This window comes from Drosophila bipectinata, chromosome XL, assembly GCF_030179905.1.
Source record: "Drosophila bipectinata strain 14024-0381.07 chromosome XL, DbipHiC1v2, whole genome shotgun sequence".
NCBI lineage: Eukaryota > Metazoa > Arthropoda > Insecta > Diptera > Drosophilidae > Drosophila > Drosophila bipectinata.
In genome coordinates, this window is record NC_091734.1 from 15081344 (window position 1) to 15193855 (window position 112512).

The 112512-nt window shown below is 41.0% G+C and overlaps 6 protein-coding genes and 2 non-coding genes across 15 annotated transcripts; 3 read left to right on the forward strand and 5 right to left on the reverse strand.

Annotated features, from left to right (window-relative positions):
• Positions 1-4677: 4677 nt before the first annotated feature.
• On the reverse strand, positions 4678-6103 carry lky (leaky). Its single transcript, XM_017232757.3, has one exon. It carries the CDS (start codon positions 5995-5997, stop codon positions 4879-4881), a length of 1119 nt encoding a protein of 372 aa, XP_017088246.2. The 5' UTR covers positions 5998-6103; the 3' UTR covers positions 4678-4878.
• A 19077-nt stretch (positions 6104-25180) lies between these two features.
• On the reverse strand, positions 25181-26508 carry LOC108119539 (uncharacterized). 2 transcript variants are annotated; one of them, XM_070279955.1, is made up of 2 exons: positions 26340-26508; positions 25181-26280 (listed from the first exon to the last, which is right to left on the reverse strand). In XM_070279955.1, exon 2 carries the CDS (start codon positions 26242-26244, stop codon positions 25444-25446), a length of 801 nt encoding a protein of 266 aa, XP_070136056.1. In that variant the 5' UTR covers positions 26245-26280; positions 26340-26508; the 3' UTR covers positions 25181-25443. The 2 variants fall into 2 exon arrangements, with proteins under 2 accessions (XP_070136056.1, XP_017088249.2); XM_017232760.3 differs by having other exon boundaries at positions 25181-26287; positions 26340-26506.
• A 6420-nt stretch (positions 26509-32928) lies between these two features.
• Positions 32929-74867, forward strand: Dop2R (dopamine D2-like receptor). Of its 4 annotated transcripts, XM_043209844.2 has the most exons (11): positions 32929-33075; positions 45323-46555; positions 50195-50385; positions 66886-66995; positions 67061-67313; positions 68528-68826; positions 70368-70423; positions 70475-70670; positions 71621-71755; positions 72472-72572; positions 72635-74867. In XM_043209844.2, the coding sequence occupies exons 2-11, from the start codon at positions 45469-45471 to the stop codon at positions 72844-72846; spliced, it is 2640 nt and encodes an 879-aa protein (XP_043065779.1). In that variant the 5' UTR covers positions 32929-33075; positions 45323-45468; the 3' UTR covers positions 72847-74867. The 4 variants fall into 4 exon arrangements, with proteins under 4 accessions (XP_043065779.1, XP_043065776.1, XP_043065778.1 ...); XM_043209841.2 differs by having other exon boundaries at positions 70368-70670; XM_043209843.2 differs by having other exon boundaries at positions 70368-70646.
• Positions 47778-105665, reverse strand: LOC138926147 (uncharacterized). Of its 4 annotated transcripts, none has more exons than XM_070279032.1 (5): positions 105579-105659; positions 92820-92965; positions 92565-92749; positions 48066-48091; positions 47778-48011 (listed from the first exon to the last, which is right to left on the reverse strand). In XM_070279032.1, exons 1-5 carry the CDS (start codon positions 105639-105641, stop codon positions 47823-47825), a joined length of 609 nt encoding a protein of 202 aa, XP_070135133.1. In that variant the 5' UTR covers positions 105642-105659; the 3' UTR covers positions 47778-47822. The 4 variants fall into 4 exon arrangements, 2 of the variants coding, with proteins under 2 accessions (XP_070135133.1, XP_070135134.1); XR_011442513.1 differs by lacking the exons at positions 47778-48011; positions 48066-48091 and adding exons at positions 83878-84325; positions 84379-84488; XR_011442514.1 differs by lacking the exons at positions 47778-48011; positions 48066-48091 and adding exons at positions 83880-84325; positions 84379-84488 and having other exon boundaries at positions 92809-92965; positions 105579-105665.
• On the reverse strand, positions 51980-52051 carry TRNAP-CGG (transfer RNA proline (anticodon CGG)). The gene has a single exon. It is a non-coding gene; the product is annotated as a tRNA-Pro (tRNA).
• Positions 54258-54329, reverse strand: TRNAP-CGG (transfer RNA proline (anticodon CGG)). Its single transcript has one exon. It is a non-coding gene; the product is annotated as a tRNA-Pro (tRNA).
• Positions 56996-58265, forward strand: LOC108134106 (nucleosome assembly protein 1-like 1-A). Its single transcript, XM_017254332.3, has one exon. The coding sequence runs from the start codon at positions 57065-57067 to the stop codon at positions 58172-58174; it is 1110 nt and encodes a 369-aa protein (XP_017109821.2). The 5' UTR covers positions 56996-57064; the 3' UTR covers positions 58175-58265.
• On the forward strand, positions 78972-79524 carry LOC108133882 (proteasome maturation protein-like). Its single transcript, XM_017254013.3, has one exon. It carries the CDS (start codon positions 79060-79062, stop codon positions 79456-79458), a length of 399 nt encoding a protein of 132 aa, XP_017109502.1. The 5' UTR covers positions 78972-79059; the 3' UTR covers positions 79459-79524.
• Positions 105666-112512: the final 6847 nt, after the last annotated feature.

The following is a 112512-nucleotide window of genomic DNA, read 5'->3' on the forward strand; positions in this document are numbered from 1 at the left end:
TCCGCCTTTGAGCTTCTGTTGATATCCTGGATTTATTTCCAGGGGTTCTTAAGACTAACCAGGCCTCCGGCTTGAGGGAAAACAAATATTTTTAATGAAAATTTATTAAATTTTATTTTATTTTAAACATTAAAGCTTAAAGTGAAATCATAATAAACGACAGAGAAATTATAGAATTATTTTTATATCTTTCAATTTTTATTATTACTGTGGATATTAAATAAACTAAAATAGCTGAAGCTAAAATAGCTTCTGTAAAATAGCAATATTTAATATTTAAATAAGATAAATTAATGTTATAACTATTTGGTTCTTAAATAATGCCTTAGGTAACTCCTCGGTCTAAACACTTTAAAGTACTTCCTTGTTTTCTTTTCCAAAAATTCAAAATTGAAAGCGCACAGCAATTGAAGTCAGAATTTAAATGGATCTCCCGGCACCTCCCCTCACTCATCAGCACTTGTCTCAAAGCTCCGAGCCCCCATGTGTCTTACTCATTGCAAAAGCCGTTCGTACCCCTGCCCCCCAATCTTCCTGCCCCCCTCTTGGTCCCCACTATCATTGTGTAAATGCGTAAAAAGGCGTATAATTTGCATGAGATTTGATTTCACACCGACAGCCAGGACTCAGGAGGCAAGAGGACTTGGAACCAAAAATTTGCTACACAAGTGTTCCAAAAATTGGGGCGGGTTTTTTTTTATTTTTATTTTTGGATTGAAAAGAAAATACTTTTTGGAGGGGTTGCGGCAACTGTCTGGGGGCTGGGGCTTCTGCCTATCCGAATTTTGAGAAAGAGTCATGTGTAAAGCTCAAAACTCTCGAAAAACAATCTAAATATAAACAGCTTTTGTCTAAAAGTGGGGGACAATAGAAGCTAAAAGTGTTGGAAGTTGTTCAGAGAAAGAGGTGTATGAAAACAAATATAAATCTTAAGTATTGTTATTTTTTTAACCCTATATATATATATATATATATAATTTTAAGAAACTGGCTAACAACCGTTTAAAGGCCTAAGGCCTAAAAAATATTACCTAATTTGTTTTTATGAAAGTTGGCAAAATCTACATTTTGAAAATGTATGCTTATTGTTTTTGTGCTCGATGGGATTACTTTCACCCGTTTGAATGCTAAATCAGATTTCCAATGGTATTGGCCATTATCCATTATCCATAACCTTAAAACACCCAGAGCCAAGAGACCTGAGCCTAAAGCCCAGAAACCAGTACCCAAAACCATTCCAGGACCGTCAAACATTTCCGGGTTATGAGTATAAAGTCAAAGCCAGGCAATTGTCAGGATGAAAGCCGCTGAGAAATTTGATGCCATTCGAGATGATTGCAATTGGCAGTGTTGGCTAATGTCTGGTTTTATAGCCAGTACACCTAGCGGCCCCCAGCCACGCCCACAACATGGCGACGGATCATTCCGGGGCTTTCAACAGAGTGCTGTTTGCAATTGACAGTTTCAGATGCCACAGACACAGATACAGATACTGGCGCAGTTACAGATACAGATACAAATACAATACCCGGAGCCACGCAGAGGCGCAGATATTGGTTGCACTGTTCTGAGTACATATAAAAACAATAAGCCACACTGTCGGTGGGGAGGGGGAGTGGGGGCAAAGGACTGGTTCAATGTGCCAAAAAAACAACCAGGCCAACAAAAAAAAAATTTAAGAGAAAGTGAGTGAAAGTAAGAGATACTCAACGGTGGGTTACCCATGAATGTTCGGTTATTTAATAATGGCCAATTCTAAGTAGATATAAACAAACTAATGGGTTTTATAATTTTTTCATATTTTGTTAGTAGTTTATTAAAAGTTTATACAATTTAAAGTAAAAAAAAAAAAAGAAAATCGTGCAAAAGCTGGAATCCTTTCGAGCTAAGCCCTTTTTATAGCATACTTTTCTGCGCCAGTCTTTGGGCTTGTATACCCTTAAATTAACGGTATTTATTGGGTATTAAAAAACCAAAACCAAAGAAGTGACTGCCAAAAAAGGGAATACCAAAATACATACAACAATAAATATTAATAAATTTCACATGATCATAAAAATAAATTTGTGAATCCAACACGCACTGAAGAGCACACACACAGAGATACGGGGAGGAGGATGGACGGAGGGGGACCCAGAGAGTCAATACACATACACATAAGCACACACTGAAACACACAAGCACACACAAAGATATTACATTATAAGGCTTAGCCATAACAAGGCAATCACATTATTAGGCACCCTGCCCCCTTTTCGAGGGGTGTGGCCCCAGTATCCCTGTCTTTGGCTGTCAGGTGCTGGCACACACCCATACGCACACTGGCACACAGTTACATACACACATATGCGCCGTTGTAACGGTAATATAAACATATGCAATAAGGTTATCTTATTACCCTGCGAGCGATGATAAAGAAGCAGAAACCGTAGCCGAACAGCAAATGACAGTACACACACGCACTTGGAAATCGAAGCAAATAATTTCACACCCCACTCTCCAGGCCATAACATCCTTATGCCTTGCCAAACAGAACCTCACCCCCACGGCCCATCCTCCGTCTCGGATCATCTTGAGCTCAAATACCTCGGGGGTTCGTGTGTCAGGGTATGAGTGTGTGCACATCCTTGGTTTGGCATTCGGAATCAATATGCCCGAAAAGGCATTTAAGCCCGGCGAGTCCAGAGATCTTGGCCAAGATCCACCCACTTCTGCCTGGTTTTTGTGGCTCTTAAGTATCTCTGATTGTGACAAGCTACCCTACCAGCGTCTCTCTGCTGGCTAATCCCACCTTTTGCTTGTCCAGGAGGAGTCACTGCCACGCCCCTTTATTGAAACCAAGAGAATGAAGTCCAATTGAAAAGAAATCTGATAGAAAAAAAGTTTTACAGAAAAACGCAAAATTATAGACTTAAGCCTCGAATTGCTTAAAGTTCTTTATACAAATTCTTAAAGAAAGCGTTAAAAAAATCTGCATTTCCATTAAAGTTTCAATCTGAACCTAAAAATCTCTTTTCTGAAATATGGTGTTTTATTTTATATTCAATATGTATATATTCAATATATTTTTATCAATATAGATTTCATCGCATTTCTAGAATGAGGATTAGGAGCTAAAAGGTAAACATGTTATTAGCAAGCAATGACATATTTTTGTTTAAAAGCTTACATTAAAATAAATCTTAAATTAACAAATATTTTTTGTTTAGTTCCATTATTTAATCTTCTTCTTTTGGCTTTTAAAATATTTTAATAAAGTATCTTTATTTTCTCCCTCAACGGTGTCATTATATTTTCAATGAACTAAAAATATGTTAATAAAAAATATCTCTCTATTTAAATTATCCTTTAATTGAAAAAGATAAAAACCTTTGATGGAAAAGACATGCAAACAAAAAATCATAAAACATGAAAAATAAGAAACCGAAGGGAAAATGAAGAAAATGTGGCGACCAAAAAATGGACCAAAATCGATAAGAATGTAATTTGCCATAATTCACAGAAATTTGCTCGGCATATTGGCTTGCTTTTTTTTTATACACACAACGACACACATACATAAAGAGAATTATTGGTATGTGGGTGTGTTGGTGTGCTTTAACAACAACAACATCAAAAACAACAAAAAAGCCACAAGAGAAATAAGAGCAAGAGCGACGCCTAGGAGGGAAGATGAAAATTATTAATGGCTAGGCTATTGGCATTAAAATTACACCTTCTGCCGAAAAGGAAAAGCCCAAGCGCACACAAGCACACAGCCGCCCAAACACAGATTCAAAGATATCAGACCACTACCCCACTGGCCCTCTGGCCCACTGGCCCACTGGCCCACTCCCCCATCCCCACAAGGTATGCATTATATTGACATTCATATTACTTATTTATGCATGGGAAATTAATTTTGATATGTTGATTTCTCGCATGAGCAAGTCCAACATGGAGCGGGCGACTTCCAACGCAATAATCAAACTGCAGGTGACACACACTTCCACACACACACACAAATACATAAATAAATAAACGACGAACACGAACACACAGGGCCGCACTCAACAAGGTTTTTGCAGCGACATCTCGCATGCATGTATTGGTGAGGTTTGCTTTTTTGCACTTCCTATTTCCTGTTCCTGTTTCTTTAAATAATAAATGCCCAGCTGTCAGGTGTAACTTCAGATTGTTTCTTGAATTCTTGACTATATTTTGAACGGAGATTGCTGCGAAAGTCCGTATGCATATTTCAATTCGATTTAATCCTTAAGTTTACTTGTTGAATCTAATTTAGGTGATGACAGGATGGACACATGTTTTCAAAGACTTGTTTTGGTTTTAAAAGTGAAAGCACTGAACAAATGCACAGTTCCTGCTAAGGCATCTTTTACGTTTGAGAGCTCAAGCAATTGGCTATCCTAGTTACTTAATTATCCTTACATTTCTTTTAGATATTGAAAAATAAAGAAATAATGTGCAGTCCCTAAGTCACTAATATAGTAAATCGCAGCTTCACCCCTTTCACCCTTTCCCAAACTAAAACTGTTTTTAAAACTATCTAATACTGCGCCCTTTGAGACTTATCACATATCTTTTTTCCTCCCCCTAGCAAACTATGGATGCACTTTATCAACCCAGTGATACATAATTTTCTTTTACTTGACCAAAAATTAAAAAACAAAATGGTAATTGGTATTTAGGTAAGGCTGTATTTATAGACAGCTGGTCGCAAGTGCGTTATAAACCTTACAAAATTTTAAAAATTAACAGGATTTACAAAAATTTTGAGGGCGGCGAGGGATTGCTCCAAATGCGAAAATATAAACTGAGACGCTGGAGCATTACCTACGCCGGCTCCTGTGTGTATCCTACAAGGGCCCTGATAAAAGCTTAATGACCAAAGGCCCCTCCAAGGATCTGGGCCATGCAGCTGTCTCTCGGCTTGTGGACGTAACGTCCTACTGATTGATTTTGAGGCGTAGCACTCGAGGCTCCTGGCCCTTCGGACATTCGATTGCGTCTTAGAATTCGATCTTGGTTTGAAACAGCTTTAGGGATTGATCCAGAAGCGATGTTATTTGTTTCGGTTTTACTAGAGTTCATCGAGTTGTTGGCGAAACTTCTTCTGGTGTTTTTGATATCGTTGTCAAAATTGATCATGTTGGGGGGTTGAATAATGGGGTTATTAACAATCTTGTTGGTGATGTTTGATCTGACATTCTTGTTGGCATTGGAGTTGGTGGTGTTTCTTGCTAGCTTCCGGTTGCTTCCACCCACGATGGGGTTGTAGCAAGAAGCCTGAAAGTTGGTCAAACGCTCACGGCAAGGTACGGTAGCAACCGATTTGATTACACCTACTCCAACACCTCCTGATCCGTGAGTGTCCTTGTTCCGCTGACCCACAGGCGGCCCGTCTTCGAAGAATTCCTGATAAAGCACAAAGTTATTTCCTTGTGGTACAGTGCGTACCAGACCAAAGTGCTTGGCCAAGAAACTAATCAGCTTCTTGGAAGGACGGTCCACGGAGCACTTGCCAGGTGTCCAGCCCTGATCGGCGAGCATTTTGTCAAAAATAACCTTGCCAAGCCCGCGACGTTGACGCGACTCGTGGATGTAAAAGTCCAGGATGGCAGGGGTCTGTTTCGTCTGGCGGCACCTGCCATCACCGTCAAACAGGAAGAGGTCCTTGTTGCCCACCTTGAGTAATCCGGTTACCGCCCAGCGGCCCGACTCGTCGTCTGCCATCAGATAGGTCACCTGGTTGGTGGTATTGGTGATCATCTTCTCCGCCGAAGTCACTGGAGCTCTCAGCCCTTGAGCTACCGCAGACCGCTTCCCCATCTCATCAATTATCTGGCTTAACTTGCATCCTGGTGTTAGTGGTGCCGTCTTCTTATGGTTTTGATAAATAAGAACGGATTCCCGCGCCTTAGGTCGCAGCAAGTGGGGCTGGACACAAATGATCGACTGCGGAAACAGGTGCTTGATGTCAAACGCAAACTCCACCATTTTTATTGTTTCGTTTTTTAGTGGTTGGTTTTAGAGGATTGAGTTGAAGTTTGTTCAGCCGGCTGATTAATTATGATCCATTCTATGCATAGGCTCCAAGGTATGACTTTGACAGTCTTTTCAGGGCTCCTTGTTTAAAAAAAAACAAAAAAAAAAAGCTGAAACATTCTATTGTAGCTTTTAGAGAAATCAGATTCAAATCCAATTAAAGACTTTAGTTTTATAACGTTGATCCCTCAGCAGTATTACGTCCTTACGGATTGATTTCTGTTTCTGTTGATGACTGGGGACGATGCAGTCCAAGTAGGTGACGAATGGCATGCCGTAGTGAGCGCCAGGAAGCCACATGCTTCAATCTGAAGACATGACACACCCATAGTTGCAGACCGAATGATTAATTCACAAATCTGTAGCAATCGACTTTATGCAAAGATATTATTTTATATTATATGGTAATACAACAACGCTCGAGCTTAGCTTTCTTTTCTGGCTTATATATGTTCCGGGACTGTAACGAATAGAGGTGGGCTACCTATATGATGATCATGAGTTCTTCTTCCGCCCGCCACAGTATCGTGGCGTTAACTCTCGTTAAAAGTTTATTGTTTTAAAGGGTCGCGCCATCCCAAAGGGTCCACTTTGATAAATATATTTTCAAGGAGAATAGAACAACTTCATCCATTTAAACAATTAAGCCTCTTAAGATCATTACTCTGCCGTATAAGAATATTTTTGATAATTTTTCCCTATTTATTAAAATTGTTTCAACAAACAATTATATCGTTGCGATAATGAGCTGGGATTTTTAGTTTGAGCCAAAACTAGTAGCCATTTTATTAGCATCTTAAATAAAAATCGGTCACCCCTTATATTTAATAAATTTTTTCAGGAAAAATTATTTTTAATTTTGTTTATGAAACTTCATTGCTATCAAAGGACTGACTCCAAAATGATAATCCTTTCCAGAATTTGATTTAAAATGGCGGAGAGATTTGTTAATTAAAAATACGTTAGAATTTCGTATTTTATTGTGATGAGCTCTACATTATATTTTGAGTCAAATGTGATAAATTTATTTTTTCCAATCAGATTTTAAGGAAAGTCTTTATTAAGCCAGTTCTGAAAACGCGCTCCTTCGAATATCACTTTGTATGATTTATTTTTAAGATTAGCTTTAAAAGGATTAATGGCAAGTCTCCCGAAGGGGTTGTTGTTTTATTATTTCGCTGGAAGTACCGAAAATTATGCATTTGAATCGCATTAGCATCTTCGATTGGTCGGAGGCCCCTGGGCCATTTTAATCACTGACTTTGTCATTAGTTATGCACGAAAGGCGGCTTGGTAATGGCCTGAAAGCAGTAGTGGGGGGATAAAATTATATATAAATTGAAAGTCTGAAGGGGAAAGCAGAGTAGCAGAGTGTGGTATCCTTTTGAAACTTTGCTCTTTGTCTCTTCTGGAAAAGGAGGGAGGGAGTTTCTAGTTTGCTTCCGTTGCGCTAACTCATTGTGCGCACTTCCTGTCATCCGTCCAGTATCCTGGCAGCCCCCCTCCCTTCCACGTCGGCTGTCGGCTCTTGGCCCTCGCTTGGCCAGAAATCCCAACTGGGATCTAATTGTTTTTAATCACTTTCCAGTTGCCCAAGCTCGTCCGCAAAATGGCTCCGGGCTCACTTGGATTGGCAAAATAATGATTATACGTATATAGCATAATAATCGTAGTCCTGGCTGGCGAATTAGATAAAGCATTTTGGAACTCAACTGAGCAGAGTTATTATTAACAGTGTCCAGTGGTGCATGGAAGTCGGTGGTTTCGATGGTGCATTCCTTTCGACCAGAAACCCAGAAACCCAGAGAGCCAGAGAACCAGAAAGCTTGGCTAAAATATATTTCGCTTTTGGCATTTTGCCGCATCTTCTTGTGTTTATTTAGCATAACTCGAGTTGCCACAACTGAGTGTCCTTGTTGCTGCTACACTTAGTGGGGCAATTAAGCGATAAGCTAGCTAAATACACAACCAACCCCCCTAGACACACACACTCCCTCGCTTATAGACCCGGGGATCCTTTTGCAAAACTGTCAGGAGCTGAAAAGATAGAAAACAAAACAACATTTTCAGCGATGAAGATAACCACTTGGAAACTCATTAGTTGGGGAATTATAATTAGACAATTATTTGGTTTTTAATTTGCCGTTATTATTATAATCATTATTATTATTATTAGCGCTGGAACTGTTGTGATTATTGGATAGAGTGGCAAGTAGTTATGCCACGTATGGAACGACGTTTTTGGGCTAATGCCCCGAATGGAATACCACTTAATGGTTTTAATTAGTTGTCTAAACAAGGCTCTGCCAGAGCTAGTGCCAGTGTGAGTGTGAGTGTGCGTGTGGGTGTGTGAAAGGATAACCATTCATGTCCTAGAGAGCCTTGATGAAGTGTTGGCTCTCCGGTTCCAAATTCATTCATTTTGTGCGGTTTTCCCCCGGGCCAGAAACGGAGCTTATGTCCTGGAGAGCCAGAGACAGAGGGAAACCGCAAGGCAAATGCTGCCAGGACATTAGAACAGATGTTGTTCCCCTCTATGGGTGTGTATGTATATGTATATGCGTGAGTGTGTATTAGTGTGCCCCACACTTCAACTCATTAGCGCGTAAAGAATCTTAACGCTTCAAAATGAATTAATTTTCATCCAATTTGGCGTTGTCACACACAAGTCCGCGACTCTCCAGCATTCTGGCTCGGATAACTGGAACGCCATTGTCGTCTTTTGGCTCATTATGCACCTGCCTCACCAGCACACACCCACCCACACACCCATACAGCCTTACTTTCACCCACCTGGGCCACACACACTCACACCTCCTTCTTTATTTTTATTCCCACCCCTCCCCGTTTCTCATTGTTTAATTTCTTTGCTTTCTTTACTCTGCTCGCTGATTTTAAATTTCGCCGCGCACTGTACTACAGTCCTTCCCAGTGCCTGCGCCGTGTGTGTGTGTGCGTGTGAGTGTCCTGGTGTGTGGCTGTCTGTGTGTATTTAAATCCGATTTGAATAATTACAAATTTCAATTGTATGAAAACCAACGGCAGCACACTGCCAGCAATATGACGCCATATGGAAATGGCATTGAGGGGGCTGGGGGGCGTGCCAGGGGCGGAACGGTTCACGGAGGCAGGAATATTTACCGTACAATGGCGCAGTCATACACCGCGAGAAAAAAAACGATTCGGAAAGAAATTAGAGTGCTTAGAAGCTAAAAAAAAAAAAAAGATAAAAGATAAAATACTGAAAACTAAATAATCACTTTAAAAAAAACTTATTTTAAAAAAATATATAGCTCTCCATAACAATCAAATAGACACATACGAACTACACTGAGTTTCTTTCAGTGTTGCTGCCTTTCACAGTCGCTGGTTACGATGACAAAAATAACAACAACAACAAGAATAACAACAATAACAAAGCTCAAAGCGGCAAGAACAAGGCCAACAACAAAAACAAGAAAGACATGAACAAGAACGACAACGGCTTCTGTTTCTGCCGAGTTAAAGATAAGATTATTACCCACCATACACAAACACACACTCACGCGGGCACACTAAAACACACACCCATACACTCATACAGTCACAGGACATACACAGGATTCGAGGCTCAGTGCCGGGTTGGGATTTATTTTGGTATTTCACATTTCGCGCAGCTTTCTTCTTTCTGCTTTCTACTTTCCCATTGACAGTTTTTTTATTTTTATTTTTTTTTTTTGAATCTTCTTTATTTTATTTTTATGTCTCGTTTTTATATTCTCCGCATTTCAGTTTTGTTCATACAACGGTTTGTGGTTGATAACCTCAATTTTTGGCTTCTTGCTACACAGGTTTTGTGCCCTCATTTTGGTTTGAAGATCATTAGGACATTAGAAGAAGATATAAACAAAAAACTGTGATTTTTATCCATAATAATACACAATTTGTATCACTTAAAAGATTGGAATTTAATAATAATAGCATACATATATTGATATAAAGGATTATAAAGTAAATCAAAATAGTAAAAGGTTTATTAATGGTCTTGCGGCTTCATTCACGAAATATTAATGCTTGTAGGATTTTCTGCAGACTTCTTGCTGATGTTGCATAGTGCGGATGTCTGCCTATCTCTATACATACAGAGCAAACCTACCAAGATGCATAGTGGGTTATGATCACTCATAAAAACACTCTCTTAACCGCAGTTAATATACCGAAAACGTCGTTTATGAAGAAGGAGCACTCACTAACATAAAAGGACTGACCATAAAAGTCCACAACAAGACAACCATTTTAATTAATTATTTTCTCCCAACCACTAACGAATAGCTTCGCATCAGCTCTAACCAGTTTTTAAAAACACCCTTGAATCAGCCATTGATAATCACTTTCTTCATACGATGTAGACCTTTTATTAATTTTTTCAATTTTCCTTTCCTGGCTACATATCCTGGCTACATACCTCAACCTAAAAATCTTACATTCGTTTAATTTAAAGGTTTTTTAATGCCTTGAATTATAAGGATAATATAAGAACAAGAAAGCAAAGCGAACTTCAGGCGGAGCTGTAAATTTATAGGTCGAAACGACTGACCAAAAATAGAATCTGAACGAAGTTCTAACTTTTTATCTTCAAGAACACGAAAGTGTGGTCATAAATACTTTATAGGGTCGGAGATATCTCCTTCACTGCGTTCCACACTTTTGGACAAAATAATATATAGTACCCTCTGCAAGGGTATATTAATAGTGTAGATATATATATTTTGGTGTATGTTTAAACTTTAAAGTGTTTAAACTCTTTAAAACTTGTATAGGATATCTTCATTTAGGAACCCTAAATTCCTGCAGTCATGTACAAGCCTCATACATACAACCCTACAAATTGAATATTCAAAATCCAAAATTTGTTCTCATAAAGTGTATTATAAAATAAATAATAAGAAAATGAATAAAATCACATCCAACATTTTATAGAAAATTCTGTGAAATATATGGGCCCTTGAGTTCAATGAAATGAGCTGCCCGCCAAGAGGGAGCTTTGAGCTGCTGATAGCCGACCGGGAGTATCCTGGCACGTCCTGGCTGTCCCGGCATCTTCTGGCTTCACGCTTTGGATCCTTGGGAACCAATTAGTAGCCCTGCTCCCAAGTGCTGACCCACTCGAAAATGATATATGGCTCGGAGAGTCGACCAGCCAGCTAGCCAGCCAGCCATCCAGTCAGCCAGTTAAGTCTCCGTTTCCAGTTTTCAGTTTTCCAGTTAACACTTATCTGCTTTTGGCCATCTGTTGGACTGGCCGAGACAAGGGTTGAGTGAGAGAGCGGTCGGAGTGGCAGGAGGGGCGCAGTTCTGTGGGGACAATATACTGTTAAATTACTTTAACTCGATTCATTTGCAATTGCGTTTTTTACCCCGAAATCTCGATCTCTTTTTCAGATTTTTTTTAACACACATACCCGTGCACGGGGAGCGCCTGAAAGCGACAGGCCAAGATACCTGGACGGACTTTTCTTTCATGCCAGGACACCCAGAGCCTGACCCCCTTTTATGCTTTTTTTTGGTCGCTGGCTATGAAACAGATAAATTGCAAAAGTTTTCCCAAATATTTTCACAAGACGACGGCAGGCCCCAGGCACAGGGTGAGGCACTCGACGGGGCCAGGGTGCAGAGGTAGGCCAGAGCAGGTAGCGCAAAAATCTGCAATAAAATTTTACCAATAAACTTTAGACGCACACATGGATAAGCGGCTGGAGTAGGTGAGAGTGTGGCAGTGAGTGTGGGTGCTTAGGATATATGTGTGTATGTGTGAGTGTGTCTGTCTGTGTGGAATGCGGATGCGGACAGGTGAAACTTTTTGGTGAACTATACTAAATTATTGTAGTTGCTGGAAAAAGTTTTTTCCCTCCATCTCCTGTCTCTCTGCGTCTCCCCCTGGCTGTCTCTGTTACACGCAAAAAACCAGAACACACACTTACAAACACGTACGCAGTCATAGGGCTCACAGGACTCGCACAGGACTCACAGGTCTGGCAGGAAGGAGATGTGAGCACCTTTTGACATGCCCTTAGTTCGTCTGGGGGGTTCGGGGTGGCTATAAAATGTGGTAAACTCAACCCCTATCAAGCTATTAACTTTGGCGATAGGTGGGTGGGTGCCAGTGTGTGTGGGGCGTGTGTTCTGGCAGAGGGGGCATGCCACATTTCGTTGCACTCCAAAACGTTGCGAATCTGCACAGTGTCCATGTGACAAATGCGGCAAACTTGTTCTGCATTTTGTTTTCATGCTCTAACAGAGAGTTGTTTAACAAATTTGAAGGTGTTGGCTATTCATTGTATTGAAGGGTTATTTATGTATTGATGTATTGTGGTTTGAGGGTAAAAATTAATGGCACTATCGGTTTAATGATTTGTTACCAATATATTTTATATAGTAATATGTACCTACATACATCCAAAACATATTATGAACATTTGTTCAGGATAATAAACTTATATTATTTGTTCAGTATTATAATAACCTGTTTTCTCCAGACTGCCTCTGGACTGAATGTATGACTCCCAATGACTGAATTCCAAAGACGTTATTTTATTTAACACACTTGACATCATATTTCAAAGCTTTTTAAAGCATTTGTAGTTTAAAGTTAGTTTTTATCTTCAAACTTGCTTTTTCTTTAAATTATTTTGTATAATTTTTCTAATAATTTATTTTCTTTCTTTCTCTAAGGGTAAAATCTAAATAAAAATAAAATAAATTCCAATTCAAAAAGTATCTGCGTCTGAAAATAAAGAACAAATATTCAAATTTTAATTTTAAACTTATTTTTAATTATTTAATTTCTATTCTCGAAGTAAAAGTTTTTCAAAGATTAAATCGTGTGCATTTTTTAAACCGTTGAAACTGTTGAAACAGTTGAATTTATGCCTAAGACTTAAAACTATAAGTATTAAAATCTATAAATATTAATCAACATATATATGTACACACATAATTTTACCTAGCTAGCTTTTTTCCTCAAAAGGCAAGCTCCTTATATTTCTTAAAAAACTAGAAAGGCCAGAAAATGTGTAAACAAAAATAAAAAGTATAGAGCACTTAAGCTTCGTTTGAAAACATCCAATGTGCTAGTTTTTTTGTTATTCTTTTATTTATTTCTCCGTGAATGCCCCTTGGAGCCGGCAGGGCCTCACGGCCGCTGGGGTCAGAAGTGCGCTCAAGGTCGCCGTGTTTGGCAATTGAAACTTTTGCATTCCCGAGAGCATAACTCTCGACACGGGAAAAGCCAAATGAATCTCGAAAATCCTGTTTAGCCAGCGATGAATTGAATTTCACAGGACACGAGGACGGGGCATTTATAATCACTTGTTAATTGCAGTGGCAGGATTGCAGCGATTCGGCCAATATCCTTGCATTTCTCCAAGCCACTAATAAGTGTGTCATTTATGGGATTTCCGAGTGGATGTACAAGTGTGTGTTTGAGTGTTTCACTGTTTCAGTGCTTTATTGTGTGTGTGTGTGTGCGAAAAGTCCTGGCAAGAACTCCGGAGAGTTGGGAGCGTACGAGGCCGAAGGAAAACTTTCTTTTGTTGGCAACCAGGACACGTACACTTGTGGATACAATATGTCATAGTGCGCCAAGTCGAAGGACGGGGGTTTCCGTTCCAGAAACAGGATGTGATGTGGCCAGGACCAAGCAAAGCATCGCTGACAGCACTTACGATCCCAAGTGGTTGGCATAAATATTGCCAAGATTTTTTTTAGCGGCGTGGGGGGCCCTTCCACCGCCTCCAACGGCCTCCCACGTTGTTTTCCCTTTGCGAAGATCCTGAAGATCAAGGAAAGTTGCTGAAGTTGCCATTTTTGGGCAAGTGTCGATAAAAACTTTCGCTAAGCCCCTCCGAATGTGTCCTGTCGGTTATGTCCTGGCCGGCATTCATCTGGCCAGCTGACGAATTCGGCGCGAGCCGGACATTAACGCGGCTAATGGTGAAAGTTTTATGCCTGGCTTGGTCTTCATAATGTGCAACACTTGAGCGCCAACAAGGACCAACAAGGACGGCGAATCGGCTTTAATGTGGAATTTAACTTTTCTTTCGAGCTAAGAGAGCGCTTAAGAGAGGGCGCCGTGCTCGGCTAGAGAGCGGGAGGATGCTGGGCCAACAGGCGGTGGCGTCCTGGCCGCCCAAAAGTCTACCAGGACCCCAGCGCAAAAAAACAAAAAGAACCCTTCACAGCACCCAAGAATCGTTGCTCGGGTTCGGTTCGTTTAGTCCTTCGGCTGTGAGCTCGCCATCGGCTGCGGAGCTTCGGTCGTTTGCTGGCTCGTCCTGTCGGAGTCCTGTCGGCTGCTGCTGGCTGCCACTAAACAGACTCGACAGTTGGTTATGAAATCTGAACGTGTTAGCACGTGCCGCACGGATCTCGTAGCAGCCCAAAAATAAATAACAATCAGCCATCAATTCAGTTCCACTTCAAAATCAGCATCATACAAAAAACGACTTCAAAACGTTCCAAAAACTCTGAGAGACGAAAGTGAACCGTTGAGAAAAATCCGAAAATCCGACATCCAAATAAATCCAAAACAGACCCAGGACAGTGAGGAAGTTGCAGAAGTTGGCCAAACATCTGAATCAGAGATTGGAAAACACTACAAGCCACAAGACACTTTGTGTTTTAAATTTGTGTTGTTTTGTGTTCGCGCGCCCCTCTACTTCTTACTGTCTCTTTCACTCTCTGTCTCATGCTGTCTCTGTCTCATGCCAACCAACTCAATCAACAAGCTGCACGAACTTGACAAGTATACAAAATAATAATACGCATATAAAAAATAAAATTAACCACCCAATCCAGTTTCAAGTTTTTTATCAAAAAGGAAGTCCGTCGGCCTTTTTTTTGTGTTTTTTTGAAACATTTTTTTAACGTTCTCAAAACATACAACAAAACGAATAAAAAACAAAAAAAAAAAGTGTAAAAAATAAACAAAAAGTGAACCCCCGAAAAGAGTGAGCGGAAATCGAACGTCTGAGAAATTCCAAAGAGCGCAATGTAAGTAACATTTCGTAGCATACTTTTGCGGGCAGATACCGCGAAAGGCTTAACCGACGAAGTGGCGTTTGGCTTTAACTTATTTTGATGAAAAACACCAAGAATCCCACTAAGAAGACTAAACTTTAATTTGAGGAAAAGAAGAAAGAAATCCATCCTGGATATCCACAGGATATGTGTGTGTGTATCACACATACACACTCACTCGCCCGCTGCTTTTCCGAGTTTTTGTTGTTCGACGGCGGCCAAACATCTGTGGCTTGTGCTTAAGTTAATTATTATCAATTAATAGCTAATCACGATAAATGTGCATGAAAGCACTCGTCCAAGGACACGGCGATACGGGATGTGGGATACGGGATACGTCGATGCGGCATAGGGGATACGGAATGTTCATGTCCAATCCTTCGACATTGTGCTGTGGAGTGGAAGAGTGGGGGACTAGGGCATTTAGGACAAGGCAACGGAGCAACGGGACAGCGCAACAAATGGCAATGGACGACGGCCCCAGTGTCCTGTTGATTTGTCACACGCTGCGTATGAGTGATTGCAATTAAAATAACGCATACGCCCTGTTGGCTGGCAAATGGTTTAAGCTCTGCATTGCGCTTTACGTGTTTTTAAATATCATTTGTGGTTCGTGCTGAACATAAAGAACATATTTGAATACCAAATGAAAATATTTGTAGAAAAAGCTTTTTTTCTCCCCATAGCCTCTCAAATTCAAACGAAAGTGAATCGTAAAACCATCTAGTTGATGGCTTAAAAAAAAAGGTTGGAATTATGGCTTGGTCTACGATTCTCTAGAATTAAATGTGAGAAGTATTAGAAAAGCCTCCCAGTAATGTAAAGAATTTAAAAGGCCCTTAACCGGCTCAGCTATTTTTAGGTTTTTCTAAAAGGAAAATAACACAAAAAAGGACTTGCAGGACTTTGTTTTCTTGGGTCCTTTTCCTGAAATAAATACAGCCTGGAACTTGAAATTCCTGGGAGGTGCAAGCCAAACACCTTTAAAGCCATTGCTTGTTATAAAATAAATAACATTTGGTCCTTTATTCCATTACCATTTAAATGGCCAAACGATTTTCTTTGAAACTTTTTGTTTGGAAGATTTTCAGAAGATAATAGGGTCCTTTTTTTTTTTACAATGTAGGTTCAGATACTTGCTTCACATGTTAAGCTCAGAACCAGGCCTAATTGTAGAATCTCCTCATGTCTTTATCCAAGTCCATCAACTAGACTTCCAACATCCTGTTAATTTGTAGTCTGGACGATATATAATTAATTTCTGGCAGGGCTCTCCTTGAAATCAATAGCAGAAGATTAATAAGAGAGTCCATGCCAAAGCTAAAGAGTCACATTAGCGCTTATTAATTACCAGTGTAATGGACGATTTCGCCAAGGTTATTATTGGAGAGCGAACAATGAAAAGCGTAAAATGGCCGCATAAAAGCAAGTATTTATGATCTTCTCTTGGCATTCCCATAAAATTCAATCAAAGTTGCACTGTGATTCCCGAGGAATGCCCATTTTTTTGTTATTTTTTGTTTTTTGCTTTTCCACCAAAGTGAAGCCAAGTGAAGTTCGTCTTGGGCTTTGATCTCGGCTGTTGGGAAATGCAGGGTCCTGTGAGGACTTTTAAGGAGTAATGGGCGGAGTGGAGTGGACAACAATCGCATTCCCTCGCTTGCTGGATGTTCTCTGTTCGAGTGCCCTCAATAAACGACATTTTATTATTATTTTCTTTATTTTTTTTTTTTGGTTTTTTTCTGCGATGGCACAGCTTCAGTTCCCTGGCTCTTCCTGTTTCTGGATCCTGCCCGCTCCTGTCATGTCCTTCCGTTACCCATTTTTCTGTTCGGTTTTGTTCGCCTTTTCTGCCACCTTTATTTTTATTTTAAATACCCGGTACTCTCTGGGTCTTGAAGGGCATATTGCTTTTATGGAAATAATGGAATCTATGTTGGGACTTGCAAAAATTCGTTAACCATTTAGAATTTTGAAGGAAAATAACTTAAAGATGACCAAGAATATGCAACGTAAAACAAAAGTTAGGGAAATCAAGGAGTACCGGGTACCACATAGTCCAGAAACCCATTTCGAAAAACACTTTTTTCGCCCGTTTTTGTTCGCCTTTTCTCTTTTATCGTCTCAGTTACAAAGCGGCGCGCACTTTACGCTGATTGCTCGCTGGCGCAATCGTTCCAGGACATGCGGCCAGGACATTCAGCCAGGACATGCTTCTTTTTTCCGTATTCATTTTCGTTGTGCCTTTGTTTTTGCTTCACTCGTCCGTCCACCCGCTCCTGCCCGCTCCCACTCTCTGCCATCGATATCATTGGGTTTATTGTTACTTCCTTTTGCAATTATCCTTGTTAGTGAATGCACAGTGGCTCACTTTTCTAGTGCTCGACACTCTCTAACTTCATTTGTGCGCCCCGCCCGCTTTTGTCTGTGTCTGTGTGTGTCACCCGAAACCCCGCGTTGCATCCTGCGTATCCTGCGGTCTCTGATCTTCCAATGTGCCGGACAAAAAAATGGAAAAACTTGCGCTGACACAACGCAAACTCAATCAAACTGTCAACAACAATTCGACGCTGCCACGCCCAGTTGCTGGCCAGTGGCGACCAATAAACAAAGCATATGCCCTCGCCCGGCACCCCGCCAGCCAGCCAGCTATGTACCTTGGCGTTCGTCCCTCTCTTTTTTATGTTTCTAACCTATCTCTTTCGTCGAAACACACCCAAGTAATAAAAGCGGAGCATACGCGCGGCATTTAATTAAAAGCGTGCGAAAAATGCAACACTCGAAGGCCTTCGCTTCGAGTGACCTGACCCCTGTTGCTGTTTGCAACTAACCCCATCTAGCCCAGCTAACCCGGCCACCCTCTCTTCAACCTCGTCGGGAGCAGAGGAGCTGCACAAAATTAAATTAATTAAAGCACAAGAAAAATCTGAGAAAGAAAACTCAACTCAACTCGAGAACTGCTGGAAAATTGAGTTAAAGTTTTAGCCGGGCTGTTGGTGGTCTGTTTGGTGCAACGCCTTTTAATGACCAGGAGCTGGCTGCGGTTTGGCCCCACTCCAGCCACCTAGCCACCTAGTCGCCCCAACACCCAGCTAGTGGAAAAAAAAAACAAGAGTAACCCACAACCACTCTGCGTTGGCATTGCATTTTTTGCAATTAGCGGAATTGTTTCACATTCGCTTCACACTTCTACGGCTGGGTTCTGCAGCCTGCAGTTTATCTGCGGTTCTGTAGCCACGCCCCTTTAGGCCAGCCACACCGCCACCGCCCCCGTCCCCCTCTCTTGTGTGAGTGTGTGTGTCCAGTATTCGGCATCCCCTTAGGGAAAGTGCAGCTAAATCTTTTAAAATACATCTAAAAACTACGTGACAGTTGTAGAGGGTTGGTTTTTAAGAGAGATAGAGGGGGGGCTGGGGATGGGAAGTGGGTGGTTAGGTGGTTCGGTAGCTTGGTGGGCGGGTGTTTGGGCGGTCGAGTGGGTGGTCCAAACACAAACAGCTTTCTGCACTTTACACACACACTCACGGACAAACGACTCAGCTGACTGCACTTTAGTGGATAACCCAGTTTTCTCCGCTTAAAAGGTTTTCCCCCCCGTCCACTCCCTCAAAGGACTCTCCCCCCGCCACTCGACCAAAACCAAAACGCTTTGCATAGGTGTCCCCTTGATTCGGGTTCTGTTTTTCCTGGCTTTCCTGGAGCTCATTTTTAGGCATTTCGCAGTTTGTTAGTCCTGCAAGACATCCAACAAAAAACCCAGAAGCCCAGAAGAGCGGCCAGAGAGGAGCAGGATACACGGAAAGCGCGGAAAAGCGGAAAACCAGAAAACCAAAAAGAAAAGAACATAAAATACGCAGAATGGTAAACAATTTTTCCGTCATCTTCCGTGTATTTTTCCTTTTTTCGGGTTTCATTTTTTTCAAGGCTGCTAACGAGCGGCTCAGAAAGGCGACTGAAGGGCTCTAAATGGGTGCTAAAGTATGGATTGCACTGCGAGAAAATCAGGCCTATTAAGGTGGATGGGAATATTATTCGAGAACAGTTGAAGCAACTTAGGGTCCGTCATAGGTGGAAGTTTATGAAATTAAAGTCATTATAAGGTCATCATATTTAATTGGAAAATTGTAATTGGATTAGGAGAGTTATTTTTGTGTTTTTATTTTTATTATTCATATTATTTTTGTGTAATATTTTTTTTGCTTTGTTTATTGAGATACTTAATTTTTTAACCTTTCAATTATGCAATAAAATGTAACTGAAATTTAATATGACTTTCCAAAATTATTAAAAACTATTAAAAACCTCGCATGCATTTTTTTAATGTCTTACTAAGAATAATAAGGATCTAAAATTATTTAATTTTGTGTGTTATCTTTAAGACAGAACCCCTGTTTAGGGGTTTCTAACTTGTCAGTTAATGGAATTCTTTACATCGGAGGGATGTACTTAAAGTTGTTCTTAGTGTACAACAAAATTCCCGCTACCCTGTCAAACGAGTTGGACGCTTTTCTTTATTTTGTTTTTTTTTTTTTGGCCGCGGGCTCAAAGATTTGTGCTGCTCTTTCCCGGCCTTCCCTCGGCTTCCACTTGGTTTTCCCGGATGCCTCTTCCTTTTGTCTCCTGCTCTGCTCCGCTGCTGCTCTGCTGCCACTTCCACATCCACTTCCGCTTGCTTTCGGCCTCCCAGTGGCAGCAACAGCGGCAGGAGCAGGTATCATAAACCTCAAGGCGTCCGTCATTTTGTTTACATAAAATCAACGCAACGCGGGCCAGGAGACACAGGACTCTGGCACTCAGTGTCCTGGCTAAAAGGAATCATGCCGACATTATGCCATTACATTTGCATAATTATCGTTATGTGTAGATGTGTGTGTGTGTGCGTGTGTGGGTGTGGGTGTGGGTGGGGGTGACACAACCACCCACTCACTTTGTTTTTCTTGAGTAAATGTTTGCATTTATTTGCATTTCAACGGAGTCAAATAAATATGAAAGCTCAGCATTTGCCAGAAAGAAAACACAGACTTTCGAGCGAAATGCGAAAAAACATGGAAAATAGCCAGATTCGACAGATATACGAGTAATGTATACGTATGTATATATCCGAGTGTATGGCAGCTTCAACTTTAAATTGAATTCAAATTGAAAAACTTTGCTGCTATTTTATCTGCTCCTGGCATATCAATAGCCAGTCTCACCTGTTGTTGAAGTCCTTGACGGGAGGGCCTTGACTGGCGGAGAACCACCTGCAGATCGTCGGCGAAAATAACAAAGGCCATAAAAATATAAATAAAAAATAGAGTCTCCAAGGAAGGCTACGGAAAAGACATTTTGTAACAAGAAAAACTAACAAATACCTACCTGCTTTTCCAAGCTTGCAAATAATTTGTTGAAGAAAACTTGTGTAGTTACACCTTGCTTCATTCTTTCCTAGTTTTCCTCGGAAATTTAATTTAATAATGAAAATAAATAAGAGTATTATGAAGAGAAAAACTACACGCCTTTAAAAAAATGCCCCGCTTAAGTATTATTTTTCTAGACACTCCTTTAAAAGCATCATTTTAAAGGGAATACTCTTTCGTGTTTCAAACTCTTCAATATTGATACTTCCCTAAACTACCTAAATTCAATAAAAATCTGGAGTCTAGAGAAAGAAAATAAAAAGCTTCCACATTTTTTAGCTCACCAGTAAAAACGTGTGAAATTTTCAATTAGGTAGCAGCTGTTTCGAGCCAACTCGCTCTCGAAATTGGCAGAAAAGAATCCAGTCAAGACCCCGAAAAAATGTGTGCATGTGAGCCTGTGGAATGAAAATCAATGTCACAATGTTTAAGCCCTGGCCAGCCGACAAGTCCGCCTCCTGCCCACTGTTTTTGTTCGTTTTTCATTTGGTCCTGCAAGGGTCAAGACTTCAGGTCCTCCGGTTCTCGAGCTCACCACTTCTCAGGCTCTGACCACTGCTTTTTCGGAAGGCGTTGACAGGCGACAGGCATAAAAGTCAGAAACATTCGTGGCTACAATTCACTTCACTTCACTGCACTCCCACGAATATCCTGCAGCAGTTTCGCCACTTTCCTCCAAAGGGAGCCGAAAGGGAAAGGCATTTTTGAGCGAAACGCTCGACATATCAGATAATGAAACGTTATGAGGGAAATTGTAGTCTATTGGAGGGCAGAGTGGTAATGGCCCTTGAATTGGCTTAAAGGTTGAATGTTCTTCGGTTAAATGGCGTTCTGTCTGTACTTATTTCTGAGTAAAGTATTTCAAACTTGAGACTTTTTAAGTGGCTTGAGACCTAGTTTGCCTTTAAGGAAATATTAAAGTGAAGTGCTTTTTTGGAGGTCCTTCAAGAGATCATATAGAGGTGTTTTCTACAAATATTATAAGATACTTAAGACTCAAGTTGAAAAATAAATAATTCGATTTAAGTTTTATAAAAATGGTTCTTTAATAAAAATACAAAAATACCTAACAAAAAACATCGCACATATTTCAAAACTTGAATCCTGTTTGCTACCAAAAAACTAAACCATGCAAAATTAGATTATGCGAACCCCCAGAACTCCGATGTATTCAAAAGGATATCCCTTTGTATTTCGGGGTCGTTAATTCTGTTCAAATGCTCAGTGCTTAGAGCCCGTATCCTTGGGGGCCGGAGCTGCAACTAAAACCGCTCCATTAATTTATAATTGCGGCAGGTAAACATTGAGTGGCTTCATCATCAATTAGGGGCTGTGTGGAGCCCATTTCCTGCTCTCCTGCTTTTTGCAGCTGCACAAAATTTAATTTACAATTCTGCGCCGAGGGTGTTTTCATAAACAATGCTGCCGCGAAAATACCAAAAATACACACTGACATATATACAAATATATGTATGCGTGCGTAAGTCTGTGTGGCAGACACATTGTTCTCGCTCATTTTAAAACATTTCAGACGATTACCAAATTGGAAAATGTTACAAATTTTTGCAGATTAACAGCAGCAATAAAGACTGAAAAGCTCTCCCTGCGTGTGTTTTTGTGTGTTTCGTGTGGCAATCAAATTCAGGATTCCGCAGTAACTCACACACACACACACACACAGACAACGCAGACAGGCACGAGGACCTACCTACACAGTGTGTGCACTTGTTGAAAAATCATAAAAATTTTATGTACTTGAAATTTTCATAAAGCATCCAAACACAATGCTCGAAAAACAAAACAAAAATGTTGGAAACTTGGCCAACAAGTTTTGCGTTTCGGGGACGAACGAAAAATGTGTTTAAATGCAATTTTGTGGCCTTTTTTTTGCTGTTTGTTCTCCTCTCGCAGCGCTTCCTGCCAGAAGTGCAATCAATACAAAACACTTCAAGGATAATTTCCGACAAGATTGAGCAGCAAAACTGAAAGTTAAATCGACGGAAAGTCAAAGTGGGAAACAATGAGGGCTGCTTGGGAGCCGCAATCAGAAATAATCAAAAAATATGCAAAAAGTTTCCAACTGAGGCGTAAAATGTGCAAAACTTATTTCCAGTGCGGACTAATTAAATGCAAAGTGGAACTATTTTTTGACTAGATCCTGGCGATTCGATATCGGTTGTAAATGTTTATTAACAAGAATAATTTGTGTTTTTTTGGGGCGGGGGCCTAAGGAGAGGTCTGGCATTGTTTGTCGCGCCTTGACACGACATCCTTGGCACTTGTGGCAGTGCGCTCCTACTTACCACAAGTGCCAGGATCGTGCATCAATCACATAAATCTACAAAGGACGAAAAAATATGAGGTGCGTGCCGATAAGAAACTAAGTGCAAATTCCATTCGCTAATTGTTGGCCATGTTTTTGTGCTGACAATTCGCTTTTGGCCAGGCCAAAAAAAATATGTACTTTTATAATAATAATAATAATAATAATGCAGAACTCACGGAATTGTCACGCAAAAGAAGAAGTTTCTCGACCAACGTCGGCGGCGCTGGTGACGATGATGATGAGACGCTGTTGCTAATTAATTAATTAGCCCCCTTCTGGGCGTGGCCAGTGAGCGGTTTCGTGATTTATGATAAGACCATCCCTCCCCCAACCCCAACCCCAGCCACACTGGTTTTTTTCTTTTGTAATTTTTGCGATTTGGTGAAAATGTTTTCCTCCCGTCTGCCCGACACGCAAAAGTGACATTTTTATTGTTGGCGTTTTGCATGTCGGGAGGATGGTTGGATGGGTGGATGGCTTGGTGAGTTAGTGGGTTAGTGGTGCTGTATCATCATTAGGCCAACTCATTTTGTGTCCTGCGCCGCGTGGGACGCGTGCATCATGTTGCAAACACAAGCCGAGTGAAAATGGGCCTCGTTTTTCGGGGGTTGGGGTTTGGCGTTTTTGGTTTTACAGAGGATGGAAGGACCTTAAGGTGGCCCATGTTGACGACGCTAATTAGCCTCCGCTCTGTCATTGTCCTCGGCCTCAGCTGGTGGCCCGAAGGACACTCCGCCCCTCCACAGTCTGCCACTCAGTGAGACAGGGACGGCGACACACAGACACCGGATGAAAGCGAAAGCGAAAATTTTCACTAAAAGCTCTAAGGATAACAACATTATTTGCTGGGGTGAGCGAAGAGATAAAAGCCCGCCATGATTTTTACTCGAATTTAGAAGGATTTCTTTTCAAATTGGCGGCACAAATGATTGAAAGTGATAAATTGGCATTTAAATTAAATAGAAATCAATATCAGCCCAGCCGAGGTTATCAGCAAAAGCTGTAAGGATAATTAACGATTGGCATTGATTTCAAGATAGAAGTCAATTTTAATATTTAATATTTTGATGTTGGTAGAAGCAGAAGTAGAAAAGAAAGTGTTGTAAAGTCATAGGGAATTATTCCATAAAAACAGAATGGCTTTTAGAAGAAATGCAGGGTTTTATTTTGATGATGATATTTGCTAAAGCCACCTTTTAATTCAATTAAAGCCACCTTTTAATTTCAATATAATAATTTAATGGTTAAGATATTCATTTGAAACCTTGAAGACAACAAAATAAACGCCGGGACCTCTTACATGCAACGGAAGCTACGTCCTCGACGTCGTCTAAAATGCTTTTGATTAATATTTAACAAATTTTAGAGAACTAAAACGAACAAACTCTAATTGCCTTTCACTTAAGAAACAATTTATTTAATCGCAAGATCAAATGAATTACAGCCAACAATTTATTTCCTTAAAATCCTACTAATCCCCCAGTCATTGCCATCATTTTCGATTTATTCAAAATGGAGAAAGAAAAATTCTATGCACATCAAGATGGGAAGTTTTCACAGCATCAAGGATATCATCATCGATGGTCGAGTCTGGCCGAGTCCCTTGGCCACTCCCTGTGGCGCCCTCTGCTCCAGTAAGCCACCTTTAACAAGCAACCCCTGTATGTCCAGAGGGTGGCATGGGCCCCCGCCCCTCGCAAATAGCATCCCTCCTGTTATTGCTTTCATCTGAGTCGGTGGACCGTCTTTAAAATACTTTCGAAGCAATGTTCCTAAAAATATACAACTCAGGCACGCACCGCAATTTGTACAAGTGTATGTGTGTGTGCGTCCTGTATCTGTATCTGTATCCGTGTGTTTGTGTGGGCCTGTGTGTTGTGTATTGTGTGCTTGTGTGGGTGAAGGAAACAAACAAAAGCTCCGCGCTCGGCCCATTGTTTGCTTAGGCACGCACATACACAGAAAATTCATAATTCCGTGAACAACACGGCGTATACGTAATGCTGCGCCTGGTCCGCCTGCCATCCTGCCTGCCCGGCTGCCTACCAAAAATTACTGCCTAAAAAAGGAGGAAATTTTATATGAATAATAGACAGAAACCAAAAAATTGGCCTTCGAGTGAAATGAAATGAAATTAGACAAGAGCTTGAATGACTTTTCGTCGTCGCAGGGGCGAAGCACCCAAAGAGGAGAGGCAGAATGGAAATGGCCTGGACCCAGACCTGGCGGCCAGCACAGAACAGAACAGAACAGGCTAGAGCGGGCCAGGACAATTTGTCAATTGACGCGCATCCAGGCGCTGGCAGCTCCTTCCGCCCGGCTGACTCTGAATGCCCTTTTTAGAAATGCCAAGTCAATTTTCATAGACATTTTACTGCAGTCCATCATTTTCCACCCTCACACCAGCCCCACTCGCCCTCTTCCCGCTCCTCTCGCTAGCCCTCTTCGAACATCCTTTTGCCATGGTCCTTAGAGCCTTTTGGAGTCCATCTGGCTGGAATAAATACATTTGCCGGTGATGGTACTGGAACTATTTGCTAGTTGAGTTTGTTGCAGGGGGTACAGGAACTGGGGGTCAGGATGGTTGCTGGACGGCCAGAATGGTTGGTGCTTCGACTAGCACTCAGTGGTGGAGCCGTGTTCGAACTCGGACTGCAGCTCCGGATCCTTGAAGACTCGCAGCTCCGTCCCGCGAAGCTTCACCGCCCCATCCTTGTCGAGGTTCTGGTCCTCCAGTGGTTGCATCGGCACCAGTTCCGGTACCTCCTCGTCCTCCTGCGAAGCCTCCAGGTCCTTAAGCTCCTCCGGATTCCAGAGATCCTGTACATTATCATCGGGCTCCTTTGTTTCAAACTCCTCCTGCCCCTTAGAGCGGCGCTTCTCCTTGGTATGGGAACGGCTCTTGGGCTTCGTCTTGATACTGGCAGCGGCGATCGCAGTCGACCTGGGTGACGGGGTCGGGTTTGCAGCTGGTGGGTCATTAGCTACAGGATCCGTGGCAACGTAGGCGTTCAGCCACAGCACAATCGCCAGCGATGTCATGACTCCGCCCATGATGACCGCCTCCCACTGCTGTATGAACTGGGCGGACAAGCCACCGTACCGGCGCAGCACGAGGAGAATGGTCAAGTGGGCGATGCGCTCCACACTGCACCACAGCCACAAGGCCAGGACCTCCATCACGGCCACGCCCAGCACCAGTTCCAGCAGGAAGGCGGCCAGCCACCCCATGCGGTTGCGATAGCGGCTGGGCAGGATCTCAATGTCGTGCAGGAAGTGCAGCACGGCGCAGTAGGCGATGTGTCCGGCGTAAACGGTGCCCGGCACCACCGGGAAGTTATCGAGGGTCAGGAAGCAGCTGCCGCGCAGGCCGAAGTGCAGCACGGTGGTGATCAGGAGCACCAAGGCGGACGTCATAGCGAACGATGGTTGTAGTTTGTGGCGAAGGCAAAGCTGTTTGCTGGATGGATTGTTTTTTCACTTGTTTTCTTTTTTGAGACTACGAATCTTACCAAATTTTGTTTTGAATTTTTTTTATTTTGTTCCGTTTTGTACAAATTTTTGGTTACTTTTTGGGTTTTTTGGCTTTAAAATTTTTTAGGGCCGAAAATGTAACAAAACAGATTGTGTGTAGCAGGGTCGACGCGACGAAATGCTCTGAATTAAGTCACAAGCTATCTGAACTGTCCGACAAGGTCTATGCGATGAGGCAGAAATAAAGGGAAAAGGCAACGGCTCCCTGATTGCTTCGCTTTTTTGGCAGCGCTTTATTAGAGAGACCAGGGTTCGCAAGCTCACAAATTCTCAAACTGAGTGTATATGGTCACACTAGGTAGTTCTTCCAACATAAAAGATGATAAGTATTCCTATAGGATTTTAAACAAAATAGATAAGCTAGGAGAAAAAAATGGATCCTAGTAAAATAAAGGATGAAATTTGGAAAGACATCGCAAATACAGTCGATTTTCAGGAATATATTTTCTTAACAAGTCATTCAATTAGAAACTTATTAATTCCACTAGTTTTTTATTGAAGTACAGTGTTATTAAAAATTTATAAACATCTAAACAAAATACATATGCATTGCACTTCAAGGAATTATCGATACCCGTCCTCCTATGCTAATCGATACCTCTTACTTATTCTGGTACTAGCTTTTTCCATCACTAGCAAAATGGCTGATCGCCAAACTGCATTTTTATAGCCTTCAACAGAAAATTAAGTATTTGAAAAATCAAGCTTATATTGAAATTTATTAGAACAGGTTTTCAGCACGGCAACCTATTAAATGGATGGGTAACAACTTTACTCAATAAGTGAATTTTGAGTCTTCATAGTCTCCTAGTCTCCGTTCTACTAGGATGTCACGTTCACGTGAAGGATCGTCCATAATATGGACTCCATATATCCATATACTCCAAATCCATATGCGTCAAAAGGGCTCTAACCACAACCTCTTCTTAAAAAAATACTTTTTGCATCTCAAGCATATTTAGAAATGAAAAATTCTGTGTTATTAATAAATACATAATTGTGATATCTAAAGTTAATTTTCATTAGCTTGTTGTATAATCCCTTGAATGAGCCTGATTCATATTTTCACCTCATTTTTTGGCCTCCGTAAACCATATTTTCAATTAATTCTAATTCGCTTTGCCGCTGACAATTTGCATGCATTTTGCATTGGGCCAAGTCATTAGGTGACCCTCCTCACCCCCGACCCAGCTGACCGGCCAGCGCCCGCCCCCTCGGCCTAATCCCTTGTCACGCCCATTTATGTTCATAAATTATGCAGTCAACCTCTGATGCTCATTGACCCAAAGGCAACCCTCTCCCTCCCGGGCAGCTGTCGAAATGTTATTTCTTCTCCTCTTTTTTTTCATATAAATATATATACACTCTTTTTTGGTGGCTCGTTTTTATCCATTTTTTACTGGGCAGGGAAAACCGTTTGATCCCTTCCGGCTTAGCTGGGGACTAAAAGTAGAGCACGACGAAAATAAAATTAAAAAACAGACTGACAGGGGGCTGAGGCGATGGGGTCTTCCTTTTTTTTAAGGAGGGGATAAGTCAACGCCAGAGACAACTTTAAATTTATTACAAAACCCGATAAAAGCCGAAGGACCAAGTCAAAGGCGAAATTATTTATTTGCCTTTAATGTTGCTTTTCTTTTTCCCTCCGAGGGGGTGTATTTTCAAGGAGTTGTACTGAGGGGGGCACATCCTGGGGGGTGCTCTGCCAAACGGGCCAGTCAGCAGAAAAAAAGTTTATTTATTTGATATGCAAAGAAAAAGGGATTGCTGATCAGTTTGATTTCCATTCTGGCCACAGTTTGGCTCTCCAGCTTCTGGCTTTTGATTAAAAGGCCGCCATATCTAGTTGGCCAACAAACGTATAAATATAAATAAGACAAGAGTCCTTTGCTCATTGACCCAGTGTTCCCATATCCTGTCTGCTGACCCCAACAGTTTACAGAAACTTCTCTCCCACTATTTGTTTATGCAGATTTCCAGCAAAAGCACTCACATGTATATGATGTTTGTTGGACAAACAAAAAGTCAAGAGTGTCCTGGGAAGGGGGAGGCTGGGGAGGGGTCTTGGCCCTCTAGGGTCAACTCAGATCAGTGTGATATGCTGACTGCCTTTTGTCTCTGTCGGCTTTTTTTTCCGACGCACACATATTTATGTTAAATTCATGATATTTAAATTAGTTAGCCAACAGTTTTGTCCTTGGTCCTGGCCCTCTGCACTGCAGTGGCCAAAAACATTCAATTATGAGCCAAAAGGCAGACTCTGGCTCGGGCTCGGGCTCTGGCTCAGGCCTAGGCCCAGGCCGGGGACTGGAATCTGTTTCTGTTTTTGGCTCGGACTTTGGCTTTCGGCTCATCTGCCATTAGCATTTCAAATGCCACGCATGGGATGTATGGGTTGGCTGAGGAGAATGGGCTGCGGCGGGGGTCAAAGGATCTCTAGCCCTATCTCTTTCACTATCGGTGCCACCCTCTCCCTCCGACCGGCCAAGAAACTTTTGCCATTTGCCTGCGAGCTGCAAAACGACAAACGACAAAGGGCAAGGCAAACACATTCGCAAAAGTTTGCCACCAGAGCGGGTGGGCGGGTGTGGGTGTGTGTGTTCTGTGTGATGTGTTGCATACATTATCGCTATCTCTTTCTGCCACCCAACAGCCCCCCACCCCACTCCCTGGCTGGTCAAGTAAATGAGTTTTCCTGTGGCTTTTCCACTTTTCCTATGTGTGCTTTCTAGGAATAGACTTTGCCATTTGATAGATCAAAGACCGACTAATACACAAGCAAACAAAACGCTCACCCGCAAACAGGACATCCACACAGACACGCATATAGACACACACACATACACTTGCAAGCAGATCAGATGCCGCAACGGAAATTGATATTTAATTAAAGTTCTCGGCTTTTGTCACTGGCTGGGCTGTTCCTTTGTTCCACTTGGGTTTCCCCGATGGAAAATTGAAAATTCATAATACGAAAATAAAGAGCCAAAGAACCAATGGAAAGTTTCCCAAATGTAAGAAGATAAACCGCAGCTTTGGCCGCAACTTTTCCAAATCACTCACAAACAAGAATTAAAATATTCAGGCACGTATAGGAGTCTTTCTTTTGGCAAATATCAGTAGACAAACTTTATGACCTTTATCTTGGCCCAACTTTCGAGTCAAAATGTACATATTTACTCCTAAAAGCCGTCTCCTTGGCCAGCAACCAGCCGCTCATCAGGTCGGCCTTAAATATGCCTTTTGGCCAAAAGTGCATAAGTATTTCCTTCTCCCATCGCCTTCTCTCCAGACCAGCCTCCCGAATGTCGCCAACAAAAAATCATTTTATATATATATTTTTTTTTTGGTAGGCTTGTCCCTGGTTTTATGTTTATTTTTTTTTTGTTGGGAGTCTGTCGAGGTAAATTTGCATATTTGCAGCCAAACAGCAAAGCAACACAGCGCAAAAGTGTCATAAAAACTCCACAGTCGAATGAAATAAAGTCAAAACAACAACAACAAAGAAGCCACAAAAACAACAACAACAACAACAACGACTGTGGGGAAAATAATGGCCAAGTCTGGACAGATAAATATATAGGCAATAAAAATGTTATACAGCAGAAAATGCCGTGACAACAGCCAACAAACGATGACCAGGCCGAACGCGTTCTCCTCAAAAAGTTTCAAAATGATTAAAGACCAAAAAAAAAAAAAAAAGCTGAAAAGCAAAAAAGGACGAACAACTTGGAAATTCCTTTATATAATTTTTCATTTTTTGTGGCCTTGCCAAAAGGCTATTGTAATTATTTGAGACTCAAAGAAAGTCCTTGAAAGATGGACATTTCGAAGAGGGATTTTTATTTTCAATTTATTGATTTGTAAGCGAAAAAATTAAATATCATGTTAAGTCTAAATATGTAGGTTAGAAGAAACTTTAATAATTTTTGATATATAGGAAAATAATCGTTCTAGGAAGATTAATATAGTAAAAGTTTTTAATACAAGGTCTTACCTCTCAGCTCAGTCATTAAATTTAAAAGACATATTTTCTTGTACCAAATCTTAAGAGTCATAAAATATGGTTTATAAAAGACATGTTTGGAATGATAGTAAGATAACTTTTATGAATAAAAATAGCCATTTGTTTTGCGTTTTCCTAACATGTGAGTTTTTTTCCCTTCAAACCAAGATAATAAAATAGTTTCTTCTGAAGATAAACTTTACAAAAAATTTAGAAAAAAAAAAAATTAAAAATCCAACATTTAAATAACTTTCAAAATTAAGTATGAAAAAATATTTTGAAGTGAGCCGTTTCCCTGGTATTGGCCTATATTTCGTCTATAATTTTTTGACCACTTTTTGTGTGAAACTTTGACCATTTACGGACTAGCAGTCATGGCGCTCGGTAAGCCCATTGCCGAAATCCAATGTTTGGCAAATGTTTATTTACGAAATGGAAATCTGTGATATATAAGCATCCGGCTGGTTCTATTTTGTACCCAGTGTTTTGTTTAATCATTTTTGGGAGATGCATTCTAGTCGGGAGGGGGAGTCAGTGCCATAGCCCTTGGTTTTTTGCATAATGAAATTGGGACACGGCTCTACGGCAAAGTGAGCTGCGTTGCCGACATCATCGAGTTACAAATTCGTTTACGTTTCCCGGACTCGCAATCCCCCTCACCCCGGAATTGGCAGAAAAAAATACTCACCAGAGTCGGGCAAAAACTGGTGTACATTTTTTTAAGTTGATTCTTTTGTTTTTTCGTGGCAGATTGCGTCAGATATTAAATTTATTTACGCGAAATTCGCACTTCGGGCACTTCTCATATTGCGTCCTGTGGCAGAGTGTGGCGGGCGCTTTCTGGGGAAACGGAATGGGGGCGTGGTCGCATTTGTGATACCCTAAGCTAATGCCAAACAGGAAACGGCTTGTTCTGGGGAATCGCTTCACTGACAGGCCACATGATATAAAGGCAAAGTTTTCTCCCCAGGAACTCTCAGAATCCCCCCCAGAAACTTTCTCCCGTTTCTCCTTCGGAGGAAGCCATTAAAATAATCCGTTGCTGAGTCTTGGTTCTGATAGGATCTGACATAATGAGTAAATATTATAGGAAGAGAGCAAAACAAAAACAAAAATATAATAAATTAGGAAACACATGGGTATTTGTATTTTTAGAGCTTTCACTTTTATCACTTAACCAAAGTCCTGTTTCGAAGAGTATTCCCATTCCCCACACAATCGGAACAAACTAAAAGGATAAAGCTTTACTATTTTTTTCATTTATTTCCCCTTTTTGGGTTTCTTGCCATGTGTTATTTTTTTGTTGTTCCTGCCAGGCGTTGTTTTTGGCGTGGATTACCAATTCAAAAATTCAAAAACTCAACCATTTGTGTGCTCTGTGTTCGGGAGGAGCAAGTTTCTGGCTCGGTACGGGGATTACGTTTCAATTAGCTCTGGTAACCGAAACAAAGGACTGAAAATAAAAATCAGATTGCCTCCGATCGGATTAGGGATGCATAATGCCCACAGGATAATGGGGGAAAAGTTAGACAAGAGTATGAATGCATTTTGGCATTCATGAAAAGCGGGTTCATAAAATGTGGAATTACTTTTAAAGGTAAAACATATGAAAAATTATGAAATATTTTTGAATTTCTGACAAATAATATTTGATTTAAAAAAAGATTAATCAATATAAAAATATTCTAAATCTTTGGGAGGAGTTGGAGTTGCTAAGATTGAAAACATAAGTTTTCAAAATGTTAATTAGAGGATTTATGTTAATTTATGGGTTTTTTTAGGGTCTGGCCCGATGTGTTCTTTATTTCTAAATGCCATTGCCTTCAAGCTTCTTATCTATATATCGTGCTTACTCCAATAATATGTATATCAGTTTTCATCACGAATAGTGTTTAAATGTGTATTAATCTAAAAATGTTGACACTATTCATTTTATATGATGTGATAATTTCAAAGGAATTAAATGGGCCTAGAAAGTCAGCCACAATTTAAGTGCCGCACAAAATTAATTGAATTTTTTTTTCCAATAAATGAAGGATAAAAGGATTCACAAAGGAAGAGAGGGGATTTCTATAGCATTGGAATTTAAATGTTTTCATTGTGCGGGCTTAATTTATGGCTGCCGGAGGGGCCGAATCGAATCGAATATAAAATATTTAAAAAGCATTTGAGAGCCGGAATGCAGACAAAAAACTTGCCAAATATTATATGCATAAATACAGAGCCTGTCTGTGTCCGTGTGTGTCGTGGCAGGATATACAGGATGTGCTACACGGCAGTGTAATAAAAAATGTAGGAAACAAAGAGGATGGAGAAGCAGGACAAGTGCAACACATGGGCATAAAAATCTAAGAACAAGTTGAGCTGCAAGTGACGTGAGCAGCTTTCAGACATCCTTTTTGGGCTGTCAGTTTCTGGTCGTCCGCATATCCTTGCCAGGTTGTCAGGACATGCCTGAGGGCGAGCAAAATGGCTGTCAGATGTGTTTGCAATTTTTATGATGACGTCGGCGAGTGTCTTGACTAAAGAATTCCATTTGCTTGTTGCTCTTGCAGACTAAATACTTTGGCATTACTTACTTAGACTCGAAGGATAACAGGACATCGGGAACGCACCAGGGGAAGACGGGACACACGACACGAGGACACCGTTGGGCGAGGATAACAGCAACAACACCAGCTTCAGAGCAGGACCGGACGGCCTGGTTGGTAAGCAAAGAAACTACTTAAATATTCAAAGGATTCCCAGAACAACACATAGACGAATGTCGCTCCGTGTCGGGGTTAATTAAAATACTCTGAATACACTTTGACAAAATGCCATTTAATCTACTCAGCAGAGCCCCCTTTGCAAAAAAAAATGAACAAATTAATTATGCGCATATTTGTGGCCTCAAAACAGAAAAAGTAAGAAAATAATAATAATAAGAAACTCAAGATGGTCGGAAGGCGAAAAGAAAAGGCTCATTGTGATTTGCATTTTCCCTCCTTTTCGGCCATTTATGACAGATTTCTGTTGAAGCGCCCTGGCAACCCTCTAATGGGAGCTGCGACTGGGCTGGGCGACCGCGGCTGGAGGGTTCAAGGTTCAAGGGTCTTCGTCCCAGCCATCTATTAATTACAACAACAATCTACTACTAATCAGCAGCTTTTTCGGTAAGGGGAGGCCGGTCGTGGATCGGATTAAATCGTCTTCGGTGTTAAATGAGCCGCTGAATCGCATAAATTTCCAAATGTCAACTGTACTTTTCCTCCTGCCTAGGTGGGCGTTACAGGCGGAGGGGCGTGGCAGGGCTTAAGAGGTTCAAAGAGACTTGTTTGTTATTTTTGGCCAAGATGGGGCGGGAGGTCTTACAAATTAAATGTTCAGGACAAGGCTTGAATTATTAAGCGAATTATTTTTAAAAACTTTTCATGCTTTTCTTGGAATAAATTTTGGGTCCAAAATTTTTAGAGAAGCAGAAAATAATGTATTATTTTTATTAAATTAATATTTTAATTGGGGCTTATCGGAACTTATTTTTAATTTTCATTGAATAAAGCTATAATGCATCTGATTCGGTGGTTGACTAACATTGTTAGTGATTTCCGCTGTCTGCTGTAGTGTTGACGCCAACCCCTTCTTATTTAGCCTTTTCCGATGACCTCCTTAATCCTCAAGCGCCCAAAAACCACTTGAAATACAAGGCATAGGCCTATCGAGGATTGCGAGTCTATTATTCAATTTGTAAATTAATCGCTGGACCTGTTCACCCCCTCACCGTCAAAAGCTCACCATCAATTAACTGTAGATGGAGGGATATCCCTTATTAATTCAAAGCTCAATTACAACTTCGCCGATATATTGGCCGATATCAAATATTCATTTTGTGTTAATTGGTTGGCTGTCGGTTTGGAGGGCCTGGCTTATGCATTATTTAATCAGGTCCCGGCCAACTAATCACAAACTTATGCAATTATCGCAACAAAAAGAAACTGAGGCCAACTCCAATCGAACTCGGCTTTCGGATGGATAATGCCACAAGGCCCAAGCACTGGGGCCAGCTCAATGGAATTAAATTCCATCTAATTGAATGCAAGGATTGTTCGTGGCTGTTATTGTTTCGAAAGGATAAGGATATTATGTTGCGGGCATACTTTGGCCATCAATTTGAATTTCAGTTTCCCAATTCAGCAAGCCGATCAAGTGAGTTACTCACACATAATTAAAGACAAACAATCTGGCTGATGGAAGGAATGTATCTCATAGATACTTACCAGTATATACAATAATACGTATCGAGCTATTTGAATGCCGAGTGGCGAGTACAAGTTTCGAGCTTCCCAGGAGCGGAAATGCAAATAAAAAACGCGAAATTAATATTTGAGAGCCGGAGCTCCGAGGGCACCGCCGTGGCAATAATAATAATAATAATAACTCACACAAATAAATATTGAAATGAACGAAAAAATCGCTGGCCATATCAATGTTGGCCTGCCGCGCGAGGGTTGGGGCGGGGCCAGGTCCTGGCCAGGAATGAGAATGAAAAGAGAGAGCAAGGAAATAAACAAAGCCAAAATGAAATGAACTGTAATCAATTCCGAGTTCGAGCAAGGACGAGGACACGTCCAAGGACGAGAAGCGGAGCAAGGACGCAGGTGGGGAGTGGGGGTCCAGGACGATGTGGTAGCCACGATAATATCCCAAGCAATTTATGGTAAGGTCCTTCCGCCTTGAACAGCCAAGCCAATTATTAACATTTTCTGCTCGGAGAGAAACTCAAAAATATATTTATAAAATGTTCTCGTATATATATTATATATTTATAAATAAAATAAAAGTTTGCGCCCCGCAACCGCAAAAGGTAGAAAGAATTATTAACCTCATATTCCTTATTTTTTTTTCTTTTTTCGTTGTAACTTTTCAGCAAACACACTTGTGTGTTTTTTTACTGTCCTCCTTTTTTTTTTTAATTTTTAATGCCTTTTGTGAAAGTTTGCGTTCACTTTTATTTTTTTAACGATTCAACTTTTGTTGGCTTTGTTGGGGCGGCGTGGCCGATTTTTCTTTTTAATTTGGAATGGCCAGTGAAATTTATGAAATCTCGCACAGTTGCCGATAACAGTCGAGTGGTTTGCGGGCTTTGGGTGGCGCCGGGTGTTGCAGAGTGGGCGGCGAGTGGGCCGGCTAGGTGGTCGGTCGGACGGTAGGTGTTTGTGGTGCTTGCCCGGAACGGATTCGGAATGAAAACGACCCGACCAAAAGTATCTTGTGGTCGGTCTATGTTCTCTGGCTCTTTGCTTGCATTTCTATGCACCAACTGGTAATTAATTTCCACGGCCAATGCGTCCGAGTGCTTGTATACACTCGAAAAAAACGGGGAACTGAGAGGCTTTCAGGCACTTGACAACATTTTTAGCATCATGCTTAGGGGCGAGACTTTGAAGCTTTAAGTGGTGGGGCTTATATTCGGACTGGTTTTTAATTTTAAAATACTTTCAACCTTAATTAATATTTTAACAATATTATCTTATCATTAATAGAAGCAATAAAATATGATCAAATAAAAATGGAGTATTTCATATTTTAATTTTAATTTTTCATTCATCAATATCATTTTATTCATCAATAAAAAATTTTAGTCCGAATTTTTGGGATTGTTAAATAAAATATAATAAAATTCACAAACTCTTGATTTGTTAATGATTTTATGATATTTTAACAAACAAAATTTTATACAAAACTTATCGATTATTTGGTAAAATTTTTTATATTAGCCAAATAGGTAATACAATTTTTCAAAATAAAGATGGAAGATATTACCTCACGTTAAATATTATATACATATGATTGTTAAACATGTTTTAATTTAGATGTTTAATTTTATTTAGATAAGAAATTAATATTATAACAAATTTACTACAAACTATGTCAGATGATATTTTTAATTTACAATAAATGGTAACTTTGATACTAAAATTAGACAAATTGTATCTAGAAATAGAAGTTATCATAGAAAAAGAGCTACAGAGCTACAGAGCTGATAGATAATGAGAAGAAATCATTCCTCTTACAAATTTCTTTGATGAATGATTTCTGCTTTATTTTCACAATTACTCTCAGTGCAACTATGTACCCTCAAACAACTATGTGCACTTATGCTGCATATGCTCCATGCTCCAGGCGGTTAAGTTTGGGCCAGCCATCGGGTAGGGGAGAGGAGAGGAGGCGGGAGAGGACTCAGTTTGGGGCATCCTGTCCAGTCTGGGCCACCTCGTTCTCGCCCGGCTATTCTCGGCACATGCAGCAGCGCACTTTATCAATTTTATGTTGACTATAATTGCATTAAATTGAGTTGCAGGCAGGTTGTGCCGCCTCCGTGACGTCCCTCTCCGCCCACTGCCACGCCCATGTGTACTTACATGGTTGCATATTAAAAAAGTTGCCTGCAAATGAAGTTATTGTTTAAGCCGGAGCAGAGTCGAGGCGGGAACTTATGAAGTTGCCGGTGCCGAGATCCTGATGAGCCAGTCAGGACATACCCATAAGTGGCTTTAAAGCCATATTCAAGATTGGCCAAATGAAATTATCGATTCCCCGGAGAGCTGGAAAGAGATAGACAGAGTGGTGAGCGATAGAGACGGAAATGGCAACGGCAACGGAGACAGAGACGGAGACGGAGGCAACAGCCTGTGACAGAAGCGTATGAAAATCTGACAACAGATGAGAAAAGTAAGAAATTGAAAGCCTCGTCTTGCTTGAGCGCCTCGACTGTGGCATGAAAATGAAAGGCACACACGCACAACCACCGCACCGCCCACACCGCCACCCAGAGCCTCCCAGACCACCCACTCGCCCACCTTACAGTGGATTAATTCCCATGGCCTTAAGTAGGTTTCAATAGATTGAATGAAATATAATTAAAGATGAGCAAATTTAAATACTTAAAGGCACTTGGGAAAGGGGAAGGGATAAGAGGAATTAAAGGACCTTTTTTGAAATTATAATACATACACTTCTACTGAATAATAATACTAGATTTTTGGATATAAATCTGTATCCTTAGTGTCAGTGAAGATCCTTCAAAACTTTATGTATTTTGTCCATCTATCTACCTACTCCTTTTTAGTATTATTGTATTATTAAATTTTAAAATTTAAATAATATATATAATAATATATCCATACTTTTGTGATAAATATTTATTGTACGCAATAAGCATGGGAAGTATTTCCCACACACTGTGCCATGTCCTTTTTCGTGTCCTGTTTCTGATTTTTTCGCCAGCTTCCGTAGGGGGGTGAGGAGATGGCAGGACAGAAGCGGCGGTGGAGGCACGGAGGCGTGGCACACATCAAATGACAAACGAGTTGCCGCTGCATTATTGAATTAAACGTAAAAGGGGACGACACACGCACAGCGCGTCCTATGCGAATGGCCATCGGTGTGTGCGTGTACGCGTGTGTGCGTGTATCTGTATCCCTCAGAACGTTCCGGCATCTCATGTGTTTCGTTTAATGAGACAGGCGGACCGGCAATTTATTGGCCATTGTATTTGGCCATATGGGCGATGTACGTTGGCCGAAATGGCATTGGTATCAGGGCGAGAAAAGGGCCATATTCCGCATTACTGGAGATATTCTGGGTGTTCTAGGGGTATCTTACTTTATTCTTTAAATATATTAATACTTTTAGTTTAAATTGAAATTATAGGTAGGCTGTACAGCCTTTAAAAATCCAATTATTCCGTTTCCATCAAAGCGATGACCCCAATTTTCTGTAGCATACCTTGAGGGTTCTGCGAGAACTTCCACTTCCACTACGACTGCGACTCCGACTCTGACGGCATTAAATTAGGCCACTCCGGCATCAAACCACTCCCGGGTCCGGCAATTTCCCAGCCGGAGCTGGCAGAGTCCTTGGTGCTGTGGAGCTAGAAAAGCAGTTGCTTTGACTAATTTGCGCCTGATAACTGGGCCAACGATTTTGCGATTGCGGCCCGTATTCAAATGAATTTTCCCCCATCGTCGTTCTCGTTCTCGTCCTGGTTCTAGTCCTCGCTGTCGTGGTCGTTGTCGTTGTCGTAGCGTCATAACGGTCTATTTAATTGTAGCCAACACACAGTCCGACGGAAAGAGACAGCCAATGGGGAGGCGAGAGAGATAGAGCCTTTTGGCCGCATGTATTTTGTAGCCATCTAATGAAGTTGCCCGCAGAAAGAAAAAAATGCCCAAAAAATGCGAAACTGAAGCTAAAACCCGGGCTGAAAAAGACGCACACGGCCAAAAAGAGGTGGCCATGGGAAGAGTGGGGGGAAGGGGGACGTGGGTGAGGTCTAGGCCAACAGCAGCAGCAGTTGCCTAGGACCCTCATTTATTTTCACTTTAATCAAAGTGTATGGCAACGAGGCAACAACGATGACGGAGCAGCCGGCAATGCCGCAGATGCCCGATGTTCCATTTCGGGCAAGAAGGAGTCCTGTGAGTCCTGCGCGTCCTGCGAGGGAGTGAGGGAGGGGTGAGTTCAGCAGTCCTGATGATGGAGGATGCTGAACAAATTTGGCTTGGCATGCCCAAAAGAATTCTAAAGCGTAAAATAACAAAGACCCGACGAGCAACCAAAAGGCATAGGCGAAATTCACGTTCCCCGTCTCAGTATCCAGTACCCTGTATTGGCCACCTCTGCCCGGGAAGAGGGCCAAAAGCGAGCTGGCTAACAGAGCAGACCAGAGCAGGGAAGCACAACAAAAACGGCGCACAGCCAGTAGCCAAAGAGAAGAAGAAAGTAGTTGTATTTTAATGCCGAGCACACCCAAGCTACACGTTATCCTTTCAGGTCCTGGGAAACAAAAGCAAAACCGACAGAGATTGGAAGCCCGAATGCCTCCCCGCTAAATGGAAAAAGTAAGCTAATTAGTTAATGAAAGATATTTTCCTTTGTTCAAGAGCGAGAGGTAGAGGGAGAGTGGTGGCGAAGGCGAAAGCCGCAAAGTCCTGCAGGACACTCGAATACAAAATGGCACTGAAAGAAAAGGTTTCGCCACAAATCGCTGATGACTTCATCAAAGATTGCTCCCTATTCTTCCGCCGGTGTACATGGGCCACAATAGGATATTCTTAAAAATGCTGGTTGGCAGAATGTCCTTTTCTAAGATAGGTATCTAAAAACAAAGGATATTTTCTAAACAAAACTATTTCCATTACCTGCAGAAAGTTTAAAAAAAACAATCAAGATGAGTTCATATCCTTCTGCTTCTGCCCTAGAAAAACACCTCAATAAAAACTTATTTTAAAATTCTTCTGAAAGAAAACCCTTAAATATTGTTTCAGTTCTTCGTGAGATCCTTATTGTGGCTTTAAATGTTTGATTTTAATGTGTGTGCCTGCTGCTTTTTCCCTCAACTCGCGGTGTAGGTGTAGGCGTTGGTAATATATGTAAAGTGCAGACCTTGCCAGCAGTGAAAAGACCCCCTGGCCCCTGAACTCCGAACCCTGAACCATGGACCCTGAAAGAAAAGCCGTGGGACGCCCTTTGCTGCTGCCACGTCAATTGCGGAGCGCTCTGGCCTTTGTTTGGCAATTTCGCCCCGTTCGCTGCTCATTTTCTGCCTTTCTTTCTTTGTGGCACACTGCATAATTCTGCTTGCCTAGACAGCCAGGACCCCCAGGAGTCCTGTCCCTGTTCCGCCCCCACCCCGATGTCCGAGCACTTTGTTGCGCTTTCTGGTCGGTGGTCAGCGGCCCGTGAGCTCTGCGCCCTTTTGTAATGCAAAATTGTTTTGCTTGAATAAATCATAAACTTAAAGCGGCCGCAGGCGAGTTTAAAGCCAGTTACCTACCCAGAGAGTGTCCTTTTTCAGCCCGACCCCCCACCTGCCCCCCCATGCCTGGATTAAATGCCAGAGAAATGTCGACAGGACATACCTGCCCCAGCCCCGGCCAGCACATGTATCTAATGGGTTTCTGGGGCCTGTCCGTATTAAATATCTTCCAGAGGACGGAAAAAAGGGAAAACAAGTAGCAGCCCCTCCGGCAAGTTGAAATAATGAGTTGGAATCAGGTCTGCAGCCTTAGTTTGCAGGAACTTTTCGATTGCCGGTAGTTGTCGTCGTCCTTTATAAATATTTGAGAGCACGGCGCACGAACTGAGCCTCAAAGTAGTTGGAATTTATAGAAAAATAGCCCATAAACCTCAGATTAGTCGGGTGAAGTAATAGAGTAGGAGCACGCCTAATCTCTGGCCCTGCTCGGCCGTCCTGGCCGTGCTAGCCGGTGTCCTTTGCTCCTTCTGGTCAATTTGGGCGCACTTTACTTCTTCTGCATCAGAAACGAAAACCTTTTTGGAAACAGGACATGACAGCCTCCTGCCGAGTCCCGGCCGCAGAAAATTGAGCGTGCAATTTGGCTTTTCTTTTCAATAATTTTCCATTAGACAAAAAGGAAGAGGGGAGAGGATAGCACACAATAAAAGGCCAGGGCGGTGGGTAAAAATCGAATGCGTTGGCACAAAAAAGGGGCAGCCATTGGCCAGGCAACCAGGCCAGGAGGTGTGGGTGTGGTGTGCTCTGGCTTAGATGACTTGCTCACACACACACTCACACCTAGGGGTATAAATATAGCCACGATGCGAACCAGGATGACGACAACGTGGCCGACAACGACAACGACAACACTTCTGGTTCATTGAAGCATAAGAAATTCTCGAATGAATCGCTCTGTTGACGCTTGAGTAGACTTGAAGCGATAAGCGGTTTTTGTTCCATATACAAAAATATATATATATCCGTGTACACGTATATATCTAGTCGTCGCGATTCCCTTTGTCAGCTGCCGGGTCCCTGCAGCCCCCTTTTCCATTTATTCAAACAATAACTTTAAGCCCGCCTGGCAAAGTCAGATTTTCTTGCGAAAATATTTTAAAAAGACCGAAGAAATGCTTTAGTTTTTAGCTTGTAAACTAAATAGTATTCCAGAGGCAGGAGTTTTCAGTCCCAAGTCCTGAAAAGCAATTATGAATAGAGAAGAACACTACAGCGCAGCTTAAGCCCATCACAGCCCTCAACCAGCAGCCCACGCGGCGTATACGTGATTTGCGATGCTCGCTGATAGCTCATACGCCATGTGGGCACAGCCCGGGGCTGCAGAGCCACCTCGCCATCCAAAAACAGGCGGATCTAATGGAATTAATCAAATGTCATGCTGATGTCGAACAAATGTAAAAAGTTTCTCCGACAGTGGCTGCTGCTGCCTTGGAATAATGTTGCCGCTGTGCTCGTTGTTGCCACACAGCCGTCACTGGTGTTGCTCCTGTTCATTTGGCGCTGGGTGTCAGATGTTTAAAGTTTCGGACAGTCGACTCGCCGCATAACTAGTTAACAAGCATTTGCCGCTGGCGTTTAGCGATTGCCGAGCGAGAGAGGCGGCGGTCGGAGGGAGATAGTCATCAAATTGTTTATCTTGGCCAGGCAGGCAGCCGGGCAGGCAGGCAGGCAGCAGCATCTGTTCAGTCCCCCAGGCGACACACATAGCGGAGCACCCTCCACATATGGACAGGACATTCGCAGGGATCCGTTTTTGGTGTCGTGATTCTTTTTTTGCCCTCAGGGTGATGTGTATGTGTATGAGTCTCCCACTGAGTGTGTGTGTTTGAGTAAAATCTGAAACCAATTTGCCTACCACCTCGGCCATCCCCGGCGACCCCGACCCTCCTGAATTCTATTTATCCGCATCCATTGGCACTCAATTTGAATTATGGGCCGGGTCACAGTTATGCGAGTTGCGATATGGCAGGACAGCCTCACACCTAGTCCTGTAATCGATCCCAGCACTGAGAGAAACGAGGGCGATTTCCACCTATGTGCTTAAAACTTAAAGAAAATATATATATTTTTTAAATATTCAAAGCTATATTCTTACTATTCTTTTTTAATTAAAAATATTCAAACCTATTCTCTCAGTGATGGAGAAACTTTAAATGAGACGCAATGCAGACTCCTGTGGCTTGGGGACAAAAACTAAAAATTGTAATTGTAAATAAACCAAGCCCGAAGGGGCAAAGGACTTTCAGGGTTGCATTATCCCTGCCCCTGCCCCGAACTACTCCGCCCCGCCTCCTCCACCGCCTCGGCATGTGTGTGTTTCCTTGGCCTTGCACCGCCGGGCGCAAAAATTCAGCTGACAAACTTTCACCCCAAACTTTCTTCTTTCTCCGGCCCTCACCACTCACCCCTTGCCCCACTGCCCCTCGGGCCGCACGCGACTCCTGAACGATGGCGTTGAAAATAATTACACTTGCTGATTTATTGAGTGTCGTGTGGTGCAAAAAGAGTGGGGCATGGGCAACGGCAGGGGCTCGGAGGAAATGCCTTGCCACTGCCCGGATGTTGTTAATGAGGCACGACATTGGCTGGGATTGCTCGGATTGGATTGCAGTGGCCACGTCATATTATAAGCGCCCGAAGGTTGAGTGGGGTCAAGTGATTAGAGCCACTTCCTCCCGGGCCCGCCTCCTGTGAGCCCGGCCGGTTAGTAATTGTGTTCAGTGGGGGAGGTTCAACTTTTAGCGCCAAGGCCTGCGACTCCTTTGGTGAATGGTCCACGGGTTCCGCTGCTAAAATGCACTCCAAATGAGTTCGATTACGAGGAAAAAGCCAGCCCCACATTTTGACCTCATTTCCTGGCCGAGCAATCGCTCCAACCTTGGTAATAAAATCTGCGAATATGAATCAGGTGTTTTGTGGCCTTAAAACTATAAGTTTGTAATATAAGGAGCGGTGGAGAGTTACGGAGTGGGCAATGGGCTATCAAAAGGGGCGCTTTCGATTTTGTTCTACTATTGGGGCGTATACGTGATATTTACTCTTTTGGGCAGGTCACAAATGGCCGGTAGTTATCCAAAGTCTTTCTTAATCATCATTGAATGATGATTAAGGATCTCAGAGCCGAAGGATATCAGAGGGCGATGTGAATATTTGAAAAACAATACAGAAATAGATAGAAAGGGATTGGTTGACAACAATAGGCTCTTTTTATTCCAAACTGTTTGGAATGGACAAGACAAGACAAAATATGTTTCATAGAATTCGAAATAATTAATAGTACAAATTATGGGAGCACCCTCTTATAGCACTTATAGCACTTAGTTTTAAAAACGTGGAATACAATTTTCTTAAAAGTCTCTGCCTATTAACATAGTATGTAGAACTATGTATCAACTTGGTAGTTTTCTATAATCTAAAATATAATGAAGTCGAACTTTAAGTCGAGAAAAACTTTTACCAATTAATTTGGAAAAAACACTAGCTAATTATAGCTTATCTCTAACCAGAAAATATTTCAAAATAGAAACCCCTATCAGAACACACTGACAGGAGTGAATCCTTTCTGTAAAATAACTTTGCCTTGCAAAATAGCTCACCAAACGACCAAGATGTTGGCCAAGCTGCCTTTGAAATTCAAACATCACGAAATAATTAAACAGACCCGAAGGGATGGTGTCCTTGAGGGCAAGGCAACAGCCGTCCACCCCTCACTCCGGCCACTCCTCCGGAGAAAGAAAACTTGATTTGCGGTGAGCCGTATGAACTTAACGATTCCGTGTTCTGTCGCCGGACGGAATGGCAATGGTCCGGGTGATGTGTGCCAACAATGATTAGGATGTAATAGACCGAGCCATCCAGCAGCAGCCTGAGTTATGTGGTGGCAGTAGTGGCCCTGGTTCATGACAGGAAGTGACACTCAGTTGGGTAAGAGTCCGGGTCCGGAGTCGGGTCTGGGTCTGGGTCTGGGTCTGGAACTGGGGATGGGGATGAGAGCCTCCGGAATACGGATCCGGGCTGGGGCCCCTGTGCTTTATGGCTTGCGTGCCAGTGGCGCATATTCAAAGGCATCGCTCAGGCGAAAGTGAAATTAATTACTCGACTCCGGCTGAGCCGAGTTCAGTTGCAAGTTGGGCTCAGGCCGGCTCAGTTTCGTTTGAGTTGAGTCGAGTTGAGTTCAGTTGCTTGGCGTAATTAATGAAAGAGCCAGACGGACACTTGTGCGGACAAGGATGCGGACACGTACGTACGGCACTGCGCCATTCTGAATGGCCACTTCGCCTTGGGTCTGGGACCTCGGGCCCCGGTCTTTGAATTTTGGTTGTGTGCCAAAAAATTTGATTAGTGCAGGCAGCGGCCAAGACCGGCGTGAGATCCCCCCGATCCGGCCAAGAGTCCTCTTGGGGTAATGAGCTCCAAGCCCCGAGACCGAGTCCAAGCCGGAGAACCCTTTGCTGGCCGGGCTCTCCGATTACGGGCCACTCTCTTCCCTCCTATTAGGCAGCAACAACGGGCCATCTTTTAATTATGGCCGGCAACCGAGGCGGCTTTAATCAGCGTCAATTGGCAAATACAAAGGCGGAAATTGCAAAATGTGTAAAGCAAGATAGCGCGGTGAAAGTCGAGGAGAAAGCGAGTGGCTCAAAGGGAGGGGAGAGGCGGGCGGGAAAACGTAGAAATTGGAAAGTAGAACGCCGTCAGGAGGGACCGGGCATCGGAGGGAGAGACACAAAAACCTTTTGCTAATTTAATTAAATTACACAATTTTCGCTGTCGCTTTTTGTAGAATAATTGGCAATAAATTGATTAAAGAGTTAATTAAACATGCGGCCATGCCAGCCAGTTGCTGGATGAGTGGGGTATGGGGTGGGAGGCGTGGGGCGTGGGGCGTGGCAGGTCGGGCTGATAGATAATTGCATTGGCACAAAGTGCCTGACCCAATCAGTGTGTGTGTCCTGTACGTATAAATCGATTAAAAATTCAATCGCTTTCCCAATCAAAAGTAGTTCCTTACCACGGGAATTCCACAAAGTTAATTTTTAAATAAAAAAATATTTTATTATGAAATTTAAAGCTTAGTATGTATATTTTTTAAAGCACATAAAATATAATTAATTATTAATAAGATAAATAGTAATTATTACTTTGTCCTTTTCCAGCTTTCGAAAACATGCCGCTGGCGTTGCACGTGTTGCAGCTCACGTCTGCTGCCTCCCCTCCGCCCCACTAGAGGCAGAGCCCTACTCGATTGGCGGCGGTGGGGGCTGGGGGCGGTGTGGCGTGAGGAGCCCACTGTAACGGCACAATGCCGGGTGGAAATGCAACAACTGCGGCGGCAACAACAGCGCGGGCAGCGCTCGCAGTAGCGGCCAGCACGTCCACCGTTGCGACCACGTGGCTGCAACAACTGCTCAACAACAACCGCTCGACGGAGGCGACACGGGGCGGCGGCGCCGGCGTCAGTCGTAGTGGAGATGGCGGCCGGCCAACGGATACGGACCTTGGGGCGACGCTGTACGAGGACGTGGAAGCGGCGGCGGAGGACGCCGGCTACGCGCTGATCGACGATATCAGCGAATGGCTGCTGGGACCCTCTGCCGGCGGGCCGGCGACGGAGAACAGCACTTCCATGGCGAACGATACACTGGGCAGCTGGCTGGGAGTCAACGATCTCGGAAATCTCGGCGAGATGCTGAACACCACCCAGCTGGCCGGCCAGCTACGGGGGAACGCCACCCCGCCAGGTGAGGCGCTGGACGCGGTGGAGGCCGAGATGGAGCTGGCGGGTGGCACGACGACCGGGGCCCCGGAGACGGGTCGCTTTGATTTGCGCAGCTTCGTGGAGCAGCAGCTGGAGGGCGCCGTCGGAGGGGAGGCGGAATCGGGGGGCATAGCCCTCATCGACAGCGGGGAGGAGGCGGCCCTCGACAACGTGGCGGATGCAGAGACCGACTACGGTCTGCTGAACAACTTCGGGAACGCCGAGTTGATTCAGAGAACCGCTACGGCAGCCCGCGAGACTCTAGCAAATCGCACCCACCATCGGCTAGGAGGCGGCTTGGCGGGAGCAGGGTCTGCAACCGGATACGGGGGAGGAGCAGGAGGAGGTCTGGGGGGTGCAGAGCCTGGCACTGCAGCCGGAGGCTCGGGAGGCAGCACATTTATGCTGCTGCTCGAAAACTTTAACGATTATTTTCCAAACTACAATGGCAGTGCGGTGACGGGAACGAGCACCACCGCAATGGCGGGGGCGGTGGCCACCGCCGGACACGGCAGCGGCGGAGGACTCCTCGTCGAGCAGAACCTGACGGGCCTGTACCTCGACGGCTACCGGTTCAACTGTACCAACGAGACGCTCAACCTGACCGACTCCTGTGCCGAAATGAGAGTGGGTAAGTGCTCGTATTTGTAGTCCTTTCAAAAAAGTCCTTCTCTTTATGATTTCATAGTCATTTAATAAAAGTAGACAATGGGAGTAGAAATAGGAGAAGCCGTAAAAGAATCAGCTACGACCCTATAAAGTATAGATGTTTCTGGTCAGGACCTCAGTTTTTAAGTTGTCGACTTTAAACGTGTAAAGTTGCGATATCGTCAATCGGAAAGCCCCAAATTAGGTATATCCAAAGGATTACTACAAAATTTTGAAAGGATAACAATGTACTTTACTTCAGAGACATATAATATATATTCAAGATACAGAAATAGATTTAAACTGGATACAAATTTTGAACTTGGTGCTGCATTCCAAAGTTTCTTTTGATATTTTTTGATTTATTGTCCCAGTGTGTTTTTAACTCCAGAAGTTGGGAAGTCGGTCGGAACCACGTGGCTTAAGCTACTCTATAAAAGCGATGTCGGAAGCGGTGTTGTACCCAAATACATCCTAAGACCAGCGCCAGAAAAATTGTGTAGCTACCAGCGGCGGCGAGGTAGTTCCACTTAAGTTTGTTTGCTAATTCCAGGCGGAATAGTCCTGTAATCCCAGCCGCAATGTATTCATCGAATGATACTGCTCCGGCTGCGATCATTAATATAGTGCAACACGTAAAATTTAAAATTTCAACACGGTTGTGCTTTATAAAATCAATAGCTTTGCGGAAGCGTTCCATTTCGATCTTCCTTGCTGTAGAAATTCCAAAAGTCTTGATTATGTTGAATTAAGATAAAGTCTTGACCTGATTTTAATACTTCAGAGCTGATACATACGTCTTTGTTTTGGTAGATTTTTCCCAACTTTTTTAGGTTTTAGTTGCTTTTTCAAAGAAATATATAGAGTTGATTTCGGTTGAGAGAGTTGATTGAACGTTTCAATGCCTTGACGCTTCGGCACTGGTCTCCTGCTGGTATCGATATTTGTTGAATATTTTTAGATATGGTCACAGCCAACTAAGATACAAGCTTTGTACGAAGCAGCCCTCAGCCGCTCGATCCTATGGATATCTTATAGCTCCAATTGTCAAATAACCGCAAGAGTAGCTTTTCTTTTAGGTGGATGGTAGGTAGTGATGGAAAAACATCGATAGTGGGTACATCGATGTTTTACTGAAAAGATCGATATATCGCTAAAAACATCGTTGAATAAAAAGGAATAACATTTATATTTCAATTTTTTTATATTTATTAAGGAATAGTAACATTTTGCTTAAAGAATAGTAACAATTATGACTTAATCAATAAGCCATTGATTTTGCTTAAGAAAAAGTAACTTTTTTTTGGGGTTTGGTTGAAGGCGAGATCTTCTGTCATATGCGATTTGGCCCGCTTTGCTGAACGTTCTCTCTGATTCGAGGTGATACAGAGGTATTTTACTGCGCATTGCGCAAGGGAACCGCATTGGAGATAATTAATCTATAGGAATATAAAGTTATTAATTAAAAAATATTAAAAATACATCAAACTTTCCTTCCAATATTCCAGAGGATCATATTCTGCAAAGTAAAATCGTAGTCAAAGCCTATAGTAACAATTGCGGTGCGGTGTACTTCTTTTTTTGCAAGAACCTTTCCATATTTACCAAGAATTTCAAACCGCCCAACTATGTTAAATCTTTAACAAGAAAGGAAAGCTAACTTCGGGCGGAGCCGAAGTTGATATACCCTTGCAGTTAAAACCGGATATATATCGCAAACATCGGATTTAGTTGGCCGATCCTTATGATTACATTATAATAAAACCAATTAATTAAATTACAAAATCTAAAAAAAAGTCCCAAGCTTCTATCGTCAAAAAAAACAAAGTTGTTATTTTTACTAAACACCAAATACCATTTCTGATCGTTCAGTTATATGGCAGCTATAAGATATAGTCGGCCGATCCTTATGAAATTTGGTAGGTTGGATCAACTGACCAAAAATAGAATCTGTATGGAATTCCAGCATTCTATCTTCAAAAACACGAAAGTTGGGTCATTTCCGATCGTTCAGTTATATGACAGCTATAGGATATAGTCGGCCGATCCTTATGAAATTTGGCACGTCGTATTGTTTTGCCAAAAATAGCTCTCATGTTAAATTAGAACTTTCTAACTTTAAAAACACCAAAGTTATACCATTTCCGATCAATCAGTTATATGGCAGCTATAGGATATAGTCGACCGATCCCGGTCGTTCCGACTTATATACTGCGTGCAAAGGAAAGAAGGGTGTGTGCAAAGTTTCAAGTCGATAGCTTTAAAACTGAGAGACTAGTTCGCGTAGAAACGGACAGACAGACAGACAGACGGACAGACGGACAGACGGACAGACGGACATGCTCATATCAACTCAGGAGGTGATCCTGATCAAGAATATATATACTTTATAGGGTCGGAGATGTCTCCTTCACTGCGTTGCACACTTTTGGACAAAATTATAATACCCTCTGCAAGGGTATAATTACCTGTAAATATAATGAAGGCAATGCATATTATTAATTCAATAAATTAATTTAATTGTAAAATTCTTACATATAATTACGTACCTCTCTGTCTTTCGGTCTCCTTTTTCATAGTGAAGTTAGAGATGCTAACAGGCCCCTGAAAACAAGAAACAGTCCCCGAAAGACTGTCCTAATCAGTAGATATGGCTGCTTACCGATTTAATGTAGTTTATATTACATAACTTAAATTTGATTCGTAATATATTTTTGATGAATTAAAAGTAAACTACAAGCCAATATGAGTTGAACTAAAAGAATGTGTTTTTTGAAATTTCCTCCCACAAACTCTTGTATTTTCATACAATTCTTTTTTCCCAAAACATTCTTGAATTGAATATTATTTTGATATTAAACTTTTGTTAGGTTTTCAAGTATATGCCCATGCTTGGGACACAGTATTTTTTTTAAATATCGTTAAAATTTTGTCTATGTGGGCACAACATGCCCGCCTGTAGATGGGCTGCTTTATGCATATTCAATATTTAATACAAATCTCCACAGTTTTCTAGGCCTTCAAAATTTTTTACGCGAAAAACTTTTACCGCATGGGTCAATGGTTAAGTTTTCTACCTCCTAATCAGAAGGTCGTGGGTTCGATTCCCTGCAGAGGAAGCTGATTTATGAGTTACATATTGTTTACTGTTATTAAGCCGCAGTCTCAAGGTCAAGTGTTATACTCAAGAATTTGTTAAATGAGAATATAAAAAAAACTTAGATTGTTTCATAGGTGCAACATTTGTAGAAACATATCCTATACCTAATATCGTTAAGGCATGCGTTTCAATGCTATAAACAATAGCGCGAAGGTTCAATTCCCAGCGGAGTCTTAAGTGATTAAAATATTTAAATTAAAAAAGAGTATTTAGCATATTTCAAAAATTTCAGTACAAAACTAGGGCCGCTTGTTCTAGCAATCAGGCCTGATCCCAGGGCTAATCCACCGGGTCTCACCGCTGAATTTGAAGAAGTCTGACGGTATTTGTGAGACCCAGACTGCCACCTGACTTAATAAATCTTTCCATATTGCTTTTTCTAGTCTAAATTTTCTCTTTATATTTTCTTAGTAGTATTAATAATTACCTAGTAAAAATTATAATTTTTTTGTACATTTTTAGTGGACCACAACTACTGGGCGCTCATCCTGATTCTGTTCCCCATCCTGACCCTCTTCGGCAACATTCTAGTCATCCTGTCCGTTTGTCGGGAGCGCTCCCTGCAAACAGTCACGAATTATTTTATAGTCTCACTGGCCATAGCCGATCTCCTGGTAGCCGTGGTCGTAATGCCATTTGCCGTCTATTTTCTGGTAAGTTTCTAACACTTCTCTACATATACGTATAAATATATAATACAAATTTGGTGATCTGCTTTGGAGAAAAAAATGCAAAATTGCCAGCCATTTGCGTTTAATTTTATCAAGTGTTGGGTCATATAATAAATAAACACGCTCATAAATAACCCAAAAAAAAAAAGCAGGATGGAGCCAAAGCTAAATTTATTTGGAGAAGTGAGAACGGAGGGCGGCAAGGCGGCGAGGTCAGGGGTCAAGAGTCTGGTGGGGCGTGGCTTTTTAGTAAATTGCGGCCATTCAAGCAATAACATTCAATTTTTGGTGCTGCCGGCAAATAAATCAATGTGTTCCTCAGGAGCACGGGCTGTAAAGCGAGAACCAAACGAGAAACTTAAGCAATCGAAGTGCTAAATCGAGGGAAAGTACACTGAGAAAATAGGGAGTACAATTTATAGAAAATAAAAATTAGGTCACTGGAAAAAAAGGTCTTGAAATCTACGACTTAAGAAGTCTTGTGCTTAGTCTTAAAATAATTATTTTTAGTCTTTAGTGACAAAGGTAATATATGTACATTTCGTATCCTTTTTTTTTGGTGTGTATAATATCCTTGGTGAGCCAAACTCATCCTGTCTCGGCCTGGTGCCTTTGACTTAAGCCGACATTGCTGTCATTCCGTATGATTGATTGTTCGATTGACTGACTCACTGACTGACAGACTGTCTGGTCAACTTTTTCTTACCACTCCCGCCGACTGCCGTCTGCCGACTACCGACTGGCTAAGCGACCAACTGACAAACTGACTAACTGATTGACTGACAAACTGGCAAACTGACGTACTGGCTGACTGACAGATGGCCGGGAAGTGCCTTTGGCCCGGCGACTTGTCCACTTTCGTTGGCTCATCAGCATTCGGTTTGTGGTCCCGGCCGGATTTTGACTTTCTCCTTTGCATGCAAAAACTCCCACTCCCCCACCCACTCGCAGTCCCAGTCCGCCGTAAATGTTTCCGGAAATTTGCCAAAGAGGATACGTGGTGGCACCAAAAAGGGGCATGTGTGTGTTTTTTTCTTGCATATTTCATGATGCATGCCACATGGTTATAAAATGGCAAAAGCATACATATTTTTCAAAACTCCCGACTAAGGATCACATTTAAAAAAATATCTTTCTGAACATCCTGGCAATATTTTAGGGCCGTAGACTTTGAGTATTTTTGATGGCAAAGTGCTGCAGTTTATAGCCGTGGCAGGTTTCTTAATTGGTTGCAAGTTGCAAGCTGTCGGGTTGTCACATTTAATTGCATGTTTATTTTATCGCCGGCGATTTATACAAAAATTTCAATTGCAATTTCCCGGGACAGCGTCGCGTTATTAAAACATAAAAACCCAAACAAAGCCCCTGGAAGTCAAATGAAATTAACAACAGGCCTGCCTGCTGCTGGCCAGTGACAATAACAAATGTACAAAAACTTGTCACACAATTGCGTGGTTATTTAAATATTTATTGTTTTCATCGACGGTCCACCGAAGTGGACGCAAAAAAACTCGAATGCCAACATTTAAAACAGGAACTAAGATTATAAAAATCAGGAAAAAATGTTAGGTGACTTGGGCTCGTCCGGGAGTTGAACCCGGGACCTCTCGCACCCGAAGCGAGAATCATACCCCTAGACCAACGAGCCGCCTGTCGAGGGGACGGCTAGGCTCGGGCTAAAAGGAAAGAGACAGAGACAGACTTGAAAAGAGCGAGATGGAGAGATCTAATCAGATTTTGCGAATTTAAAATGATTTTGCTTACAATTTTTTTCTTGAAGGGTTTTGAAGCAAATACTTTTCATTTTTTTAATTTTTATAATTTTTTATTAAATATTCTAGATTAAGTCGGAATTATATAAAATATTTTACCTTATTAAATCTAATTTTTTTGGCAAATATTTATTATTTTGGAAAGTTACTTGCCAATTTTGTGTTGCGACACCCAAGAGTATGCTTCACATTTCTCGATGCTCAGGCGCCTTCTCTTTCTGATTCGCTCGATCTCGCTGTACCTGTCTCGCTTACTTTCACTCACATCCGCGATCTTCGCAAATACATAAATCCCTCCCCTCGCTCCGACGGGGGGAAAAAAAACAACAAGTACGTATTATTCAACTCGAGTCCAGGGGCATTTCCAACACACAAATGAAAATTGATTTAGTTAAGAGGATTTGCGTCAACAACAGCACAATAAGTGGGCAGTAACACGGTCCAGTTCCAATGCTGAGGAAATGAGAAATGCAAGGAAGCCCTGCCCGGAAGGAGGGGGAGCTGGAGGCTGGAGCTGGAGTGGCAGTGGCAGTGGCAGCACCGAAACATTGGCAACGTGAAGGTGAGGAAGATTGGGTCCTGGGCCGAGCGCGCTTTGTGTGCGTTGGCATTTGTGTCGGATAGCACTTAACTCATAAAAATGTGCGCGCCAGCAAAGGTTGAGGCTGCTCCCCGGCTGAACCCTCACCTCTGGGCTGCCCCCCGCCACCCCCTGGCCTCGGCCCCAAAACGGAGAAGCAACAAGAGAAGCCGCGGGGGCCTCGAAACGAACGAGATGCCAACAATGGAGAATTATTGCTTATGACACAAGCTAACAGACAAACAAGCAAGCCAAAAGGGGCCAGGGGGCACGGAGCAGGGGGTGCTGTCAGCAATGGGCGTGGCGAGTACACACACACGCAGAGCCCACACACAGAGGCAGAGATAAACACTCGGACTACATGTTACTCATACGCAGTGTTGGCTGCTAGGATGTTGTTTGGCTGCCATGGCTCGTTTTAACTCGCGGCTAAAACAAATACACAAACATGTTAGTTAGTCCTCCATGCCATGTATGTGATATATGTGAGTAGAGGGTGTGTGTGTGTGTAAGCGGGGGAGTGTGTGTGTAAGCGGGGAAGTGTGTGTGTGTGTATAGGCCAGTGCTTTTCTATTTTAAGTGGTTGTATATGTCAGTTGAAAGCTTTTGTTGACATTCAAGTGGTCATTGAAAGTGTAAAAGCGTGCACACACAGGAGCAGGAAGGAGGCCACCCCTCGCCCCCCAAAGGATGTTATGGGATAGGGCTCCGAGTCCTTCCTAGTCCAGCAAGTCAAAGTAGCTTTAGTCTGGCACTCACACACTCCATCTCCATCTCCTTCTCCGCATCCGCCTCCGACCATGTTCTCCGTAGTAATCTTATCAGAACTGTGTTTGCTTTTCTGTCTGCCACTAGAATCCCACCCGGCTCCTCTGTGTTACTTTCTCCGCCGCGTCTCAACCATCCCGCTCCCTCGGGCACTGTTTGTTTGGCGCCGTTAATTGCTTTTGTATGCAGCTCGGCCAGTACTTTTCAAACTGACTTTTCCCAGAAATGGGTCCCGTACAAGTTGGATTACAGCCAGCAATCCCTAGTAGTGGCAGCCCTAGTAGTGGTTGGGAAGGGAATACCAAATATGAATGTAGGTTTCTGGGTCCAGAAAAATCTATGTTGTTTATAGTAGGAAGCTTTTAATTCTCCTCAATAATTAATATTTTAAAATTATTTTTTTAAGAAAATTCTTTAATTAGAAAGTATAACTCTTTCTCGGGGAGATCTCTCGCACCCAATTCGAGGATTATATATTTAATAAGTTATGTAAGCTGGTTGGATAAATTGGATGTCTCTAAGATGGAAAAAGTAGGATCTTCCGGGAATTGAACCAGGGATCTCTGGCATCCAAAGCGAAAGTTATATTTTTAAATTTATTTCAAATTTAAAAAAGTCATATCAATTTTCTTCTTATTTATTTAGAAAATAAATTTGTAAGAAAATATATTATAGCCTACCTTATCCTTGTAACAAATTTTCCCAAAACTGGGGAAAAACCAAAAAAAAAAGTAGGGCTCGTCCGGGAATTGAACCCGGGACCTCTCGCACCCGAAGCGAGAATCATACCCCTAGACCAACGAGCCGCTTGAAAGTAAACAGAAAATGGATAAAATTGGGGGAGATACTCCAGGCCGAAATATTAAAATAAAACATTTACCTACCTCAATAAATTAACTTAAATAATTAATTAAAAAAAGTAAATAGCCCAAGAAGTTGAAAGTCCCCATTTGCGTTTTCTGAAAAGTGTCCTTTGCCATCCTTTTTCTCAAGACCCCGTGCCGTATGAGCGATGTGGAGTGCTCGGAAAACAGAGAGACTTAAATTGCAATTGTCAATCGTTCCGATTTGCATGGCCCTCTCTGGGCCCCTCCTTCTGTGCCCCAGAGGTCCTCTCACAGGAATTGCCATAAATTCATGGCAAAAATAAATAATCTGATTAATGTTCACACACAATCGCACACACTTATGCACACGCACCCCCACGCACACTCTCTCGGGCACTTGAGGCACTCGAATCCTGCGGAATGGCTCCTGTCAATGGACACCCGGAATGGAGTCCGGAAAGTAGCCTGGCATTCCGGATATGCGGCGGCGATAACGGTACTTAATCAGCATTTGACACACAGGCGAAAGAGAGACGGAGGACGGAAACAGTGGGAGCGTGGAGGAGTATCGCCGGAGGCCCCGAAATGAAAATAATCATATTTTTGCGAGTGGCCTAAAAATAGAGTCGTCGTCCTGTTAGTGACATTCCAAGTGTCGTCAGAAAGGAAATCCCCTTTTGGCCGAGCCTTGTTTGTGGCACTTTTATTATACATATGATTTTTGTGCTCGTTAGGCTCTGGGAGTTCAAGGGCATATTTTGTACAAATCTTCAATTGATTCATGTTTTTGATTAAAAAATAAGGGTTTTAAAATAAAGCACGTTATATTTTCAAGAGGAGGGCTTGAATATATTGAAAAATATATCTAAGATGTGCCTAATAACCATTTTCAAATTATTTTAGATTTAGACAAAAAATTAAGCCTATTACGAAGAGAGAAAAGCACCCAGTTTCTTGTTTGATCCGGTTTTAGATAACATATAAATATTATTAAATAAAAATATGTAATTGAAATGAAGGCTTCTGCTTAAATAATTAGAGCCGTGTTAGTAAATGTTCTTCCATTTAATCTCCTAGATATGGAAACAATTGGAAATAGTCATACTTCCGGGTCGATTCGGACACTGACTATCATAAAGCTTTGTGTTGAAAGAACCGTGATACAATTATACAAGGTAGCCCATTCGGCTGTCAAAGTCGTTCGGGTTTGGTCCCCTAATTTCAGTGTTGTCAAACTTGTTTGCTTTTTTTAGAGCTTGAACCTTTAAGTGGCCAAGCAAAAAAGCACGTGCTAGGCGTAAAGTTTGTTTTATTTTTTAAGTTTTTTTAAACTACAAATTTAAAACAGACATTGTTAAACGCCGCTGAGAAGGTCGATATTATTGTTAATATTAACACTTATTTTTTTAAGATACGTATATTCTTTAAAATTAAGAACTTAAACAAGAAAATGGCTGTCCAAAAAAAAAAAAAACAAAGAATTATGTCAAATTCATAACTAATTAAAATAAAATTATAAACACTACAACTCTTGTCGTAACTAAGAAAAACTTTTAGCCCCATGACCCCGTGTACGGGTTAATCGAAGCACTGTATAGCTGTTTCACTCACACATTCAACGCTTATTATATTCAACTTATTTTAAGGGACTATAATTCTACCGAGTGGACTACCTTGTATAATTGTATCCAGTGCTGCTAACTTTTGCGGACAATAAAATGCTAAAGTTACCTTCCAAACCTGCTACATTAAGTTGCCCGTCGCAATCCAAAATTGTGAATATATATTAATTAATGAACAAAAAGAAGTTAACGTTTTATATTATTGTGCTAAAAATGATAATCACCGTATGTGTAATACCGAATTAAGTGTTTCAATCTTCTTTGAGTTCCTCAGCTTCGATTTTACAATGTTCATCTGGCTAAAACTTGTTCGACTTCCGCGTTTGACCAAGGCAGCGACAGTAATTAAATCACAAACAAAGCTAACGCTTTAAATCGGAGATTACCTCCCGAATTGGCACGTTTAAGGAGTGCTTAAAGGAGGAGTTTAAAAAAAACGAACCCTGGCTCACATAAATTCGCTTTAAAAAATGCCAAATTTTCTGCCAGCAGCTAGCTCAAAATTTGTCCTGCATATGACGGTTGAAAAATGCCAGGTCTGGCCGGTAAGCACTGATAAGCAAGTTGGCAGCACTGATTGTGTCATGGAAGGAACGATCTGTTAGTGTGGCCAGATTGCTGTCTTTATAATCTAACCCATTTTATATTGATATTTTTATTTTCAATTTTTTTATATTGGTATTAGTGATATACTAGTGTTTCAGAGTACATCGATGTTTTGCTGAAAACATCGATATATCGTTGAAAAATTCGAACTATTTTTAAATTTTAAAAAATTTTCTTTATCTTTCTATGTTTTGCGCAAGATAGTTATTTCATAGTTGAATAAAAAGGAATAACATTGATATTAATTGTAAAATTCTAACATCTAATTACTTACCTCTCTGTCTATCGGTCTCTTTTTTTCTTAGTGAAGTTAGAGATGCTAAAACATCGATATCGACTTTTTTTTAAACATCGATACTATCGATAGTGACATCGATGTTTTTGCATCCCTAGTTGATATGTTCTTTTTTCTGTCGGCGTCGCTTTTCTTGTCAGGTCGTTGTCGTTTGCTTTCTGACGCCAAAGTAAAATTTTCAATAACTTAAAATGGACGCTCCACCAGAGGGAACTGTTGAATCCGAGTCCTGCAATGAAATTGAGGACGAAAAGTCTGGCTTCGACTGCCAGTCGGTGCCCGCTTACTTGAACTCTGAGCTGCGCCGCAAGTTTCTGCAGCAAATGGTCAAAGCTCTGCCTCCTGTAGTTCAAAACAGAATCACGGTCTTGAAGAACTTGCAATTGGAGCAACTAAAAATCGAAGCTGATTTCTTCGAAGAAGTGTCCAAGCTGGAGCGAAGCTACCATCTTAAATACCAGCTTCTCTTCGATAAGCGCAAGGAAATTATTGAGGGTACAGGAGATCCCGATGTAGAGAAGCCCAACTGGAAGGAGCCTGAGCTAAATTCGCAGGACAAGGAGGACGCCCGTGGTGAGAACCTCAGAGACGCCTTAAGGGATAATACAAAAATTCCCAAAGATGCCAAGGGTATTCCCGAATTCTGGCTAACTGTTTTCCGCAACACTGCGATTCTCTCCGCAATGGTGCAACCACACGACGAACCAGCTATGCGAAAGCTGACTGATATAACCATCAATTACAATAGTGGCCGTTCGTATACTCTGGAGTTCCATTTCGATAAGAACGAATTCTTCACAAACCCGGTTCTAACAAAGCAATACGTTTTGAAGTCGACGATCGATCCAGAAGATCCATTCTCATTTGAAGGACCAGAGATCTACAAGTGCACGGGATGCACCATCAACTGGGAGAAGAAAATGAACTTGACGCTGAAGACCATCAGGAAGAATCAGAAGCATAAGGATCGTGACACTATGCGCACCGTTGTCAAGCATGTCCCAACTGATTCATTCTTCAACTTTTTCAACCCCCCAGAGGTTCCAGCTAATGAGGAAATCGATGAAGAATGTCAGCAGATTCTAGCAACCGATTTCGAAATCGGACACTTTTTGCGCGCCAGAATTATTCCAAAAGCCGTGCTCTACTTTACCGGTGACATTGTCGATGATGAAGACGATGAGGATGAAGAATTTGAAGGCGAGGACGATGACTCCGACGATGACGAGGAACCTCCAGCAAAGGGCCAAAAGGCCCCTGACAACAAGAAACAGTCCTCGAATGACTGTCCTAATCAATAGATATGGCTGCTATACCGATTTAATGTAGTTTATATTACATAACTTAAATTTGATTCGTAATATATTTTTGATGAATTAAAAGTAAAATTCAAGCCAATATGAGCTGAACTGAAAGAATGTGTTTTTTGAAATTTCCTCCCACAAACTCTTGTATTTTCATACAATTATTTTTTCCCAAAATATTCTTGAATTGAATATTATTTTGAAATTAAACTTTTGTTAGGTTTTCAAGTATATGCCCATGCTTGGGACACTGTATTTTTTTTGAAATATCCTCCCAGAGTCCCCATTTCCCCTTTGGCTTTGAGTTTTTTGGGAAAACAAGCGCCGAGGGAGCCCAACTAACATGTAGGTGTTGGGGTAAAAGTTGGCCAACTGCGACGCTGCAATTTGAAACTTGCCCGCAATGATTCCCGGAATTCTCCGTACTTCTTCCTCCGGAATGTGCGCCAGATGGAGGCAAACATTTATCACTCCCGCAAACTAAAGCCGGAAAAAAATAAAACTACAAATAAGTCCTAGCAGTGGGCGTGGCCTCCACTCCCGCCACTAGGTGGCTAGAAGGCTGTTTTTTTTTTTCCACCTGCCCGCCCTGAAGGGCCAGAACTGCCAAACTATACAAAAAACTGTTTCCATGTGGCAGGCAATAAAAAGAGTTTTCCGCAACTTGTTCGGTTAGGTACAAAAAAGGAAAATATATATGAAAAATAAAAGGCTGAGTGGGGACTGGGGTGTGCGCTTAAGTTGAGTTGTTGGGCGTAAAGTTTTTTAATTTTAATGGGCATTTACCGGGCCCGGACCAGCGCCCGGTTTACGTAAAGTGGATGGATGCCCCATTACAGGCTCCCAAAAAAGTGGAAAAAAATGGGGCCAAGATCCGGAGTTTCCTTACAGCTGGCCAGGCCACTTTAGGGGCGACTGGAGGGAGGGCGGCTTGAGAAGTTCTGGCAACGCAATGACCCCTTGGCCGTTCCATGAACTATTCGAGACTCGAAGGCGGGCGTTGCTTTGTTTCGGCTTGTGGCTTATTTTGTATGTGTGTGTTTGTGCTTAAGTAGGTCTGTGTGTGTGTGGGCTCTTATAAATCCCTGTCAGAAGTCTGGTAACCACACCGAACCGCAGGCCGCACATCAATTCAAATAAATAATCCAGCAGCATGAAATTGGTCGACGGCAGGAAACTTTTCAGCCAGCCAGAAGGATGCAAAGGATGCCGGCTAAATGGTTGCTATCAAAAATATGGCTTGCAATCTGCTTCTTATCCCGAGCCCCGGCGTCGCCCTTAACCCTCAATCTCCCGCTTCCGGCCACGCATGAGAGTTAAAGCGCGCACTTCCGACTTCCGGCCCGGATGGGAGTCTGCGAGTCGGCGGCTGGGAGTCGGGAGTCAGGGCAGTGGCGACCGCGGACCGCAGTTTTTGGTTTTTGGTCGCATTTCTCCCAGCCTCTCCCAGCTCAGCCTCCCCTCGTGGTGCGTAGCTTGAATAATTAACACAGATTTTGATTTGGCCAAGACCTCTTAGTCCCAATACCAATTTGGAGCGCCACGAAAAAAGCACAAGCCAGATTCAATCAGGCAGCAGCAAGTCGGCCGAAAAGGAGCCCGAATAATAATATTATATTACCATTTCCAGGCAAGTGATGGCCGCGTATAAATAACCAATATGCCGAACTGCCGAAATGGTGAAAGGAGCACAGCCTGCGAGGGTGCGAGTGTGTTTGTGTCGCCAAGGGCCTGGAAAAAGTCATCAGAAAATAAAATTTCCCCTGACGCTAATGACAACTAATTTGTTGCAACAACAAGCGGAAGTCACGAGGGGAGAAATCTCGAATACACACATGTAGCCGAGGGTATTTATGTACAGGACATACAAACAAAGACACAGACGCACATACCTAGGTCCTGTGTGGGATATATACTACATACCTTGTCTTGTCGGGTACATATATAAATAAGCATCAACTTGCCCTCCGGGGCCGAGTCCGAGGCTATTAAAAATGGCGCACAAAAACGCTAAAATTGTTACGACAACAGAGTGCCAAGCTCGGCGGGGCCGAGGGGCGAGGGCTGAGCGAGATAGGGCCATTTAGTTAGAAGGAGACGGCAGGGCGCACACATACCCGGGCAGACAATAAACTTAATAAATAAGTCAATTAATTGCCCTGTGCTTCTGATAGGGCCCGAAGACCAGGAGCAACAGCATCAAGTGCCAGTCACTTGGCACAAAAAAAAAAAAAACAAGAACAGAAAAGGAAAATTTCACCCACTACCCACCAGCCACCTTTCACCTTCCACCCACCACCTCCAAGCAGCCGTCCTTTCGGCCTTTCTTCACATTTTCCCCAGTGTGCCTCAGTGTTCAATTAACTTTGTCTGTTGGCGTGGCACAAGAAAATGTATATGTAACTCGTTTAATAGTCGCCGCTTTGACACTGCTTCCTGGCCAGGTCCTGCCGCTCCCGGAGCGCTGCTTCTTGGCGCTCCTGAGGATCCTTGGTAGCCAAGGTAACGTTAACTTTATTACCAGTGCTGCAAAATGGTCTATGGCTGTTGCATCCTTCACCTCCTCCGCCAATGCAGAAATTTCAATTGCAGCCTGCAGACTGCAGGATGCAGGTTGCAGGTGGCAGGTGTCGAGTATCCTGACAATTTATAGACGCCCCCTTGTGCCCCTGTTGCCGAAAAGAGCCCCACTGCCCACCCCGTGCTCCGCAAACATGAAATATTAAAAGGGGAAATGGCAGCCAGGCGCGACTGCAGCATTTGGCAACATAAACAAATTATTTGATGACTTTTACGCGTCGGCGTCATCAGCACCCATGCTCCCCACAGTCCCTTTAGTCCCTGGACCCTCTCATCACACTCCTTGCACTCCCTGCTCTGCCATATCCTCCCACTCCATTATCCTTTAGCTCCTAGGAGTTCTAACTTTGCGGTTGGCCTTGCCATTATATTTGGATACTCTTTCTGGAGGATGCTGTTTCTTCTTAAAAAGAATACATTCAGGCAGGGTTGTCCTTTTCATTCTTGAAGAGAGATGGCTGCTTGATCCTTTAAGCCAGATCCGTTTAGTTCAATTGTCCATCTGTTTGGATACCCATCTTTGATTTTCTTAAGTCACTTTAAATGTGATCCTGTGCTTTAAACGATTAGTTTATTATTACTTTAAACGAGAAAATTAGTTGACTATGTCCTTCCAAAAGAGTGTAGTCTCTTCGGCGTTAAGTTAAGAAAACTCTCCATTTTTGTCTTTTTTTTTGGGGAGGAGGAAGGGATTTTCGCTGGGTTGCATGACCAGCCAAGTAAACTTTTATGGGAGCCATAAAATAGGCAAAAAGGGGCGCACACCCCCACAACCCACACCCCACAGCCACACTCCAACACAAACACACACGTGAAACTTGTATATTATGCGAGTGGCATAAAAGCAAAGACCACGAATAAGGAGCCGCAGGATCAGAAAAAAGACCATAGCCGAAAGGATGGGCAATCCCTAGCCGCATTTTTATGCAGCTGCTGTGACATTTTTATGCTAAGCAGTCGCCAAATTATGAAAATTCATAAAAAGCCAAATGTTATGGCATATTTCCAGACAGAGATAGCAGATGGGTGTGAGACAAGGACGAAGGATGAAGGACGAGAGAGCCTTGGCAGTGTCTTGCCAATTTTAGCTGTTACAGTTTTTTCTGGCTGGGTTTATTATCGTTTTCGAACTAAGCTTGTTGGCGCTGAAGCGTTTATTATCGCATCTCAGAAAAACAAGCTGGCAATATGGTAATAAACATTACCAATCTTTTAGTTTACTTTTAAGTTTATTTTAAATAAGTCATTATAAAACACTAAAATTAGTTTGTCCTTTGTCCTTAGCTTTGATTTATGTGAATATAATCCCCAAAAACAAGGTCCTTAAATGCGCTTAAATAAGTATGATATGTTTCTGTGTGATTTGAATAGATTCTTAACATAAGTGAGATCATAAAAGTGACCATGATTTTAATAACTTATTGGCGTAAATAAAAAACTAAATCCTTAAGCTTTAAATAGAGCTATTTTGTCAAAAATATGGAACAATATATTCAGTAAAAATCTATTCAAAAGTCTCACTAATATACCAAGAACCCATTAACATCCCTTGGGTCATAAATGCTGGCCAAGCTCAAAAATACCTTAGCCACACATGCTTTCCAACTCGAAACCAACCTGTTGAAGTGGGAAGGACCCCCTTGAAAAGTCCAGTGACAAAATCACTTTGAGCTTTAGACATTTGAACTGCGGCCGAGACCCAAATCGAAAACTGCAAAAGTTGGAGCCCAAAAACCCGACACTCAGATCACGAGGCTCTAATGAGACGATAATGAAGCTGTCCAACCGAACTCTCCGGGTGTTTTTTTAGCCAGCTTAGGCCAGGATAAGGATAAGGAGCTCAGGATGGCCGAACGGACCCAAATCAGGAAACTTTCCCTCTCAACTTGCCACTTACATTTTTTTGGCAGGAGATTTCGGGGCGGGCTTGTGGGTTATGTTGGCAGAGGAATGGGGCGGTGGTTCATTGGCAACTATTTTCTGCACCGCATAATGTGCACAATTTGTTACGCATGCTCGACTTGCCACGCCCCCCTCCTAAAGTCCTACGGCCCTACCGCCTCCTCGGCCCGCCATCGCAGGCCACCTGACGCCCCCAGTCCTGCGGTTGCCCACTGAAGTATCAAAAATCTGTTTGAAGTTAAATTTGCCAGGGCAACAAAAAAACTGTTGGCAAGTAGAAGCCAGAAGCCACCCGTTCTCCGGCCTTCCCCTACGTCCCCTCTGACCCCCCTTCCGACCAAAATATAAATATATTACAACAAAAAAAAAATAAAAGAAAAGGGTTGTCAGTTCTTTGCGTTTTATTTGGGGAGAATTCTCCGTGTCTACTTTCGGTTTTATAATTAATTTTAAAAAGCTTTTAATGGCTGGCACGCGTTCTGGCCTAGGCCGGTCTGGCCAAAAGACCCCGTCCACAGCCGGGCAGGGTGCGCCCCCTTTTTAGGCAGCCCTTGAGGGCAGCGTGGAGGGCGACTCAAGTGCTCCTAATTGACTTGCCAATGAAAAAGGATTGGCGAAGATTGGCGGCGCTAGGATAATCGGCAGGGCTAAACTAGTGGATGATGCACTGGGAAACATCTGTAGAAGAAAAAACTACTCCAATTAACTTAGAACTTCTTATAAAGTAATATATCCATAAAGACAAATGCGTATTTAAGAGGACCTTCTTCGAGAAGTTTTGTAGCTGTTTTCCCAACTCCAATGAACATATTTTGCGAGGGGCGGGACGAGGGCCTGGACCACTTTCAAGTCACTAACAATTTTGAGTGACGCCCCGGGCTGTCAAACTTTTAATAGCCAAAACGAGGAGCGTTACCCAAAACAGAAAAACAGAAAAAAAAAAGAGAAACGTGCGACACGTGCGCCATAGAGCCGCCGGGTCCTTTGGGAGTAGGGTATCCTGGCAAAATGCATAAAATTGAAAACACACGCACACGACGGGGCGGGGGCGGTGGCGGTGGCGGGGCAAGGGGGCAAGGTCAAGGCCCAAGCAACTGCTACAAAGTAATTCGTTTCCGCTTTCGCTTCATTACTTCCGCTGCCTCGCACTCGAAAAGCACTCAGAGAAAAAATAATAAAACAAAAATAAAACCCAGCCGGGCGCTGGTGTGGTGGGGGAGCAGCGAAAAGTAAAATAAAATAAAATAAATCGACGCTGGTAAATAAAATGCGCAATTGACAGGCGTAAAGGAAATGGCAGCCGCACAAGCACAGTCACAGATACAAGCACAAATACAGGCTGAGATACAGATACAGTTACTTACAAGTACATAGATACGAACGCATCGTCGCTTCGGCGCCTCACCTGCCATTTCCAAATGTTTATAAGCAAATACAAACAAACAAATATGCACAGCGAGTGTTGGATGGGGGGCTGTGAGGGGGCCAGGGTGGAGGCTGGTTGGGGTCTGAGGCAGGCCCAGGTATCCCCGGTGAGAGCTGCCTTAATGGCGGCTAATTAACGCGTCCTTCGACTTGAACTTGTTGAGTGCAGAGCCGCGGAGGAGGCTCTCCTGCGTTCGGCCACTCCAGGCCAGCTTACTTTCTGGCCAGAGCTCTATTTTTTTAATTAAAAACATGGCAAAGTAGGTTAATCTATTAGCATTAAGAAAATCAATTAGGCCGAGGGCTAGAACTAATCCTGTTTGGAGCAGAAACTAAGAGCAAGCATCAAGGGGAGAAGTAGTTTTCTGGGAATATAAATAGGATATCAAATCACTTTCCTAAAATGTCTTGTAAATAATGTATAATAACTTAAATATATATATTAAGCTATTTTAAATAAACTCTTATATTTTTTAACAAAGTATTTATATAAAAAACACTACTTTCTTTGACAAAATAGTGCTTAAAACTATATAACACAGTATCTAGCATCTTTTCTGCTAAAAACTTTCAAAAACCCAAGAATGGTTTAAATTAAAAAGGCTCTACAGTAAACCTTAAATAAACTTCTTAAACATATTGTGATTTTTTCAAGAACATTTTTAGTTCAATTCAAAAAAAGGATATATGTTTTAAAAAAATATATATTTCCCATGCCACTTATCTTGAAAAAAACAATCTGTCTGGAGAAAATTGAATTAAGATTCAACTTCAAAAACTAAGCATCCTTAAAAATCCCAAATCATTTCCCAGAAGACTTCGCTTTCCTTGGAAAATCTATCAGACTGAAGGTTTCAATTGGAATCGTTGAAAAGATTCCCAGTAGATTTCAAGACCAGACTTGCAACCAATTCGGAGGCGCCTCCTGCTCCCGGACCTGCTGCCCATACCCGTGACTGTTTCTCTGATTTGTACAAATAGTTACTTTCCCACATAAAAGGACCTCGCCCCACCCAAAAACCCGAAAAATGTGGCAAAGCCGAAGAGTATATAACCTGTACCTATGCACACAATCAAATCGATGCACAGGGGCGTGGGCTGAGGGGGCTGAGGACTGGCTCGCATTCTTCTGGCCCGATAAGGTCCACTACTTGGGCCAAAAAAGGGAAATGCAATTAGTTTAATAAGTTATCTGGGGGGACGATCCCCCTCGGACTCCGCCACTGGCCCGCTTCCCTATCAGTGTGCAAACTATAAAAACCAGAAGCTCAATTATCAAAATGCTACGTGTGTTTGTTTGTTTGTTTGCCTTTGTCTGCGTATCCTCTGTGTGTCTGTGTCAGTGTGTTAGTGTGTGTGTGTGTGAGTGGGATTGAGAGGAGAAGACAGAGATAGCTGAATGAAAGGAGAAAGAGAGGGGAGAAAGTGAATCTGAAAGCTTTGTCCCTTTGGGTTTTTGTGTGTGCGCTAGCCTTTGACTGTGCAAATAGATAAATTTATTTATTTTATGCCCTGCTGCCGTTGCCACAGCCAGGATATGGCCCAGGACGCAGTCAGGACATGGCCAGGACGCCTCCTATTCTTGGCGTTCTTGGCTTCTAAAATAAACCAGGAAAAAAACGAGAGCCAGCTGACTTTAAATGCCTTTATGCTCACAATATACATAAATTGAACATTTTTCGGAGACGAGGGAGAGACACTTTCGCTGAATTGGAAACCGCTTACACAATACTCCTGGAACTCAAAAGACTGAATAGACTTTATCCCCAATCGGCGGGCGGCGGGTGGCGGGACGGTGGAGCTGCCAGGGATGTGGTGCGAATAGAAATTGGAAAAAATATTAAAAAATCCAACGAAGCTTGAAGTAAAAGGAAATTCAATGGAAAAATGGAATTCAAAGCAAACTTTCGCAAAGATTAAGCCATAAATAATTCGACAAATGTTACATTTTGTCTGTGGCATTGAATACAAAAATAAAACCATTAAATGCAAGAAATTTACTTACTCCATAGTACAGTAGTGGGAGTCGCAGAAAAACCCAGTCGATACCTTGGAAAAAATACATTATAAATTATAGTTCAGTTGCAGGCAGGCGAGCAGAAAACGCCCGGCATACGCTGCGTATACGTAATGTGCCTGACAATGGTTTTTTGCAGAAAGCTGTGTATGTGTGTGTGTTTGTTCGGGTTTTTTTTTGGGCGGGGGGAGAGTACAGTCCTTGGGGGAGGATGAGCATTCGTGCGTGTGTCTTTATATCGAAAAGTTTTTGCCACTTTCCTTGGACGAGCTCAACTTTTGTTATGCTCGCTTAGCTCGTACGCCCCTTAATGGCCCAGGATATAGACGAGAGTCTGGCATACACTCCTGCGCCGCTTTCGCTTTCACGCCGGAGTGTGGCAGGGTGCGTGGAAATATTTTACACTCTTAGCCTGGCTAAGACCCGGCTAGAGTTTCACTCTCTGTTTGCCTACTTTAAAGGCAAGCCGATTGGAAAAGGCTGCAAAAAAGCAGGATTGAATGAATGAATCAATGAATGGCAGAATGAAGGCATGCACACGCACACATAGGCCAGCCAAGGACCCAACATCCTTCTTCTCTCAGTGTGCGTGTGTGCTACAAATTGTTTGGCTTTGGTTATTTCTTGAGTTTTTGTTCGGGTTTTTATGGAGTCTGGCTGGAGTCTCAAAACTAATTTGTGGCAGCAGCAGGCCAAAATATTGTTATTGATATTCCAACAAAGGAAAAAGACAACTCGTAGAATCGATTAAGTAACTCCCCATGCATACCTTTTTCTCTTTTAGGTAAATGGAGCCTGGGCCCTGCCTGACGTTGTTTGTGATTTCTATATAGCCATGGATGTGATATGCTCTACTTCATCGATATTCAACTTAGTTGCCATCTCCATAGACAGGTAGGACTTTACTTTACTTTGTTTATTAGTTATCTCCAAGATATGGGCTTATGTTTATTTCGCAGATACATCGCTGTGACGCAGCCAATAAAGTACGCCAAGCACAAAAACAGCCGCCGCGTTTGCCTTACGATTCTGTTGGTTTGGGCCATATCGGCTGCCATAGGCTCGCCAATAGTTCTGGGCCTGAACAATACGCCCAATCGCGAGCCGGATGTCTGCGCCTTCTACAATGCCGACTTCATCCTCTACTCCTCCCTGAGCAGTTTCTACATACCCTGCATCATCATGGTTTTCCTCTACTGGAATATTTTCAAGGTAAGATTAGTTATAAAACTTGTTTAATTTTCTAAAGAAAAAAAAAAATAAAATCAAGACCTTCATTTCTAAACAAAGCTTTGTCAACTATTAAAAATGGAACTTTTAAAATGTTCTTAGGAGCCTTTTGCAATCTTAATAAGCCAGGAACAATTTTGCCTTAAAATATCCCTGAATTCATGATTTCGGGCTAATTATTTAATTTTCTGGATTTTGATAGCATATTTTCTTAGATCTATGTATATGTAAATAGGCTCATGATTACTCTAGACTTTTTTAAGACTTTGATCATTTAATAAGAATAGAAAATTCCTTAGGGATTCGCTCGAAGGATTAGACCTTTGGTCAGTTTCTATGTTAAAAGCAAATCCCTTTGAAAGCTTGATTTAGTAAATCATTACTTTTTTTTCGAGAAGGCAATGATGTTACAAAGCTTTGTATTTAATTTGTCCAATTTTAAATTGTACGGAGGGATGATAGTGAAAAAAACGGGGTTCCAATCAGCCAGGTACCAACAGGTATACGTAGTCTAAGTAGATATAAAGTCGAATAACCACAAGGCTTACTTAATAATTTTTCAGCTTAAAATTTTATATTAATAATGAAAGGTTCGAAAGGTTTTTTTTTTAGAAATATACTTTGTTGTAAGATTCCTCTAATAATAAAAGGACCTACCCTGTCGTAAAAAGCAATTCCCCTAAAGATACTTTAAAGCATTTAGAGAATGAAAATTTAAAAGCCAAGCCTGAAAAAGAACCCAATAGCTATTACCCTAATCAATATCATTTAAAAACCCATTCAGGGAGAAGATTTGCTTTGTATTCCACTTTCCAGAGGCCTTTCCTCAAACCAGAGCCACAAGCCACAGTGGCAGCCAATCAAAATCGGATATAAATTCCCGTGCGTGGCGGAATCAATATCGTTGGCACTGTAAGTCCTGCTGATGCCTGCAAAAATCGCAATTTGCAATCCGGCCAAGAATCATTGGGCCAAGCTTTGTTTGCGTTTATTATCTAGGCAGCTGAGGTGGAGGGAGGGATGGGGAATACCCATGTATCCGGAGGATGCAAGCGCAGCAAGCGTCATGCCCTAATCCTACGTTCTAACCATTTTTTCCCTCTATGATTTCTCTGACTTTTTCTCTGACTGGATGACTAACCTCTTCGCTCTCTGGTCCCTGGGTCCTTTGGTCCTTTTTGCTGCTCCTACAAAAGGCCCTGCGGAGTCGAGCGCGGAAGCAACGAGCGGCCCGCAAGCCCCACCTCTCGGAGCTGACCGGCGGCAGTGTCATCGAGAACATCGCCCAAACCCGCCGACTGGCCGAAACGGCCCTGGACAGCAGTCGGCATGCCAGCAGGATCATGCCGGACGAGCCGGCCACCAACACGGCCAGCGGCTCCAACGAGGAGGAGGACGAGAACGCCATCTCTCCGGACATCGATGACTGCCACGTCATCGTCAACGACAAGTCCACCGAGTTTATGCTGGCCACCGTTGTCGAGGAGACGGGCAAGTGAGTACTCCACTTGGATATTTTCTATTCGAACATGAGCTGGCAGTCCGCAACGACTTTCAGATACCTTTTAATAATATTTCCGCAATTATTAAGTCTATATTTTCTTTAAAATAAAATTGTAAAATGAAGTGAAGGTAGTGGATAGATTATATTTGGTTGTTAAAAATTTAGCATATCGGAGGGACATAAAAATAAAAACCTTAAGTTTTATAAACCAAATAAAAAGATATCTTTCAAATATTTGCACTGTAACTTGAAGTTTAGAGTTTTTCTTATTTCTTAATTTTATTAAAAAATTTTAAAACATTTCCGTTCAAAAATTTCGAGCTAAAAAGTCATTTTGAAAAGCATTTGAAAATGTTATAATATATACATTATTTAAATACATTATATTATTCCTAGATTCTTTTAAAATAATTGAAATTGACACATAGTTGGAGTAGTAAAATAATTCTTTTAAAAAATACATCAACTTACGGGGACTTTAAGCTAAACGCGCAAAAAATTAAGTTCACAATAGTCACTGATGATAAATAAATTTAAACTAAAGCTATAACCCGTCATGTAGCTCCAAAATACTTATATACTCCCTTGGTGTTAGGGTGTTACTCCCAATTGGCAATGCAGTTGGCAGACGGATTTCAGGGGGTTCGGCCTAATGGACGGCAGTCTCTGTTTTTCTGGCTATCTACGACGATGACCCCGATGAAAAGTTTTGGGCTCAGCAGTTTCCCGGCCCCTGGCAACCTTTTTTTCGAGACGGCACCTGGCAACCCTGGCGCCGCCAGTGGCGCAGGCCGCCCTGGCACGTGCCACAGACACGTAGAAGATAAACCAATCGGTATATGGTTTCTGTTCCCTAGTTTTTTCTGCTGAGTAAACTGCATTGCCAAGGAAATTGACAATCTAATTGCAAGAGGAGCAAAGAAAGAAAGGAGTAGAGAGTCCTTCACACTCCATAGTGGGCAGATTTAAAAAGATAGTGCAGCGGGCATCCTGTATAGTAGGTACGGCTGTCCCGCGTAAGTCCTTCGGTGCGATGTCCGAAACCGAAACCGCCATTGAGTGCGAGCATTAAGCGCCGTCAATTAGCATCCTGATGGCATCCTTAATCCAATAAGGACTCGAAACGAAACCGTTAATGACAGCAGCGGATGCACAAAGAGACGGTTTAAGATGGGTTTGGGGACTTTGATTGGGTTTCGTTTTTTTCCTCCACTCCTCCACCGCTTCTGCCATCCTTTTTGAAAGGACCTCCAGATCCTTGAGGCAGGGAGCACCGAGCCAGAGCAGAGAAAAATAAATCTGAATAATTCAATTAATGCAACACTTAATTAAAACTCAATCTTGCCAGGCCGATTAATTGATTTCCCCCTGTCTCTCTCTCCCCCTTGTGTCTTTGTGTCTTGCGTGCTTGATTGATTGATGGATGGATTGGTGGTGCTCGCCGTGATTGGATGCATTACCGTGTGAAAACTGGAAAACCGTGCAAAACCCTGCCAACTACTCCTTCGTCCTCATCCGCATCCGCGCGGCAGCAGCGTCGTGGCCCAAATCACCACCCAGCCCCAACTGGTGGTCGCCGATCCGAACGGTAATCATGATTCTGGTTATGCTGCCTCAAACGTTGACGATGTCCTTGCAGGCGTGGGCGCTCCGCCCTCCGCCGGCGCCTCCGCCTCCGCGGCGCCGCCCAGCAGCGGCTCGCCGCCGGACAGTCCGCTGCCCAGTGGCGCCACCCTGCAGCGGTCCAGCGTCAGCAGCCGACGGAACACTGCCGACGATTCGCCGAAGCGCGGCGACCCCGCCGCCCTCAGGTCAGTCGCAGTCGATAACACCAGGTATTTGCCATTTCTCTTAAGTGGCCTGCTTATACTACATACATCCTTTTAAATAAAGGCTAAAACCATCCTTAATCCTATCCCAACATAGTTCCAAGCCCACTCCTTTAAAACTCCTTTTATCCTTTAAGTATTTTTTTACAAGACTCCTAAGATCTCCTATTTCACTAATTATAAAATAGTTCTGCCCATCAAGAGTATTCTCCGAAACTAAAGTTCCGAAACTAAAAATTAAACCTTTTCTCCTAAAATATTCACCTACACTTTGTAGGAATAAATTTTACAATATCTTAGGAATCTGTTGTATTTAAAAATCTGTAGCATAAAGCTATCGCTTTTCTAAGAAAATGCATTTAAAAACTTCCTTAAATGTTAAAAAAATATATGTAACACTCCAACCAAATCAAATGAAGTCAACCTCTAATAATAAATAATTTCTATACAATAGACTATTTAAAAGTAATTTAAACTATCTCTAATTAAATCGTCAACAAGTATAGAGAGGCATTCTAAACTTAAACTATTCTCTAAACTATTTAAGCTAACACTTAAAGGTATTCCTTTTTAAATAAACCTAAAACCTTAAAAATACCCTTTCGGAACTTCAGAAACCATTAAGTGGTCTTTTTTTCCTGCAAGCCCCTGAAAATATATATATATGTATGTATATACCTTTCGTACAGATCGATTAATCCCATTTTATGCCGTTTAGTTGACTGATTTAGTTTCCCAAAACTTCCCAACCTGGTCTGTTGGCAGACCAACACTTACCACTCACTACTAATTATACCTAGAAAACAGCACTTTGGCAACACCTTTGCCTAACTCCCCACGAAAAAACAGTAACCACAAATAGGCAAACCAAAAATAGTGCCATAATACCTCTATTTCCCGCCCGAGATTGCGATTTGATTCCGGTTGTTCGGCTTTTTTCCACTCCCCGTTTACAGCGTCGCCATGAAGCCATTGTCCTTTGTCCGGTACGGAGTGCAGGAGGCCATGACTTTGGCACGCAACGACTCAACGCTATCGACCACATCGAAAACGTCCTCGCGCAAGGATAAGAAGAACTCGCAGGCGTCAAGGTGAGTCCTCCATCGCCATCGCCTTTGCCTTCGTCCTCCCTAATTACAGTTATTAGTTTGACCCTTACCTAGTATGGTTTTTATCCTTGCTGGTTTTTATACCCTATCATTTTTTCCAGATTTGTTAAGAGGTTTATCCTGCACGGATGTAGAGATATTTAGGCTTGCTGGATTGTCAAATTTCCAGCTATATTCTCCCAAATATTTTAGTTAATAATCGATGGTTAAAATTGGTGAACTATCGTCATATCCGTTTGTCCGTTTACTTGGAATTTAATCTCGCTAGTCTGTAAAACTTTAAGTTGTAGGGCCACAGTTTTAACAAAATGTTCTACACTTTCGACTTATTAATCGGTGGTTAAAAATTATAGATCCTGTCTTTTATTGCCAAAAAGTCCTTTCCACGTGCCCATCTGTCCGTTATTTTCATTCCTAAGCTTTTAGTTTTTAAGTTATTAGGCTCAAAATATTCATACTATTATTGAAGAAAGTATACCAGTAGAAGAATTTTGAATCAGTTGACTATATCTTATAGTTCTCATTAAACTAAAATGTAGGAGAAATAATACATATGTGAACATTATAGCATTGATAGAGTATAACCACGTCGTCTTGACCCAAATCCATTCAACCTCATGTAGTTGCTTTTTTGGTTTTTTGAATATACAATTTACCATGGCTTATTATCCTTGCGTGTTTATCCAATGCTCCTTTAGATTCACGATATACAAAGTGCACAAGGCCTCGAAAAAGAAACGCGAAAAATCGTCGGCCAAAAAGGAGCGCAAGGCCACCAAAACATTGGCCATAGTTTTGGGTAAGTTTGCCCATTACCCCCAAATAGCAGAGTCGTGTATAATTTGGGAAACCGAAAACCAGGTGTCTTCCTATTTTGCTGGCTGCCGTTCTTCAGCTGCAACATCATGGACGCCATGTGCGCCAAGTTCAAGAAAGACTGCCGCCCGGGTCTGACGGCCTACATGCTTACCACCTGGCTGGGCTATATCAACAGCTTCGTCAATCCGGTCATCTACACGATATTCAACCCCGAGTTCCGCAAGGCCTTCAAGAAGATCATGCACATGGGGTGATTGCAAACGCCCCTGGATGCGGAGAGCCATGCGGATCAAAGGATGTTGTATCACGGAGGAGTACGGAGTACGGAGCAGTGTGCCAAAAATCCAAGCAATCCAAGAAGCACTAAGATCTCAACTCGCCACTCAATTAGGCATTTGGGTTTTGTGTTGAATTACTTATCGTTTATTTCAACGTTTGTTGGTTGTTTCAGTAGCATTAAGTACGTATGTGTATACTCGACGGTTTAGCTATTTTATGTAAATAGATCCTGTATATATCGACTAAGGAACTCGGTGTCAGAACTTAACGAGCTGTAGGCTAGGCACAATTTTAAAACAATTACGTTTAGCTAACCCGACTAGCGAAATACCTAATATATATAGTATATTATACACAGGCCCAAGAAACCAAGCAGGCAGAAAAAGTAGGCCCCTTCCAAGGACTCCAAGACGAAAAACCTAGAAGTAAGTTCGTATAATCAGCTATTTGGCACTTAGGATGTACGGTTCGCTTTAATCAGAGACGTAGTGCTATTTTTTGTTGGCTGCTCTCGAAATTCCGGACATATCACGAGCAGCTGGCAAAAGTGTATTCCCAACCCCACCCCCTGCCGCCCAAGTCTCTGACACGCCCCCACCCGCCCCATTTTTTCCAAAAAACCAAAACCCAAAAAAGGAAAACAAAAGTAAGCTTAAAATCTAGCTAAGTGTAGTAAAGAAATCCATATCTCTAAAAAGAACGACATGTGGCTCTGCTGGGAGCAGTCCTGTGTCGATAATTGGTATCGATAATTAGTGTATTAGTTAGTTATCGAATATCGATAGATTAAGGCAACAAGCGGTACTTTGAGGTCAGCGCTCGCCAGCAACAACACGCACAGAACACTAACACGAATGATCCAAGTAGGTTAAGATCTGTCTTTTGTTTAAAGTTCTTTGACAGGGAAGTATTTTGGTGAAAATCGATAGATTACCGACAGCCAGTCGATAGAATATCGATGGCCATTTGTACCCCTAGCTACTGATATTTTTTCAATGGAATGAATGTGTATGTAGCCGCCAAAGCCTGGGAGTTCTTCGGGTAAGCCCGAGCTGTTGGCAAAATGCATACAGAAAAATAATCGACAGTTATCGAAACACTCACTCACACAAGAAGACACCACAACCAAATGAGCCCCACAAATCGAAACTAGAAATCGGGGGCCCTGACCTCGACGTCTCTCCGCTTCCGAGGCACCAAATTTACGTTCATCTGAGTTCACACTGAGAGAAACAGCATGGTGGGAGACAAACGATGTATGCGCATTTAAAAACCAGAGTTCGTACATAGGCTAGACACTTAGTTCTAGGTAAGATCTTAAGGAACAGCGTACCTAGTACGCGGACACAAAACCCGATATAAACTATTCGTAAACTATATCAGATAGTCTGTAGTAGAGAAGAGGGGATAAGGATAAGAATAAGGATAAGGAGGGAAGGCAAGAATCAGGGTATGTAGATTGCTAGAAGCAATTAGCTCCAGCTGAAGACCTACGGTAATATATAGAGGAGACAGAAGATATATATGTTATATACTCAATAGTGCAGTATCAAAACTGATGAGTTTTGAAACATGGACCGAAACCCCGATCCCGACGCCCCTGGCGCAAGTCCCGAATAAGGGGGGGAGCATGCCCCTTGCTCTCGGTCCGGACCAGGATCTGCATCCCAAGGACCAAGGACCTGTGCTCACGGGCATCGATGGGGCGTTTGGGTCCCTGATTTCAACGGCCGTCCTCTTAACTGTTTCTATGTGACAAATAATTAATAGATACTTAATCGTACTCGTACACGTGTAATACTTTATACAAATTCCATATATGATATGAATGAATATTGTCTAGGATCTAAGTACTATAAAGACCCCCTCTCCCATCCACAACCCCAAGAAAATCCCTTTGTAGTAAGAAAAGCTCAACTGTTTTTTTATACTTTCCTACAAAAAAAAAAATATGAAAAAATGTAATGTGTGTGTGAATGTGTGTGTGAGTGAATATATCCTGAGTGCAAATTGTTTTTTTTTTTAAATGGGTAATTAAGACTAGGATTAAGACTTAACAAATAACAGTTCAACTTTCAGAAATGCTCCTAAGTTAGGTTCTTCCAAAGAAAACGCTTATTAATTATAGAATAATTGGTAAATGTGCGACTTGCAACTTGAATTAACGGTAAAGATACATATATATAAACAAAGGATATACGTACACCAAATACAAAAACAACAACAAAAAGAAACAACAAAAACAAGAAGAACAACAACAAAGATCAGACTCAATAACGTTGATTTATGAATGAAATCGTAGCTTGAGTTCCCGAATCGTTAAATTGTTATCTGTTATTGTTATTTTGTGGTTTTAATATAAAAAAACATAATACTCGTAAGGTCCCTCCGTAACATCAAAATATACACATAGCGAAAAAGGATCTTTGTACCAACTAAGCATATGAAGGTATATGCCTGATATTTAGCAAAATGAAACTATTTTAAAGCAATGTTTATTACTTTTATCATTTTTATCATTTTTTTTTTACTAGAAAAAGTTATGAATTATAAACTAATTGAAACGTAGGCTAAGCTCTGAGAAAGGCAAACTATTTCAAGGATAATTACACAATAGCTAATGAGAGTAATAATAGCAAATAACATGATTAAAGGATAACAGAAAACTTAATGTAATACCAAACAGGAAATAAAATAAATAAAGAATATCTGAAAATATATGAAAGGCAAAAACTATTGAAAACTTTCGGAGAAGAAGGGGCCTTTGTGCTTTGGGTTAAAGTTCAAGTTCGGGTAAGTAAAACACTCTTTGTTTCCGGCTATATATCAGCGTTTTATTGCATTTATATGAGCTGATAATAAAATTCCAATAAGCATGAAAGGAAATAAAAATACTCGCAGTACTCGCCCAAGACAAACAAGGACGCTGAAATCAATTCGACGCTGAGACGAAACCCACGGCCAGGGAAAACCAAAACCGTAACTAAAAGAGTCTAAATAGATAAGCGCACGGCGAAGGAGGATGTGCCAGGACTCGCAGGATCTCGCCCCCTCTACCCACACTCGTCATCGTCTAATGGGCACTCAGTCAAACAGTCGACGGATGGGGCTGTTGTGGGGAACAATTCAGAGACATATCTACAACCACGTCCCCAGAAACTACACACAATGAGAATGAGAACGAGAAGCTACCGAAGTGAGTTTGTCCGTCTGTCCGCTGTCCGTGTCTTAATATGAAATGCCCTGGTACACTGACACAAAAATTACATGCCCAATAAAAGATACTTTCTCAATATTAGAAACTATAAACTGTATTTCAAGCTATTTATATGCGTAAACTATATTCAAAAAGGAGATTATTGTCCGTTTGTCAGTCTATCCGTTTCCATAAAACTGGCATGTGCACTGCTAAAAATTAAATTTAAAAAAAACAATAATGTGCAGTTTTTAAAGGTATTTCAAAAACGTTGAAATATTTATATTTAAATGAAGGAAATAAATGATATTCCATATAACAAATAAGTTTGTCCGTCTTTTTAAACGTAGTTTTCAAATAAAAATAAAACCAGTAGTAGGATATACATACATATGTATAACATGAGTAACTGAATTTAGACTTTGTTTAAAAAAATAAACCCTAAAAATAGCCACCCACCGCATATTTTTCTCGGTGTAAATGCCAATTTTGTTTTCGTCTTGGGCTCCGCAACGTCTCTGGGCTGTGTCTTGGCCTGACTATAAATACAAATGTAAAAAGGGCAACCAGAGTCGAACCCTGACCCCAGATCCTGTCGCCGTTCACCAGTACACACCCTCCCTTCGTACACCTACACACACACATAACAAATACATGGACAAGCAGTGGCGCCTTCGTTCAGGAATTTCTAACGGTTATTGTGGGTGTGCAAAAGTTGTTCCATTCGATTGTACGTCTTCGGCTATTCGAGAGTTGTGTGCTCTATGTCCATAACTAATTCGAACTAAATGATGTACTAAAGTGTTGAGGCAACTGGAAGGCTCAGACACTGGACAGGCGAACACGGACAAACGGACACACGGACAGAGGGGCAAGCGGACAGTGCGTATGAAATGTTTTGCGCCTGGGGGCGATATCTTATCGTTACACTCACTGGGTGGCGATAATTGACAGACCATTAACGTTTGGATTGCACGAGCTAAAGTACAACAACTACACAGATACAGATATATGTGCGGGCAGGGCCCACAGATACAGATACAGCTACAGCTACTACAACTGTAGATACAGATACATACCAAGCAAATAGCATTTAAGGGTGTTGTCCTGTCGTTAGAGGCATATGTCCGTGTTCCCTTCACAGAGAACTTTGTGATTTGTGAAAACCTATACATATGTATGTATATGTAGGGGCATATACTATCCAGTATGTATCATGATCGGAATTCAGGGGGTAGCCTTTAAGCTGCAAAACCAAAAACCATCTAAGCAGTAGTTAACTTTGGGTATTTTCCAAAACGGACACGCCAAGACCCTCTTGGCAGTGACCCGGAACGAAATTCCGGCAGCCGGAAAGTCAAAATCGAAAAATATGCACACCACCAGAAATAGTTTAAATACACGGCCGAATATTAATATGTGTAGAAGCCCGAGGCCTCGGTCCCTGGGTCTTTTAGTCCTTTTTTTTTCTAAAAAGGAGGAAAGATGGGGTTAGTGCAATCAAGCATGCTTTCTCACTGGATTACTGTCCTTCACGCTCGACGACTTTCCAGCCAGGCCAGCAACGAAAAGAAACTCAGGCCGCTATGTGGCATGATATGGGTTAATGGAACTTTTATTTCAGGGATTGCATTATGCTTGTACTTTAAACAGGCTAAATTGCTTGGCATCAAATTACAAACATTGTGTCTTTGTCTACTAGTTGATGAGACAGTGTCATTGGCCTTTTCGCTCGACCAGGTCCATAGGAAACTTGTGAGCTTTGCTGGACGAGAAAAGGAAAATCTTTGGTCCTTGAAACGGCCATAGACTCCCAATTAACCCCAGAGTGAACTTGTAGTCGAAGGTTTCTGCTTCGTCGAGCTTGGTTTTATTTGATTTGTATGACATTTTTTTCATTTTTGAAGAGTAGATTGGAAATTTTATAGATAATATTCTAAATTAAATAGAACTTTTGCAAGAATTTTTATACCCTTTCGATCAATTTCCAAAAAGTCTGAGCAGTTCCAAGTCTTCTTCTCAAATGATAGATCTAACTGAAGCTATAAGCGTGGAAAACTCTCTAAAGACTCCTACCTTGTATAATAGTATCATGAGAAGTAGTAGTAGTAGTAGTAGTAGTATCGTGAGAATCGACGTTTCTGTGTCGTCCCCATAAGGTGGAAAAGCAGAGGAAAGATTTGATAACCATACCGTGCCACGGATTGCCACGATGATTTACCCAAGGCTTAAAAAATTAAGTTTTGGCACTCAAAACAATGCAGATCTGGCTTGCCGTGGCTAAGAGGAGGAACTCTTTTTTGCTATTCGAAAGACGTCTGCGTTGGAAAAGCCTGCACCACCATCAAATCGGTCAGAATCTTCGGAGTACTTTACGATCTGCAAGCAAAGCTGCAAATCAAAAGCAGTACAGCGCGATCTCACAACGCGATCGTAATGCTCAGGCAACATATGGAAACTTCCAAAGTTTAAAAATGTTCCGACTTTCAAAACCAGCCGGAAGTCTGCGAGCAGTTAAAATATAGGAACTAATCTTATTTTACTTATTTTATGTAATTTTCAATAACTCCAAATTCCCAAACAATATTTTTAACAACGATTCAAACAATAATTAACAGCCATAAGCCCAAAATCAGTTCCAACCATACCAATTAATACACCAACATACCGATGAGGAACAAAAACATGACATGACAAAAACATATCTGGAATAAACTGAAAAGCTGTTCTAACTCCAAATCGTAATCGAATGTCCCAAAGACCAGGAAAACCACGGGTCCCATGCCACTATATAAGGAAGACTATTTCGTTTCAAAACGAGATTCAATAGCATTCTCCTGATCGTGGGACGAGACTTTGACCTTTAAAAATCAATGGGTTAACTTACTTTTATCACGATTTCCAAGTTTTGTTTGTCATTCAAAACTTGTCCTTCAAAACATTTGTTTTCATTTAAAACCCTTTGAAATCTTATAGACTCTAAACAAACAAAATGTATCAGCCGTCATTGAATGAGCAGACCCCGGAGGTCCTGAAGGCCACCGGTAAGGTGGGAGCTCCCACGGACGCCAACTGCCTGAACCAACTGGGCCATGTCCACCGCCTACGGGACTCGGAGATGAACTACCACGAGCACCAGTTCGCGCTCAACATGGAGCTAATACGCAACCGCGAGGGACTGTGCGTCCCCCTGAAGATGGGCATGGATCGCTTCGCAGCTAGGCAGGTGGGTCGCATGCCCTTCCTTCCCTCCTGTAACTTGATGGACGACGTCCTGACTGGACGCAGTGAGGACATTGGTTTCGAGGATTTTATGAATGTTCCTGAAAACAGGGAAAAAATGCGCCGCCCGCACGCCGAGGTGGAGAAATCATTCGGCATTAAATTTTAAATTTACTTTCTCAAGAATTATTGTTTCAACAAACCAACAATAAAATTTACTATTCGTGGCTCTAAAGAGTGGCTTTTAAAAGAAGGAGCTGCCTTAAATATAGTTTTCTTCTATCTTGAAACAGCCACTGCCTGAAATAGCTGGCTGAAATCGAGACTTACTACCAAATGGACAGCAATATGGCCTGAAATTAAACACACCGCCACCACCACCACCAGCAGCCTTCAACCACCAACAACCACCTAGGAAAAAGGAAAAAATCTGCCTCACCCACAAAAATTCGCTTTTATTTGCATAGTTTCATTTTCATTTAACTTTTATTTGCCGTCACGTCGCCAAAAATTGCCAAAAATGCAAAATGTCCAGCCAATGATTGTTGCCTCGGCCTGTGGTTGTTCGGTTGTTGTTTGTTGGTTGGCCTGCTGGTGTATTGGTGTATTGGTGTTGTCGTTGCTGTCGATTCGTTTGCATTGCCATAATATTTAATGGGCAGTCAAAAAATTTGATGCCAAGGAGTGGAGGCTGGTGGCTCGCAGTTATTATGTCGCATCATTTGAACAAAGTGTCCGCACATGCAAAGCAAACAAATTTCCTGGCTAGATCCTTCACAGGATTTGTCGGGACTTTTGGTTTGTGAGCATAGACAGGAGGCTGGCCGAGGCTGGAGAGGGCACAGAAAAGATGGCTATAGAGTCATAGAACAAGCATCGAGAAAATCATGCTGAAGAAACAATCGCTGGCGGAAAACCCAAATGAAATTCAGTTTATCCAAAGCAGACACACAAACGCACACAGATGGGACCGGATCCGGAAACACACACACATACTAATGCCACCCACACCCTCTCACTCACACACTCAGATAGAGGGGCAGAACACAGTGGTGCAAATATTAAAATTCAAAATTTTTGTCACGTGTCAAATGCCATTTATGCGCTCCGTGATCGCACGCGGCTCAGGACATCGGGACAAAGACAGACATATTCACACAGACAGAGATGGAAACAGAGGGTTAAACATAAGCCAGAGGAACCTGAAACGAGACAGCAATAGACAGACAAAAAGAGAGAGAGACAGTGTGTGATTGCCTGTGAAAATAAAAAACAAGACACACTCGTGTTGAAAAAACAGTGGTACCAGGAAATGAGATAACTAATTTGATCTTAAGCTAAGCTTTTGTAAGTTAATTAACAATTCTTTAACTGAAAAATTACTTTCTTAAACTAAATAAAATATATAAAAAATGATTGATTGATTTACGGCCTTGATTTACTTTACTGATTATTCACAATCGAAAGTTTAGTTCAATAATCTATTGCTTTGCTTTCTTAAGTTATTCTTTATAATAAAAGTTTCACTGTAAAAGAAAAGGTTATTTCCAAGCGGTTCCTTTGTCATTTGTTCAACCAGATCCTGGTAACTCCTTTTGCGCCTTTAAGCCATTTTCATGTCCTGACTTTTTTCTTGTGTTCTTGCCTTTTTTGTCCTAGAGAGAGGGTCCAGGAATTATTATGATTTTTATATACGCCGCTTGTGATTGTATTAGTTCAGTGGCACTTGGAATGCGAATGCTTGGCTGTGAGTCCTTAACGCCAGTTTGCAAGAGCCATTCAACGGCCGCTCCCACAGGCCTCTATTTTAAAGCAAATTTTCTAGTTTTACTCCACATATTCACAAAATAGCGCCGAAAGTGTCGGCTCGAGTGTGTATTTGTTTGTGGGGGTGACAGCTCTATTAGCATATATCGATTGCATTCGGACAGTGCTGCCAAGCCATTATGCAAACTAAGTAACTTCAAAATGGCACCGAACCAAATCGAACATCTCGAAAATCATTGTGGGCCCATTGTTTGCTTTATTGTTTTTAATTAATTTAGTTCTATGACACAACCACACATTCGGAGAGCACGATAGAAAGAAAAAACAGTGATTGTGATTTTCATTTATGGTTTTAATTCGTTTTGTTTGTATTGATTTTATTTCGATTCATATTTATTTGCCACTTTTGTATTGTTTTTGGAATCTTTCTCTGCCTGGATGGCTGTATGGCTGACTAGCTGCCTGGCTTCTTCAAATTGAAAAGCTTTAAATTTATTACGTATACGCAGTGGTGTGCACAACGAGCCACTATGCGTGTACGCCACATTGCGCATACGTCATGTTGCAAGGCCGAAAACAAAGATTGACTGCCGAAAACAAAGAAAAATCACTGTTCCAGGATTTGATGTACAATAAATTTGTTTGCCTCAATTTTTTGCTTCGTTTTTGGGGCACGTGTCACTGAGTGACAAATGCCATTTGGTTCCCCCATTTCTTTCCGTTTTTTTTCTATCCCGATATTCATAAACAAGTGTCACAGGCCACGTTTAAAAATAGCCAAGAATAGAGGCGGGATGAATGAATATTTAATTGCGATATATAAAGGAAATGGAGCTAGCAGCCCGAGGGTTGCCAAAAATACCCGCTTGTCGGTGTGGCAGGCGCTCTTATTTTGGGGCGTCTTGGGACTCTAAATTTGGAAATTGGGAAGCTTTTAAAAATAACAAATAGAAATATTTTCCAGGGGGAAGTTTTAAAGATTTTTCTTATAATATTTAAGGAAATGTACTTTTGGAAACTGCGGAGGTCTTAGATTGTACATACTTCATTACATTGGCTTAATAGGAGAAATAATAAGAAGATACCTATATTTGTTAATATTTCGATTCACTAAGTCAATTAGTCAATAGGTAATGTACCGAGTCTTTTGTGATTTTTTTGAAGAAAGTATCAGAAATATTAATGTATTTTTAAAAAAAGCTTTGATTTAAACAAAAAAGAAAAGGATATAATTAATATTATTAAGCTTTATGAATATTTGTAAAAAAGCTACATAGTCCCAGCCTGCAGTATATCTTCACTATATAAAAAGTTTTTTTAAATTTTTATATATTTTCGTCCTGATATTCTCAAATAAAGTATATATAAAAATATCCTTGTCAGGTCCGAGTACCCTTAATGGATACTTCTCTAAGCGTTTAAAAAAGCAGTGTACAAATTTAAAGTATTAAAGGACAAAACTCATTTAAGACTCATTTAATAAATTCAAAATGTTAAAAGAAAAGAAAACAGTAAATAGTCGGTCATTACTGCATTTTGCAAGTTAATATCTTGGCTGGCACTATTTCGTGGCCGAGTTTCAGAGTCAGAAGAGTCAGACCAAGAGCAAGAAAAAAGGGGAAATAACAGGAAGTAAATGGAAATGGCGGGAATCCTTACTGCACTTCCGCAGTGTAAGCCATGTAAATCACTTAAGAGTTTTCTTTCCTTTTTTTTTAGCTTTTTTAGTGGGGAGGGGCCGAGGCGGCGTTCTAAAAAGCTCATAAAGCAAAAATGCTGTGAAAATCATTTGTTACACTACGCGTATGGATAACTGCAAAGTGCCTCTCGCTCACTCCCTATCCCCGTCCCTGTCCCACCTCAGAGGCCCTCTCTCTCTTTCTGGCACTCCAGTACGTTGTAACAATAATGTGCACTTATTTTTTATGGCAATCATTTAAGACAAAAATGTAGCAACGCAAAACGAAGTAGAAGTAAAACAAAAGCAGCCAAGTCACTCAAAAAATAAAGAACCTCTTATAAAAGTATTTTTATAAAAGTACACACAACCTATATATAAATACATATATATATTTGTATATACCGAATGTATATAGGTAGGTGTGTGCGGGTATGTGGAGCAACAAAGTAGCTCAAGAGGCGAAATGGCGCCGGAAATGTTTGCCAAGTTGAAGTTGCAAAGGCAGCTCCCAAGACGCTTCCGCCAGCTCCCTCTCTTTCCATTTGCCTTTTTCTGTCTCTGTCACGCGGTAGCCGCCGCGGCTACAACTCTGATGAGCGTCAATCAAGGAAATTGCTACTTTTTCAACAATTTTTCACTCCTTTCTCCCGCCACCGCCACCGCCACTGCCACCGCTGCCGTTTGACGTCAGAACCTCAGAAAGTCGAGAGCCAGAAACGGCAACTCCTCGTCGACTCCTCCTCGGGCTGGCCAACTCCATTCCGGATTATTTCCGGATAATCCCAGCCACTTGTTGCCGCCATCTTAGCCGCAATGCTTAAGCTTAATAATTGAATAATCTCACACACACTGTGTAGCAGACAACGAGGTCACAAGGTCTAAAAAAAAATAAAATCAGAGAGTGAGTTTGGTGACTTCTATTAAGGCTTTGAATATATTAGCTAATTAAGGAGAAAACTTTGTTAAATATAATTATTATTTTATACTTAGAGATTTTATATCTTACTTCATTTATTATTACAAAATCTATAGATCTATGTCTATTACTTTATTAGAATTAGAAATAATAATGCTTCTTACTAACCTACTATAAAGAATGGAAGTTTTAATAAACATGCTTGTGTTTCAAGTCTTTGTTCATAAAATTAAATTTAAATTGTACTTATTTTTTAGTGCTTAAAAAATATCTTAAACTAGTTAATAAAATAAGTCTTGTCCTGATTTTATTTCTAAACAAATCATTGGTATAGTTGAATCTGTGTTGACTTCGAGCACTTAATTCATGGCCTAAACCTTGCTGGCCAGTGGCCATAATGTGCCAGCCCCTCGCCCCCCTTCATTCTATTTTCTGGTCAACAAGTTTGCTCTGCTTTGCATTATCCGCTCGTACAGTTTTCATGTAAAAAGTTTAACCAGCCATGAATTTCCCGGCACATTCTTTTATAATTTTCTTAACGCAAAGTTTTTGCGAACAATTACGTACGTGTTGGCCAGGTTGGTTTGGGATGGGGTATGGGGTTTTTTTGGGAGGCGGTTAGAGAGGCGAAGTGCTGTTCATGTCACTTACAAGTAGACAGGTGGATGGTGGCTAAAAAAAAAAATATCACCTGAAGAAGGGCAGCTACTAGAGAGACAACTAACCGTATAACTGCTGAGGGAAACATGTCGCTGATGTTGCGGCCAGACTGAAGGGCGGATGACAGACAGTTACACAGCAACAAATTTAGTACGCAGCTTACAAATCATATAAGCTTGAAGAAAGATAAAATAAGATACAGAAACTATACTGTCTCTAGTGAGTAACACAAGTGACTGACATTTTATATTTTAAATTTTTATAATATTTAAAAACCTTTCGAGCTTAACTAAAAAATCCATGTAAAATGTTTCAAAAATATTTCTCCCAGTGTCTTAGGTAACAGTGTTACATAGTCATAGTCATCGTTGTCGACGATGCCAGGGCTTGTCGCAAGTACTTAAAAAACTTTGCACTATATAAGCTTAACTTTTCCACAGGCTTTGAGCCAGAAGGGGGCGGGGCCAGGAGACACAAGAGGGCGAGAAAGAGACATGCAAACATGGGGCAAGGACGAGAAAGAGATGGCTGGAGAGGAGATCAGCAGGCAGCAGGCGGTAATAATATGACAATAATGACACTGTTGACGGGCTGCTCTAGCCACCCAAGCCACCAACCACACAACCACCCGGCCACCTAGCCACCTATCATCCCCCAGCCACCCCCCTTGACCCACTGTTAAGTGCCACAAATTATAGCATACTTTTCAGCGCATTTTGCATAATTTCACTTGAGCTGACTTGACTCTTTCCCTCGTTTTTGTTTCTCCTTTTTGGCCCGGACACAAAAATGCAACTCGATTTAAGCCAGCTTTCGGACTTTAAGACCAAACAGCTTTTGTTTCCATCTTCTCCCTTTTTCGCTGATGCTGCTGCTACTCCTCTGATGGTCCTTCTGGTCTTGCTCTAACTCTTGGTTCTGGCACTGGTCTTGATCCTGCTACTGGTTCTGCTCCTGGGCACGGCCTCACTCAAAGGAAATGAGAAAAATTTTCTTCATTTCCGTTAAATGTCACTACACTTTGACTCTGGCCAGTGTCCGTCCTTCTTTTCAGTTTCAGCCTCAGCTTCATCTTCAGCTCTGAGCCTGTTGAATTGCCTTCGGGGCCCTAGCGACTTTCTTAAAGCTAAAAAAATCCTTTTTCTCTCAGTTCCTAACACTGACCCTTGCCGTCTCTAGTGTGGGCTATTTAAGAAATATTTCACTCGAGAAAACGGTTTTGAGTGCTATTTATTTAAAGAGTTGTAAAAATAACAAAAAAAGTGTATAACCTTTATTGAGAGCTACCTTTTATATATTTTTAAATTGAGAAATATTATAGCTTTTCAAGATTCTTAAATAAACACACACATCCTTCAAAATACCAAATAGACTCTCAAGCCCAATAGGGCGAACATTTCTTGGAATATTTATTTTCTTCCAACAAATCATATTAATAACTTAATTTTTATTATTATAATTCTTAAAAAGAAACCATAAATAAACCTTTAATCCTTTATTAAAATAAATATACCCGGAATTTATAAATAAACAAAATTGCTTGGGTGCACGGGTTCTTGGAAAACACAAAAAGGCCTGTGTCATCGACGGCCTGTTGCTTTTTCCAGGACCGACAGGGGGGTGTGGAGAAGCGATTGTGTGAAGATATTGTCCTACTGGCCCACCCCCTCGAATTCTACCCCTTCCTGGGAGAAAGGGGGAAAGGGGCCCTGGGAAGGGGGGACTTTGAATCGTAAAGCGACATTAACTTAACAGCCTTAAAAGCTTTGCTTCTCTGTCGTAGCCCCGTTCGCTATCACTAACTCAATTTTTCACTGCCATTGTAGGCCCTGTGACTTGTCGGGAGTTCGCATCACCCGGCTGTCAAGACCCCCAAATCCCTGGAAAACCCCGAGCCCCATCCGGTATTGTAAAAAAATCTACATTATCTGATTTTTTATTTCACTTTGTTGGCGACATTTTCGTAATGCGTTCGCAAATCGAAAAGCGGGAGAGGCGAAACCCAGAAGCCGCCCCCAAAAACCAAATTAGACTTTGTCGTCTTTCCTTCTAATTCTAATTCCATGACAGGGTGTTGTGCAAACAAAAAATTTTTTATTTGCTACGCTTTTATTTTTTGTCGTTAATTAGCAAAAACAAACCAAACCAGAAAGGCACGAAAAAAAGCAGAGAGAAAAGACAAATATGAGTAAAGCCGCGTTGTAATTGCTTGGATCTGTGCCGCATGTTTTCGGGGAATTTAGAATTTTTATACAGGGTAGTCTTAAAGTAACTGGGTATACCTTGTAGAGGTTTCTTATTTCCAACTGAACTTTAAAATTGATATAAAACTTTTTTTGACCTTAAACAACTCAAGTACCGCGTATCATATTTATTTTTTTTCTCTGCTAATAGGGATATATATTTCGTAAAAGGACTAAGGTATCATATAGTCTAGCAAATCTATTTCTCAAACAAGGTGAAAGCTTTCTGCTTTGTAATTAAAGCTAAGGGGAAATCACTTTGGCGATTAAATTGCTGGTTTTATTTCCATGTTTTCCTTGCGCTCCTTGTGCAGGACTTACTGACTGACTGTGTCATGTGCTGCATGCACGTGACCTGGTCACAGGTACAGTCACGCCGCCGCACGCTAATGCAGCGCATCCATTCACGTACCACGGGCCTCACCTGCTCAGGTGCTCGTGGCGCTCATGCTGCTCAGGTTGCTCAGGTTGTTCAGGTTGCTCAGGTGGTAACTTGGAAACGTGAGTCTGCTGATGGCGAAAGGCAACGTAAAGTCATATCGTTATGCTTATTCCTTGTTTGTCTTTCATTTGTTTGCTTACTCCGCTCGCAGGACTAAAGGGTTTCAACAGGATCACCGTAAAAAATATACATGATAATTCCAGTATTTGAGTAAAAGTTTTCAGTATCTAAGAATTTATAAAACGGGCTCTAAAACTTATTTATTGTAACTTTAGTATTATACAATATTAAATAATACAATAGTTATTACAATACATATCGTATCTTCAATAAAATAAGCTATCTCTATTGGATTCTTTAAATTATTATAGTTAAAAAAAAAAAAATCTTAAAGGGTTTATTATTATAAATAAAATGTTATTATTATATTATTATTGTTACTGATTTATTTTTTATTCAAAAAATTTGAATCGCAAAACCTACAAGGATACCCTATTATGTTGTTGCCAAAGGATTTATTATTGTATTTTTGTTGATTTATTCTTTAAGTTTTAAAATTATTTATTTATATTGAAATAAATCTATTTTTTTAATGTTTTTAAACAGATTTTTATCCCTTAAAATCCGAATCCCTGCAAAAGAACCATTTCTTTGGGTATATTTTTGGCACATAAATTGCAATACATTATTCTGGAGCCCTAATAAATTAAATTCCCGGAATCAAATTAAAAACCAAGAGGCCAGAGACCTGATAATTTCTCATAAGGCAGCCAACATATATCCTTTTTGGAAGCACACATACAAAATACACACACAACATATCCCTTTTCATAACTTTTGGCCAAAGACCCGCAGAGAAGCTCTCATATTTTTGAATGTCGGGCCTTGGTGTTTGTCTTCTGTGTTGTTTGTTTGTTGATACAATATTCGCGGAAACACGAATAGAGGGCAGCAGGGAGAGGGGGTGGCTGGCCAAAAGCAAAAGGCGACTAATTAAACATTTTAGCCAAGATGAAAATGAAACATTTTTTAGGGGCCCTCCAGCCCTGCGCGCTTACGCAGCAAGTTAAATATTTAGTATATGCCCCAAGAAACTGAAAGTTGGGATGGAAAGTCTTTATATATTTTCGATATATATAGTATTATTTGCTTTGATATTTGCCCAAAATAAGAGTTTTTGTAGCAGTTCATCCACTTTCCCATCCACTTCTCACTTTCTTTCTCGGGCATAGAGTTGTTTGTGTCCCGCGAATGGCAAACAATTTAATGCCTGACAACGAACCAAATTAAAGCTGTCAAACGAAATTAAATGCCCCAGCGACAGATACAAATGCCACACAGCTGACAATTCGGTGCCAGGAACAGTTAACACACACAGACCCCCCCCCACACACACATGCTTTTAACTGCATAAGGAGCAGCACTTCACTTACCTGTCACGTGTAGGCCAAATAAAATTGAAATTTACAAGGCCAGGCCAGCCCACAGTGGCTGGTGGCAGGAAAAAGTGTATGAACTGTGGACTGGGCCAGAATAAGGCGACAGGTGGGAGGGGTGGAGGTGTATATTGACATTGCATGACTTGGCGCTACTTAAGTACGAAGGCAACAAACACCAGAACACAGAAACAACAAACACAAAAGCAAGAGACACATCATCAGCGGACACTCGAAAAACAAATTTACATATTATTTCGAAATTATGAAATAAATATTTAAACTTCTTATTTGATGCAAAAACTATTGAACCATACATATATGTATGTGCATAATATAAAATTAGTCGTGAACTACTCAATTTTAAAAATTTCTGTTTTCAAGGGCTGACGGTTCCTTGGATTGTATAAAAAGGAGTCTTAAAAAATTCATAAATATATTGATATATTTTGTATAAATAATAAATATTTTGTCTATCATTTTTATTTTTATTCTTTATCTACTATAAATATATACTTTTATAAATAGCATCTTTTTTAAAAGCTGCATCTCTATAACACTTTTTGAACTGTTTTTGTTCAAATTTTAATATTATTAACAACATCTTAGAAAGACACTGACTTTGGTTTCACAGAAAAGCTTTAAGAGTGCTAAGAATATATACCAAATTTTGATACTCTATTGTTTCTTTAAATTTGTATGTCATTGATTAAAAAAATGTCTTAAAATACATATTCATATTTAAAATAAAATGAAACACTGTTTTTTGCCCATAAACTCTTTGGATAAAATCCAATAAATCCCATTTTATTTAAGAATAATGCTCTATATTTATGAATACATACATATATTTAACTTCTTTTAAAATTTAAACATTTGGATTTGAAACTGTCCACTTAATCGGTACCTTGAGTGCAGGTATGGACCATTTTCTTACAGTGCATTCTTGCCTAGAAGAAACATCTTCGGCGAACTCTTTGGAAAAATTTTCTGAGTGAAATGTCTGTTGATCTTTGGCCCCCGTGCCCCTTGCTGCCCCCTCTGTGGCTCCTTTTGACGCCCCCCTGTCACCACCCCTGTCAGCCCCCTTCCCGCTGGTGTCGCTTTCCCCGCTCCTAGCGGACTTACTCGTGCGCTAACTGATTAAAGTTAATATGCACTCATATTGGATTATGAGTGCTGTCAAATGGGTTCTGCCTATGCGAGTGTGCGTGTATGGGTGTGTGAGTTTATAAGTGTGTGTTTGTGAGGCACTCAAGTTGAAAGCTAAAGGAATAGACCAAAGCAACTTCTGGCTGTTGTTAAAACGCTTTCGCTGGAGACGCGCTACTTTTGGCACCCTAATAGGCCGTCTCCGCCTCTTCCGAAGGGGGTGGAGGCAAGGGCTCGGGAGGAAATCACCCCTCAAAGCCAGCCCCCTTGCCGCCCTTGACACCAGCCCCTACATCATTCATCATTGGCGGCCGTCGTTCCAAGCAGCGTACATCAAACAAGGAGCGTGGAGTGTGGAGCAGGGAGGGAGCTGCCGCGGAGCCACGCGGAAAAAATACGCATAAATAAGTATAGACATAAATTATATCCCCAAAATGCGACATGTGTGTGCAAGGGGAATGTACTTTTATAAAAAATATATATATTAGGCCTATATTCCATGCTCTTTTAAGTCTGCACCGCATTTTTTTGGCACATTTCAGTAGAGAGACACCGAAGAAATTAATGCCAGAATGTCAGGAATGAATTGTTATTCGCCGGATAAAAAGGATTTGTTAATAGCTTTAAAAATGTGTATCTACTTCAGACCTTGAATAGTAGTACTTCCGTCAATATATTTTCAGTGTATTAATCCCCAATAAAGACATAAATATTTCCAGTTTAAACCCTTTTTTATGGCCTTTAGTCTGCGCCACATAATGATTATTTATTCTTATCTCCCGGAGTCTAGTATTTATGGCTTACAGATCCTTGAATGAATTTATGAATTGATTAAATACTCGACTCACATTTTTCCTGTTAGAAATCCAGGAGTCCAACTTGATCGAAAATACTTGGTTGGGTGACCTCGAAGAATTAATATTTGATATTGGCCTGGCCCAAGCCCAGCCCAGAACAAAGCCAGAACTGAGGCAATAAAGCAATTATTGATGTGGCCAGGAGCTGGATGCTGGATGGCAAAGTTTCCGCCATTCGTTAGTGGCTTCTAATTGCACAAACTTTTTCGGCCAGGCTGAAAGCGGCGTAGGGCGGAGGGCGAAGGGAAAGCCCAAGAAAGGATGGTCAAGATGGCAATAAGCCTGGCCTGAAGTGCAGCTGTCGTTTGTTTGGCCAGCTCTCTGGCAGCCCAAAATGAAATGCCCGACCCGACCAGAAAACCCCAAAAAGAGCGATTCTGCCATTAGCTGGCTGTTATTTGCATATTGCGCATACGCCATGTGCAACGCGAGGCAGGGCATGGCAAGGAGAAGGGGAAGGGCAAGGAGAAAAGCAAGAAGCGGGGAGGCATTCCACCATCGCTGCCCTAGGACGAAGCCCTTGAAGGTGGCACTACGACTGCCAAGGCCGCCTGGCAGGCTGACCCTTGATTCGCCAGCCTTGACAGCCTTGACCTCGCCGGGGAAACAATATTTTGTGGCGGAAATTTTGGGTGGAAGAGTGGAAATTGGAGTTGAAGTTGGGACTTGGACAGTGGTTAAATTTATAATAAATATTTTTATGGAGTTTAGGTTTTATTATTTATTTACAAAATAATAATTATTTAATCTTTCTTGAATTTCACTTAAAATTTTAATTTCAAATGGTAAAAATTAAACAAAAAATCTGTAACTGAATAAGATTTAATCTACCTACATATATTCTAAACAAATTTTCTCTCTTTTCGTTATTATTATTTTTATTAATATTTATTCTTTGCGATTTGTTTGAAGAGAAAAATACCAAGGTTGTGGCGAAGGCGAGGTAGGAAGTGCTCAGGTGTTTGCTGAGCTGCCGGGGCTGACTCACCTTGCACACACACCACGCACTCACACTGGCACACACTAAGCTTATTATGGTAGCTTGTACACCTTAATGAGACGGCATAAATCAGCGACAGGAGCGAAGCAAGGCACGCACATCCTTCCTCAGGACTCGCCTGCATAACCTGTGAAATGTTAACAAAATAGTATTTGATCGCGTGCCGAGGTCCTGCCAAGTGTTGCAAGTAGCAGAGGGTCACAGGCCGGGGCAGAGGAGCACCAGGAGGGTAATCTCCATATTGAATTGCCTTTAATATTTCAGCGCGAGTGCAGTGCACACGCGGCGTATACGTGATACAGAGCCTGAGAAATGCAAAACTATTTGCATAGTTCAGCGAAAATTTTCTCCTTTTTGTTTTTTTTTTTAGTTATTTATTTCCGCAGTCCTGTTGCCCCCAAGAGGCTTCAATACGTCCTTTTTTGTAGCTCCTGTTTTTGTTGAATTTATGACATTCATTTTGTGATCAATCGCTTGTCAAACAAACAAACAGCAAAATGGTAAATGGCGAATGGCAAATGCCAAATGGCAATGGCAATGGCAGTCCGTGAAATGGGAATTTGCGGTTGAAATATTTAAGAGCAGCAAGAGTATTTAAATTGGAAAAGAATACATACATATGTGGCAACCACCGCATGGCGTCTATATAAAAATTCTATACATTTATTTATCTTTCATATTTCTCTTTTTGTGTATTTATTTTGCCTTCCCATCTGCCCATCTGCCAGGGAAAAAGTGCGGCTAATTGCAAATATTTTTTACCCGGGACACACACAGGTCACAGGTCACAGAACCGAGAGAGATTTCCATAAAACGCACAACTGTCTGTGCCGTCTGTGTAATTTATGTTTGTTTATATGCATATGAGGCGGACAACCCAGCAAACATACAAATTACATGGGGGAGGGCTCAAAAGGGGACTGAATGGAGGCCTGCAAAGAGGGCCAAAGCGGAGTGGCTGCTTTTAATAAACTTGACATAGAAAAACCAAAAAACCTGTAGCAGAGAGCGCTGTTAGATAACCCTACTCTCCTTCCCACATTTGCCAGTTTAAATTATGTTTTATTTGGAGAGTTTGAGTTTTTTTCCTTTTTGGAAATCATACAAACATACATACATACCTTCCGGGCCAGGCATGTTGACTAATTTAATAAACCAAGAAATGCATACACACTCCCAAGGATCACAACTCAAGTCTAAAATAATAATAATCAAGCGGTAATCCAGAATGCGTATTTGCACAATTAAATGGAATTTTCCGGTGAAAGCCTTTGCTCCCAGTCCGAAGCTCTCGTCCTGGCAGCATCTGTCGAATGTAATTCATTAAATTAATGAAATTGCATTGCACACAAACCCGACTCAGACCAGAGACCGACCCCAAACGTTGGTAAGGCGATAGTTTTGAGGCGAAATGCAACTTCTCAGCTCGGAATGCATTGTTTGCTTTCTTCTTTGAGTGCTTAGTGTCAAGGCAGTGACCAAAATTGGAGCGTCTATCTCTGACACTCGATCTTTCTAAGAACTGAAAAAAGCGAAAAAAAGACTTGCTTCTATCTGGTTATTCTCTAAGAAAAATATAAGATTTAGTTTTTGAATTGGGGTTTTTTTTAACGATATTACTCATAAGCCCTGTGTCACCAATTTAAAAGAAAACTAGTCAAAAAATTACTTTTTGTAGAATAATATTTTATTTTTAATGCATGGCTTTCTTTTTTTACTCTTTTTATAAAATTTTTGGGCATATTATATCTGAAAAAATTACGTATACGCCTTGTGTTGCTGCCCTGGATGTGAAGAGTAAAAAAAAAGTGTTATTTTTAAGGGTATGTCCATAAAATATATTTTAAATGTTTATTATTTCAAACAAGCACCACTTTTAAAATATCTTGCTCGCTCTTTTAGCTTCTTCTGCGACTGTAATGATTAAAGATTTCGATACGATATGCTTGTGAGTACCGCTACCGCTCGTCGTAATGTTGTGGCGATAATTTTCTTCGTTCATTTTCTGTTGCAATTTTTTCTGAAACGCCCTGTGTGACAAATATGTTGAACCGTCGAGGAGCTACCAACACACTTTTATAAGACAGAAAAAAGCAACGATTTTTGAATAAAAAATAAAAATATTGAATAAAAAGGAAAACTAAACTTAATCTTTCTTAATAAAAAAACGCGGACCTTGTTAGACTTTGCTTCGACCTTGATTGTACATTCAAGGGTCTTAAACAATATTTTTGTATTCAACTGTACATTTAAAGCTAAATAAAACCTTTAATAATTTAAAGCCATAAAAGTCACAAATAAGTCACTGGAATTTGTTACTATAAGACCGTTGCAAATAGAGACACAGACATACTTAAAACCTAATAAAATTTCTGTCAGTGTTCACCGTGTGTGTAGTTGTCTTTGGCAGTTGTGTGTCTCAGAGCACACAGTGGCTTTCATTTCGATTCGATGAGTTCGACGAGTTTGCCTTGACACCTGCCGTGGCTACCGTTTTTATGGCGGGTCGAGAAGTATCTGCATATCCGGAAAATACACCTGCAACTAGTTGCGCTACATCTTACCCGAAGCTCAAATATTGTATTACAGGTGTTTAACAACGAACAATAAAAAACGCTCCAAAGCATAAAAAATAGAGAGGGTGTAGCGTTGGCGGGGGCAAGGACGGTTCGGGTTCAGGTGCGAATAAGGTGGGTGGGGGTTAGACGGGCTGGCAGGGGGAGGGAAAATGTGTAGCAGCTGCGAATGGCAGGCCATAAAAATGTTGGCCCGAGGCGCAGATGAACACACGGAAGAAACAAACATATTTAAATAAATTCCAATTCCTTTACTCTCTCACACACACACACACACACTCAGACGGCAAGCCAAAGTAACGGTAACGGTTAAGGTAACAATAACAGTAAAGGCAACGAGTAGGAGGGTGGGCGTGGCTGTCTAACGCCCATAAGCAGAGCCAATAAATAATGTTTGCCGGCGAAACGAGAAGGGAAAAAAAACGCAAAGATACAAAAACAATCCCACCTTGGCCAGGACCATCGCCCCCCTCTCTCCATCTGCATTTCTATACATTTTTATTGCCAACAATTTCGTTTTGATAGTTGCAGCATCTAACGGTACAAGGGTGGCTTAGGGGTGGAGGATCGGAAACGGAAACAGCAACGCAGCAACCATGCCAAACAAAATGGCGTTGAAAAAACAAATGGCGTCGTTTACAGACGTCTGAGTGGGGAAACTCGAAGGAACCGTTTCGTTTCTGCCTCTCTGTGTGTGTGGGTGTGTGTGTGTGAAGCGTCAAAAGTGCAACAGCAACCAGCGTGTTTGCTCATAATTCGGTTATATGTGTGGGTGCACACACCATCCCATCTCCCCATCAGCCACCCTCTGCCACAAGAAGTTGCAAGCATATTGAGTTCTGGTGAATAACGAATGCAATTTATTTGATTGACTGTTTGATTGAATGAAACGGCAGTAGCAGCAGCAGCCGCGGTGGCAGAACAAACGGAATTCAGCACCAACAGTTGCGATCCGGGAATAAGGATATACAAGGATGTGCCAGGACGCGCAAGGATGCACATTGCAAAACGCTCAAGGATGCCAAAGTGTTTCGGTATTATTAATGGGTTTCGGATTTTTTAAGAACATAATTGAATTATAGGATTATCCAAGGTTCTTTATAGAAAATAATACATTTTAATGCAAATTTTAAATATAATTAAATTAATTTTAGTTTTTGGGTCGAAACTCATAAGCATCACTAATATGATATTTTATATATTTAGTTAAACATTACTTTTAATGAATGTTATGAATAAAATAATAAATTAGCAATAAAAAAAAATATTTAATAAAATAATATAATTAATAGAAAAGCATAAAAAGTAACATTCACTTTATATCCTAAAGAAAAGGATAAGTCCTTATCCTTAAGAAAGAACTTTCTTGTTTTGTATTTTTGAAATATTTGGAAAATAATCTTATGGACTACATATATTGTAACCCGGGATTAAAGATTCCAAAACAAGAGTTCGTCGCTATCAGCAAGTGAAACTGTAACTATTAGAGATGGTATTTCGATACAATACCTCCAACTGATACATACTTCGATGTTTGTGAGTACTGCTACCGCCCGTCGTATTGTTGTGGCGCTGATGTTGCTCTGTTGTGTTGACGCTAACAGATTACGAACTCCTACCTTTTCCAATTATCTTTTACAAATTTCTCCCAGTGTTGTTGCCAACCCTCACACAACCTTGCTGGCATGGGTCTGGCCATTAATTCTGCAATTGTAGAATCCTTTTTTTCCGACAACTTGCAGCGAGAAGGATTAAAACAAATTGAAACATGAAAGCGGAGTGCCGCACTAATTTTGAGGGGAAAAATCGAAACTGAAGTTAAAATCGAAATCGGATACCGATCCAGGCTAATGTATATGCGAGTACGTGTGTGCCCTATGTGGATATTCAAAGTAGTACCGAGGGCAGAAGAAGTTTGTGGAAGTGAAATCAATTTCAGTGGCAGGACCTTAGGCGTCCTGGGAAAGTTTCCGCTAATCGCTCATTTGATTACCAAAGTAGTTCGGCCAAAAAGTTTGTAATTGAGGTATTTTTTCCGCCCTTGTTTTTCCCGGATTTTGGCTCAGAGTTATTTATCTTCATTATCGGTTAATACTGCACGGCGAAAAATGTGTGGGGAGTAATTAGAAAGTGTGCCGGACACCGGGTTTATCAAAGTTGTAAGTGCTGTCAAGTCCACTTCGAAGTTTTTTCGGGCCCCAAAGTTCCTTTTTTTTTATGGGACCCGCGAGGGCGGAAAAAAAGCACAAATCACAGCCAGCAGACAGGCAACGGCCATCAATGTCACGAAGGACAATCAAGAAAACACACACACCCTCCAATAAAAACAGAGAAAGTCTAGGAAGCTGCTGGATATCCCTCTCTCTGGCCCAGTGTGTGGTAATCAAAGCATGTCTCTGACAAGAGGAAGTCCTAAAAGAAAGTTAAAAAGTTATTAAAGTTAAACCAAACACGATTGGAATACCAACTATTGCCGAGTCGGGGGAAATTAATGAAAATCCTTCGTTGGATTCCTCAAACATTGATGAATTGCCATTTAATAAAGTGCCTTAAAAAACCCCAATTGCCGAGTCTCTTGGATTCCCAATTCCATCTTATTGTCCTACGTAGATGGCATATTAATTTTCTATCAAGGCCGAAACAAAAAAGGACACATATGCAAATCCTCTTGTGAGTTCTCTGATGTAGAATTTAATTAACAAATGCCACAGAATTTATTTGCCGAGCACGAGATGGGCCTTTTCTGTCGACTTTCAGATAATTTGTGGCCAGAACAGACCCACTTGTTGAAACCAAAAATGCAAATTCAAATGCAAATGCATTATTTAAAAGCCACAGAAGATATTTCCAAGGTCGGCTTGGAATCATTGCTTAACAAGCAGGATACTTATACGTGTTAGTGAGGCTTAAGGAGCGACATTATAAGGGACTTACTAGAAACTCTCAAAAAGGAAGCCTTCTGACAAACTATTTGAAACCTAAATCAAATCTTCTTCTAAAAAAAACACAAACTAGTTAATTTTCCCTGAAACATGAAGTGCGTTAAGCTTATGTCTTGACCATTTCTGGGAAAGAGTTTTTCTCGGACAGCTCTACAGCTCCTACTTTCTCCTGTCTCCCGTCTCCCGCCTCCGCTTTCCATTCTCTTCCTGGAATTATTTCCACTCAATAGCAATGTCCCAAATTTCCCCAAAGAGAGCAAACATTTTTATCTTATTTGCTGCCACACATGCCTGGGGACTTTCGCTGTCTCCTCTATATTTGTATCTGTATCTGTAGTATCTCAGTATCTGCATCTGTTCTTGTAGTTGTGTATTCGCAGCGTCCCCTGTATGTCTCTGTCTCTACTAAACAAAAATTTTATCCCATTTCAGCTACAGCTCTTGCTTTGGCCTGGCTCCACTTCCACTTCCACTTCCAGTTCCACTCCACTTCTCTTCATTTTTGCTTTTTGATTGGGCTAAAATTTTAATGGCACTGCATCTGACAAAAACACACATCCCTGCGGGGGCCGGTCGGGGTGCAGCATAAGGACTCTGCGATCGATAATTTTTAACTTGAACATACATTCATAAAAATTTTTACAACTTTGTGTTGGCGAGTTCTTCCATTTTCTATATTTTTATCTCTCATTTTTTTAGATGTTAAAGAAACAATTATTGATACGATTTCTAAAGAGTGCACCTCTTAAATCTTTTTTAATTGTTTCTTTTTAAAGGGTGTATAAAGCCAAATTATATACAAATGATGACTAGAATGGTTATTTTTTATGACCTTTTATATTAGTAAGAATGTAAGAACTTTTTAAAGTGATATGTTATATTGGAAAGTACCTTAAAAGCTATCTCAAATTACAGCTCAGAATGTGTAAAAAGTCTTCAATAAAGTTTTAAGAAAAAATAAAGAAAAACTGGGAACAAGAGAATCATGTCCGTCTATTTCCTTATAGCCAAAGAGATTCTTATAGCCAAAGTAAAACTTCGACTGTGGCCTAAAAAATTTCAATAAAGATATTTACTTATAAAAATCTCCCTTAAAAAGGAAAAATCACTTAATGCAACCATTTTTCTGCGGTGTGATGCCACAGCTTTTGACTCTCTAGTGCCTGGACGACAAATGCGGCAAAAATTGTGGCAGTCCAGCGAATCATTTTTCTGTTTTTGTTTTGTTTGCTCTGGCCGAGTTTTGTTTTGGCCATGTTTCCATTTTTTTTTTTTGTTACTACAGGTCTTGGTCCTGCTGCTGTTGTTGCCGGTCCTGTTGGCAAAGTTTGTTGCAATGCGAGGAGCCAACAAAGTTGCCACTGTATTTTCGCAGCCGAATCCACTTCAACAAGACTCTGAGGTCAACAAATGTAATATTGTCTGGGGCTTAGCATGACAAGCTCATGTCGCAGTTTTTCCATTTTTTTCACTTTCTGGTACTGCAAGTATTTGTGGCGCAGTTGCTGTTGCTTACAATTTTGTTGACGTTGCGCTAAACAGCGGAAAAAAAGTTACTTTTCGACTTTGGCGCCTCAGAGTTGAAAGTTTTCCCTCATCTCCCGGGCTGCGGCGTTGCAGGCGTTCGCCGTCGCAGGGAGCCCACAAAAGTATGCTTCGAGGGGATATCCTTGTAACGGAGAAGGGGGAGAGTCGGAGTGAATAGCAGATCCAGTTTAGGGTTGCTGCTGCGACTGATGGCTGCCGGCATTGAATTGACGCTCATGATTATTTACGCAAAGTGGATTAGAAAATTTTTATGGTTTCGATAAGCCGCAAATTAATTTTCCGCACAGACAGCATCCTGCAGAGACACTGCCGAAGAGGGGTGCGAAGGGCAAACGCCCCTCCTCCTGGCTAGGGCGTGGCTGCCGCTATTCACAGTTATACGCAGGGTTACACACACAGACCCGGAGACACAGTTGTAGTAACAGATACATCTGCCCACCTCCCAGTCGTGTCCCAGAAGGGACTTAATTAAAAAAGCTAAAGGCTTGGACTCGAATTTATTGTGTTAAATATACATTAGTTTATTAATTAACAAACAATTGGGCATGTTTTTTTAAACAAGGCATTTGATTTGGGTTATTTTAGCTAAGATTGGAAAACAAAAACAAAGACCTATAAAACGTATATAATTTCAAAAAGCGCCAATTTAAACAAATTAAATGAATAAAGTCAGAAATAAATCCTAATAAATGATAAGCATAAAATCTAAAGAAAAACTTGTAGGAAAAATATAATAAAAATAAAAATCAATCTTACTCTTAGTCTTTACTTTGAAAATAATAACCTAACTTGTCACTACAGAGGTTGAGTACCTATGTACCTCAAGAGTATTATTTGCATTTATAAGAAACCTATAAGAAGAATATGAAGTAATATCTTGTAAGAAACTTATTAAGAACCCATGAGCTACTGCCTTTGCTATTATTAATTGTTTGAAAATAAAAATTCTCTTCCATGGTATAAAAATCAGCAAAGAATTCACGTTTTCAAACCTGGTTTTGCATTTCTCTATTCTATATAGTGGTAGCTATAATTCTTTAAAATTTGCAGCACATTTTCAGCAGCCCTTTATTAGTCAATTATAAAAAATTATACATAGGTTATTATCATAAATATAAATAAAATGTTCAAATTATGTATATAAATTATAAAAACTAAGCACAAATAAAATAAAATTGTTTAAAAGACAAGGCAAACAATTTTTGTGACACAGGAATCCTTGTCATTGTGTATTGGCCAAAAGGCTTAAGGCCAATCCCACATAGACCGAAAGGCAATTAGATAATGGCCGGGCTCAGGCTTGGCATTTGGCATCTAACATTCTGGCTTCCATTGTGCGAAATTGACAAATATGGAAATACGGGAGTGTGCTCCGTAAATTCTGCATATCCGAACAATCGAAAAAGTTTCTTCGAAAACTGGGAAACTGCTGGGAAGGCGGAAGCTAAGCCCTAGGAACACAGTCGCATGTCGAACCAGCTAACAACCAACAAAGCCATGTAACAACAACAAACAGAAACTGTGGCCAGAAACAGGAAAAACAACAACAATGGTGGTAACAAACTTCAACGCTTCCTTACAACACCTAAACGTTCCATTAAATTTACGTTTTACAGTTTAAAACACACAAATTACCTGGTACATAAAACCAAAGAGTTACAAGCCATCGACCCAGGTGTGCTACGGAGACGGGGAGGGTTGAGATGGTGGCGACTCCATGTGGAACGGTGGGCGTGGCACAAACAACTTTATTGCAGCAGAACTTGCCAAAGTTTCGTATTTGAAAATGATTTGTGCGCCAAAGTCGAAGGGGGCTGTCCGGGGTGGCAGTGCGTGCGACATGCTGTAAAACTTTGTTGCCAAATAGCATACAACTACCAGTAACAGCAACAGCACCAACATCAACAAATCCTGGTAACGAATTAAACAAATCGAAACATTTTCAGGCAACTTTTCAGATTTTTTTGGTCTGTTTTTTTGGTGAGGAAAGTGTAAGATCAAATAGCTAACAAATCGATTTTGTAAGACATGTTCTTGTCCAGATTTCGGTCAAAAACCGAGACTTCTTAATAAATCTTTATTTTCCAGAAAATGATTATGTCATCGCATGTATTAAGATAATACTTGTTGCCTCTAAAATAAAATTGTCCACCTAAAAACACCTGGCTATTCTTGTAGCTTCATTGCAAGTAAAGGTAATTTTCCTTGAAAACATTCTTCATTTATTTTTTGTTATTATATTCTTAATGTTTATAGAACACATTTATTTATTGTTTTAACTTTTATACCAAAAATAAATAATGTATGTAATACAACTATCTATGAATAAGTTAATAATTAATTAATTAATTAGTATAATTAGTTATTGCCTCTGAAATAATATTTTTTCCCCCAAAAACCACCTGGCTTAATAACATGACCTTCAAAGCTCGCAAAGCTCCAACAACAAGGCATAAGATCAAAGCGAATGAAGGTTCATTTCCCAATAGACAATTAACGCAATAATAAATAAATTTAGTCGAAACCAGAGTCCCTGGGAAGGGAGATTCATGGCAAATAGTTTGGCAACAAGCTGACCAAATCAATGGAGAGCCTCAATAAATATAGGCAGGGACCTCGTAGGGCAGTAAACTAGCGCCGGGATCAAGGTGAGGACCTCCCCTGGAAAACACAAGCACACACAGTCGTAGCCACACTCGATCGGCTGTCGGAATCCCATTGCATTGGCGACCCGCATTAATCACATATGTAAGTCGACCCAAAGCGCAAAGCCCCAAAACCCGACAATAACCAAAATGGCCCCCGAGGCAGACACTCACGGACACGGTCACGGATGGGGCCACACAGCACACAGCAAAACAACGAATACAGATGCAAAGATACAGAGATACAGATACAGAGCGGCGAGCTCAGATGTCGCACCATTACATCCAATAACAAATCGCAACGAATCGAATTTAAAAGCGAATTACAATCAAATGTATTTAAGTATTGAGCCTACCCTAACCGAAGAGTGAAAAAGAATCAAGAGAGTTGGCACAAACTTTAACCTTTCACCCCCTCACCCACTTTCCGACAATACCAGCACACACAATTGACTTTGACACACAGATGTATCCGTATCTGTATCTGCAACTCTGTATCTGTGCAAGCATGTAAGAGTGTCTGTTAAAATACCCGGTACTTGGGAGTAGGACAGTATATACGAGAGATTTTTTGAGGTTAATAATATTTCATGTTTTAAAAACTTAAAAATATAGAGTTAATGTATTTTTCCGACTTTAAAAAATTCTTTTGTTCAAGACATCCCAAGTTTTAAAAGATAATTATGGTTTACAGAAAACACCTTTACCAAATAGTGAGAAAACCTAAAAGAAGGAAACTCAAAAACTAAAAAACTAGAAGCTTAAAAGTACCGGGTATCAGATAGTCGAAAAACCCAACTGACTCCATTAAACATGGTTTTTTTTCGCCCTGTATGGGTGTGTGCCAATTGTTGACTGACTCGATTGAACTTTATAGCGCCAGTCGAAAAAAGGGGTGAGCCTGAGGGAAGGCAGGGTGTTAGAGGTGGCCCAAAAACAGGGATTGGCAAGGGGGGGAGCGGAGGGGACTATAGCTTGTGTGGGTGACGTTTTTATATTTTCCAATGTCGCCGGAAGCCGTAAAATCGCACTCCAGAGCTTCAACATAGGCCTTACACGAGAAAAAACGAGGTGAAGGGAAGAGGAAAGGCCGCAAATCCGACATTGCATTGCCACCAACGAGTACATGTGTGTATGAGGGTGTCTGTTTGTGTGTGTGTGTGTATATGGGTGGTTGCTTATTTCCCAGAACCACTAATCCGCGGTTGTCCTGGTGGAAAAAGGTGGAACATCCTGTAATCGCAGCAATCAACACCGAGGCCCGCATAAAAAAAGTAAAAACACTGAGAAACATGAGCATCTAATTTCATAATTCGCGGAACCTAACCATGGAATTTTCATGGAATTGACCAATGGAACTGACCAACGGAACTTCCCAAACCCTCCGTGAAAAAAAAAAACACAAAAAAATATCTTATATATACAGGATGGCAACGACCCACATGGAAACCAATAAATATTGTTCATCCACTCGAATGCTTTTTAACTGAAAATCGTTGAACCCTTTGCCGACAACAAAAAAAAAATAGTAGTATGGGCGTAGTGTGTTACAGGGGCTACTGGTGTGATTCTAGGCCCAGATCGATGGAGTGCAGGATGGTCGGAAAGAAGGCTGGCTGGATGAATGTATGGAGGGAACGACAGCTCTTGCCCGGAGCCAAGTGACGCCCCGTCCAGCAAAATGCATGAATGAACATTTCAATTTGATGCATTTCTCGTCATGAACGATAATTGATGCTGCAAGCTCCAACTTCCAATACTGGACGGACACAATTCTTTGTTTTTTGGTCACAAAATTAAGACATCACATGATTTAAAAGCAATATAAATATTCTCTAAATTTTTAATAATTATTTAACTACAATCTTGTAGGCACTGTGCTTAAGACATTCACGCCAAATAGCATTTTCAAAGTGGGCATTATGATTTTTTACAAGGCGGGCTTTTTATTCCAAAAGGAAGTTTTCAAAAACGAAACATTTACAGAGTATACTGAAATAATTAATAAAGGCTAGGTAGCTATTGAAAAAAAAGTGCGACTGATGCGAGTTGTTCACTCCTTAGTTCTTTAAAGCAATGGAATTTGTTCCAACCCGATTCTACTGACCAATTTTGATCTGCAAATAAGAAACTTGACCATAGCCGTCCTTTCTTGTTTCTTGTATACAACAATTGGTGTTGTTATTGTTGATCGGGCAGTTGGTTTATTTGTTGAAATAGCTTGAATTGATGTTGATGCTATTGATTTTCTTTCTTGAGGAATTTGGATTTATTGACAATATTTTTGGTTCAAGTTCTTATTTTTATAAGCGTTGGAATTTTTTGTTGGAGTTGGCTGGCCAACGATCCGACACTGCCAAATCCAACACCGTCTGGTCAACAACACAATTTTTTTATTTCCTTACAAATAATGTGTGAGTGTGTAAATTGATCTAAGGTGTATCGACCAACCACGATTCTTTGGTAAGCTCCTATACTATTCTAGATATATATTTTTTCAAAAATGGCGCTATATCGAGGAACTTATTGTAATAAACGAAATAAACGATGAAATTACCAATCATAGATAATCATCCAACAGTCGAGTCGTCTTCTCCAACGACCAATGGATTCGATCTGCATAAAATATTGGAAGTTATTCTAAAAACTAAGCTCTTCCACAACACGTCTGGATCTTTAGATTTATTCTTCCAAAAAATGTTAAGAAATTTATTAAAATATAAATAAAACAATAATTTAATTGATTCATATCTTACAATAGAAAAAACCTAACATCGATACATAAGTCTACAGTTAATCTTGAATTCATCAAAGTAATTACCTCACTTCATCTCAAACCTGGTTCAAATATGGACTCTTTGGCAAAATCAAAATTGGTTAAGCAGAGTGGCTTGAAAAGAGGAAAATAGTTGCGAGGGACCAGCTGCGTTTGTCATGCAAATGAAGTTTAATCAGGCCCAAGAAAAAAAACCTGAAAAAAGGAAAGAATAACCACGAAACTGATTTAAAATCAGGGAAAGCTCTTTCAGGTCCCCGCTGAATGGTCAAGAAAAATCTGGTTGATGCCCCGCATTTTCCGCCCCCTCGGCGCCTCTGTTTCCAGTTCATCTTTTTTCTTTTTTGGCCAAAAACTGACACGTTTCTCACATTAGCCGGAAAAAGCTGTGGACGAGTGGAATCTTCGCTGGAGTCACCACTCCACCACTCGCAGCTCCTCGGGGAACATAATTAATCACGTGACGAGAGAACGCCGAAATATTTTCAACTAAAAATGATTTTAAAATGCCCTTGATGACAATTTTCGGGGCAAATAAATTATTGCCGTCCGGGAGGACGCAGGATCGAGAGTGTCTGGGGCTGTGATTCCTGGGCTTTAAAGTCGCAACTGAGTCGGGACTGAGACTTGGAGTTGCAGTGGCAATTGCATAATAAATGAGACACTTCAAAAGGGTTTGGCCCCCGCGACCCTGCGACCCGCTAACTGAGAAATTTATAACCTTATTGTGAATTCCAACTAAACAGGGGCGTGGCACTAAGGGGAGGGGGGCGCCCAGATCGGCGGAAGGTGAGTCAGCGGCAGTCACTGCCTCAGTGGCAATAATAAATTTTATAAAAGTCATTAATCTTGTTGCAGTCGAGTGTTTCTTGGCTGGGTGGGACGGCAATAAAACAACGTAATAAGATGTCGCCCCCTCCAAGAACCAACGCCCATGTCAGGGCAAATCTTTCCCATTGCAATTTGATATATGTTTGCATGCATCTGGATCTGGATTCCTCCACTGCACTCCGGCGTTTTTAATATGGCTTGTTAGTCGGGGATTTTCAGGCATGTGGGCGGGCGCCGAGGGCGTGGCCGGGCTGCGGGTAGGTGCTTGAAGGACTTGTGCCAGGATATGGGTTACAAGTGAGCCGTCAACATGTTTTTTTTCCATAAAGTGCGGACGATTCATCAACGTTCAACTGGAGTTACTGCACGTGGCGCCTTGCACCTTCCCCCAAAGGGACCAGTGCAGCAATCAGGGGGCCCCACACTTCTAAGGGTTAATCAAGCTTAGATGTTCTTTGAACAAACGACAACTATTCACAGAAATAAAGGGCCCCGTGATTAATTGAGCCAGAATAGTGTTTCCAATTAAATTTCATTTCCAGCTTAAATTGTGACTTTTTCCTTCTACAAACAGCACGGAAACATATCAACTTCTGTGGTTGCGCTTTGTCAACAAAAATATATTTAAATAATACAGCTGAAACCACATTTAAATAAATATTTGTTTAGCTGCTTTACTCATGCGCCCTGTGGGCTGGGCAGAAATTTGGATGCTTTGAGTATTTAAGTTAAAAGGCATGGCTTGTGAATAAAAAACTATACAATTTAGTTTTATAAACAATTAATTAGTACGCTGAGATTGAATTTTAATACTTACTCTATTTAATATAAATGTGTTTTCCCAACACGGCCATACCAGTCCTACGATCTTGTTTTTCATTAGCCCTTGACGGCGATTAAAGAACTGCAACATTGCGTATGATACAACCAAGAACATTCAAGGAAAAGGAATCAAATAAAATCACATCACCAGTTGCTATACTACAAATCGCATCAATACTACCCAGCTCCAACTCAGTTGATGTGAGTCTTATGGTTTGGGCTGGCTCGGAGGGACTATTCACTCAGCTTGATGCAAACTTTTGGTTGTATACCCGACTATTCCGGCAGATGTTTTGAATCATTGGGTTGGACTCGAGAAAAAATGTATGGCTCCTAAGTATTAAAGTACACTGGGAGGTTGGAAGTACGTATCACCCTAAGAGATGAGGCGAGATAAGGCGATCAAGTTAAAAAATTTAATGGATAAAAAAGGATAACGGTAGGAAAATAATACATGCACAGGGAAAATAGGACAATGAAACTTTCTAAAATAAATCATATTCCTCATCTTTTTACTAATTGACCCATATGTAGCCCTGGTGCCACATAGGTGCATCATCCATGATCCATGTTCGTCTTTGATTGCCTTTTTGACCCTTCTTATGACCCTTTTTTTTTTGGCTGCTTGCTCTCATCCTCAAAAGGCTCACGATCCAGGCTACGCGCGCTCAGCAGAAAAAAGATTATTCATGCAGTTCTCCAATGGCGATGGCAAGATCTTAATGCAATCTCAGTTTTTATGTATACATCGTGGCTACGCTGATATTGCAACAGTGCAGTCTTAAATATTTCAAAGTACATGAAGTTGCGGCTTACATGGGTGTACCTTGACACACAAGTCCTAAAAGGGACCAGGGACTAAGCAGCACACATATTTTTGTATTTAATTTTTACAAGAGTATTTTTAAATTAGCATTTTACGCGACATTTTACTTCAGCATAATCTTAATTTTATACAAAACGGTATTTAGCTTATTAGAAAAATACTTAGCTTACTCTTTATATAAATTGAAATAAAACAACTGAGACATAGACGGTTCTTTACTTGAAGTAAAATTAATAAAGCTCATTTAACTTAAAGAAACAAATATTTTTAAAAATTCTCTAACAAATATCACTTACACGCCCTGTTGGTTGTTATAGATTTGGGTTAAATATCACTCATACGCTCAGTAAGCCCACTAAAATTTCAATAAAGCCATTTACAGCCCTCAGCACTCGAGAAAACCAATTCATTATGACTTGAAAACAACACTGATTGGCTTTTATGCCGTAACACAATGAAGTCGTTTGTGCCTGTGTTTTTAATTTCATCCCCCCTTAACATCTTCATGGGCAAAATCGATAATTGAAACCGACTCGATATAAATGGCAAATTATCGGGTAATGGTTGCGGCACGTGCCTGCAGTTGCAACACCGCATCACTCCGTCTCGCCCCCGATTCCTCCCCAAAACGGTTATAGTTAATTGCAATTGGATAAATGACATTTCCACAGGGCTGCCACCATCGGAAGCAGCACAAAAAGTTTTAATATCGCATTTAAATGCCGTTTCTAGCCGACAGTGACCACAAATCGTGTGTAATGCAATCGAGCTGATTAACAAATCGCCGCGATCCAGGGCAGATGGAATATGATTCATGCAATGGGGTTGCCTGGCAACCCTGGCCAGTCCCATTGGCCAACCGAGACGTAATTAACACTTCATTTGCTTGATTTAGCGTGGAAGTCCCCCCATTTCGACCACAACAAGACCCAAAACCGGAATGCCGAAGCTGGCGAAGGCTTATCTAATGGATCGCCTCGAATAAGGGACGATCCGGGAAGGGGGTCAAAGTTCACCCTCCGGCATAAAAAAATAATATTTGAAATGCCAAGAATATTCCTGAAATATAAATAAGTTTACTCCCCTCCACAAAGGAAAGGAAAAGGGAAAGGACATTTTCCGTTAAAAAAAACTGTGCAAATCCTTAACCTTTTTCACGCATTTCCTTTCATTTTTTTTATCTCAAGGACTCATCAGGGGCTCAGCTTGACACTTGAGTGTGAAAATGGAAATCCTTCTTCGCAAAAAACAGAACAAAAAGGCGAAGCTGACATTTCATTCGCCGGCTAATTGAAAAGCCACAAAATCCATTGAAGATTTTCTGGGAGTGTCAGGTGGGCATCGAAAATAACAAAAAATAAATATAAATTATAAACCTTAGGCAGACGACGGTCTGCTTTATTTCCGGCAATGCTCCTCTTTAATTTGAAGTCAACCGGATGGTAGCCTCTAAACGCCTTTTTATTCCAAGAAATGTCTGTATTGTAGGCTTCGCAGTGAGCCATTGATCTAATTTATTTTCATAAAAATATAAAGTCAAAAACCTAAAGACAACCGCAATTTAAAGGGGAGAAGACTAAAAGCTACAGAGGTGTATCATTTTACTTATTTTTTAACAGGAAAGTAAAAATAATTTTGTGCGTTTAATTTAGGGAATGAATTCTTCAAAACATAAATTCCTAAAAAACTTCAATTCAAATATATACATATGCCTTGCAGAGGGTATTATAATTTATATCCTATATATCCCACTATATCCTATAGGTGCCATATTATTGATCGAAAATGCTATGAATGCTAAATTTTGAATTTTGACAAAATAATACGACCCACGAAATTTCATAAGGATCGGCCGAATATATTCTATACCTGCCATATAACTGACCGATCGGAAATGGTATTTGATGCGGTATATCGCTTGGCTCGTGCCATTCAATTTTTTCAAACGTTTTGGGCCTGAGTCGTCTGTCAGCGAAGCTTGTTCCGAAATTGCAGAATTTTGACAAAAAGAACCGCCGCATAAACATCGCTCAAGACCTGTTAAATGACGTCAACGACGTCCCAGATTTACTCAAAAGGGTCATAACTGGTGACGAATCATGGGTATATGGTTATGATATCGAAACCAAACCAAAGGAAGGAGATTTGCAACGTTTGAAGAGATAAAGACTTAATCGCTGGAAGAGCTCAAGGCTATACCGAAAAGTGCTTATGGGAGGTGCTTTGAGGATTGGAAAAACCGTTGGCATAAATTTATTGTATCTGAGGGGGATTACTTTGAAGGGAGCAACATAAATATTGATAAATAAATTAATAGTTCTTCTTGAAAATACAAAGTCACCTTACTTTTGTACACACCTCGTATGTAAAGGGTGGTTAAGTTGTAGGGGCGGATGTTGAATGTGAACCACACCTAAACGCCAAGCTTTTTTCCGAAAATTATTTGACATTTCTCTATTTCAGACTTACTCAATTTGAACCATGGAGAGATACACAATCCAACAACGTGTTAAAGTTATCCAGACTTATTATGCAAATGGGCTTTCAAATCAAAATGCATATCAATTTGATCGTCCAAATGTGCGTACTATCGAAAAAATCGTGGAAAAATTCGAGCGAACCGGGTCTGTAGAAGATGTGAGAACACCAGTGCATGCTCGTACAGCTCGGTTTATGGGCTCTCGGCATCATCGGGCCGTAGTTTTTCAAAATGAGGCCGGTCAGGCAGTGACTGTGAATGGTGTTCGTTATCGTGAGATGAAAACGAACTTTTTATGGCCCGAATTGGAAGATATGGATGTGGACGATATGTGGTTTCAGCAGGACGGTGCCACTTGCCACACAGCGCCGTGCAAATTCAATGGCCGTGCTATCTCACGTAATGGCAAAAAAAAAAAATAATAAATAAATAAAAATTGGCCGCCAAGATCATGTGATTTGACACCGTTGGACTTTTTGCTTTGGGGTTATTTAAAAGAAAAGGTGTACATCGGTAAGCCAGCGTGTACATCCTTCAGCCAATTCAAGAGCTGAAGGATGAGACAATTCGGCACATTAACGGCATAGAACCTCCATTATGCCTCAGGTACATCGAAAATTTGGACCATCGGATGGAGGTGTGCCGCCGTGGTCGCGGCGCCCATTTGGCCGATATTTTGTTTGTTCGATACATAATTGAATAATACCAATATATCATAATAAAAAAAAAATTACAATAATTTCCAAAATAGTTTGTGTTTTATTCAAAATTAACATCGGCCCTTGCAATTTAACCACCCTTTATATGGGTATATCTCCTCCAAAAGGTGGTTAAATTATATCTATATCTCCACCGTCCGATTTCGATGAAATTCGCTTTTCAGATATATATTATATTAACTATGGAAATAGTTTGCCATCAAAAGATGGGAATCAAAAAATCCTGATTTTCTGGAAAGATCCTACCTTTTGCATTTTTATGACTTTTTGAATTTTTTTTATTATAAACTTTACCTTATAAAAATATACAAAGAAACAGAAATATTAAGTAACTTTTATCGACTTTGTGCATGATCCAGATCAAGAATCAGATCAGATATACACGTTATTGCGCCACTTTCTTCATATCCGTAAAGGTTCTATTTTATTGAACTAATCTTTCCAAAAATAGATTCCAAATATAAATTAATTTAACATATTTTGAGATGCTTCTGAGCATGCCCCAGGCATCTAGCCTGATCTAGAGATCAAGAGGAATGATCGGGAAATGATGTCCGATTTAAAAATCAAAAAATTGAAAAACAAGGGATTCTAGTTATCTATGCATTTAAATATTGTCTTCATGCAGCTCACCTACTAGAGTAGGACCGAAGCAGCAGGATCACACATGGAACCATCAGCAAAGCCACAATGGGACGCCACTCCAAAAACCCCCATTATTTCCCAGCCCACCGAAGGACCGTCATAGCACCTAGTTGGCCACCACAGCATCACCAATGAAAAAGGATACCCTGTCGCTCAAAAATGACCATGTTTTATATATCGAGTGGACGATCATATTTTGATTTATCATATCCCAGGCCATTACATACCCAACTCACAGACCTTGAGAAAAACCTTGAAATAATACATGGATTGCGAATGGCTCGTTCCAGTCTCTTATGAGTGGAAACATAAGTGTAGAAATTGAATAAGTAGGCTATGGTGAAAGAGTTTGGATATATTTGGTATAAAAGCAGGTACTTTTTGTTCGAGAATCAGTTGCTGCCTGCCTTGTAAGCAGTTTGGACCTCCTTTTATTCCTCTTTTTAAATTTATTTTTATTTTTATTATTTTGCAATTGTTTTCATGAGTAATGATAGGAATCTTTTGGATAATCTGATTTTCTGTTTTAATTTTTTTTATTCAATATTATTTTTTCTTAAGAATTATTTACAAAAGTTTTATGTCAAAATCATCGTCGGCTGGATTCTTCGTAGTAGTGTTTTTCTGGTCAAGGCTTTGTTTTGGCTTGTGTTTTTTTTTGTTTGTTTTGGTTTAAAATTATTCCCATCTGAAATATTAAACAAAAATGGAATTATTTTATTTAATTCTGTTCACTAATTTAGTTTATTTAAAAATGTTGTTTAACTACTCGAATAATCTGATTTGTTTCTGATATAATTAATTTTTTATAAAATACCATCAACTTTCCATATTTTTTGCAATTCTCTTAATTTATTTAACTGGTATGGTTTCTATGGGTTTGTATGAAACTGGTTCCATTGTCGCGACGCTTATATCATTTTCATTTAAGATTCAGTTTCTTTTTATACCCTTGCAGAGGGTATTATAATTTTGGTCAAAAGTGTGCAACGCAGTGAAGGAGACATCGCCGACCCTACACGGTATATATAGTCTTGATCAGGATCACCTCCTGAGTTGATATGAGCATGTCCGTTTGTCCTTCTGTTTCTACGCGAACTAGTCTCTCAGTTTTAAAGCTATCATCTTGAAACTTTGCACACACCCTTCTTTTCTTTGCGCGCAGTATATACGTCGGCCGGAATCGGCCGACTATATCCTATATCTGCCATATAACTGATTGATCGGAAATGGTATAACTTTGGTGTTTTTAGAGTTAGAGAGTTCAAATTTTACACGAGATTTTTGGCAAAAAAAATGCGACATGCAAAATTTCGTAAGGATCGGCCGACTATATCCTATAGCTGCCATATAACTGAACGAGTGGAAATAGTTTTTGGTAGAAATACCAACTTTTGTATTTTTGAAGATAGAAGTTTGGGACTTTTTTGTAGATTTTTAATTATAATAAATTGGGTTTCTCATATTCTTATCAGGATCGGCCAACAATATTCGATGTTTGCGATATATATCCGGCTTTAACTGCAAGGGTATATCAACTTTGGCTCCGCCCGAAGTTAGCTTTCCCTTCTTGTTTTTTTTTTTTTTTTTGCAGCCCGTAACACCATGAGGGAGCAATTACCGCTTTGGGTGTTAAAACCTTCTTCGGTAGGGATAACTTGTTCCGACTATTAAGAAGCCTCCATAGTGTCTTCAGTTTTGTATTAATGGCCTTTGTAATAGACATTATGTGTGTTCGAAACCACCTCAATGTTGTTTTTTGACCACCTCAATCCTCCACTACTTCCTTATTATTCCTTCCTCATGATCCCGCAGCACAAATCTACTCGTTACTCAATTTTTTTTCTCTGTTCAGTTTTGTTTAAATCTTACAAATTTCCTCTTACTTAGGATCCGTTCCGGAGCTTCGGTTTCGCTTTTAGGCGCTTGTGAACAAAACGTTAATTTGGGTTTTATTCTTATGCCTCATCAGTTTTGTAGTCAATGGCGGGCCACGTTGAACGGACCAATTTATTGTCACAAAAATAAGGACAAAAAATGTCCAAAAATGTCTGATCGCTGATCCTGCTTTCCGACCCGTTTTCCAAGATTTCTTGCCTCCTTTATATTTAATTTTTTTTACTTAAACATATTTGCTTTGGTTGTAATTTGTTTTAAGCCTATGCGACCGCTCTACTTGACTACTTGACTTTTGTCTTGCAACTTTCTTGCAGAGTTCTCCTCTGCCCCGGAACGGTCATTCCTACATAGGATATTCCTG

What these genes read in the sequence shown, in the direction of transcription:
- lky (XM_017232757.3), bottom strand. Translation starts at nt 5,997, where the DNA reads ATGGTGGAGTTTGCGTTTGACATCAAGCACCTGTTTCCGCAGTCGATC.
- LOC108133882 (XM_017254013.3), top strand. Translation starts at nt 79,060, where the DNA reads ATGTATCAGCCGTCATTGAATGAGCAGACCCCGGAGGTCCTGAAGGCC.
- LOC108134106 (XM_017254332.3), top strand. Translation starts at nt 57,065, where the DNA reads ATGGACGCTCCACCAGAGGGAACTGTTGAATCCGAGTCCTGCAATGAA.
- LOC138926147 (XM_070279032.1), bottom strand. Translation starts at nt 105,641, where the DNA reads ATGAAAAACAAGATCGTAGGACTGGTATGGCCGTGTTGGGAAAACACA. An exon ending in CAACATGCCTGGCCCGGAAG is followed by an intron (nt 48,092 to 92,564) that starts GTATGTATGTAT and finishes TTTACTTTGCAG; the next exon opens with AATATGATCCTCTGGAATAT. An exon ending in ATCCTCTGGAATATTGGAAG is followed by an intron (nt 48,012 to 48,065) that starts GAAAGTTTGATG and finishes ATATTCCTATAG; the next exon opens with ATTAATTATCTCCAATGCGG.
- LOC108119539 (XM_070279955.1), bottom strand. Translation starts at nt 26,244, where the DNA reads ATGACGTCCGCCTTGGTGCTCCTGATCACCACCGTGCTGCACTTCGGC.
- Dop2R (XM_043209841.2), top strand. Translation starts at nt 45,469, where the DNA reads ATGCCGGGTGGAAATGCAACAACTGCGGCGGCAACAACAGCGCGGGCA. An exon ending in CATTTGCCGTCTATTTTCTG is followed by an intron (nt 50,386 to 66,885) that starts GTAAGTTTCTAA and finishes TTTCTCTTTTAG; the next exon opens with GTAAATGGAGCCTGGGCCCT. An exon ending in AACATTGGCCATAGTTTTGG is followed by an intron (nt 72,573 to 72,634) that starts GTAAGTTTGCCC and finishes ACCGAAAACCAG; the next exon opens with GTGTCTTCCTATTTTGCTGG.